At 48.9% G+C, this 143230-nt stretch overlaps 3 protein-coding genes across 9 annotated transcripts; all 3 read right to left on the bottom strand.

Moving 5' to 3' along the window:
- Positions 1–31875: 31875 nt before the first annotated feature.
- Positions 31876–40949, bottom strand: CACTIN (cactin, spliceosome C complex subunit; the record flags this gene model as incomplete). The annotated part of the gene is given in 12 exon segments (XM_084614596.1): positions 31876–32666; positions 33356–33633; positions 35124–35246; positions 35826–36018; positions 37455–37569; positions 37807–37969; positions 38071–38216; positions 38672–38767; positions 39421–39910; positions 40511–40737; positions 40739–40843; positions 40845–40949. Coding segments are annotated over 12 exon segments (2532 nt in total). The 3' UTR covers positions 31876–32175.
- A 3877-nt stretch (positions 40950–44826) lies between these two features.
- Positions 44827–46810, bottom strand: LOC311513171 (uncharacterized protein). The gene is made up of 2 exons (XM_084614828.1): positions 45925–46810; positions 44827–45342 (listed from the first exon to the last, which is right to left on the bottom strand). Exons 1-2 carry the CDS (start codon positions 46514–46516, stop codon positions 45158–45160), a joined length of 777 nt encoding a protein of 258 aa, XP_084470954.1. The 5' UTR covers positions 46517–46810; the 3' UTR covers positions 44827–45157.
- A 12709-nt stretch (positions 46811–59519) lies between these two features.
- On the bottom strand, positions 59520–133444 carry PIP5K1C (phosphatidylinositol-4-phosphate 5-kinase type 1 gamma). 7 transcript variants are annotated; one of them, XM_084614639.1, is made up of 19 exons: positions 133213–133444; positions 93179–93210; positions 88649–88741; positions 88134–88264; positions 87316–87433; positions 84752–84904; positions 81976–82275; positions 81092–81297; positions 79328–79411; positions 78769–78817; positions 76840–76924; positions 75724–75885; positions 73652–73793; positions 73346–73378; positions 70895–70999; positions 70350–70482; positions 68374–68448; positions 65974–66057; positions 65477–65563 (listed from the first exon to the last, which is right to left on the bottom strand). In XM_084614639.1, exons 1-19 carry the CDS (start codon positions 133304–133306, stop codon positions 65561–65563), a joined length of 2082 nt encoding a protein of 693 aa, XP_084470765.1. In that variant the 5' UTR covers positions 133307–133444; the 3' UTR covers positions 65477–65560. The 7 variants fall into 7 exon arrangements, with proteins under 7 accessions (XP_084470767.1, XP_084470768.1, XP_084470765.1 ...); XM_084614640.1 differs by lacking the exon at positions 68374–68448; XM_084614636.1 differs by lacking the exon at positions 65477–65563 and having other exon boundaries at positions 65576–66057.
- Positions 133445–143230: the final 9786 nt, after the last annotated feature.

Raw genomic sequence — 143230 nt, 5'->3', positions numbered from 1 at the left:
CAGGCAGGAGATGAGGATGGCTAGCAGTCCTATTGTACCATCTTCTGCTGAGCAGGAAGGAGATGAGGATGGCTAGCAGTCCTACTGCACCGTCTGCTGCCAGCCAAAGATGTAAAAGATAGATGGAGTGGATCAAAACAAGAAATAGACCAGATTTGTTTTGTATTCATTTGCTCCCCCCTCCCTCCCCCCGTGAAATCAACGGCCAGCAATCATTTCGGTGAGGTCTGTCAGGGGCACCTTGAAAAGTTTAATGGAGATTCAGTCCTGCCTGAAATACTAGGGGGAGGGATAGCTCAGTGGGTTGAGCATTGGCCTGCTAAACCCAGGGGTTTGAGTTCACTCCTTGAGGGGGCCATTCTGTGTGACAGTTGTTTTTGTTTCTCCTTCATGTAAAGCCACCCCCTTTGTTGATTTTAATTCCCTGTAAGCCAACCCTGTAAGCCATGTCGTCAGTCGCCCCTCCCTCCATCAGAGCAACGGCAGACAATCGTTCCGCACCTTTTCTGCGCAGACGCCATACCACGGCAAGCATGGAGCTGGCTCAGATCACATTGGCAATTAGGAGCACATTAAACACCACACGCATTGTCCAGCAGTATATGCAGCACCAGAACCTGGCAAAGCAAAACCGGGCGAGTAGGCTACATCAGCGTGGTGACGAGAGTGATGAGGACATGGACACAGACTTCTCTCAAAGCATGGGCCCTGGCAATGTGGGCGTCATGGTGCTAATGGGGCAGGTTCATGCCGTGGAACGCCGATTCTGGGCTCGGGAAACAAGTACAGACTGGTGGGACTGCATAGTTTGCAGGTCTGGGATGATTCCCAGTGGCTGCGAAACTTTCATATGCGTAAGGACACTTTCATGGAACTTTGTGACTTGCTTTCCCCTGCCCTGAGGCGCAAGAATACCAAGATGAGAGCAGCCCCCACAGTTGAGAAGCAAGTGGCAATAGCCCTGTGGAAGCTTGCAATGCCAGACATCTACCAGTCAGTCGGGAATCAATTTGGAGTGGGCAAATCTACTGTGGGGGATGCTGTGATGCGAGTAACCAATGCAATCAAAGATCTGCTGATATCAAGAGTAGTGACCCTGGGAAATGTGCAGATCATAGTGGATGGCTTTGCTGCAATGGGATTCCCTAACTGTGGTGGGGCGGTAGATGGAACCCATATCCCTATCTTGGCACCGGAGCAGCAAGTCGGCGAGTACATAAACCACAAGGGGTACTTTTCAATAGTGCTGCAAGCACTTGTGGATCACAAGGGACGTTTCACCAACATCAACGTGGGATGGCCGGGAAAGGTACATGACGCTCGCATCTTCAGGAACTCTGGTCTGTTTCAAAAGCTACAGGAAGGGACTTTAATCCCAGACCAGAAAATAACTGTTGGGGATGTTGAAATGCCTATATGTATCCTTGGGGACCCAGCCTACCCCTTAATGCCATGGCTCATGAAGCCGTACACAGGCAGCCTGGACAGTAGTCAGGAGCTGTTCAACTACAGGCTGAGCAAGTGCAGAATGGTGGTAGAATGTGCATTTGGACGTTTAAAGGTGCGCTGGCGCAGTTTACTGACTCAGTTAGACCTCAGCAAAACCAATATTCCCACTGTTATTACTGCTTGCTGTGAACTCCACAATACCTGTGAGAGTAAGGGGGAGACGTTTATGGCGGGGTGGGCGGTTGAGGCAAATCGCCTGGCCACTGGTTACGTGCAGCCAGACACCAGGGCGGTTAGAAGAGCACAGGAGGGTGCACAGTGCACATCTGGGAAGCTTTGAAAACCAGTTTCATGACTGGCCAGGCTACGGTGTGAAAGTTCTTTTTGTTTCTCCTTGATGAAACCCCCCTCCCCTTGGTTCACTCTACTTCCCTGTAAGCTAACCACCCTCCCCTCCTCCCTTCAATCACCGCATGCAGAGGCAATAAAGACATTGTTGCTTCACATTCATGCATTCTTTATTAATTCATCACACAAATAGGGGGATAACTGCCAAGGTAGCCTGGGAGGGGTGGTGGAGGAGAGAAGCACCAGGAGGGGTGGTAGAGGAGGGAAGGACAAGGCCTCACAGCACTTTAAAAGTTTAAAACTTATTGAATGCCAGCCTTCTGTTGCTTGGGCAATCCTCTGGGGTGGAGTGGCTGGGTGGCCGGAGGCCCCCCACGCGTTCTTGGGCGTCTGGGTGAGTCAGCTATGGAACTTGGGGAGGAGGGCAGTTGGTTACACAGGGGCTGTAGCTGCGGTCTGTGCTCCTGCTGCCTTTCCTGCAGCTCAGCCATACGCTGGAGCGCATTAATTTGATCCTCCATCAGCCTCAGCATTGAATCCTGCCTCCTCTCATCACACTGCCACCACCTTTCAGCTTCAGCCCTCTCTTCAGCCCGCCACTTACTCTCTTCAGCCCGCCACCTCTCCTCCCAGTCATTTTGTGCTTTCCTGCACTCTGACATTGTCTGCCTCCACGCTTTCGTCTGTGCTCTGTCAGTGTGGGAGGACAGCATGAGCTCAGAGAACATTTCATTGCGAGTGCGTTTTTTTCGCCTTCTAATCTTCGCTAGCCTCTGGGAAGGAGAAGATCCTGTGATCCTTGAAACACATGCAGCTAGTGGAGAAAAAAAAAGGGACAGTGGTATTTAAAAAGACACATTTTATAGAACAATGGGTACATTCTTTCACGGTAAACCTTGCTGTTAACATGTGCACATGTGCTTTCATTCCAAGGTCACATTTTGCCTCCCCTCAGCGCGTGGCTAGCCCCTCCACCCTCCCCGTGGCTAACAGCGGGGAACATTTCTGTTCAACCACAGGCAAACAGCCCAACAGGAACAGGCACCTCTGAATGTCCCTTTAAAAAAATCACCCTATTTCAACCAGGTGACCTTGAATGATAACACAGAGAGATAAAGAACGGATGTTGTTTGAATGGCAGCAAACATACACTGCAATACTTTGTTCTGCAATGATTCCTGACTACGTGCTACTGGCCTGGTGTGGTAAAGTGTCCTACCATGGTGGACAGAATAAGGCTGCCCTCCCCAGAAACCTTTTCCAAAGGCTTTGGGAGTACATCCAGGAGAGTTTTATGGAGATGTCCCTGGAGGATTTCAGCTCCATCCCCAGACACGTTAACAGACTTTTCCAGTAGCTGTACTGGCCGCGAATGCCAGGACAAATTAATCATTAAACACGCTTGCTTTTAAACCATGTATACTATTTTAAAAGGTACACTCACCAGAGGTCACTTCTCCACCTGGCGGGCCCGGAAGGCAGCCTTGGGTGGGTTCGGGGGGGAACTGATTCCAGGTCCAGGGTGAGAAACAGTTCCTGGCAGTTGGGAAAACCGGTTTCTCCGCTTAATTGCTGTGAGCTATCTACAACTTCATCATCATCATCTTCCTCGTCCCCAAAACCTGCTTCTGTGTTGCCTCCATCTCCATTGAAGGAGTCAAACAATGCGGTTGGGGTAGTGGTGGCTGAACCCCCTAAAATGGAATGCAGCTCATCATAGAAGCAGCATGTTTTGGGCTCTGACCCGGAGCGGCCATTTGCCTGTCTGGTTTTCCGGTAGGCTTGCCTCAGCTCCTTAAGTTTCACGCAGCATTGCTTCGGGTTCCTGTTATGGCCTCTGTCCTTCATGCCCTGAGAGATTTTGACAAATGTTTTGGCATTTCGAAAACTGGAATGGAGTTCTGATAGCACGGACTCCTGTCCCCGTACAGCGATCAGATCCCGTACCTCCCGTTCGGCCCATGCTGGAGCTCTTTTGCGATTCTGGGACTCCATCATGGTCACCTCTGCTGATGAGCTCTGCATGGTCACCTGCAGCTTGCCACGCTGGCCAAACAGGAAATGAAATTCAAAAGTTCGCGGGCCTTTTCCTGTCTACCTGGCCAGTGCATCTGAGTTGAGAGTGCTGTCCAGAGCGGTCACAAAGGAGCACTCTGGGATAGCTCCTGGAGGCCAATACCATCTAATTGCATCCACAGTACCCCAGATTCAACCCAGCAAGGCCGATTTCCGCGCTAATCCCCTTGTCGGGGGTGGAGTAAGGAAATCAATTTTAAGAGCCCTTTAAGTCGAAAAAAAGGGCTTCATTGTGTGGATGGGTGCAGAGTTAAATCGATTTAATGCTGCTAAATTCGACCTCAACTCCTAGTGTAGACCAGGGCTAAGATTACAAAAATTGTAAGTAAAGCAAGGAAATGCGTTGAATTATCTTTTGTTTTAGCTTGTGAATTTTCCCTATGCTAAGAGGGAGGTTTATTCCTGTTTTTCGAACTTTGAAGTTGAGCCTAGAGGGGAATCCTCTGTGTTTTAAATCTTTTTATTACCCTGTAAAATTACCTTCCATCCTGATTTTACAGAGGTGCTTCTTTTACCTTTTTTCTTTATACTAAAGTTCTTCTTCTAAGAACCTGACTGATTTTAGTGTCCTAAAAATAAAGGGTCAGGTCAGAGAGCCAGGTACAGATCCCAGCTGCTGAGCAGGCCTCCCTACAGCCTCACCCCACCCCATGCTGGAGCCGACCCGGCCCCTCCAGCAGGGTGGGAGAAGGAGCGAGGGCTCTGGCTCCTGCGGGGATCGTGGCCCAGTACAGTGCAAGAAGGCAGGAACTCTCTCAGTGCCTAGGGACCCTGGGACTGGGGCTCTCAATGCCACAGCCTAGAAGAGCTAGGGGGCCTGGGGAGAGTCCCCCTGCACTGGCCGCACCAGTCAGCAAGGCCCAGAGGGACGTAGCAAGGGAGGTCTGCTGCGCCAGGGCAGTGGCTATCTAGGGAGGTGCTGGAGGGCGAACACAGGGGCCAGATGGGCTAGAGGGAAGGGCTCTGGTTGAGGGTCTGGCTTGAGTCTACAGGGGAGGGGCTTTCTCTAGCCACAGATGGGGGATTAAGCTGCTCACAGCCCCCCCGGCAATGTGGCTTTCAGGGTTATGCTCAGCAGCTCTCTCAGCATCACAGGATGGGCTAGTGGTTAGCACTGCACTGGCCCCAGAGCTCCTGGGCTACATTCCTGGGTCTCCTTTTGCCTCACTCTGTGACTTTGGCTAATCCATTAGCCTGCTGGTAACAGCCCGGGAGCCTGGGGCAGCCCTGCCAAGGGCACGTTCCCCTGGTGGCTCTGGGTTCCATACCGAAGGCCCTTTGCCCCTCAGCTGGCCGTTAAAGGTCGGGCACTGCTGCTGCTGGGTCTCTGTGAGGACTGAACAGAAGCTGCCCGGCTTTAGGAGCTTGTGATTAATTACAAAGAATTAGGGCTGATTTTTTTCCCCAAGGCATTTTGACATTTACAAGCCAGAACAGGCGTGGCCAATTGCCCTGAGGTGGCCCCCAGCACCCCCTCTTGTCACCCCGTTATGTGTTGTTTTATGGCACCAGCATTTTCCTTTAAAACATTTTTTTAAACCCACAAAAGTTTCCAAGGAGCAACAGATCCCAATGCCAAACTAACCAGAGATGTTCTCAGCACAGCTCCACCTCCATGCAAAAGCAAACTGGGAAATAGGTGCAAGTTAGATCACCAGTTGCAACAAGGAATCAGTGTCCCACTGGGTGAGATTCATTATGTTAATAAAGGAAGTGTTATAATCAGCAGTAAGGGGAAGGGATGGGAGAGGTAAATTGATCAAAATGTCTGTAAAAATTAGAACTGGCTGGACAATTTTTGATGGCGCAGTTTTTCCATTAGAAAACACCAATTCAATGTGAGAAAGTTTCACAGCAACATATCAGTTTGGTCAACATTTTCAAAAGGAAATGTTCAAAACAAAGCATTTTGACAAGATCAAAATGTTTCATTTTTGACTTTTATGTTATATAATATAATTAATTACAATCAATTAACTGTCAAAATGTTTTGCCTTTAATATTATGTTATAAAATATGAATAACATAAAAGTCAAAAGAAAATGTTTTGACCTTATTGAAATGAAATGTTTCAATCAGGTCATTTCCATGTTTCCAAGACGAAATATTTTGGAATTTTCATTTCATGCTAAATTTCAACTTTTTGTTCTGATTTGGAACAAAAGGAAATTCAGAAATGGTGGAAGGGGAGCTCCGTTTTCCGACCTGCTGTATGAACGAGGCATAGGAATGAGCTCCTAAGGGTACTGGGAGACGCCCCATTTAAAACTAGACGAGGTGCTGGTAACTGCAGTGGGGAACCCTCCTGAGCTGGCGGATGGACTAGATGGGACCTAATGGGCATTTTCCATCTGTACCTTGAAAGATCTTCTATCTATTCCACGGTGCTTCCAGCGAGTGCAAATCCAACCTCATCTAGGCGCTGCTACAGAACAAACACTATATACGAATGGTCTCCACTACAAACTCATGGCAGCGTAACTCCGGTGTGATCTAACCTCCGGTGTAGACAGCGCTATGTTAATGGGAGGGCTTCGCCCGTCGCCATAGCTACTGCCTGTCTTCCGCGTAGGTAGCGTCTTCACTAAGCCCTACAGCCACACCATTGCACTGGTGCAGCGCTTCAGGGGCAGACACATCGCGCCAGCCCTTGTGGACACAGGTAAGAGAATCAGCCCCGGAGCTGCTAGACTGAAATACAACCCGAGCAACCCCCCGTCTCCAGGGTGTGCCCGCTGAGAGGGCGGTTCAGGGAGAAGCGGGTTAGGATGATCTCCCGGTGGGCCGAGTAGGTGCTGCATGGCTGACCATCAGCACAAGAAGAGCCGTGAGGGAATGTACCCAGCACCATGGCGAAAAGCCAGTGCCCCAAGGCAATCTTCAAAGCCCCAGTTTTCATCTCTCTGCAGAATCCCGACCCCCCCCCCACCCCCACTCCTGCTCAACAGTCTCTCTGTGTCTGCTCCAGGTAGCAGCATGGATGGGTGTGGTCACCGGCTCCTGCCCTGAGTGCACTGGGAGACGGGCAGGGACACAGGCTGGTAGCTGGAGGGACAGAGAGAACCCAGGGTCTGCCTCTGCCCCGCACCCTCAATACAGAATCCCCCCTATTCATTACAGCTGATCGCCCAGGTCTTCTATAGGCCAGCTGCTGCCTGCCTCAGGCTGCTACAGAGAAAGAGATGAAACCGTGGTGGAATTTTCTGGAGAATTTTCACACACACACAGAGAGACACGGAGCGATCACGGCTGCAAATAAAGCAGGTGAGTTTCCGGATTAAATGTTTTTTCATCAGAAAATGCTGATTTGTCAAAAACAAAACTGCTCGCTGGGAAGGGTTGGTTTGAACGAATTTCCCGACTCAAAATACTTTCGGCAACAAGTTTCAAAATTGTTGCAATATCCCATGTTGCCATTTGCAATATCAAAAGTCTCACTCTAGGGTTCGCAATGACTTTTTGGGTCAAAATTTCAGTTTGTTTAAAGAAAAAAGTATTTTTTAAAAAAGGCTGAAATCAAAACAAGGTGTTCTGAAACTATTGAAAGCAACATTGCACTTGCCCCAGTTTGACTTTTTTGGGGGGATGGCGGGGGGGGGGTTGGTTTATGAAAAAAATTGAGATTTTGATTTTTTAGTTCAATTTGGGACAGGGAAATTTTTTGAACTATAAAAGTTCTTGCAGGCTGGGAAAGCCAGCAAACATAACCTCAAACCGTGAACTAGGCGTAAAGGTGCTGCCGGCTGCCTGAGTCCGCAGTGGGCAGAAGGGTGAATTGCCCCATGCACCCCATGGGGTGCTTATGCCCAATGTTAAAGATGGCAATTTAAATGACATTCTTCACCAGCTCACTTGCCATCTGCAGGGGGCAGAGTAAAGGCTGGAATGACTGGGGCAGTTCACACCTCTCCGAGCTATTGCTTCAGACCCCCACCAGGTTCAGGCAGCCAGCATGGACATGGTTTATATTTAACAAGCATCCAGCCAATGCATTTTTCCCAGGCTGCCTCCCACATAAGGGAACCAGAAGCCACAAGTGTCTCCTACCCGCCTGCCAGCATCTCCAGCCTGTGAGCCCAAACAGCTGCAGCACCCTGTAGCCAGACAGCCAGCCGCCCCCCCCCCTCAGACCAGCATTGCTGGAAACACAGGAGGAAGCAGGAACAGGGCACTTAACATATATTCCAGCACAGCCTTTGAAGCTGTGAAAGCACAGGTGTGCTGCTACAATGTGCCTCTGGGAGCAGATACAAGGATTAAGCTCACAGCAGGCAGAGGCCCTGTGACAGACATGGCTCTTAGCCCCTACTAAATAGCGTGATGCACACACACCAACATCCTAGTTGGGAAAATATTTACCCTGATAAAAGAAATGTCCAGTCGTCGACACTTATTGTTTCTCTCCTTTGCAAGTGTAAACTACTCTTGCGAAAGCTGGCGTCACCCCGACAGACCAGCCTCAATTTGGCATAAGAAAGGAGAAAGAGAATAAAGGAGTACAGAGGTATAAGTAGGGGACCTACAGCACCATGATTTTTGAGTGCTTTTCACTATCTATCTGCTGGTCAGATAAGTGACAGCCTCCCAAGGCTTCTGCAGCTAAGAGGGTCCCTACGCCTTGTCCCTTATTCATCTTTCCGCGGAATTGAGTGACCGATCCTGGCTTGGCACCGCTGGAATCGAGAGATGCAAGGAGGGTAAGAAGCACCCACACCTGATCTCCTATCTTTAGTGTACACATATTTTGAAATAGAGCTCTATACTTTGCTTTCTTTCTTTGGGATTGTGGCTTCAGTTCTGTAACTTGTTTGTGTGTGTAACATCTCTACATTTAAATAAGTAGGCACTAGCAATTTTGTAACCACATGATTAGAATCTAGCTTAATAAATTATGGTAACCATTTATGCATAAGCCTGACTTGTTTTCTCTGGTTTACTGTAAAGCAGCCAACACAATTAAAGAACCTCAGCCGTTTTGGCTCTAAAGCCTGGCCATTAGGTGAGAGTACTAAGAGCCTAGCGTTGAGTTGTGCCGCCTCCACGGGGCAAACTCTTGGGGCACCTGTCAGTCAATCCTGGCTGCCCGCTGCGAAGGAGCTCTGAGCTCTAGCAGTTAAAGTCACGGGTGTGGAGAGGCTCTTAGTGCTGCCATTGGGGCACCTGTCAGTCAGTATTGACTGCCCACTGCGAAGGAGCTCTGAGCTCTAGCAGTTAAAGTCACGGGTGGTTAGGACCTTGGGGCATCCGTCAGCCTAGTCCGGGCTGCCCGCCGCGAAGGGACAGTGTGTCCTAGCGGTTAAAGTCACGGATGGTATAAACGGGCATAGCTGGCACCTCACCAAACATCCTTGGCCGTCGGCTAACACACCCTGACAAATGATACTGTGGGGCAGCACCAAGGAAAGTGAATGTAACATCAAGTCAAGAGCCCTGGGGTGCAGCGCTTTCCCCACTTAATTCACTAAAATGCTCCTGCTCCTCACTCAGCTGTATCCGCTACAGACTTTCCCACCCGCCACAGGAATGTGGGACTGGCCAGACGGGGTCCGGGGCACATCCTGGCTCTGAGTGACCAGCACCAGCTGCTTTCAGAGGAACCCTGCATTGACAGGGTATCCTGCCTCCCGAGGACATTCCTTCCTGACCCCCATGGCAACCATCAGCTCATGCCCTGAAGCAGGAGGGTTTCTAACCCTTCAGAAGCTCTTGTTTATTTGTTAACATTCACTGCTATAATGCTGGATGGTCGCAGGAGCCAGAGACATGTCCAGAGCTTTTCTGAAGCCTGAGCCCTTGGGCTTAGTGATATCCAGTGGCAGTGAGTCCCACAGGCCGGCAGCAAGTTGGGTGCTGGTTTGAATTTGCCACACTGGGGCTGCCTGGGCGCAGAATTCAGGCCCCGTTTGCCATTGCATATTGAGCCGCCTCCGGCGCACGTGGAGTTTGCTGGTGAGCAAAGCCGGGAGTGGAACTGAGCCTCCAGCAGAGATGGCCCCTGCTAACAGTCCTGAACAGGAGAACGGCACATAAATCCACTCGTGCCAAGGGAATCAGCTCTCTGGTGCCATCCAGGCAGAGGGGCTGCCCTTGCCTAATAAGGAAGTGAGCTGTCTCAGGCTTTACGGATGGGACCCGAGCCCTCGTGTCTGCCCCAGCTCCTGGCTCGCAGGTAGAGCACTTCTCTCCACTGCCAGCCAGGGTTAGCAGGGGAGGATGGGAAGCAGGCCTGGCTCTTGCCCAGACTGACACTAATTCAGCTGCTGCAGCCAGGGGCTCAGTCCAGGGGCTCCTTCTGCCCTCTGAACCAGGCCCAGCCCCACAGGCCGGCTGCAGCCAAAGCCCCTGAGGAGGGAAGGGCCGCCCCATGCCCTTTGCTGGGCACACAGCTCCTGGTCAGTCCTGCCAGGAAAGGCTCTGCCCTCACATGTCAGCCATCCAGAAGGTGGATCAGATGGCCCAGGGGGGTTGCCACAGGGCTCCCAGTGGGGAAGTGACCATTAACCCAGTGCAGTAAATCCTGGGCTGCGTGCATGGCTTTACTGCAGGCTGCACTTACAGCCATTGTGCACCCCCCCTTCCCTGCCAGCCCCCAGGTCCTGCTACAGCCGGGGGCTGGTGATGGCCCTGCTTCTGCTGAGTACCCACAAAGCCCACAGTCTGACCCAGGGGCCTCCCTGGAGACCTCAGCCCTTTGCAGGTCACAGCCCCCAGGACCAGCAGGGGGCACTGTGTAGGGGCGCGAGGGCCCATCGGTTCACAGCTTGCGGAGGCGAAGGGGCAGGTGCTGCAGAGGGCCTGGCCCTCGCGGGGGGGTGGGGGGGTGGGAGCTTGGAAACCAAGCTGCCTCCACTGCTCCAGGCCCTGACCCATCGCCAGCAGCGGGAAGGGCCGGGGTGCTGAGGGATTGGCTCCCACTGGTGGGTCGGCCCAGAGGCTGTGTCAGCCCCAGCAGGTGGGAGGTGCTGGGCTGGGGAGACGAGGGGGAGCACGTCATAGAATCATAGAATAATAGAATATCAGGGTTGGAAGGGACCTCAGGAGGTCATCTAGTCCAACCCCCTACTCAAAGCAGGACCAATCCCCAACTAAATCATCCCAGCCTGGGCTTTGTCAAGCCTGACCTTAAAAACTTCTAAGGAAGGAGATTCCATCACCTCCCTAGGGAACCCATTCCAGTGTTTCACCACCCTCCTAGTGAAATAGTGTTTACTAATATCCAACCAAAACCTCCCCCACTGCAACTTGAGACCATTACTCCTTGTTCTGTCATCTGCCACCACTAAGAACAGTCTAGATCCATCCTCTTTGGAACCCCCCTTCAGGTAATTGAAAGCAGCTATCAAATCCCCCCTCATTCTTCTCTTCCGCAGATTAAATCAGCCCAGTTCCCTCAGCCTCTCCTCATAAGTCATGTGCCCCAGCCCCCTAATCATTTTCATTGCCCTCCGCTGGACTCTCTCCAATTTGTCCACATCCTTTCTGTAGTGGGGGGCCCAAAACTGGATGCAGTACTCCAGATGTGGCCTCACCAGGTCTGAATAAAGGGGAATAATCACTTCCCTTGATCTGCTGGCAATGCATATTGGGCTACAATGACTAATACAGCCCAATATGCTATTAGCTTTCTCGGCAACAAGGGCACACGGTTGACTATCATCCAGCTTCTCGTCCACTGTCACCCCTAGGTCCTTTTCTGCAGAACTGCTGCCGAGCCACTCGGTCCCTAGTCTGTTGCGGTGCATGGGATTCTTTCCTCCTAAGTGCAGGACTCTGAACTTGTCCTTGTTGAAACTCATCAGATTTCTTTTGGCCCAATCCTCCAATTTGTCTAGGTCACTCTGGACCCTAGCCCTACCCTCCAGTGTATCTACCTCTCCCCACAGCTTAGTGTCATCCACGAACTTGCTGAGGGTGCAATCCATCCCATCATCCAGATCATTAATGAAGAGGTTAAATAAAACCAGCCCCAAGACCAACCCCTGGGGTACTCCTCTTGATACTGGCTGCCAACTAGACATCGAGCCATTGATCACTACCCGTTGAGCACGATGATCTAGCCAGCTTTCTCTTCACCTTATAGTCCATTAATTCTTGCTGGCAAGAGTACTGGGAGACCGTATCAAAAGCTTTGCTGAAGTCAAAATATATCACATCTACCGCTTTCCCCATATCCACAGAGCCAGTTAGCTCATCATAGAAGGCAATCAGGTTGGTCAGGCATGACTTGTCCTTGGTATATCCATGCTGACTGTTCCTGATCACCTTCCTCTCCTCCAAGTGCTTCAAAATGGATTCCTTGAGGACCTGCTCCATGATTTTTCCAGGGACTGAGGTGAGGCTTGAAACCATTTAAATCCTACTTTTTATACTTAATAAAATCACTTTTGTTTATTAATTAACCTAGAGTAAGTGATTAATACCTGGGGGAACAAACAGCTGAGCATATCTTGCTATCAGTGTTATAGGGGCAGACAATTTGTGAGTTTACCCTGTATAAGCTTTATACAGATTAAAACGGATTTATTTGGGGTTTGGATCCCATTGGGAGCTGGGTGTCTGGGTGCTGGAGACAGGAGCACTTGCTGAGCTGTTTTCAGTTAAGTCTGCAGCTTTGGGGACGTGGTTCAGACCCTGGGTCTGTGTTGCAGCAGGCTGGTGTGTCTGGCTTAGCAAGGCCGGGTTCTGGAGTCCCCAGCCGTCCGAGAAAAGGGCTCAGAGGTAGTTTCAGCACATCAGGTGACAGTCCCAAGGGGTCTCTGTGACTGAACCTGTCACACTGTGCACTGCTGTATTGCTCTCTCAGCAGATGTCAGCCGGTGATTGAAGTCCCCCATGAAAACCAGGGCCTGTGATCTGGAAACTTCTGTTAGTTGTCCAAAGAAAGGCTCGTCTACCTCCTCCTCCTGGCCTGGTGGTCGATTGCAGACGCCCACCACGATATCACCCTTGTTGTTCTTGCCTCTAAAATTAACCCAAAGACTCTCACAGGCTTTTCCCCAGTTTCATACCAGAGCTCTGAGCAGTCATACTGCTCCCTTACATACAATACAACTTCTCCACCGTTCCTCCCGTGCCTGTCCTTCCTGAACAGTTTATACCCATCTATGACAGCGCTCCAGTCATATGAGTTACTCCACCAAGTCTCTGTTACTCCAATCACATCGTAGTTCCTAGACTGTGCCAGGACTTCCAATTCTTCCTGCCTCTTTCCCAGGCTTCTTGCGTTCATGTACAGACACCTAAGATAACTAGCCGATTGCCCTACATTCTCAGTATGAATCAGGAGACCTCCCCTGTTGCATCCTCCTCCTTGTGTTTCCTCCTGGTATCCCACTTCCCCACTTACCTCCGGACTTAGGTCTCCTTCCCCCAGTGAACCTAGTTTAAAGCCCTCCTCACTAGGTTAGCAAGCCTGTCTGTGAAGATGCTCTTCCCCCGCTTCGTTAGGTGGATTCCATCTCTTCCTAGCAATCCTTCTTCCTGGAACAACATCCCATGGTCAAAGAATCCAAAGGCCCCTCTCCAACACGACCTGCGTAACCACGCATTTACCTCCACAATTTGATAGTTCCTACCTGGGCCTTTTCCTTCAACAGAGAGTACCTGGTGGGAGCCACATCGCTTGAGACAGAGCCCCTGGGACAACACTGCCCTGGGGGACTGGAGGAGCCAGGCCTGCTCCGGGTCTCAATGCCCAGGGTCCCTGCGGAGCTCTCCAGTGCTCCCCCAGCCCTGCTCCCTGCTTTTCAGCTCTCCATTGAGGTAGCAGCGTGGCCCAGTGGACTAAGCATGGGATTTGGAGCTGGGAACTCTGCAGCTCCACCTCCACACGCCGCATGGCCTTGGCCAAGCCCCTTTCCCATCCATGCCTCCTTTCTCCCCAGGGATAAGACCCACCTCCCCAGGTGGGGGCGGTCAGAAGGCTAATGGGTTTGTGTCTGGGTACTGCGGGCAGTGCTCAGTAAATGGCAGGAGAGGGCATGAACCTGACCTCACAGGCTGCCGGATAGATTCCCCTGGGACCTGCACAGCCTTCCTCTCCACAGTCTGAGGAGTCTCTCCCTGGTGCCTGCTTGCCCTCTGTCACGAGAGCCCAAGGTCTGGTGGGGGAACCCAAAGGCCTGGCTCTATTTCCCCCCATTTCCTTCGGCAGGATCTGGACGACTGAGTCATCAGAAAAACCAACACACAGTTCCCCTACAGCTACGAATACCTTGGTCATCACGCTGCTCACTGACAGATACAGGCACGGTGTGCCCAGCCCCTGCCACTCTGGGTACGGTCGGCAGCCCCCCGGGACACACTGGGAGTTCAGGGGGATCACGAGAGGCACCTAGAGCTTGTTGGCTAAGTTAAGGTGATCGCTTGATCCCTGGCAATGAAACTGATGAGGCCGCGTGCTGAGAAAAGGGCTACAGGAAAGCTAGGGACTAACTGCTGGCAGCGCACGTAAATGGCTCCAGCATAGGTCTGTTTCCAGAGGCAGAGGGGCTGGACGGGCAGGAGAAGAGCAGGGTGGACATAAGAGGGATGGAGAGAGGAGATCCCAGCGGCGGATGGCCCAGGGGCATGGTGGAGAAAGCAGGGAGATTGATGTGTGGTCTCCCCTCTTTTTCCAGGTGCTACGTAACTCTGACCACAGCCCTCCACCTCCACCGGGGAGGATCTCCCAAAGGCCCTGCGAGCACAGGGAAAACGGAGACTGTGAAAGACCTGGGCAAGGCCCTGGGCATGTATGTGATTGTAGTGAACTGCTCCAATGGCCTGGACTATAAATCCAGGGGGCACGTGTTCTTGGGCCTGGCTCAGGTAAGGGGTCAGAGATGCAGGACAGGCCGCTGCACTGGTTCCAGAGCACATGGGCGCTTCCCATGGCTGGGACCTGCGCTAGACCCCACTCCCCTCCCAGAGCTGGGGACAGAACCCAGGAGCCCTGGCTGCTGGCCCCCCTGCCCTAACCACTAGACCCCACTCCTCTCCCAGAGCTGGGAACAGAACCCAGGAGCCCTGGCTGCTGGCCCCCCTGCCCTAACCACTAGACCCCACTCCTCTCCCAGAGCTGGGAACAGAACCCAGGAGTCCTGGCTTTATTCATGGTGCAGGTAGTTTGAATCCAACAGACACAGACATAAAGAATACTTGAGTCGGGTCGGACAATTGCAAAGAATGGATGGCCTTGGCTGCACGCCTGCGAATGGTCCATGTAGAGCATGTGTGAATGCGAGGAACCTGTCTGTTGCAGTCCCCACCCTCACCTTTCTCCTCTCCTCCCACAGATAGGAGCCTGTGGCTGCTTTGACGAGTTCAACCGCTTCAACATTGAGATGCTGTCTATGGTGGCCCAGCAGATCCTGTCCGTTCTCTCTGCCTTGGCTGCCAACGTGACCTCCTTCACCTTTGAGGGCCATAAGATCAAGCTGGTGTGGTCCTGTGGCATCTTCATCACCATGAACCCAGGAGGGAGACACGGCTGTGCTCACGGAAAGGTCCCTCTCGCTGGCAGAGTCGCTGGCTCGGGTGTGGCAGGCCCCTCCCCATTCAGAGTTCAGATGGGCACCATATGGCCACTAGGGAAGAACCCAAGACCAGCCCATCCCTATGCAGGGGCCTCGGCTCAGCATCCCGGGCCTGGAGTTGGGGTAAAGGGAGCGGGGCAGAGATGGCAGGTGGCCAGGGCTAATGTGCTGCTGGGTGTCACGGGGCAGGTTACACTGGACGCACAGAGCTGCCCGACAACCTCAACCCATGTTCCGCCCCATCTCCATGGTGGTGCCAGACTCCACGCTCATCGCAGAGATCATCCTCTTCAGAAAAGGGTTCAGCAACTGTAAGGTACTCGCAGGCCTGGGGCCGCTGGGGCTCAGAGAGTCGCCCTTGCTGGGAACACTCATGGCCTGGTCAGTGGGTCCAGTCCCAGCCAGGGCAGGGACTGGCTGGCTCAGAGAATGGGACATGGGGCCTTTCCCATCCAGGGGCATGGGCTCCCATCTGGCCCCAGGGCAGGGACTGGCTGGCTCAGAGAATGGGACATGGGGCCTTTCCCATCTAGGTGGCATGGGCTCCCATCTGGCCCCAGGGCGGGGACTGGCTAGCTCAGAGAATGGGACATGGGGCCTTTCTCATCTGGGTTGCATGGGCTCCCATCTAGCCCTAGGCTGGGGGACTGGCTGGGTCAGCGGGTGGGGAATGGGACATGGGGCCTTTCCTGTCCAGGGGCATGGGCTCCCATCCGGCCCCAAGATTGGGGGACTGGCTCTCCAGGGTGAGGGGGTTTCTGTTCTTGGGGGTGCTGGCTCTGGTATGGCCCCAGGTTGGAGCAATGGTTGTTAGATGGGGGTCAGAGGACGGTAGGCGGGGCCTTTCCTGGCTGGCGCACCTCAGCCTGGGGTGAGCTGGGGGTTCCCAGGGCTCTTAGCAAGATGCTACCTCCGAAGCCTGGTTCCCTGGCCCCCTGAAATGGAGCCAGTTTGCCCCTGACTGCCTCACCCCTGCTGATGGGCTCTGCTCTGTTCCAGCTTCTGGCTAACGTCTACACCCTCTATTCGCTGGCAATGCAGCAGCTGTCCAAGCAGGACCGCTTTGACTTTGGCCTGCGGGCGCTGACGTCGCTGCTCCGTTACGCTGGGAAGAAGCTCAGGGTGCACCCCGACATCACCAACAAAGAGGTGAGGTGCCCCCGGGATCCTGCACTTGGGGAGGCCCTGGGTCCGTGCCAGGTGGTGTCGGGATGGCACGGGCAGCGCTGGAGTGGAGCTTTGCCATGTAACATTTTTCAGCTGCCTTTCTGCTGGGGGCCTTAGGCCATGATGCTAGCGCCATCCCATTGGTTTAGAAGGGCCTCTAGTGCTACTTTTAATTTCTGAAGAAATAATTTGGAAAGTTTCAGGAAAAACAAACCAAGTCTAAGTTCTACAATTTGGTTTTGTTGTATCATCTAGATGAAGGACTCGGATTAGCTTCATTTTTTCCACCTCTGAAATAGATAGAGACCTGTAGGGCACAGCAGACCTCTGCAAATTCTGATTCTACGATCCTTTTCATTTGTTTAATACAATGAAGTAAAAACTGAAGTGCTCTAAATAAGATCCTCTCCCCCTGCTGAGACTTCTTTGATGTCTCTGAAATTGTGTATTGTGAATACTAACCTCTCGCTGCTTGCATCTTACCCGGAGTTCAGTGTTATGCTAACATGTGCTGCTGTCAACAACTCGCTCATCTAAGGTGCTTGCTGTTTAGTGGCATAAATGTTAGTTTAATCTTTTGTTCAGGCGTTTGACGTGGTACATATGGGATCAGGCTATTGGAGCCCAGCTAGAGTTACCTTGGCAACAAGCTAGTTTAGTCTGGACTTGGCGGTCCGACTCTTGGATACGGCCTTTGCAAGGGCAGTTATGACCCAGCTAAGGGCTGCACGCAATGAAAGGTTATGGGGAGCGATTGATTTAAATTGCATGAGGGCAGGCACAATGGGTATTCTTCCTCTTCCCGCTCTTTCATTTACAAATTTCGGCTTGTTAACTTGCACAACCATTGCTTACTTACGTTGCTACAAAAATTGACAATTCTGTGGCTGCGCTTGAAAGTAAAAGAAGAGACCCACCTCCCAGGGCAGGAAGGACACTGCTTGTACACCTACTTCCAAACCACAGCTGGCCCCATCACTTTTGTCCCTGTTCCTGAGGGAACATTTTCCACTCCCTCTTTTAAAATTTTGTTGCATAGAATAGTGCACCTGGGATGCTGTGGGTAAGACAGTTCCTCCCCCACCCACCCTGGTTCTGCAGGAATTTGTGTCCGTCAGGTAACACCTATGGACTCTGGAGCTTTTTCTACCTGGCTCAGAAATCTATTTAATTTGAACTGAGAAGTGTTTTCTCTTAGATGCCTATCAACTCTACAGATCATTTGGGATATGAATGAGTTTCCAAAAGAAAAATATTTAATTCCACCAAGACACTCTCTGTGTGGGAAATTAGCCAGCTCTGCTGACGCGGGCTCTTGTGTGCTTGGCCAGAGGAATAAGTTGATTGTGTGTGTAATACGATTTCTATTTTTAGGGCAATCAGTTCACACTGTTGTGGGTTAAGATTTATTGTCCATTCTCCCAGAGCTAAGTGATTTCTCTCACGACTCCCTGAGAATTCAACCTGCCACAGCACCTGTTATCTCACGATTTTCCATCTCATAAAGGTTTGAATATTTGTGACTCTCTGCACCCCACAGCTTGCAGAATCAGCAGCACAAATGTTACCCCACTGACCGAGCTCTGCTGTGAAGCTGATCCAATAGTAATAAGCTTGACAGGATTAGATCTTTATCAGTAAACACTGATTTCACTGTACATGCACAGACAGACAACAACCAGAATTTACAGACAGGCAAAGCAAGAAAAATACTGCTGGAGAACTTGTTCGTTTGATTTAATGATATTTACTTTGTATCTTTTGATATGTGAGATGGACACTTTGTGTTTTAGTGGTTATAAACCTTTAAGTTTTTGAATGTGTCTACTGTAATTAAATAATTAGTCTGACCCCCCTCCTCAATTTCCTGCAACTGTGAAAATTTAAATAGATAAACACTGGGAAAATGCTTAAAACCCATAACTTTGCACAACTGTGAAAATTTAAAAATAGAAAAAATGCTTTAAAATAATCGCTATGAGTGGCAATTACAAGCAAATGAAAATCGAATTCTGCCAAGGCCAAATAATGAGCAATGGACTCCGAGCCTCTCATTTCCCCTAATCCTGCCAAGTTAGGAAGTAGAATTTAGATGGAGTTATTCTTCTGGGTTGGAATTCACTAATGCAGAAGGCCAGCTGAAGGCCAGTTCATCACTTAAGTCTCATTTAAACCCTCAGTGGTGCTGAACCGTTCCTAATTCACTTGGGACTGGGAATGTCAGGGAGGCAATACCTCAGGCCCTGGTGGCATATTGGCACAGTGGCCTCTAAGCCACTCCTGCTTGTTTATCAGTATTGAAAAGAGTCCCGATTCAGTGCAGTCCTGCAGGTGAGATGGCTTGTAGCTTCAGGGGGTAACGTTTCAGAAAGTCAACTGCTGTTGCTCTATATTAACCCCAGGTTGTCGGGAGCATCAGTGTATTTATGCAGAGAAGTCAAGAATGTTTTCATTTTTCCCATCCACAATGGCAAAACCTTGATCCTTTGGCACGTTTAGCTGTGCAGTGTCTTAGAGGAGGAATATGAGCTACTGGTTAGAGAAGAACCTTGAGCTCTTTGACTATCAGGCACTAAATAAATGTCAGCTACCATTTTTCAGTAGGAAAGAGATATATTATGCCCCTCAGTGAAGAGAAAATGGATGCAGCGTCCAATGAGAAATATCTCTGCTTTGTTCCGTGTAAAGCTGGTCATGCTTCACAGAGGGCTACCCAAAGATTTAAGAAAAGGCAAAATTTGGTTGGTTTGATGACACCCCCCTCCCCCCCATGTCGAGGGGTAATGAATAAAGATAGGTCTGAACCGGAATTCTGCATCTGAATGCACCCAATGGGAACTCTGCACTTGACCCCTAGGCTGAGCGACAACCACAGCTCTGACCCTCTCTGTGGAAAAAACCCAGATCCGAACTCTGTGGCTCCAGTTCCTTTTTGGGAATTAGGGATGTTGGTTTTGCTCCCTGCTGCTGCTGTGCTAAACCTACTCTAGGGACTGAGGCACCCAGTCTGGTGACCTGCGCATTGTTACATGACACCTTCTTCCCTAAAGATCTGCCTACCCAGTAACTGTAGCACCCAGAGTTCTTTGGAGAGGCCCTTGGGCCAGGCCACTTTCCGCAACAGTAAAACACATCGGAGGGAGATCTGGGGAGGAAGAGGTCTGTATCTCTGTAAAGATCTCCTTCCTATGAGAGTCTCCCCAAATCCTCATGTTGCCTTGTGTGGTGGTGCCCTCCCTTGTTGCAGAAGTCACAGGATTCAACCCCAAACCCTCCCTGCTCTGCTGGCTGATTGTGGGGCTGATTATGAGAGTATTCTATAAAAAGGAGATGTCTATATCTGTTTGATTAGTTGGTTAATAGCTAAGGTGCCGATGGACAAAAGTATATCTGGGTTTTGTAAGACCAATAAAATATCTTGTTGTGCACTGCAAGTGGCTTTTTGGGTGCAGCTCTTAACAGGGCTCCCCCCAGTAGCCTGGCCCTGTTAGCTCTCTCTGCCTCTCTTTGTCCCAGGGAAGGGGTGAGGAATATGTGGAGAAGATCACATGGCCCCAGGCTGTATTATGTTTCCTGGGGAATAGCTGTGGGGCTGGATGGGGGATAGGTACAAGCTCTGCTGGCTCTAGCCTGCCTCTACGCCTCTCTCCTGCCATGGAGCCAGGATAGAATTAACACTCTTTTTAGGGATTTTTTTATTTAAATACATTTTTCTTTTTAAAATTTTATTAAAATTTAAAATTTGAAATTGACAACCCATGTTAAGGCCTAGACTTCATATAATCTGCTAAGATAATGTAAGCGAAATTAAAAAATACTAAACATGGTTCCTGCCAAAGTTTTTAAGAAAGTCAAAGCACTGGATAGGTGGAAGTCACTGGTCAGCACCTGGAACCTGAATTTGCTGATGGGGTAAATCAGACATTGCCGGCAGATGCAGAGAGACGATTTACTTCATTTCAGTTTATTCAACTCGTGCAATTCAACGACTAGGCCATTCAAAGTTGAGAAGCTGCTTGGGAGCTGAAAACCCAGGGAAGCTTATTTCCCTCCTCCAACCAATGAATAAAACTAGGGTTAAGAGAATGAGATCTACTAGTTCTAAAATCTTGAAGGACATGGTGACCAGAAACAACCAGTTCAAGTCACTAAACGCAGATAATACTTCCTTTTGTTTAATAAATCAGTATTAAATGCAGAACATGGTGCTTTCCCCCTACATATTCAGCACCTTAAGTTGGTTGTATTTAATTAATGAAAACAATTTTAAGATGCTGTTTGTGCATTTGTAATTGAATTCTTTCAATTTCCATCCAAATGCAGTTTGACACAAATTACAAGTGAAAAATTAATCATATCTAGTAAATAAGAAACGAGTCATTCACCATTTTCTAATGTAATAACTGTAAAAATTAAGAATCTCAATAAATGTGTGCTAAGCTATATAATTGCTTAAATAAAGATATACGTGTACAGATATAGTCTATCCTCTGTGACAAAGTTCTACCTTGGTGGGTCTTGTGCTTATTGGCGGATTTGCTCACCTTGGAGCTTCACGGCAGCCCCCAGCTTGGCCGTTTTTCTGAATTCACAGTCCAGGTCGACCCTTCCTGTGTCTGACCAGGAGTTGGGAGGATTTGGGGGGAACCCGGGCCCGCCCTCTACTCCGGGTTCCAGCCCAGGGCCCTGTGGAATGCAGCTGTCTAGAGTGCCTCCTGGAACAGCTGTGCGACAGCTACAACTCCCTGGGCTACATCCCCATGGCCTCCTCCCAACCCCTTCTTTGTCCTCACCACAGGACCTTCCTCCTGGTGTCTGATAATGCGTGTACACCTCAGTCCTCCAACAGTCCGCGTTCTCACTCTCAGCTCCTAGTGCCTCTTGCTCCCAGCTCCTCACACGCACACCACGAACTGAAGCAAGCTCCTTTTTAAAACCCAGGTGCCCTGATTAGCCTTCCTTACTTGATTCTAGGAGCTTCTTGATTGGCTGCAGGTGTTCTAATCAGCCTGTCTTAATTGTCTCCAGAAGGTTCCTGATTGTTCTGGAATCTTCCCTGTTACCTTACCCAGGGAAAAGGGACCTACTTAGCCTGGGGCTAATCTATCTGCCTTCTATTACTCTCCTATAGCCATCTGGCCTGACTCTGTCACACCTCGTTAACTAAAAAGTACGAACTACTGTGAATTGACCTTTCTTTAGCAAAATAACTGAGAGTACAAACGCAAACCAAAATTTAAACTGATTTATTTTTATCAAGGTTTCCAGCTTGGTGATTTAAATCAATCCATACGGAGCACCTGCTGGGAGCTTTGGGGTGGGAGATGGCTCAAGCCCCAATCTACGGTTTCTCCAATGTGGCCACTATGGCCGCATGTGGCCACCAGGGGTTTTCCCTGCGGCCATGGCAGTTTCCTGGGCAGCATCAGCCCCTCCCCTTCCTACCTGTTGCTCCTGCGTGCGCCGCCTCGCTGGACACATAGGTGGGACACACGAGCCTTAAGCGCAAGGTGAGGCGGCGAGGAGGGGGGGAGAAGGCAGGCAGCGGGCGGCGGGGGAGGAGGTGAATGGCGGGGGGGCCTGGCAGACGAGTAAGGAGGAGAGCGGTGAGCAGAGGGGGGATGAGGAGACAAAACGGGGGGTGAAGTGAGGAGGTGGGAGGCAGAGGGGTGAGGAGATGAGCAGGGGGGTGAGGAGGCGAGCTGTGGGGCGGTGAGGAGGTGGGAGGATGGGGGTGAGGAGACAGGAAGCGAGCTGTGGGGGGGTGAGGAGGTGGGGCTGGGGGTGAGGAGATGAGCGGAGGGTGAGGAGGCGGGGGTGGGGGGAGATAAGCAGGGGGGTGAGGAGGCAGGAGGCAAGCTGCGGGGGGGTGAGGGTGAGCAGGGGGGTGAGGAGGCGGGAGGCGAGCTGTGGGGGGGTGAGGAGGCGGGGGTGGGGGTGAGCAGGAGGGTGAGGAGGTGGGGGTTGGGGGTGAGCAGGGGGGGTGAGGAGGCAGGGGTGGCGGTGAGGAGGGGGGTGAGCAGGGGGGGTGGGGGTGAGGTAAGCAGGAGGGTAAGGAGGTGGGAGGCGAGCTGTGGGGGGGGTGAGGAGGCGGGGGTGAGGGTGAGCAGGATGGTGAGGAGGTGAGGATTGGGGGTGAGCAGGGGGGGTGAGGAGGCGGGGGTGGGGGTGAGGTAAGCAGGGGGGTGAGGAGGTGGGAGGTGAGCTGTGGGGGGGTGAGGAGGCGGGGAGTGGGGGTGAGCAGGCGGGAGGTGAGCTGTGGGGGGGTGAGGAGGCGGGGGTTGGGGGTGGGGGTGAGCAGGGGGGTGAGCAGGTGGGAGGCGAGCTGTGGGGGGGTGAGGAGGCGGGGAGTGGGGGTGAGCAGGGGGGTGAGGAGGCGGGGGTGGGGGTGAGGTAAGCAGGGGGGTAAGGAGGTGGGAGGCGAGCTGTGGGGGGGTGAGGAGGAGGGGGTGGGGGTGAGCTGTGGGGGAGGGTGAGGAGGCGGGGAGTGGGGGTGGGGGTGAGCAGGCGGGAGGCGAGCTGTGGGGGGGTGAGGAGGCGGGGAGTGGGGGTGAGCAGGGGGGTGAGCAGGCGGGAGGTGAGCTGTGGGGGGGTGAGGAGGCGGGGGTTGGGGGTGGGGGTGAGCAGGGAGGTGAGCAGGCGGGAGGCGAGCTGTGGGGGGGTGAGGAGGCGGGGAGTGGGGGTGAGCAGGGGGGTGAGGAGGCGGGGGTGGGGTGAGGTAAGCAGGGGGGTAAGGAGGTGGGAGGCGAGCTGTGGGGGGGGTGAGGAGGAGGGGGTGGGGGTGAGCTGTGGGGGAGGGTGAGGAGGCGGGGAGTGGGGGTGGGGGTGAGCAGGGGGTGAGCAGGCAGGAGGCGAGCTGTGGGGGGGTGAGGAGGCGGGGAGTGGGGGTGAGCAGGGGGGTGAGCAGGCGGGAGGTGAGCTGTGGGGGGGTGAGGAGGCGGGGGTTGGGGGTGGGGGTGAGCAGGGAGGTGAGCAGGCGGGAGGCGAGCTGTGGGGGGGTGAGGAGGCGGGGAGTGGGGGTGAGCAGGGGGGTGAGGAGGCGGGGGTGGGGGTGAGGTAAGCAGGGGGGTAAGGAGGTGGGAGGCGAGCTGTGGGGGAGGGTGAGGAGGTGGGGAGTGGGGGTGGGGGTGAGCAGGGGGGTGAGCAGGCGGGAGGCGAGCTGTGGGGGGGTGAGGAGGCGGGGAGTGGGGGTGAGCAGGGGGGTGAGGAGGCGGGGGTGGGGGTGAGCAGGGGGGTGAGCAGGCGGGAGGCGAGCTGTGGGGGGGTGAGGAGGCAGGGAGTGGGGGTGAGCAGGCAGGAGGCGAGCTGTGGGGGGGTGAGGAGGCAGGGAGTGGGGGTGAGCAGGCGGGAGGCGAGCTGGGGGGGTGAGGAGGCAGGGAGTGGGGGTGAGCAGGCGGGAGGCGAGCTGGCGGGGGGATGAGGGACGAGGCAGCAATGGATATTGGGCCGCTCTGCAAATCATAACATCTTTATAGGCACAAGTTGGTGTCAGCTCTGCCCAGCCTGCCGGACGGCCCATTAAGACCACCAGCTGTACGAGTGACCCACTGCGAGACGGCAGACACGCCTGGGGATTCAGCCAGGCGTGCGGGGAGCTGCCCATGGACAGAACTCGGAGGTGTTTCCAGGCCAGGTGCTGGGCAGCTTTTCCTTGGGACAAAGAAAGCAGAGGCCACACGGCAAGAGACTATCAAAAGCTGCTGCAGCTCCTCCATCTTGTCTTCAGTCTGCTTCCGACCTCTGGAGGGACTTGGCTACAGACTGAAGCTCTGAACAAACGACTGAATGACCCATCCCAGCTGGGGACGTTCTCCAGAGACTGGATTTGAACCTGCCGTTTATTCCGTCACTGCTGCAAGCCTGAACCATGAACTTTGCCATTCCTGTGTGTCATTGATTCCATTTAACCAGTTCTAGCTCTCATCTCTATTTCTTTCCTTTTTATGAATAAACCGTTAGATTTTAGATTCTAAAGGACTGGCAACAGCGTGCTTTGTGGGTAAGATCTAATTTGTTTATTGACCTGGGTCTGGGGCTTGGTCCTTTGGGATCAAGAGAACCGTTTTTCTTTTACTGGGGTATTGGTTTTCATAACCATCTGTCCGCATAACGAGAGGCACTGGTGGGGATACTGGAAAACTGGAGTGTCTATGGTTAGCCAGTGGGGTGAGACCGAAGTCCTCTCTGTTTGGCTGGTTTGGTTTGCCTTGGTGTACAAAGGAACCCCAACCTTGGGCTGTAACTGCCCTGCTCTGAGCAATTTGTCCTCAATTGATACTCTCAATTGTGTCCCACCGAAGGCTGCATCCTTATACCAGGACTCCTGGATTTTCTCCCCAGCTCTGGGAGGGGAATGGGGCCTAATGGTTAGAGCAGGGGGCTGGGAGCCAGGACTCCTAGGTTCTATCTCTGGCTGTGGGAGGGGAGTAGGGGCTAGTGGTTAGAGCGGGGTGGGGCTGGGAGTCAGGACTCCTGGGTTCTATTCCCAGCTCTGGGAGGAGAGTGGGGTGTAGTTGGTTAGAGTAGGAATGTGATATAGCCCACCTAGGGACTATTCTTAGTCTCTTCTGGCTTTGAACTTTACCAAGTGTGACAAAGTTGGGGATTTTTGTAGTGTTTTACATGAATAGTGTGTGCGCGCCTCAGTTTCCCTGTGTACTGCATGTTTAACAACATGGTGGGAGAGGATTTATTGTTGCAGAGGACCAGGTGTGACCTCACCTACTGGCCGGGACCCCTGGACATCAGCCTGGAGATGGGGAACCCTAACAACTGGTGACCTGGTGACTAAGAGGCCCACCCCAGCTTGGCAGTCAGTGGGTTCTGGCCAGTGGGAGGACGAAGGGCTGAGGAGAGAGGACCCCAGTGACCTGACCAGGCAGTTCCATCCAGAGGGAACAAAAGACAGAAGAGAGAGGGCTCCAGCGACAGTTTACCTGGGATGGAAGACAAAGGACAGGGGAGGAGCTGTTGGGGGTGGTGATATCGGATGCCCAGCTGGAAAGCGCAGGGTCTCGGGACTGGACAGAGAGAGCAGGCAGAGCCTATGGGACGCAGGAGAGACTTAGATGTACTTGTGCTGAGGGAGGCCAGGCCTGAGGTCCGGAGAGTTTCCTGCACTGGGGTCAGACGCTCACTAAACCCTCCTGTGTTACGCTGGCTGAGAGTCGCTCCGGTCTAGAGAACAGGGGGGGCATTATTCCCTAGGGGAGGCCTGGCTCCCACCGCCATGCTCTAATCACTTCATCATTCAACCTCCCTTGTCCTCTCCAAGCGCAGGAAAAGGGTCCCTGGCCGATGGCCCAGCCATCCAGAAGAGGCGCAGCATGGGCAGAAGCAGCTGAGCTCTTCGTTGTGCAGGTCCATTCACCAGTGCTGTGAGATGCCCCTGGAGCAGATCACGGCGCTGCGGCAGCTGCTGGCCACCATGAAGGATGAGGAGATTACCCTGCGCTCCAGCCTGGGCATCTTCAAAATGGGACGGCCTACTTCCAAAGACCTGCAGAAGCTCGAGAAGGTGGGAACCCCTCCGTGGCACGGCAGCCTCCAAGGCCCAAGCTCCCCTCTCCTCCTTAGGGGGCAGCGATGAGGCTCAGTCAGGGTAGGTTGGAGGGATCATGCTTGCTCTGCTGCTGTCTGAGAGCAGATCCACATCGAGCCCCCAGGGTCAGCGCACTACCCTTGGAAGTGGGGGTCGTAGCCAGCTGAGGGGGGTCCACTGCTGGACTGGCCGGAAAGTGGGCCCAGGTGTCTCTCCAGCTGTTGCTAAGCTCTCTCTGTGCAGCGCCTTGCAGGCGCCGGACTACCTGCAGCACGTGTGGGAGATCACCGAAGAGCGGGAAGACAGTGGAACGAGTGGAAGACAGGAAGATTCAAAACCCCATGTAACGAGGCTGGTTCTGGTGGGACCCAACTGAGAGTGCCAATTCAGGACAAATTGCTTCAAGCAGGGCAGTTACAGCCCAAGGTTGGGGTTCCTTTGCACACCAAGGCAAATCAAACCAGCCAAACAGAGAGGGCTTCGGTCTCACCCCGCCGGCAATTCCCTTAGACACTCCAGGTTCCCAGTATCCCCACCAGTGCCTCTCGTTATGCGGACAGATGGTTATGAAAACCAATACCCCAGTAAAAGAAAAACGGTTCTCTTGATCCCAAAGGACCAAGCCCCAGACCCAGGTCAACAGACAAATCAGATCTTACCCACAAATCATGCTGTTGCCAATCCTTTAGAATCTAAAATCTAACGGTTTATTCATAAAAGGAAAAAGATAGAGACGAGAGCTAGAATGGGTTAAATGGAATCAATAACATACAGGAATGGCAAAGTTCTTACTTCAGGCTTGTAGCAGTGATGGAATAAACGGCAGGTTCAAATCAAGTCTCTGGAGAACGTCCCCAGCTGGGATGGGTCATTCAGTCCTTTGTGCAGAGCTTCCGTCTGTAGCAAAGCCCCTCCAGACGTACGAAGTAGGATTGAAGACCAGATGGAGGAGCCGCAGCAGTCTTTTATAGTCTTTTCCAGGTGTAAGAGCCCCTCTCTGTTCTTACTGTGGAAAATTACAGCAAAATGGAGTCTGGAGTCACATGGGCAAGTCCCAGCATACTTTGCTGGGTCGCAAGGCGTATCTGCCTTCTCTCAATGGGTCATTGTATAGCTGATAGTCCTTAATGGGCCATCCAGCAGGCTAGGCAGAGCTGACCCCAGCTTGTCTGGGGTGTCACCCAGAAGCACAGCATAAGTTTGAAATACAGACAGTATAGAGCCAATATTCATAACTTCAACTACAAAAATGATACACACATATAGACAGCACAATCATAACCAGCAAACCATAATCTCTCCATAGATCCCTTACACAACAACCTCTATACAGTATTTGCTGCAAATATATAACAGTGGTGGCAACAGTGATCTATACAGTTACAGGTTATGTTAATAATGTCACACCCTGCAACAGAGGTGATGGATGGAGACCATGACTTATGGGCTCTTCCAGAAGCTCAACAAACTGAGTTGGGAGCTCAAGGTAAGAGAGGCTCCCCTGGCCCGGCACTGCTGGCTGGTCCCCTTGTGGTGTACAGGAAGGGCTCTTTGGAGGGCAACAGCTGGGGAACCAGGGCACTTGGAGGACAGAAGAGAGGGGGGCTCTGCACCCGGTTCCTGCAGACCGTAGCTGGAGGTCATTGGAGGGGCACTGTGGGATTGTGCTGGGAGGACCAATAGGACTGGTGCAGCTGCAGGGCCCTCACTTCCTGTCCTCATTAGACGTGGTGCAGAGGCTCACCCCGAGCAGCCCACTGGGGACGTGATCTCTTGTTCACCACTGCATGAAGTTCTAGGGGTGGGTGTGATGCACATGAAAGGTGTGCCAAGGGGCCACCCAAATGAGTATTCCCCCCTTCCTGCTAACACCCCCCCCCCAACCTGACATTGCTTCCTTTCCAACCAAAGCATCAGAACTGGGAAAGTACTGAGATTTCCAAGGTGAAGGTCAGGCAGTTTAAGAGGACGTTGCCCCTGATCTCAGGAATCTGGCCTTGCAGGAGAGGTAGGTATGGCTCATCCAAGGGCACTGTCTGCACACGCGCTGCTGGCCCAAGCTTCTGGGACATTGGAGAAGCTCTGCTGCCCTCTGGAGAGTGGCTGAAAGCTGCTCCTCCGTGGAGTAATATACGGGATACTGCGCCCCTAGCTCTGTCTGTGATGCCGCAGGATCCCACTGAGGGAATGAATCGTCCTCTGCCTTTCCTTAGCTCCTGTCATCTGAGAAGCTCCCACACCTTAGCATGCATTTAAGAAAGAAGTTTCCCCACCCCTCTGTGACATGGGTAAATTCGCTGATCCCGTGAGGCCCAGAGAGGAGAAGGGATGTATCCAAGGTCACAGAAAGTGAGTGGTACGAATTAAACCCCGGAGTCCTGAGAGCATCCTCCCCCCCCCCCCCCGACTACGCTCCTCTTCCCCAATAGGAAAGAGAACCCAGGAGTCCTAACCTCCTGCTTTAACCACCAGACCCCACTCCTCTCCCACAGCTGGGGAGAGAACCCCAGAGTCCTGGCTCGCAGCCCCCTGCTCTAACCACCAGACCTAGATTGCCCCCAGCCCAGTCAGGCCTGTTGACACACAAATTGTCTCACTCTAACCACGGCCCACCCAGAGCGTGGATGCATCAACCCTGGTGTAAAGAGGACTTATGCCTACAGAGCTGGCTCTGAACAGGAAGGGGAACGAGCTATACTGGGATATGGCGTCTGTAGATCAGTATAACCCTGGCCCCAGGAGAGGCTGTGCTGGTCTGATGCATGGTTCGAAATCACCTCTGAGCTCCCAGGACAAATGCTGTGTTCAAACCAGGAAAGTCCTGCCTTTGCCTGTCTCCAAGCCCATACACCGTCCCAGTATATATGCTGTCCCCTCCCACATGCTATCCCCACTCATACACTAGCTGGCGGCCCATATACCAGCTTCCAGCCCATATGTTGCCCTGGCCCAATACTAACGTCCAACACATACAATATCTAGCCCATATGCTATCCTGGCCCCCAACTGGCACCTCCCAGCCCACAGGCTCTCCTGCTTAAAAGCGCAGGCTCCTCTGCGGGCCAGACTTTGCTCCCAACTGGAATCCCTCAAGCCCATGTTTATTGTCTCCTAAATCCTCGTGCTCATTAGCAGCTCCAAGAGATCATCTGTTCCCCGCCCCCATTAAACAACCCCAGGGATGCGCTTCACACTCTTAGGGGAGCTGGGGAGGATTGGCAGCCAGATTGCAGGCTGGTCTGGTCCACGAGGAATCTGAAAGCGGCGGCAGACAGCACTGTCTGTTTCAGCGAGAAACTGCTGAATTGGAATTCATTTGCAAATTGGATACTATTAATTTAGGCTTAAATAGAGACTTGGAGTGGCTAAGTCATTATGCAAGGTAGCCTGTTTCCTCTTGTTTTTTCCTACCCCCCCCCCCCCAGATGTTCTGGTTTAACTTGGATTTTAACTTGAAGAGTGGTCAGTTTGGATGAGCTATTACCAGCAGGAGAGTGAGTTTGTGTGTGTATGGGGGTGGGGGGATGTGAGAACCTGGATTTATGCAGGAAATAGCCCAGCTTGATTGTCATGCACATTGTGTAAAGAGTTGTCACTTTGGATGGGCTATCACCAGCAGGAGAGTGAATTTGTGTGGGGGGGTGGAGGGTGAGAAAACCTGGATTTGTGCTGGAAATCACTTTAGATAAGCTATTACCAGCAGGACAGTGGGGTGGGAATAGGTATTGTTTCATATTCTCTGTGTATATATAAAGCCTGCTGCAGTTTCCACGATATGCATCTGAGGAAGTGAGCTGTAGCTCACGAAAGCTTATGCTCTAATAAATTGGTTAGTCTCTAAGGTGCCACAAGTCCTCCTTTTCTTTTTGCGAATACAGACTAACACGGCTGCTACTCTGAAACCTGAGCACTGGCCTTGTTATTTCTGTATCCACAACAGCCTTGGGGCTTGCACAAAAGCTTCTGCTTCTCACATCCCGTGCTCCAGCACCCTGGTGACCTAGAGGGTTCAATACGCTGAGCTGCGTTTCCAGCTCCCCGGCCTTTGCTGCCTCCTGCTCACGGCCAGGAAACTGCAATTCGAAGAGCTGAGGGGCCTGGGGGCAGGCACTGGGAGCGTGTGCCCTTCTTGGATGGGGGCAGGCTCTGGGCCCTCCTTGCCGCCCTCTCCCTGGGCCCTCAGCCAAGGCGAGATGGGTCTGGAGAAGGAGCTGTCAGGACCAGCCCGTGAGACTTCCACTTGGCTTAAAAAGGGGGGTGGCAGGGGGAGATGCAGCTGGAGAGGGGCAGCTTGGGAGGTGCCAGCTGCTGACAGGCCAGGACTGTCCTAGGCACGTGGCCCAGGTGACCGTCTGTAGAACCGGACAGCGCGCTCGATCCAAGTTCAGCAACAGAGCAACAGTTGGTGGGTAAAAACCTCCCTGCATGGCCCCCTGACCCCGTGCTCACCCTCCCAGCTAGACACCAGCCCTCAGCTACTTTCATCTTAGCCCCGGAAGGCAGTGTGGGTCCTGGAAAGGGGCAGAGGTGGTATCAGCAGGAGCAGAGGGTGCTGGGTTCCCAGCAGAGAATTGAATCTAGGCTAGCTGAGAAGGGAGGGAAGCATCCCAGGGCAAGCTCCCAAAGCAGGATCTCTCATTGAAGGCCCCACAAGAAAGGGCGTTGAGGCCACTTCTGGGGAACATCTCCATTGAGAGGAGTCTGGCATGGGCTGCTCAGGCCTGGAAACCATCAGCAGGGGAAGGCCCAGTCAGCTGAGGACACAGAGTCAGCTCCTCGGTGCTAGGCCTGTCAGGACACAGGCCGCTGGCTGCTAGTGCGTGACCCTTGCTCCCTACAACAGGGGAGTTAGGAGCTTGCAGAGTGGCCTGGCAGGGCACGCTGGGGTAGCAGGGGATAGCCCCACATTGAAGGCAGCCCACTAGTGAGCATATGGGGCAATTTGGGTAAAGAAGGCTGGGAGGCAGGACGCCTGGGTTCTATTCTGCACCTCTGTACCCCTCTGGACAATCAGGTGACAGTGGGGGGGGGTACAGAGCATGGCAAGGGGCAATCAGGTGACAGTGGGGGGGGGCACAGAGCATGGCAAGGGGCTGGACTGATGCAGTCAGACTGGGGCAGCAGGTGCTCAGATGACTGATAGGGAGCCAGGGAGGCTCAAACGGACCCTGGAGAAGCAAGGCCCCAGCTGAGGGCTGAGCCGGGAACGGAGCGCGGGGGCCTGTTTGCCGAGCAGCAGTCGCTGGAAGCTTGCAGCACCGTGCTGGCTGCTCACCATCCCCTCCCCCGAGACACCAACTGACACCTTCAGCCCCGCTACGCTCTCACTGGCCCCCAAGGTTGGGAATCGTCCCAGCAGCGAGGGGAAGGGGGCAGGTCTGGCACAGTGGTTTTACCTCATGCCACATCCCTCTGCTTGTGCACGCACACTTCCACTTCCACACTAGTGCACCGGGGGGGCGCGGGGGTTCCCAGGAGCGGCTGGTGGCAGCTCAGCGTCTGTGGTTATCTGGGATGGGCTGATGGCTATGGGCGGCGCCCTGGGATTCTAGCTTCCCAGAGCAAGGATGGACAGGGGAGAGGAGGGGAGCTCCCATGGGAGCAGACGGCTTTTCCAGGGAGCGACTGGTCGAACTGAAGACACAGTTAAGCATGAGTGCTGGCCACCCTCTAGCAGCTGCTTTGCAGATGGCAGGAGGAGGATAGCACTGCCTCGGGGCTCTCCTGGCCCCTTGCGGGCCAGAGGCCATGCGGGGCTCTTGCTCACGGAGCGCCAGGTTTAGAGAATCGAGGTTTATTTTGCTGGGTGAGTCGCACCACACCCATCCCAGGATCCCCTACCAGAGCCCATTAAAAACACGAGGAGAGGAGAGCCCCCTCTCTGCCCTCCTCCCCGCCCGACACGAAGCAATATACAGAGTGCGCCAGAGGGCCCACTGGCAGGGAATGCCCCTACAGTACAGAGCAGGGGCTGCGTATGCAGAAGGTGAAAGAGCTCGCCCACGGGTCCGGCAATGACGCAAAGGGACCCTCCAAAACGGAGGCAGCCCAGAGTCAACGGGTGGAAGGCCGACGCCCTCACCTGCGGTAACGGTACCGCTTGAAGTGGAACCAGAGCTGGAAGATGCCATTGGCGAACTGGCAGCGGAAGCCATGGCGGTGCGAGTACTCCCACTCGCGGTTGACAATCTTGAAGGCGATGTCCTCATAGGGCGGGCCAGCGTGGAAGCGCAGGATGGCGAAGTCCTTGTTGTCCTGGCAGGCCTCCAGGAAGTACTCAGGCGTGGAGCGCTTGTCAATCAGGTCGGGGTAGAAGATGTTGAACTTGTAGCCCTGCACGATCTTGGGTGGCGGGTTGTCGAAGTCGTAGTGCGTCTGGTTGTACTTGTTCCACTCAAAGCCTGTGTGGACCCGGTTGAAGAAGCGGGGCTTCCGGGGTCGGTACTTGTCGGCCCATAGGTAGGCCTTGCCCGTCAGGGGCATCTCCACACTGAACTGGGCCTCGTCGGCTCCCATGCCCTCCTTGGCCCTGCGGAAGAAAATGTCCTCGGCGCTCTCGCTAGCATCTCCTGTGGAGAAGGGGCAGGGGGTTGGTTAGAGGGAAGCCTGGGGGGCAGGGCCTGTAGCACGGCTACTCCGGGGGCGCAGGCCTGGCACCCTCCCAGGGCAGCCCAGGATGAGGCAACACCACTGGATCTACCCCAACAGGACCCAATCTGGGAAGGGGGACTTGAGGCCTGACGGCTCCACCCCCAGCAGCCCGAGGCTTGCGCTGGGGGCTGGTCTGTGGCATACTAAGGAGGGAAGGGAGGAGCCCCTTCAATTGGTTACAATGCAAGTGGCCACGCTGGAGGCTACTGAGAACAGGGGAGAGCAGAGGGCTCCGGCTTGGGCTCCAAGGGAATGGGCTGGCTGCTTGATACCCAAACCCCAGGTTAGTGGGTCCCAGGTCTGCTCAAGCTCCTCCAGCCCCTCATCCCACACACCATGAGGCAGGCACAGACTCCCCAGGGCTTTGCCGAGTCGGTCCCCAGCAAGGAGGCTGCTAGGCCTTCCCCAGGGAGCTGCTCTGCAGCCCCCATGCGAACTGCTGTTATCTTAGAGACCCAGGCCTTGCGCCCAGTGGGGAAGGCCCTGAAATCTGGACATAGGCAGTGCCTTAATGAACTTGCCAGCCAGCACCTCTCAGTGACACAGAGACCCTGAGAAGACGAGCACACCCAGGCCATGGGGCACCCACGCCATCCAGCAGCTGTACCTGTGGCCTGGAGCTGTTGTCTCAAGAGCAGCAGCCGCTGGAGATCCTCCTCAGCCTCTAGCACATGGGCGTCGCAGGGCAGCTCATGGGAGTTCAGCAGCCTGGGGCTGTACCTCCCGGCGTCGTAGTCATCCAGGCTCTGCTGAATCAGGTCCTCCTCCATCAGCACTGCTTCCCCTTCCCCCTCGCCCTTGGCCTCTGCCTCTCCACCCCCCTCCGAGGAGGCTCCCACTGTGGAGGGGCCAGGGTGCGCTGGAGCGCTCTCCTCTGGGTCCGGCCTGCAAGGCAGAGGGGAGAGAGGTTACGGCGCTGGGGGCCGGGTGAGAACCTGGACGGACAGGTCACACAGGGCAGGCTCAGGCAGCGTGGAAGGACAGTGAGGACAGCTCTAACGCCTGTGGGTGTCTGTGCTCCCACAGAGCATTGCCTTCTGCAGGGTGAATCCACCATGCCTCTTCTGCAGACACTCGTCCTACCTGTGCCGTCCTGGCACCGTCCAGCTTTTGCAGCCTACAGAGGCCAAACACAGTGAAGCTGCCTCACAAACATGAACCTTCCGCGGGCTACTCCTGCTCCAGGGCAACCCCACCCTGCCCTTCCTCCCAGGAGAGAGGACTTCTGGCAGGCGGGGGCATGGGGATGGGCTGTTGATGTGAACACCCCCAAAACACTACACTCAGAACTGGACATTCTGTTGTCCAGGGCTGGTGCAAGGCTGCTGAGGGAGGATGGATGATACATGCCCCAGAAGGGAAGAATCCACCCTGCAGTGCTCGTGACAAGGCACTGATGCTGGCCTCTGGAAGGATGGTGGCACCTTGATGGATCCATCGTCTGGGGGTCAATGGGGGGGAATATTTGCCTAAAACGGCAGGAACTCGACTGGAGGGAACCCCCTCAGGTGCCGTTACTCCTCTTCAATCACAGAGGCTAGGTGGAAACGAGGAGAGGTAAGCCCAGAGATGGAGGGGGTCACATGAAACCTGCCCATACCTACGCTTCCTATCTGTGTGCACAACAATGCTCGAAGCCAGCCGACCTTCCCATTGCTTGGGAGCTGGCTCTTGGGAACTTCTCAGTCCAATCAACTCCCCCCAGCCCGACACGGCAGCTCAATAGTCAACCCAACTTCACAGGTGGATTTTAGAGAGGTTTGGGAATCCAACTGTTACTAAAAACCTCATTGCAAACCTTGTCCATGGGACACGCCAGCAACCCTTTGCCCTTCATCCACAGATCTCAAGGCACTTTAGGAAGGAGGCTTCACTTGGTTAGCCCTGCTGTGCAGATGGGGAAGCCGAGGGCAGCAAGGGGAAGTGACTTCAGCCAAGTCACAGCGAGGCAGCAGCAAAACCTGGAACTGAACCCCAGATTCCTGTGCACTACCTGCTGGGCTGTGCTGTTCAGCCACCACTAGGCCTTGGGGGATGCTCAGCAGAGGGAGTACTCTCGGGGGTCGGAGCTAAATATCCTTCTGCTGCCAGAAGCTAAGCAGGGTTATTGCCCACCCTGTCGGATGCATACCGTGGAAACTGCAGAAGACATTATATACACACAGAGACCATGAAACAATACCCCCTCCTACCCCACTGTCCTGTGCATGTCTGCTGCAGTTTCCACGGTATGCATCCGATGAAGTGAGCTGTAGCTCACGAAAGCTCATGCTCAAATAAATTGGTTAGTCTCTAAGGTGCCACAAGTCCTCCTTTTCTTTTTGCGAATACAGACTAACACGGCTGTTACTCTGAAACCTGCCCACCCTGTGTACCTGTTGCTGGGAGAAGACGGCTCCTTCTTCAGGATGGGGAAAAGAGGCTCACTCTCCACTCCCTGCTCCTGCTTCAGCTTGTACAGCTTCTGGCGCAGCACGTCCTGGTGCCGCTCCCGAAGCCTGCAAAGAAGTGACGAGAGCAAAAGGGTGAGGCCCCCAGCACAGCCTTCCCCTGAGCCCTCCGGGCTGGGACCCCCTGGGCATCCAGCAGAAACTCACTATGTTTCACTCACACAACACCAGAACAAGGTGCGAAACATGGGCTCAGCGCCCAGAGTCCTGCCCCGAAGGTTTCAGCAATGCTCCCAGCGAGACCTACACAGACAGGGTCCATGGTGGGCACGCAGCTGACTCCTGCAATCTGATGGTTCGTGATCAGACAGCTTGAGCCCCAGTCATTGTGGGGGGCGACGAAAGAAGAGCGGACTCCATATTAGCCTTTGTCCTGTGCAGCATCTGAACCAGTCACCAAGGCTAAAGGAGACATTAGGCACTCTCCTTCCCCTCAACCCCAGAAGGGAAGCAACCCATAACCAGCTGGGAGGGGACTAAAATGCCCACGTCCGGCTTGGCATCTTGGCACACCTCCCACTCCCGTGATCTGTGCCACAATTCCCCAATACCACCCACTGCAGGCAGGTGTTGATACCCCACCTTGAGGGTGCAGCCCTGACGGGATATGTTCCCCCTCCTGCTCACCTGGCCCGGGCCATATACGCTTTAAGCTGCTGCAGCAAACTCTCCCAGTAACCGATGTCCAGGTTGGGCCCCCCGGCTCGGATCTTGCCCTCGATCCCTTGGAAGATCACTTGCAGCTGGTTGTATGTCTTCCCCTTGAACACTGACTGCACGTCCAAGCTAACGGAGGCATTGACTCCTTCTCGGCGCTCTCCTGTCGCAAGACAAATGAGGGTTAACACGAGTTAGTCTCAATGGGCGCTAAGGGGGAGAATGACCCACCAGTTACTGAGCCACAATGCAGAGTCTAGGCCTGCACTGGGCCACCCTCCAAAATCGGACACTCCATCAGTGCACCTCACTGCCTGGTGCACGAACCCCACTGAACCCCTGCTGGATTCTCCCTGCCCAGATGTTAGGTATTGCTTGGCTAATCCCAGCACTTTCCGTCCAGCCAGAGCCCACCAGTTACAGACTGAAGGCCATTTGAACAGGGTCATTTGGCAGGGCCCAAACCCGCCAAGCACAGAGTGCCCTCGATTCAGAGAATATTAGAGTTGGAAGGGACCTCACGAGGTCATCTAGTCCAACCCCCTGCTCAAAGCAGGACCTACCCCAACTAAATCATCCCAGCCAGGGCTTTGTCAAGCCTGACCATAAAAACTTCAAAGGAAGGAGATTCCACCACCTCCCTGGGTAACCCATCCCAGTGCTTCACCACCCTCCTAGCTAAAGTTTCTCCTAATATCCAACCTAAACCTCTCTCCCTTTGATGTGCATTGAGTACCAAGCACCATTCAGGATGGGGGCCTGGGCTACGATGCACATGCCACACCCTATCTTTTACCAGGCTCTTGGCAGAGAGTTCCTAACCCAGGAGCTTTGGCACAAGCTTGGGTTCAGGTGACAGGATCGTGCTCTGAGCGTGGGAAGCTGTCGCTCACTGTGCCAGTGGTTCTGCAGCGACCTCCGGGCCCCATCTCTTCGCAGGCAGGACGGAGCCATGGGGCCTCAGTTCCACTTAGCTCAAACAGGAAGAGCAATAACTGCACATGGGCACTCCCTGGCAGCAGCAACAGAAATTGCAACTGCCAGCGAGCAAAGCTCTTTGATACAGGCCACAGAAGCAAGGCTGGGGAGCCGCAATCATGAGACTCAGGATTTTACCTGCCAGAGCTGACATCACCACTGGGCAGACAAGCAACTGTACACGTTACTGAGTTCTCTATACAAAGGCAAGGGAATTCACTTGGCTTGGTTAGAGCCTCCAGGCTCAGCCTGCACCTGCAATCCGGGACAGCTGAGGGCTCTTTACTAGAGCCAGGCAACCGAGAGTTCCAGGCCCGGGAATCGCCCACACGCCAGAACCACGGTTTCATGTAGCTCTGTGATTATTTTACAGCACCCTCGAGCCTGCTTGGCACTATACAGACAGTGCAGACCTCACAGCAGGGACGTCACCGCGTCAGTGACAACAGCTCAGAGCGGAGAAGCAATCTGACGAAGGTCAGAGAGTGAGATGGGGCAGAGCAAAAGCACAGGCCTCTACTCTAACTACTAGGCCATGTTCCCCTCTATCACCCTCTCTCACCTGCACTGCTGTGCATAAGCAATGCAGGTGCCAACAGCCAGCATTCTTCTCCCCCTTACCTGGGCCTTTCCCAGAAGCCTCTAGTTTACGGAGTTTGGCTATCTCGTCCTCAGTGATAATGGTCATGTCCCTCCAGAAATCCACATTCTTGCCCTGCTCCAGTTCCATATAAACCTGAAACAAAGAGCCATATGAAGTCAGATGCGAAGCCTGGCCTGGTGCTGCTATTTGAATCAGGCCATTTGCAGCTGCAGATGTTGCTATTCCAGTGAGCACTGGAGGCAGGGCTGATGAGCACCAGAGGTGGGGCACAGGGACAGCGTGCAAAGGACAGGAAGGAAGGTCGGACAGCACCTAATCTCCCCAGCTAGAGAATGGAGGCCTGGAAGCAGCAGTACTGGGGAGAGGTACCTGGATATCCTCCAGCAGATCCTCCATGTCGGAGACCGTCAGGCCATTCAGGAATGTGTATGGCTCATGCATTTCCACCGCCAGGTCATCATCCTCTGCACTGATGTACTTGGCCAGCAAGTCGATGGGTTTGGCACGGCCATCCCGGATCCGGATTTTTGATCTGCAGGTAACAAGAGAACACGCTGAGCTCTGGCTACCAGGTCTCAGACCGTGCCTGCCCCCAGCACACAGGCCTGAGACAAGTCGCTGGTGCCCACCTACCGCAGCTTAGCCTGGTGGAGGTGGAAGTTGTCCTCTTGCTCCTCCCAGGTTTTGAAGTGCTCCGCCTCCTTCTCCCGCTGCAGCATCTCCAGCTCCTGCTCGCGCATTGCCTTTTCTCGCTCCCGTTCCAAGCGCAGCTGCTTCACCTGTCTCAGAGAGAGGGAAAACTGTTGCAGTGCAGAGCCTGGGGCACCATCCATTCCCCAAAGGCTCAGCCGGTCCCAGCATGTGAACTAATGGATGCTATCTTCAAATCCAACCCAGTGCAAAACTGCCCCATTCCCCACGACTGGCCCTGCTGGCTGGGGGGCACTGAGATCTCTATTGGTTTAATAGCGTGTCATTAAAGAGACCACGGACCAGTTCATTCTGAGGATTCAGTATTGAGAATAGGACACCATCTCTGTGCAGAGACAAGAACCTGCTTGGACCACCACATCCCTGTCACCACACATGCCAAAGATGGGAGTGTTAGACTTGGTGGAGGCAGGGGGGAATAAGACAGCCACCAGTAACCAAGTGACTTATATTGGGGTCAGTGCCCTCGCCCGCATTAAGCTCCGCTGCAGATCACAGGCAGAGAAGGTCTATTGGCGTTCACCTTCTGCAGCTCCAGGCGGTTGTCTTCCTGGATTCGTTTGTTTCTTTCCTTCAGTTCTTTCTCCTCCAGGTGACCGATCCCTTTCTTCTCCAGGGCCTATAATCAATCACACACCAAGAGGAATTAGGCCCCCAACAGGCCTCTCAGTTGTCATTTGTGAAGTGGCAGGAAGTCCCCAACACAAACCCTCTGCAGGGTGCTAAGTACATACCATCCACACACTCCACCTCACTGCAGATGATGCTGTGGAACTAAAACTCAACCAGTGGTCCCCAGGAATTTAGCTGGGGCAGCCTCAATGTGGATACACAAGAACCCACCATCCCATTTAAATTAAGTTCTATGTAATGCATAGGTTTTCAGTGGCAGGCTGAATAAAACTGCACTGGATCTTTAAGAGAATTGCTCAAAACAAGTGGGTGCCTCTCCAGCATGTCCTCAGTGCAGGTTTCACCCTCACTTTTGCTTTGCTGTTCCTAGCATTTTCCAATTCCTCCCCCAACTCACTCCAGGCAAACGCGTACCTCCCTGCACCTCATCATCCCTGACCCTGCACCATCACCCCTTGGCCCTCTCCGCAGCAGCTCAGCCAGTACGTGCAATGCTGAACAGACTGAGGGTCCACGGGGGAAGCTCTACCATGGGGAGCAGCACGGCCCTGATTATCTCAAGAATTGGGATGCTTGGGGGAGGGAAGACCTCATTTATCCCCCCACCTCACTGCCAGCTGAGGTGGAGAGAGGCCTCACCTTGCTCCAGATGAAGGTGCCTAGCAGATTGTTGTCCCCAAAGGGGTTATCAGTGTTGGTGTAGCCCATGTATTCCTCCCCCCAGCCCATCTTCTCACGCTTTTTCCTCTCCTTGGCTTCCTTCTTCGCCAGCCGCCTAGCCCTCTTCTCCTCTGGTGTTTCCAACGCCTTCATCATCTCAGCCTGCTTCTTCTTCTCCTCTTTTAGCCTGAGTCGCTCCTGAAGGCTCAGCTGTTGCCCCAGCTCCTCCCTGGAGCTGTGGGAACGTGAAGGAGAGGGAGATGTGACGGAGGACACAGAAGACCTGGAATAGGATCGCTTTCTTCTCCTCTCTCTGCTGCGGCCTCTTTTTTTCTCTCTCTCTGCCTCAGAGTCTGAGCTAGAGAAGTGATCCCGTGACCGAGAGCGGCGTTTCTTCTGGCTTTTGCGGTGCCGGTCCCTGCTTTTGCTTTTCTTCTTTCCCCATCTCTGCCTCTCATCAGAGTCAGAGCTAGAAAAAAAACAAAAAAACAACGACACTCTAGTGATAGCTACCACCTCAGAGAAAGGCTGCATAGCAGCACAGGGCTGACACAGCACCCTGCCCATCTAGCCGTGCAAACGTTCGTTCATTCTCTCATCCTCACAACAGCCCTGAGATGGGTAAGCGCGCGCCACGTTTCCCCGGCAGAGGTAAAGCGGGCTCCCTAGAGCCACGCAGCGAGTCAATGGCAGAGCCAGGGAAAGAACCCGGCTCTCGTGACTTTCGGCCCTGGGCTGGTGCCTCGCAGTCAGGCCGCCTCTCCTGCTGCCAGCTCGCAGCTTGCATTAGGGATGAAGCCACAGCCAGCCAGCCAGCGCACGTACGAGACTCAGGCCTCCAGGGGTGACCCAGGAGAAGGCGGCGGGCTGGGGCTGTGATTTCTCAGAGCCCTCACACGCGAGGCTGGGCACAAAGGGGCTCGGACTGCCCCGGGACGGGGGAGGCGCTGGCGCTTTGGAGCGGGGCCCGGACCCGGGAGCTGGGCGCGAAGCGACGCGCCCCAGGCCAGAGACCCCCGGGCTGGGGCTGTCCCGACCCCCCTCCCCCGCGTCCGGGGCGGCGCCTCACCCCGAGCCCGGCTTCCTGCGCCGCCGCGTCTCGCGACCCCGAGCCCGGCCGCCTCCACCGCTGCTGGCGCCGCTGGAGCCGGAGCGGGACCGGCGGCGCCTCCTCTCCCGGGACCCGCCCGCCTCCCTGCGGCTCCGGTGCCGCGAGCGCCCCGGGGGGCTCCGCGACCCGGACCCCATCAGCGCGCCGCTGCTCTCCGCCGCGCGGCCGCTTCCGGGCCAACGGGGGGCCTCTCTCCCCAGCGGCGCATTCCCAGGCGCCTCCCAGCGCCTGACTGGAGCGGGCCTTTCCCCAGCGGTCCCGGCCGCCGGCTCCCACGCCCAGCCGCCCCCCGTCCCCGAGCCTCAGCGATACAGAGCGGCGAGACCGAGGCGGCAGCAGCAGCAGCTCCGACCCCTACTGCTGGGCTCTCCCGACAGGCACCTACTAGGGCAACCATAAGCGCCGGCGGCCTCGCAGGGATGAAAGCCCTGAGCGGGAGCATCCGGTGCGTCACGGCGATGAGGGGCGGGACCAGCCCTTAAAGGGGCAGGCGCCAGGAACACTTGCGGGGGTTGGGCCCCCGCCAAGGCCACAGACTGCAGCAGCGGGTGCTGGGCTCGACGCCGACCCGCCCCGCCCCGCGCACAAGGGGCCTCCGGCTCCCTGGGGCAGGAGCCAAGGGGAGGGATAGCTCAGTGGTTTGAGCATTGGCCTCCTAAACCCAGGGTTGTGAGTTCAATCCTTGAGGGGGCCATTTAGGGATCTGGGCCAAGAATTGGGGACTGGCCCTGCTTTGAGCAGGGGGTTGGACTAGATGACCTCCTGTGGTCCCTTCCAACCCTGAGATTCTATGAAGCGGGAGGTGATGGGCCAGGGCCTTGGTGTAGACAGCGCTCTGCCCTTGGGGGTCTTCCCCCACCAGGCACAGCTGCCCCCACAGCGCTCTGCCCTTGGGGGGGCTTCCCCCACCGGGCACAGCTGCCCCCGCCCGTGGACGAAGCTCTCCCATCAGCAGAGGTGAAATCTTCGCTAAGCACTACAGGGGTGCAGCCGCACCAGTAAACAAGCCCTGTGAGCATGGAGGAGCCCTGAGAAGGGGCTGGGGGAGGGGAGGAAGAGGAGGGTATTTTTACCTAGTTGCCATGGTCGATCCTTGTTTTTAAACACCCCTGCCATGCAGAAGTCTTGAGGTTAAACTATCCACAGCTTCTTTGCCACTCCTAAAGTCGGTTTCCCCTTCTCAGGCCGGACAGCATGGAAGCTTCTTGCCGCAACAAGTCCTGTAAACAGGTCACCACACCCTGTCCCCCCTCTTCCAACACAAACTTCTTGTTATTACTTACAAAGCTTCCACAATTTAGCCTCACCCCCTCTGACCTGTCATAAGATCATCAGAACGGCCAGACTGGGTCAGACCAAAGATCCATCTAGCCCAGTCTCCTGTCTTCCGACAGTGGCCAGTGCCAGGTGCCCCAGAGGGAATGAACAGAACAGGCAATCATCAACTGATCCATCCCCTGTCGCCCATTCCCAGCTTCCGGTGAACAGAGGCTAGGGACACCTTCTCTGCCCATCCTGGGCAATAGCCATTGATGGACTTAGGGTATGTCTACACTATGGAATAAGGTCGAATTTATAGAAGTTGTTTTTTTAGAAATCGGTTTTATATATTCGAGTGTGTCCCCCCCCACAGAAAATGCTTTAAGTGCATTAACTCGGCGGAGCGCTTCCACAGTACGGAGGCTAGAGTCGACTTCCGGAGCGTTGCACTGTGGGTCGCTATCCCACAGTTCCCGCAGTCTCCTCTGCCCATTGGAATTCTGGGTTGAGATCCCAATGCCTGATGGGGCTAAAACATTGTCGCGGGTGGTTCTGGGTACATATCGTCAGGCCCCCGTTCCCTTCCTCCCTCCGTGAAAGCAAGGGCAGACAATCATTTTGCACCTTTTTTCCTGAGTTACCTGTGCAGACGCCATACCACGGCAAGCATGGAGCCCGCTCAGGTAACCGTCACCGTATGTCTCCTGGGTGCTGGCAGACGTGGTACTGCATTGCTACACAGTAGCAGCAACCCCTTGCCTTGTGGCAGCAGACGGTACAGTACGACTGGTAGCCGTCATCGTCATGTCCGAGGTGCTCCTGGCCACGTCGGCCACGAGCGCCTGGGCAGACATGGGCACAGGGACTAAATTTGGAGTGACTTGACCAGGTCATTCTCTTTAGTCCTGCAGTCAGTCCTATTGAACCGTCGTATGGTGAGCAGGCAGGCGATACGGACTGCTAGCAGTCCTATTGCACCATTTTCTGCCGAGCAACCATGAGATGTGGATGGCATGCAGTCCTTCTGCACCGTCTGCTGCCAGCCAAAGATGTAAAAGATAGATGGAGTGGATCAAAACAAGAAATAGACCAGATTTGTTTGGTACTCATTTGCCTCCTCCCCTGTCTAGGGGACTCATTCCTCTAGGTCACACTGCAGTCACTCACAGAGAAGGTGCAGCGAGGTAAATCTAGCCATGTATCAATCAGAGGCCAGACTAACCTCCTTGTTCCAATAAGAGCAATAACTTAGGTGCACCATTTCTTATTGGAACCCTCCGTGAAGTCCTGCCTGAAATACTCCTTGATGTAAAGCCACCCCCTTTGTTGATTTTAGCTCCCTGAAGCCAACCCTGTAAGCCATGTCGTCAGTCGCCCCTCCCTCCGTCAGAGCAACGGCAGACAATCATTCCGCGCCTTTTTTCTGTTCGGACGCCATACCAAGGCAAGCATGGAGGCCGCTCAGCTCACTTTGGCAATTAGGAGCACATTAAACACCTCACGCATTATCCAGCAGTATATGCAGCACCAGAACCTGGCAAAGCGATACTGGGCGAGGAGGTGACGTCAGCGCGGTCACGTGAGTGATCAGGACATGGACACAGATTTCTCTGAAAGCATGGGCCCTGCCAATGCATGCATCATGGTGCTAATGGGGCAGGTTCATGTCGTGGAACGCCGATTCTGGACTCGGGAAACAAGCACAGACTGGTGGGACCGCATAGTGTTGCAGGTCTGGGACGATTCCCAGTGGCTGCGAAACTTTCGCATGCATAAGGGCACTTTCATGGAACTTTGTGACTTGCTTTCCCCTGCCCTGAAGCGCATGAATACCAAGATGAGAGCAGCCCTCACGGTTGAGAAGCGAGTGGCGATAGCCCTGTGGAAGCTTGCAATGCCAGACAGCTACCAGTCAGTTGGGAATCAATCTGGAGTGGGCAAATCTACTGTTGGGGCTGCTGTGATGCAAGTAGCCCACGCAATCAAAGATCTGCTGATATCAAGGGTAGTGACCCTGGGAAATGTGCAGGTCATAGTGGATGGCTTTGCTGCAATGGGATTCCCTAACTGTGGTGGGGCCATAGACGGAACTCATATCCCTATCTTGGCACCGGAGCACCAAGCCGCCGAGTACATAAACTGCAAGGGGTACTTTTCAATAGTGCTGCAAGCTCTGGTGGATCACAAGGGACGTTTCACCAACATCAATGTGGGATGGCCGGGAAAGGTACATGACGCTCGCATCTTCAGGAACTCTGGTCTGTTTCAAAAGCTGCAGGAAGGGACTTTATTCCCAGACCAGAAAATAACTGTTGGGAATGTTGAAATGCCCATAGTTATCCTTGGGGACCCAGCCTACCCCTTAATGCCATGGCTCATGAAGCTGTACACAGGCAGCCTGGACAGTAGTCAGGAGCTGTTCAACTACAGGCTGAGCAAGTGCAGAATGGTGGTAGAATGGGCATTTGGACGTTTAAAGGCGCGCTGGCGCAGTTTACTGACTCGCTTAGACCTCAGCGAAACTAATATTCCCACTGTTATTACTGCTTGCTGTGTGCTCCACAATATCTGTGAGAATAAGGGGGAGACGTTTATGGCAGGGTGGGAGGTTGAGGCAAATCGCCTGGCTGCTAGTTACGCGCAGCCAGACACCAGGGCGGTTAGAAGAGCACAGGAAGGAGCAGTACGCATCAGAGAAGCTTTGAAAACCAGTTTCATGACTGGCCAGGCTACGGTGTGAAAGTTCTGTTTGTTTCTCCTTGATGAAACCTCCCGCCCCTTGGTTCACTCTACTTCCCTGTAAGCTAACCACCCTCCCCTCCTCCCTTCGATCACCGCTTGCAGAGGCAATAAAGTCATTGTTGCTTCACATTCATGCATTCTTTATTCATTCATCACACAAATAGGGGGATGACTACCAAGGTAGCCCAGGAGGGGTGGTGGAGGAGGGAAGGAAAATGCCACACAGCACTTTAAAAGTTTACAACTTTAAAATTTATTGAATGCCAGCCTTCATTTTTTTCGGCAATCCTCTGTGGCGGAGTGGCTGGTTGGCCGGTGGCCCCCCCACCACGTTCTTGGGCGTCTGGGTGTGGAGGCTATGGAACTTGGGGAGGAGGGCGGTTGGTTACAGAGGGGCAGCAGTGGCAGTCTGTGCTCCAGCTGCCTTTGCTGCAGCTCAACCATACACTGGAGCATACTGGTTTGGTCCTGCAGCAGTCTCAGCATTGAATCCTGCCTCCTCTCATCACGCTGCCACCACATTTGAGCTTCAGCCCTGTCTTCAGCCCGCCACTTACTCTCTTCATCCCGCCACTTACTCTCTTCAGCCCACCACCTCTCCTCTCAGTCATTTTGTGCTTTCCTGCACTCTGACATTCTTTGCCTCCACGCATTCATCTGTGCTCTGTCAGTGTGGGAGGACAGCATGAGCTCGGAGAACATTTCTTCTCGAGTGCGTTTTTTTTTCTTTCTAATCTTCACTAGCCTCTGGGAAGGAGAAGATCCTGTGATCATTGAAACACATGCAGCTGGTGGAGAAAAAAAAAGGGACAGCGGTATTTAAAAAGACACATTTTATAAAACAGTGGCTACACTCTTTCAGGGTAAACCTTGCTGTTAACATTACATACATAGCACATGTGCTTTCGGTACAAGGTCGCATTTTGCCTCCCCCCACCGCGTGACTACCCCCTCAACCCTCCCCCCTTCCTGTGGCTAACAGTGGGGAACACTTCTGTTTAGCCACAGGCAAACAGCCCAGCAGGAACCTCTGAGTGTCCCCTGAAGAAAAGCACTCTATTTCAAGCAGGTGACCATGAATTATATCTCACTCTCCTGAGGATAACACAGAGAGATAAAGAACGGATGTTGTTTGAATGCCAGCAAACATACACTGCAATGCTTTGTTGTACAATGATTCCCGAGTATGTGTTACTGGCCTGGAGTGGTAAAGTGTCCTACCATGAAGGACGCAATAAGGCTGCCCTCCCCAGAAACCTTTTGCAAAGGCTTTGGGAGTCCATCCAGGAGAGCCGTGAATGCCAGGGCAAAGTAATCCTTTCACATGCTTGCTTTTAAACCATGTATAGTATTTTAAAAGGTACACTCACCGGAGGTCCCATCTCCGCCTGCCGGGTCCAGGAAGCAGCCTTGGGTGGGTTCAGGGGGTACTGGCTCCAGGTCCAGGGTGAGAAACAGTTCCTGGCTGTCGGGAAAACCGGTTTCTCCGCTTGCTTGCTGTGAGCTATCTACAACCTCATCATCATCATCATCATCCTCATCTTCTTCGTCCCCAAAACCTGCTTCCGTGTTGCCTCCATCTCCATTGAAGGAGTCAAACAACATGGCAGGGGTAGTGGTGGCTGAACCCCCTAAAATGGCATGCAGCTCATCATAGAAGTGGCATGTTTGGGGCTTTGACCTGGAGCGGCTGTTCGCCTCTCTGGTTTTCTGGTAGGCTTGCCTCAGCTCCTTAAGTTTCAGGTGGCACTGCTTCAGGTCCCTGTTATGGCCTCTGTCCTTCATGCCCTGGGAGATTTTGACAAAGGTTTTGGCATTTTGAAAACTGGAATGGAGTTCTGATAGCACGGATTCCTCTCCCCAAACAGCGACCAGATCCCGTACCTCCCGTTCGGTCCATGCTGGAGTTCTTTTGCGATTCTGGGACTCCATCATGGTCACCTCTGCTGATGAGCTCTGCATGGTCACCTGCAGCTTGCCACGCTGGCCAAACAGGAAATGAGATTCAAAAGTTTGCGGTTCTTTTCCTGTCTACCTGGCCAGTGCATCTGAGTTGAGAGTGCTGTCCAGAGCGGTCACAATGGAGCACTCTGGGATAGCTCCCGGAGGCCAGTACCGTCGAATTGTGTCCACAGTACCCCAAATTCGAGCCGGCAAGGCCGATTTAAGCGCTAATCCACTTGTCAGGGGTGGAGTAAGGAAATCGATTTTAAGAGCCCTTTAAGTCGAAATAAAGGGCTTCATCATGTGGACGGGTGCAGGTTTACATCGATTTAACGCTGCTAAATTCGACCTAAAGTCCTAGTGTAGACCAATTCTCCATGAATTTATTTAGTTCTTTTTTTAACCCTGTTATAGTCTTGGCCTTCACAGCATCCTCTGGCAAAGAGTTCCACAGGTTGCCTGTGTGTTGGGTGAAAAAAATACTTCCTTTTGTTTGTTTTAAGTCTGCTGCCTATTAATTTCATTTGGTGGCCCCTAGTTCTTGTGTTATGAGAAGGAGTAAATAACACTTGCTTATTTATTTTCTCCACACCAGTCATGATTTTATAGACCTCTATCATATCCCCCCTTAGTCATCTCTTTTCAAAGCTGAAAAGTCCCGGTCTTATTAATCTCTCCCCACACAGAAGCCGTTCCATAGAATCATAGAATATCAGGGTTGGAAGACACCTCAGGAGGTCATCTAGTCCAACCCCCTACTCAAAGCAGGACCAATCCCCAACTAAATCATCCCAGCCAGGGCTTTGTCAAGCCTGACCTTAAAAACTTCTAAGGAAGGAGATTCCACCACCTCCCTAGGGAACACATTCCAGGGCTTCACCACCCTCCTAGTGAAAAAGTTTTTCCTAATATCCAGCCTAAATAGAGGGGAATGATCACGTCCTCGATCTGCTGGCAATGCCCCTACTTATACATCCCAAAATGCCATTGGCCTTCTTGGTGACAAGGGCACACTGTTGACTCATATCCAGCTTCTCGTCCACTATAAAAGACGATTACTCACCTTTGTAACTGTAACCCTTCTGCCCATCAGAGTTGGCAGCAAAAAGGGCCAGGTTCAGTATCTAGGGGTTCCATTCCAATAACACAATGCAAAACCAGCTCAAGCCCCCACCCAGTGACCTGGGACAAATATATACCACCCCCGCTGGGCGCCTCTAAGAGAGGAAGCCCTCTCACAAGCACAGAGTCTGAGTGTAGCAAAAGCCTTTTAATAACAGAGAGAAACAATGTGGCATTATGTTGGGGAAACACCACCAACAGGATTCATAACACAAGCCATGAGCAAAAAACCCACCCCAAGCAAATTGGGGCGTGTCCTTTCCCTTTGGTTCTTGAGTCCAGCAACCCAAGTCCCAAAAGTCCAACAACCCAAAAGTCTCTGTCCCTGGTCAGTGCAGCGCCAGAGTTCAAAAGTTTATTTGCAGAGTTTTACCTCCCAACCTGGGTGGAGATGGGGGATTAAGGGGCACCTTACGTGGTCCAAAGCCGATTGCCCCACCTCTCCATGGGGCTCCGCTCTACCAGCCATCGCTCCGCTCTGCTAGCCACACCCCATGAGCTGCTCCAGTTGCCCCACAAACCGCTCTGCTCCACCAGCCGCTCTGCTCTGCCAGCCATCCCATGAGCCGCTCCAGCCATCTCACGAACTGCTCCGCCATATATCTTCCGGCCCCCCAATACTGAACACAACACTCAGTGATTTCAGCTCTTAGTAACTGACTGCTGTGCTGGGCATCACAACATGGGGAATAAATGGCCAGCCCTCTGTGGAGATAGAGGTGGTTAGGGACTATTTAGAAAAACTGGACGTGCACAAGTCCATGGGGCCGGACGAGTTGCATCCGAGAGTGCTGAAGGAATTGGCGGCTGTGATTGCAGAGCCATTGGCCATTATCTTTGAAAACTTGTGGTGGACGGGGGAAGTCCCGGATGACTGGAAAAAGGCTAATGTAGTGCCAATCTTTAAAAAAGGGAAGAAGGAGGATCCTGGGAACTACAGGCCAGTAAGCCTCACTTCAGTCCCTAGAAAAATCATGGAGCAGGTCCTCAAAGAATCAATCCTGAAGCACTTACATGAGAGGAAAGTGATCAGGAACAGTCAGCATGGATTCACCAAGGGAAGGTCATGCCTGACTAATCTAATCGCCTTCTATGATGAGATTACTGGTTCTGTGGATGAAGGGAAAGCAGTGGATGTATTGTTTCTTGACTTTAGCAAAGCTTTTGACACGGTCTCCCACAGTATTCTTGTCAGCAAGTTAAGGAAATATGGGCTGGATGAATGCACTATAAGGTGGGTAGAAAGTTGGCTAGATTGTCGGGCTCAACGGGTAGTGATCAATGGCTCCATGTCTAGTTGGCAGCCGGTGTCAAGTGGAGTGCCCCAGGGGTCGGTCCTGGGGCCGGTTTTGTTCAATATCTTCATAAATGATCTGGAAGATGGTGTGGATTGCACTCTCAGCAAATTTGCGGATGATACTAAACTGGGAGGAGTGGTAGATACGCTGGAGGGCAGGGATAGGATACAGAGGGACCTAGACAAATTGGAGGATTGGGCCAAAAGAAATCTGATGAGGTTCAATAAGGATAAGTGCAGGGTCCTGCACTTAGGACGGAAGAACCCACTGCACAGCTACAGACTAGGGACCGAATGGCTAGGCAGCAGTTCTGCGGAAAAGGACCTAGGGGTGACAGTGGACGAGAAGCTGGATATGAGCCAGCAGTGTGCCCTTGTTGCCAAGAAGGCCAATGGCATTTTGGGATGTATAAGTAGGGGCATAGCGAGCAAATCGAGGGACGTGATCGTCCCCCTCTATTCGACATTGGTGAGGCCTCATCTGGAGTACTGTGTCCAGTTTTGGGCCCCACACTACAAGAAGGATGTGGATAAATTGGAGAGAGTCCAGCGAAGGGCAACAAAAATGATTAGGGGTCTGGAACACATGACTTATGAGGAGAGGCTGAGGGAACTGGGATTGTTTAGTCTGCAGAAGAGAAGAATGAGGGGGGATTTGATAGCTGCTTTCAACTACCTGAGAGGTAGTTCCAGAGAGGATGGTTCTAGACTATTCTCAGTGGTGGAAGAGGACAGGACAAGGAGTAATGGTCTCAAGTTGCAGTGGGGGAGGTTTAGGTTGGATATTAGGAAAAACGTTTTCACTAGGATGGTGGTGAAACACTGGAATGCGTTGCCTAAGGAGGTGGTGGAATCTCCTTCCTTAGAAGTTTTTAAGGTCAGGCTTGACAAAGCCCTGGCTGGGATGATTTAATTGGGGATGGGTCCTGCTTTTGAGCAGGGGGTTGGAGTAGATGACCTCCTGAGGTCCCTTCCAACCCTGATATTCTATGATTCTATGATTCAGTAGCCTGTAACTATATTCCTAATGGAATCAAAATTAGCGCTAAGAAAAGGAGTACTTGTGGCACCTTAGAGACTAACAAATTTATTTGAGTATAAGCTTTCGTGAGCTACAGCTCACTTCATCAGATACATTCAGTAGAAAATACAGTGGGGAGATTTATATACACAGAGAACATGAAACAATGGGTGTTACCATACACACTGTAAGGAGAGTGATCACTTAAGATGAGCTAATACCAGCGGGGGGGGGGGGGTGAGAACGGGACGAGACAACGACATTCTACAGTGGAGAGAGGAGAAAGTGCAATTAGCATGTAAGGCCTTCACCAAAGGGCCCATACCACCAAGTATTAATACCTACCCTCAGCCTCTCTCAATTTGCTGAGTTTTGGAACCCATGTCCCTTGCCTAGTGATTGCTACTCAGTTGATGGCGAGTCCCTCCATCATAACAAAAGGCCAAGTACAGTTCCAGTGTCCTTGATTCACATAATCAGGATAATAATAATTTATCCTTCCTGCCCCAATAACAGAGAAACTGGGGATCAGACAGCAGCCAAAGTGACTATTTGGGCTCATGCTAGGGGGGGTGGGTGCGCCTATGCAAATGAGATCAGCCCCTGAAGTTCTTTTCCATAACTTGCCACAACTCACCACCAGATGTCAGGGTGGAGCTTATCCTGGCTCTGCTTACATAACTGTTGTTCTTTGAGATGTGTTGCTCATATCCATTCCAATTAGGTGTGTGTGTGCTGCGTGCACAATTGTCGGAAGATTTTTACCCCAGCAACACTCAGTGGGTTGGCTGAGGCACCCCCTGGAGTGGCGCTTCCATGGCGCCGGATATATGCCCCAGCCGATCCAGCGCCCCCTCAGTTCCTTCTTGCGGGCTACGTCGACAGAAGGGAAGGAGGGTGGGTTTGGAATGGATATGAGCAACACATCTCGAAGAACAACAGTTACAAAGGTGAGTAACCATCTTTTCTTCTTCGAGTGCTTGCTCATATCAATTCCAATTAGGTGACTTCCAAGCCTTACCTAGGTGGTGGGGTCGGAGTGAGATGTCGCTGAGTGAAGGACTGCTGAACCAAATGCAGCATCACTCCTGGAATGCTGAATCGCATAGTGGGCAGCGAAGGTATGCACCGATTACCAAGTCGCTGCCCTACATATCTCCTGTAGGGGTACGTGTGCCAGGAAAGTAGAAGATGAAGCCTGAGCCCGCGTGGAGTGGGCGGTAAGGTGCGTAGTTGGGACACCAGCCAAGTCATAGCACACATGAATGCATGATGTGATCTAGGACGAGATGCGCTGGGAGGAGACCAGAAGGCCCTTTATCCGGTCTGCCACAGCAACAAACAGCTGCAACGTTTTCCTGAAAGGTTTCGTTCGCTTGATGTAGAAGGCGAGGGCCCTGTGAACGTCCAGGGAGTGCAGCTGTTGTTCCCGTCAAGAGGCGTGTGGCTTCAAGTAGAAGACGGGGAGGAAGATGTCCTGGTTGAGATAGAAGACAGACACCATCTTAGGGAGGAAGGCCGGGTGGGGTCACAGCTGTACCTTGTCCTTATGGAACACTGTATACGGTGGTTCCGATGTGAGTGCCCTGAGCTCAGACACACGCCTCGCCAAAGTGATAGCTATGAGGAAAGCTGTCTTCCACGAAAAAGTACAGGAGTGAGCAGGTGGCCGTCAGCTCGAATGGGGCAGCCATGAGTTTGGAGAGAACCAGGTTAAGATCCCACGTAGGGACCGGTTGTCGAATTCATGGGAACAGGCGCTCCAACCCCTTGAGAAATCTGCTGACCATGGGATTGGAGAAGACTGAAAGCCCATTTTCGCCCGGGTGGAAAGCCGAAATAGCTGCCAGGTGCACTCTGATGGATGATATTGCCAAGCCCTGCTGTTTTAAGGACAGGAGGTAGTCCAAGATGATAGGTACTGACGCCTGTAGCGGGGCCGTATGACTCTGAGCGCACCAGCAGGAAAAACGCTTCCACTTGGCTAAGTATGTGGACCTGGTAGAGGGCTTCCTGTTACCCAAAAGGAGCTGCTGTATCAAGTGAGAGTCGCACAGCTCAGATTGAGTTAGCCATGCAGAATCCACGCTGTGAGGTGGAGAGATTGCAGGTCAGGATGACAGAGTCGTCCGTGGTCCTGAGTGATCAGGTCTGGCCACAGCGGGAGTGGAATCGGAGTGTCCACCGACAGCTCTAGGTGCAGGAGCTGTTACTTGTCCTGTGCGCTCCAGCAATGGACGCGGCTCCGACTGCAGTGCGGGAAGTGTCGGTGGCTGTCGAACCGACAAAGATGAAGATCAGTCAGCACCTGCTTGGGCTGCTTCTTCTTCTGGCCCAGAGACAGGGACCGGCACCGCGGTGGTGGAGGTGCCGGGGCGGCCTGACGCCACGAGTCTTTAGCAGAGTCTGAATGCGGTGCTGGACCAGTCGGTGCCACAGGGGCACTCCGCACCAAAGACGACGCCGAGTCCCCGTGCACGGAGGAAGGGACCAGGCTACGTGCCGCCTCCATAAGGAGATGCTTGAGTCTAAAGTCCCGCTCCTTTTCGGTCCATGGCTTGAAGGCTTTGCAAATGCAGCACTTGTCCGCTTCGTGGGATTCCCCCGGACACCCTAGACAAGAGTCGTGGGGGTTTCCGCTTGGCATCGGTTTCAGGCAAGCCAAGCAGGGTTTGAAGCCCAGGAGACCCAGGCATGGGCCCCGGTACCGGGATGGGGGAGAGGGGAGAAGACCCCGCTCCACCCTACTAAGTACAGTGATCTAACTACACTAACTAACTACTAACAACTATAAACAACTATTAACAACTAATTACAACTATTAACAGGTACTAAGAGAGAAAGCTAGGGAGAGTGGAGATCAGCTATGCTGTGCTCCACAGTTCCAACGGTTAGAAGGAACTGAGGGGGCACTGGGTTGGCTGGGGCATATATCCGGTGCCATGAAGGTGCCACTCCAGGGGGCGCCTCAGCCGACCCACCGAGTGTTTTTGGGGTAAAAATCTTCTGACGATTGTGCACGCGGTGCGCGCACACCTAATTGGAATCGATATGAGCAGGCACTCGAAGAAGAACCCCTAGGTCCTTTTCTGCAGAACTGCTGCCTAGCCATTCGGTCCCTAGTCCGTAGCAGTGCATTGGATTCTTCCGTCCTAAGTGCAGGACTCTGCACTTGTCCTTGTTGAACCTCATCAGATTTCTTTTGGCCCAATCCTCTAATTTGTCTAGGGCCCTCTGTATCCTATCCCTGCCCTCCAGCGTATCTACCTCTCCTCCCAGTTTAGTGTCATCTGCAAACTTGCTGAGGGTACAATCCACACCATCCTCCAGATCATTTATGAAGATATTGAACAAAACCGGTCCCAGGACTGACCCTTGGGGCACTCCACTTGATACCGGCTGCCAACTAGACATGGAGCCATTGATCACTACCTGTTGAGCCCGACAATCTAGCCAGCTTTCTATCCACCTTATCGTCCATTCATCCAGCCCATACTTCTTTAACCTGCTGGCAATAATATTGTGGGAGACCATATCAAAAGCTTTGCTAAAGTCAAGGAATAACAAGTCCACTGCTTTCCCCTCATCCACAGAGCCAGTTATCTTGTTACAGAAGGCAATTAGATTAGTCAGGCATGACTTGCCCTTGGTGAATCCATGCTGACTGTTCCTGATCACTTTCCTCTCCTCTAAGTGCTTCAGAATTGATTCCTTGAGGACCTGCTCCATGATTTTTCCAGGGACTGAGGTGAAGCTGACTGGCCTAGTTCCCTGGATCCTCCTTCTTCCCTTTTTTAAAGATGGGCACTACATTAGCCTTTTTCCAGTTGGGAACCTCCCCCGATCGTCATGAGTTTTCAAAGATAATGGCCAATGGCCATACCCCTAATCATTTTTGTTGCCCTTTTCTGAACCTTTTCCAATTCCAATGTATCTTTTTTGAGACAGGGCAACCATATCCGCACACAGTATTCAAGATGTGGGTGTACCATGGGTTTCTATAGAGGCAATACGATATTTTCTGTCTTATCGATCCCTTTCTTAATGATTCCCAACGTTCTGTTTGCTTTTTTGACTGCCGCTGCACATTGAGTGGATGTTTTCAGAGAACTCTCCACAATGACTCCAAGATCTTTTTCTTGAGTTGTAACAACTAATTTAGACCCCATCATTTTATATGTATACTTGGGATTATGTTTTCCAATGTGCATTACTTTGCATTTATCAACATTGAATTTCATCTGCCATTTTCTTGCCCAGTCACACAGTTCTGAGAGATCCTTTTTTAGCTCTTCGCAGTCTGCCTGGGACTTATCTACCTTGAATAGTTTTGTATCATCTGCAAATTTTGCCACCGCACTGTTTATCCCTTTTTCCAGATCATTTATGAATATGTTAAATAGGACTGGGCCCAGTACAGACCCCTGGGAGACACCCCTATTTACCTCTCTCCATTCTGAAAACTGACCATTTATTCCTCCCCTTTGTTTCCTATCTTTTAGCCAGTTACTGATCCATGAAAGAACCTTCCCTCTTATCCCATGACTGCTTTCTTTGCTTAAGAGCCTTTGGTGAGGGACCTTGTCAAAGGCTTTCTGAAAATCTAAATATACGATATCCAGTGGATCCCCCTTGTCCACATGCTTGTTGAGCCCCTCAAAGAACTGTGTAGATTGGTGAGGCATGATTTCCCTTTACAAAAACCATGTTGACTATTACACAATAAATTATGTTCATCTATGTGTCACAATTTTGTTCTTTACTATAGTTTCAACCAGTTTGCTGGGTACTGAAGTCAGGCTTAGCTGCCTGTAATTGCCATGGTCTCCTCTGGAGCACTTTTTAAAAAATTGCATCATATTCGCTATCCTCCAGTCATTTGGTACAGAAGCTGATTTAAATGATAAATTACAGTCAACAGTTAGCAGTCCTGCAATTTCACATTTGAGTTCCTTCAGAACTCTTGGGTGAATACCATCTGATTCTGGTGACGTATTACTGTTTAGTTTATCAATTTGTTCCAAAACCTCCTCTAATGACATCTCAATCTGGGACAGTTCCTCAGATTTGTCACCTAAAAAGAATGGCTCAGGTTTGGGAATCTCCCTCACATCAATCATGAAGACCAATGCAAAGAATTCATTTAGTTTCTCTGCAATGGCCTCATCGTCCCTGAGTGCTCCTTTAGCATCTCCATTGTCCAGTGGACCCACTGGTTATTTAGCAGCTTCCTGCTTCTGATGTACTTAAAATATTTTTTTGCTTTTACTTTTTGAGTCTTTGGCTAGCTGTACTTCAAATTCTTTTTTGGCCTTCCTAATTACATTTTTACACTTCATTTGCCAGAGTTTATGCTCCTTTCTATTTTCCTCATTAGGATTTAACTTCCACTTTTTAAAGGATGCCTTTTTGCCTCTCACTGTTTCTTTTACTTTGTTGTTTAGCCACGGTGGCTCTTGTTTGGTTCTCTCACTGTGCTTTTGCATTTGGGGTGTACATTTAAGTTGAGCCTCTATTATGGTGTCATTTTAGTGTAAGGTTAATGCCTACATTTCCAGTGTTGCTGCCCTCCAATCTCTTTCATGCTCTCTCTCATGCTGCCCCTTACAAGTGAGCAAAGCTCCCAGTCAGCTTGCAGAAAGCCCCCAACTTGTCCTCAAAGTCCCTCTTAGGTAATATATTTGGGAATGAGAATGGCTAAGCAAGGGAGAGATCACTACTACTGCCCAGATTAACAATTTTGCACATCCCCTTTTACCCCATCCCACCCAAGCCTGCTTCTTGTCTCATCCATTTGTTATATTTGATTGTTTCGTGGGTCAGCTCTTTGGGACAGGGCCGTTCATTTGTTTGTACATCACCTAGTACAATGGCTTGTGGCTTTCAGGTACTACTACAATGTTAAATAGTGAGCTCTGGGAGGTGGTTTCTCCTTTCCCATCTCCAGATCCCTGAACAAAACAAAGAACCCATGGCATGGCTACATCGTGACCACTTCCTGTATTAACCTGTTGCATATATTAACTTCTCACTCTTTAAAAGACATTTTTATTTAACAAAAGGGAAGTGGCTTTTCATGACGTAACTGTGGCATTCATTTGATTTCTTGCACCCACTAAAGAAGTCATAACTCACCATCTAGTTCAGGGGTGGGCAAACTTTTTGGCCCGAGGGCCACATCTGGAAATAGAAATTATATGGCGGGCTATGAATGCTCAGAAAATTGGCGTTGGATGTGGGAGGGGGTGAGGGTTCTGGTTGGGGGTGCAGGCTCCAGGGTGGTGCCAGAACTGAGGAGTTCAGAGTGCGGGAGGGGGGTCTGGCCAGGGGAGTGGGGGGAGGTGAGGGCTCCAGCTAAGGGTGCAGGCTCTGGGGTGGGAGATGAGGAGTTTGGGGTGTAAGAGGATGCTCTGGGCTGGGACCGAGGGGGTTGGAGGGCAGGAGGGGGATCAGGGCTGGGGCAGAGGGTTGGGATGCAGGCTCTGGTTCGGGGTGCAGGCTATGGGGTGGGGTTGGGCGGTTTGGGTGCAGGAGGGTGCTCCAGGCTGGGATCGAGTGATTCAGAGGGCAGGAGGGGGATCAGGGCTGGGACAGGGGCATGGGGAGAGGCTCAGGGGTGCAGGCTCTAGGAGGCGCTTACCTCAAGTGGCTCCCTGAAGCAGCGGTATGTCCCTTCTCTAGCTCCTATGTGGAGGCACAGCCAGGCAGCTCTGCATGCTGCCCCGTCTGTAGGCACTGCCCCTGCAGCTCTCATTGGCCGTGGTTCCTGGCCAATGGGAGCTGCAGGGGCAGTGCTTGCGGCAGGGGCAGCATGCAGAGCAGAGCCCCCTGGCTGCTCCTATGTGTAGGAGCCAGAGAGGGGCCATGCTACTGTTTCTGGGAGCCGCCTGTGGAGCAGCCCCCAACTCTGCACCCCAGCTGGAGTACCAGAGCAGGGCAAGTCCCAGACCCCACTCCCTAGTGGGAGCTCAAGGGCCAGCTTAAAACAGCTGGATCTAGCCTGCTGGCCGTAGTTTGCCCACCCCCAATCTAGTTCTTAGTTGGCCAGGATGCCAGTGTTAACACTTCTGTTTTAGGAAACAAGTGTCAGGGGACTGGGATCTCAGTTATACATTTCATATGAAAAGTGAGATCCTTCTGTAGCAGTGTCCCATTCCACCCCTCCGGGGGTATTACTTCAACACTCTCTCTTCCCCCATGCGTACCACAAACGGATTAATCATTTCTTGCAGCACATCTGAATTGCTCCTAGGAGCTCTCCCATGCAAGACCTAGGTTAGATTAATTCTTCTTAGCATGCAAGAGAACAGGATCACAGCACAAAGCGATACACGCACAGCCATATCACGTGAGTGAAGAGGGACTGAGGGTATGTCTACCCTGAAAAGTTGTTGACAAAACTTTTGTCTTTCACGGGTACTTAAAAAAGCCCCTCTACAAAAGACAAGTGTTGCCGATTCAAAGGGCAGTGTGAATGCGGCTTTGTCAGTAGCAGCACTCTCCTGCCAACAAAGCTAATGCCTCTCCTGGGGCTGGGCATATTTTGTCAGCAAAAGTGCCAACAAAGAGCTTTTACACACATTGACTTTTAGCGACAGCCTTGTCACTAAAAGCTGCATGATGTAGCCAGGCCTTAAGTGTGACGCTCTGTACCTCAGTGGAACACCCAGCACCCCCATACTCATCCTTGTAAAATGATGGTGTGGTATCTAATGCAAAGTTTGTCATGTTGGGTGTCTGGAAGACTCATGATGCCTGAGCATGGTTGTAACAGTAAGGTTATAGTAATGTTATAGGTTATAATTTCATGTGTATAGTTATGAGGCTGAAAAATGTGTCCTCATGGCTTAAAGCAAGCCCAGACAAAAACTCTCTAGCAGCAGAGAGGCAGTTCACACCTCATCAGGGTGTGGATGGGAGAAACCCAGCCCAGCCTCACAGGAACAAAGGACAATGGCCTAGGCAGCAACAAAAGAATCTCTTAGACTCTCGAGGGAGTCAACCCCCCCCCCTTCCTTTGGTCAGTTTGGAACTGTGATAGGGTAATGCTCACCTGACTCTGAAGAGGCGAGTGGGGGGGTGGGTGGGAGACGGAAGGAGGGCGCAAAGCCAAGAACATGATAAAAGGAAGAGATATGTGCCATGCTCTCTCTCTCTTCCACCTACATCTACGGACACCACACCAAGTGACTGAAGCACTGATCAAAAGGAGAGATCTTGACTGAAAAGTAACCAGCCAGCCTGTGCTGAGAAGCATCTAAGTTTAGAAGGACACTGAAAGTGTTAAGGCAGCTTAGAATGTGTTTTGCTTTTATTTCATTTGACCAAATCTGACTTCTGCTTTGACTTATAATCACTTAAAATCTCTTTATAGTTAATAAATCTGTTTATTTTACCTGAAGCAGTTCCTTTGGTTGGAAGTGCGACAGAGACTCCTCTTGGGATAACAAGCCTGGTACATACCAATTTCTTTGTTAAATTGATGAACTCATAAGCTTGCAGCATCCAGCAGGCATAACTGGACACTGCAAGATGGAGGTTCCTAGGGTTGTGTCTGGGACTGGAGATATTGGCTAGTGTCATTCAGTTGCACAATCCAGAGAGCCGCTTACATGCCAGAGACCATGCGTGAACAGCTCAGGAGTGGGGGTTCTCACAGCAGAGTAGGGTAAGGCCAGCTCTGAGTCAAGGATTGGAGTGACCTAGCAGATCACTGGTCCAGATAACACCAGACAGGAACGTCACACTAAGATTTTGGTACTCAACACCCTTGTAAACAAACCCTGATCAAACACAATCAAAGCTAGTTTGTATGTAGCAAATCAGGATGGTTATACAGCATCCAGTGCAAGAGGTCCTATAGGTCAGGGTTTTTCAACCTGGGGGTCATGACCCTAAGTGGGGTCACCAAAGTGTTTCAGAGGGTCACATAAGCAGCTCTGGTCCTATGGGTCTGGGCAGGTTTGCCTCCCTGCTCCAGGCATTGCAACCTTCAGCATCAGAGTGCCGCTCAGGTTTGGTCCCACTGCCCCTCCATCGTGAGAGGTGGCTGGCTGGCGAAATTTGAGAGAGTGGTGCTGCCAGCCCATGCTCCAGGCTGCAATGCGACTTGCAAATTTGGTCCAGCTGGTCCATCAGGGGCGAGGCCAAACATGAGCGATGCTGCAACCCCAGAGGTCGCAACATCTAGAGCAGGGAGCTGAGTCCAGCCTGCCCCAAAGTTCAGGAGTGACCGCTGCAGGGCTCTGCAAACCTCCCCTGGAGCATTCCTTACCCTTAAGGGTAGGGCCCACCCCTACCCCCAGGGCCCATTCCCTGCCAGGGGCAGGACACAACCCCCTTCCCCAGGCCTATTTACAGGGTTGTGACAGGCCATCAACATACACAAATCGGTCCTGAGGCCAGAAAGGTTGAAAACCTTTGCTACAGGTTTCAGAGTAGCAGCCGTGTTAGTCTGTATTTGCAAAAAGAAAAGGAGGACTTGTGGCACCTTAGAGACTAACACATTTATTTGAGCATAAGCTTTAGTGAGCTACAGCTCACTTCATCGGATGCATTCAATGAAGAGATTGAGGCAACTGCATGATTACCCTATTTATTAGAGAGATCCTTTCCAAAATAAAGGAAGGGGGAGGAGGGGATGCAGAATGATGAGGCTGTTGCATACAAGTTGCAGTGGTTGTACATTTTGTACAGAAATTCCACAGCTCTGGGTTCAAAGGTACAGCTCTCCCCTCGACAAAAAAGAGCTTAGAGATTGTCAAAGTATTGTCGGATTCAAAAGTTCTAATAGAACCTGCTGAAATAGTTAAGGACATACAACGTTTCATAAATTACAAAGTAAAACATGAGAGAAGATTGACCTCAATGCAATTTAACAACAAAAAAAGGTTTTGCTTTGATCAGAGTTTAATGCGAGTTAACTCACTGCAAGTTAAGTGGAGTTAGCCGACATGTCTGTGACAATGGCTGTGGGCATGTCACAGGTGGGTCAGGACACAAACGTGTGGATTGTCCACATATTTACAAACGAATTAACCAACCAACTCGAGTGACAAACCCAAGTCTCAACAAAACCAGCAGTCCCTTTGTGAGGGTCAGGAATGAGCACAGGTTATGACTGTAGGAAACATCACCAACAGGTGAGAGAGGACTCTGCTATTAACAAGAGTATTGCCTTTTTAGCTTTCATGATTCCAGGAGAACATTGCATCTAAACTGTCTCACAAAATGCCTTAGTTTTAATACAGTACAATAGTTCAAACAGTATCCACTTTCTGAGCAATAGCAGCCATCAGAGACAAGACAAACTAGGGGTGCAATCTCACGCTGAAAGTATTTACAAAATTCTTTACACTAAAAAGGGAAACAATATTTTTAGGAACCATTCCCATGGGGTTTCGGGTAAGGCAATTAATTCACTAGACATTATAGTTTGCTTGCCTCTGTGTTTACATCAAAGACGACATTATGCTTTATCGCACAGCTGAAGAACAATTAGCATCAATTTACGTTTCTCTGAGAAAAGACTTCCAAAAAAGCGTTCAGGACTTAAACTGAAACAAAAAAAAGAAAAACATGACAATATCCATGGATTCTCATCATTTTTTTCAGAGAAGAACTCCCCCCTCCCTCCCACAAAAAACCCTACTTACATTCTTTATGTGGAGCATACATACAAAATGACCTAATATGAACATCAGCTATATTATACTTGGTCTAATGTAGACTTCAAACAAATCAGACATGATCCAGTAAGTCTGAGCTCTCTCATCTGCCTTTCCATCTAAAAACATGGGCAATGATGCTGGGTGGGAGTGTGAAGAAAAGATACCAAGGCTGGTTTTAGCTGCTCAGGGAAGGCTCTGCTAGAAGGAAAGGCTGGAACGTGTTTCAAGAGAGTCAACCGGCTGACGATGACAGGGACAAACAGAGCTTGTGTCATCCTAATGCTGCCATCAAGGATCACAGTCATGCCAGCTTCAGTGCTGAGATTAAAACTTTTTGCGGTTTCACGAAGTGTGATTTCGACACACTCACCCAGATGATACTGGCGGGGGCGTGACAGCAGGATACTTGCAGTGACTGACTGCTAGCAGCAGTAAAGGATACAGCTACGGATCCCAGTCTCCTAGCAGAGCCTGGGGCTTTTGGGGGTTCCAGAAGTCTCTCTGGAGCTGCAGTCTGTTCGTTTTCAGTGACTGAGCACACAGGTGGAGTCTTCTCCGGAGAAGCTGTTGCTCCTGTTCCCTCTGGGGAGTTCCCAAATGAACACAGAACTCATTGGAGCGGAGTTTGTTTTGATGGCGCACCTGCTGAATCATTCAAACGGAGGCTTCTCCCGCCCAGGAGCTGCTTGAGAAAGGCTCAGGGTTGTGATGGAACACCCGGCAAGTAACAGCCCAGAACCACGCACCTCGGCAGTCAACATTTTGCATTTCTTTGCTGAAGTGGGGTCTTAATTATACCCCCGTCTGCATTCCGCACCCTGTAGTCTGGCACGAGACACTCCCCTCGGAATCCCCTACACCAGAGCTCAGAAATAGCCTTAGCAGAAGCAATGGTCACCCACTTTGAACAGGTGAGATAGGCAGGATGCAGGGATGATGGTGAGACAGTAATGACAGGAAGCTACTTTGAAGCCTGGGGTCTCACTGGATTGTTCCACTAACATTTCAGTGGAAAGGGAACAAGGTGTCTCCTTTCAAAGATATAAGTAGACTAGATCTTGAAACAGGCGATAGCTCATAAGCAAACTGTCAGCTATAGTGAAGCAAACAATGAAAATCCTGGTAGATACAGTAAATGTAAGAATGCAACTTTCATACCACCCTAAGAATGAATGTGACACAGTACAGTTACAGCTCATGCTGTAGAGAGCAAGCAGATTGACTGCTGTTTAAACAGACACCCCTCAGTCTCCGAGAGAGGCCCCTGAGAAATTCTACAAACCCTTCCTTCCCCCCAATGCAAAGCCTCACCGTAGAACTAGGGCAGAATCAACCAGCAGAATCTCGTGATGCAACCCCTCTCCTCCCCGGCCCCAAAGAAAATGGCTGTGTCATCCCTAGAGGTAACTGACAGTAGCAGACCCCTAGCTCCATCCAGCTCTGGAAGCGGGGAGCTCTCACATGCCACCAACTGTAGGATTAAGTCTTGCAAAGCTACTGTGCTGAAAGCCAGGAGGCAGGGGGGGGGAAGAAAAAAGAAAAAAAAAAAAGAGTCCAATTGATGGAAGAGGAGCCTGTTTTGAGCCCCAGGGTATATCTACACTGCAATTAAACTCCCATGGCTGGCCTGTGCCAGCTGACTTGGGCATGTGAGGCTAACTGCAGGGTAGAGGTTCAGGCTTCAGCTGAGGCCCAGGCTCTAGGACTCTGTGAGGTGGGAAGGTCCCAGAGCTTGGACAGCAGCCCAAGCTGGAACATCTACACTGCAGTGAAACAGCTCCTTAGCCCAAGCCTGAGCCAGCTGGCATGGGCCAACCACAGGTGTCTTATTGCAATGCAGACATACCCTACAGCTCCCTTCCTTCATCCAGCTGCCTCTCCCATAATGGAAATGGGAGTTTAAACCTACTGCGGGGCACTTTGTAACGTACAAGACAACACAGCACAATGCTTTTGGGGATGGGACTGCACGTGAACAACATGGTTTATTTCTGACCAACTCCCCCTGCAGTGCGGCTCCTGGGAAGGGTTTTTTGATAATGTGGTTCTTTTGCATGTCCCAGGGTATCTGTATCTTTATAAGAAGTTCAGAGTCAACAACAGACCCTAAAATACTTGCTTGCTGCAAAGGGCTGAAAACAAGAGATTTACACAGATGAAGCTGCCCTAGAAAGTCACGGAGCAGAAAGCCCTGTCAGCAAGGAGTAATTCTGGAACGGAGGAAGCAAGATCAGTTTTCCATCACCACAGAACAGGGCTCTCTGCTTCAGCCTCTAATGCGGGAGCAGACCAAGGAAACTCCACAGTTGCAAAATTCATCACCAGAAAGATGCTTTGTCTTTGCCACAGAGATACTGATTGGAGTGGGTGTATTGGATAGATTAGAGATATTCCAAATGGTTGAAAGTAATAATATCCTGCTCTTTATTCTTGGGCAATCAGAAGTGCCAAACTTCAGCATATTCTTTTAAAGGCATAAGGCTAAAGATTTGATTAGCTGCTTCCTTTCAGAGCCCTGAAATGCTGGCCAGAGATGGGCCTAGCTCATCTTCATTGCTCCTCCCAAAGCCTAGTTTACTGGATGTTGAAATCAAGGGCTTGGTTGAAACAGGGCGGAACATCTGTGCAGCTCCCACTGGCTTCATTTGGACCTGGAGCTGCTCAGTGCTTCAGAAAAATCACACTGTACGTTTAACTGTGTGTTCTGAAATCTTTTGCCTTTAGCACTCGGCAACACCTGAATCTACACACTGCTCACCTCCCTAGCTCCTTTGCTCAGCCTTCTCTTTGGAGAGGAGACAGCCAGGTGAGCGCGGGCTAAGCACGACAGACCACCAAATCCCCGAGTGAAGTTGGCTATACTTGTGTGTAATGAGAGAAGGGGCGGTGATTCGGAGAAAGCTTTTAGGAACCTGCCAGAGTTCCGTAGAAGATTTGCCACCTGACTCATGGATGTAATGGCAGCATCTGTGTTTTCACAGCTGATAATCAGAGAAGTTAATCCTTTTAAACCCACCTGGATTCCAAAGAAAGGACATTCTAGACCAATCAAGATGAAGATCAAGTGGTGGAATAGCGTCTCCGAAGCCTGGCACACGTAGGGAGAGCAAGTCTTCGGCCTCTGCGGGCCGGGATTGAAAAGTCAGGCTCCGGGTATTTAAAGAAAGAAGAGAAAAAAGTCACCAGATGAAAACCCTCAGAACGCTGGCGGCTCCCGGGAAAAGCTTCGGCGCTCCCCTGACCCAGCCTGCCTTCTGGGACCTGAACGACAAGCGTGTCCCGAGTGCTGCAGGACAGACTGTGGTACTAGCTCTTCAGTGCTTGGCACGCAAGCCTATAGGCTGGGGACATCCTCCGACGGCTACTGCACAGGGCAGCTTGAGAACAGAGGTTTGAAGAACGTAACAGCATTAAAGAGTGATCTTTACCCCTCACTTTACACGAGAGTCCAAGGAGGACAGAGACGAGCCCAAGCCCCCTCTGCGCTCAAGACTTTCTAATTCATGGGAGAGGAGATGGGATCGCTAGAGGAGTCAGGACCTACAGCTACAGTCACGAGGAGGAATTTGAAGTCAACACCGGGTCACTGCTTTGTGCCATTCATTGGTTAAGTGAAGCCAAATCTTGTCTGGTCTCAAGACTGCAGCCTGCAAAGATGCCTCTAGAGCCCTGAGAGCAGCACTATTCACCTCAGAGGCCACATCACACCGCTGGCCTCCCCGGCTGCGCGTTCAATGGCATGTGTCACATGCCCAATACAGACGCTTCCAGCTGGGCTTCGCTGACTTCCTTCAATATGGGGGAAGGGTGGCATGTTGGTTTCAGCTATGAAGGAATACACGTGAACCTCTGAGCCACCCTCACTCGCTTAAGCATCAGAGTCATGAACATGCTGCTGCTACGTGACTTCAACAGCCTGCAATGCCCAGCCGCAGCTGTCACAGTTCTCCTCCTTCCACACCCCATGGCCGAGGCAGCAGTCTGCCAGAACATCAGTCTGCCAGCAGATCAGGGCAGATCTCCAGCCCACCACTGAGCAGCACAGTTCATGGTGAAGGCAGAGCCCCACCATCTCCAACACCCAGAAGAGAGCCAAGCCAAGAAGCCATGCCATTACAGCCAGGGTTTTTTTTGCTTCTCCCATACAGTTGATTGTAGAGGTCACTAGCTATTTCTAAATTCAGATCAAGTGGCATGTCTAACTCAGACTGCTTTAATATTAGAGCAATTCTAGTTACTGGCCTTGAATACATTGCATTTACATAGCACCTTTCAATCTGAGGGTCCAAGTGCTTTGACAAAGGTGGGGATTACCCACATTCACACATGTGGAAACCGAGGCACAGAGCGGCTAAGTGACTTGCCCAAGGTCCCACAGAGTCTGGACTCCTGACTCCCAGTCCTGTTGTCTGGGGGTTAGACCACACTGCCTCCTCATCAGTGAAGCTAGGACTGGACCTGCCCTCCTCACACCCCCGAACTGAAGATTGCTCTCTGTCTCCTGTGAGGTTTCACACTCTTGATGAAGCACATAAATAGAATATGACAACCAAAAAAAGTGCAGTAAACTAAATGTTTAAAAAAAGCACATTTGTGCAGTGTCTGTGCAAAGATAAAAAATAAATACATGATTAAAAATTAAAAAGGTTCACAGTATCACACATGGATAGGTAGCTGTAGTGGTGCCTGTCTGGAAACAGTCACTACCCAGGACTCTTTCCAGCCCGCTTTACATAGGAGCTCTGGGTGGGAGGTTTCTTTGCTGTCCATGTCTCGGATAGGTATAAATACACGTTTAGAGAACATTTCGCTCCAGCCTGAAACGCAGTGCCCAGGATCCAGCAGTGCAGCAAGCTCTTCCCCATTCCATCAGAACGACTGTCAATGAAAGGGAACACATCAACCTGCAGAGGGAAACGCTGCTCTCTGGGTCTTCAGTGTCTGCATAGAGATTACTGAAAGAGGCAAGGAGGAGGAGTTAGCAGGTGGTGGCTGTGCTGATTTCAGTTAGCTTCACACTTTGCTAAGTCCCCTATATAGAGCGAGAGAACCATGCTCCCTTTGTACCCTCAGGTAACAGAACAGTTTACATCTGAGGACTCTGGCTCAATGAGGTTTGACTGTACTAGAAACAACTCAACAGAATCACCAGGAGTGTCGTCAAAGTGAACCTGCTTTCGGACTACACAGCAGATCTTGCCTGCTGCCAAAGAGCCAATCTAAGATGCAGCAGGACTACCCCAGCCATGCGAGTGCCACCCCTGCTAAAGCCAAGCCCCAGAGCCCCAAACCATATCCTGGCACCGCAGCCCATGTTCAGAGCTTGCCCCTCTGGGTGCACATCAAAGCTTTCTTGAACACTTACTGTATCACTCTCCTCATCGGAGACAGAGTGGACTTGAGTGCTATAGTGGAGAGGGGAGTAAACCCAACTCCTCTCGTCTGTAGGCTGCCAGAGTCGGCAGGGATAGTGCAAGAAGAGCAGCGGCAGAGCAGGGAGCGAGGGAGAGAAAAGGAGAAAATAGAGAGAGCAGGAAAATACAATAAGAACAGCTGTACACCCGGAGGAAGAACTGATTTTACAACAAGACTTCAGTGAAGGAGCCTTCCTCATCCTCAATACGTACCTTAGCCCCTAACAACGTCTGGGAGAGCCGCTAGTTGCGCTGCTAAAATGGAAATTTCTGTTCAGCTGCAGGGCAGAGGGCAACACTTTCCAGTTCCATGGCACCTTCCGTGTGAGCACCTCAAAGAGCTTTCAAGGCATTAATTAAGCCTCAAAGCCCCTGCAAGTCCAGCACCAGCCCCAATGACAGATGGGGAACCAGGGCACAAAAAGCTAAGTGACTTGCCTAAGTCCCACAGCAGGTCAGTGGCAGAGCTGGAATTAGACCCCAGATCTCTGGACTCCCAATGCTGCATTTTACCCACAAGACCATTCCTTTCCCCACACCTTCAGCTGCAGTCGCATCTGCTTATGTTGGATGTTACTGTCATACTGTCACTTTAAAGTTAAGGGAGCTTTTACGGCAAAGCCAACAATATTTGTAACCCCCTTGTGCTGACGTGCCAAGCAAGGCGGTGGAAGTGCAGGGTTAGATCATGTTGGACCATGAAGAGGAGCTGGTTAGTCATCAATTGGAGACAGCAGGGAAATGGAGAACAGGGACTGGGGATGACAAAGGAGGCAACACAGAACTGGATTGTTTTGGGGAAGGATCCAGGGACTTAGCTACCCCAGAACCGCATTAATGCAACAGAAATGTGCTTCTGCTTCCAGACGAGCAGGGAGAGACTTGCAGTCGAACGCAAGGCAAGACACAGTTCAAGGGGGAGCCACTTTCATCGTCAATCAGTTTGGTTTCCCACCGTGGTGTCTGAAGGCACGAGGTAAAGGAAGCAGGGTTGGCACTGAGTCTACGACATACAGCTACAACCAGCCAGACAAGCTTCGGTGCACTGGGGGTCGGGGAGGTCTACGACACGGAACTCCAAGGATAACTGCAGGTTGTGCCAACAAGGAGCCGCTGGGGGGGGTACCAGAATCCAGAGCTGAAGCTTTAAATGCTGTGCTAGAGCCCCCAGAGCCCCTTCCCACTGTGCAGAGCCCGCCCTGCTCCAGATCCTTTGCTCCCCATAGCTGAGAATTACTGCTCTGGCTGAGTGAGCCCTGAACTCCACCACCCACCTTCCAAGCCTTTCGTGAGCACCAGAGGCAGGTGTCTAGCGACAGCTGCTTTAGAAATGGGTCTGTGCTGTGTGGTGACAGAGGAGAAGCATTCTGAGTGTGGGCTAGAGTTAACCCCTCGGTGCTGGGACTTCCTAATAAATGGGGGACAAAGCGGGTTTACAAGATCCTGGGTGTGGGGGAGAAGAGGTTAACGATTCTCTCTCAACTCTCTCACTCCTTCCCCGCCCCATCTCGCCAGGCCCAGCCTGCACATTGCTCGCCACCTACATCCCATCTGCTTAATGCCCCCAGCCTCGCACCATGGCAGAGGAGGGGCTGGGAATACCAGCACCCATTAAACAGTCCCTTTGGACAGAGGCCTTGGAAGGGGAACAATTATCCCAAGTTTATAAATGGGGAAAACAAGTGAAAAGGTGAAGTGACACTCCCAAGGTCTCAGCCTGCTGAGGGCAGGGAAGGCACTGCACCCTAGGCTGGAGTCCCCAGCAGTTTCCCTCTTAGAGCCCCTAAGCTGTAGAAACTGGTCAGTACGTTAGACACCTGGAAATCAGCCAGTGTCCTAAAGGGCCATGTTTGTAGCTGAATTTTATCCTCAGCTTCATACCAGCCGAGTGATGTCTTCCTGGAATCTAGCCTTGGCATTCCAGCCTACATGGCTCCCAGGAGGACTCGGCCCAGCAGGACATGTAAATACAGGGCCATGTTTAAGTTAATGGCAGATGCTGCCAAACATGCTGGCACAAAGGATTAATGATAAAGCACTTGGCTAAATTCAGTCAATCTCATAACTGGCCGAGAAAAAGCGGGGCAGGAAGGAGGGAGACGCTCTCCAAGTCAGCTCCATTACCCTGGGTCCAGCTGAGATCTTTGGAAAGAGGCTGTAGAGGGTAACTAACCAGGGGCTTGCTGGCCATGCAGCCTTTATCTGCGGAGCCTGAATTGCTGTGCAGACACCCCACAAAACAGAACTAGTCCCTGGGGCATCTAGGAGAGAGGGAACCGCTAGGCCTTTGCTTGACCCCAGTGTTTCAAAGCTGCAGCCTGGCTCCCTTGAGTGCTAGCGTGTTCACTTACAGTCCCAGAGGAAAACGAGGCGGCTCGGAGTCTGCGCTGGCGGGGAGAGTAAATCCAGTACCTCCCATCCGTGAACTGGATGGCACCAGGGCAAGTGAGGTGAGAAAGGAAACAGAGGAGAAAGGATGAAGTGAAAGAAAGGATGAAAGAGAACGCAACCAAGGGGCTGGGCATCTCCAGGTCTGAAAGGATTAGCTGGCAAGGGAGCCATGCGTGGGAACAGCCGAGCCCCATGCCCAGCCACGCTGCTCTGCGCCTCTATTCCCCTGCAGTGAGTAGGGAGATAAAGTGCATCCCCATGCCCCTCTGTTGCTGCTTTAAGCACTGGAAAGCAGATCTTTCTCAAAGGTGAGTTTATGCTCCCTTGCAACTTCTCCTCTGGTCCAAGCATCCCTTCAGATTCCCCCCAGAATGCAGCTAGCTATTGGACAGGGCAGCCAGTCCGAACCAGCATCATGCTCAGCTGCTCACTTGAGTTACCACTTAAGCAGTTTTCCTAGGTGAGAACCAGTGGGAACTAAAACTCGGTGCATTTCCCTTCATCTCAGTTGTTTGGAGAGACATACCACAGCACACTACATATGGCAACGCAAAGCCAGAGGGCTCAGATGAGTTATGAAATGCTGATGATGGATTACACGATTTGTGCACACTGCTAGGCACAGCACACCAACCCATCCATCCCAACAGGCAGCATCCCTAAGAAAGGCAGGTGGGCTTGTCTATGGCTGGGTGGTGGGGGAATGCGGGGTTGAACCCTGCTAGAAGGCACTTCCCAATGAGAAGGGAAGTTACCAGAAGGCAGCTCGCACTCAACTGCCATCCACAGGCAAATAAAGAGCAGCAAATGTTAGGGAAAGCTGTTTGCATTTTGAATCGCATGCATAAAAAAAACCAAAACAGACAAGCTTTTAAAACTGAGCCAATTCCTCCTGCAGCTCCCTGGAGCTGTCCAAATTACTCAGTAATGAATGAGCAATTCTGCAGTGGAGTCACATGAGCACAAGGAATGCCACAACATGATGCACGAATGCTCTAGGATACGCAATGTTTGAGGTACCCACTTTAGGGTGATCTCTGTTTCTATGGAAGTGCCAAATTGCAGGGCATGGCTCTTCCCTACTGTAACTCCACTGCAGCCAAAACTAGCATCAACGCAAGGCTGAAGATGTCAGCAGGCAGTCTGCCTCAACCTCTCCTTGCTGGCCTTTGGTAGTTCAGAGAGGAGGTACGTGTTGCTAGAAGTCTCCTCTCTCTCAAGTCTCCAGCAGGTGCTCAGACATTGCGAGAGCTGGTGGAGGGATACAGCTCAGAGATACTCCACGCTCTGCTGCCAACCCGGCAACCCCCTCACTTACTCCCTGCCTCAGTACTAGATTTCCACTGCACCATCTAACGCATCTGCCTGCAGGGAAAGGAAAAATCAGAGTTCACCACAGACCTCTGAGGTCAGCCAGCACAGTAACATCCTGTCCTGTCTCCAGGAGGCTATGAGGAAAGAATAGGATCTGAAGCCTCATCTTTTCAGGGAGAGAAACAATGAATTCTGCTCTGTGGGGAGGAAAGAGAACTTGCAGGGTAACTGTACGTTCAAAGCGACAGAGTCCCAGATATGGACAGCTGGCTTGTTTAAGCCTGTCAGACGTGTGCATGTAGGTAGCAAAGTCGCTCATGTGGTGGACAGGCATGTCTACAATGTACATTGAAATAGCAATGCATACCTATCTCCTGTGCTTGAGCACATGCTATGTTTGAGTTATCAAAGGGTAAAACCAAGTTACTGGGATTTAAAACCTTTCCATCTAACCAATGAGTGCATGGGCGACTGACAGCCACGTGTTTCAGATCCACAGGACATACATTACCCAGGTTAGACTATTTCCCTTCATCTGCTGCTTTGGTATCTCAGATCTAGCTACAGCACTGCCTGAACACGTTATGTGTGTAAGATGGACCAAGCAGACAGAGTATCTTACGAAGTATATGTCTGCAACTGGCACATCATCTTCATCTGAAGCCTGGCTGGCTGGCTCCGAGGCCTGGCTGGCTGTTTCCACTTCAATTGTGGCTGTGGCTGTTGCAATGGCACAGGCTGAAGAGGCTGCCTCCCTGGGTAAGAAGCAAAGAACGTGAGTCCAGTTTCCTCCATCAAAAAAGGATGGAGCTAATGTGATTTACTACAGGAGAGCTGAAGGGGACAGGAGACTGCAAATCTGGACACCATCACTGCTCCCCAGTGCTAAGGTGCAGATCAATGTGGGGTTAGAAGCAGAATCACTCAGCACCCTGGGTGAGGCACCTATGCTTTTGGAAGTTTGGTACCCAGAGCAAATCAGTCTTTATGCATCTCAAAGCTGAGATGGAGACATCAGCCCCTTCCAGGCCCTGGAGTGCCATAGGCTGGCCAGCACCTGGAGGAGCTGCGCTGAAGCAGCAGTGCCATGGGATTAGAGGCAGGAATTAGCGTTTCTTCATGGCCAATACCAACAGCAACTCCTGTCTTTTCCACATTGACACTTACCCTGCGTCGTCTTCCTCAGGAGCTATGATCTCAACATCACATTTGCTCTCCAGCTCTACGGTTATCTGCTGGAGCTCCTCTTCAACCCGAACCTCCTCCTGTGACCTGCAAAACCAAAGGTCCACAAGCCTATCTGCTCTGTTTCACATGGTCTCCTCCACCCCAGCGCTCAGGGTCTCCAAATACCACAGCACTGTAAGTCTGCTTTACGGCAGAAAAGCAATAGCCTCACGTACTGCAGCAGTGCTAGACTGGATGTGGCAAATGGCAGCCTTTTGCAACAGAAGTGGCCAGCACACCACCCATGGGCAGTTGCACAGCACACGCATAACACAGCTACATTAGCTCCTGCAGTCAGAGTCTCCTAGCGTCTGGTCCTTGGGACAACCGTTTCCGACAGCTTAACTTTCCAGCCCAGAGGGTCAATCCCCTCCAAGTTCTGCGGCTGGAGGAGAGAACCAGGGCAGTGGGATTAGCTGGAACAGGCCGGCTGACAACAGGAGACCCTGCTTTACCTCAGGATGGCTAGCAGCAGGTGCTAGATGCCTGCTGTAGGTGAGAAAAGCAGAGCTGCACAGCTGACTCAGGTGTGCTGAAGCTCCTTGCCCACTTCTGTATTTCCTGCCATGCAAAGATGTTCACAGGTACTAAAGGTGAATGACGCAGTCCAGACTAGATTATACACGTGTAACCCAAGGGAGAGCTGTGTCTCTGTGGATTGTCTGCCATTTCATTATTATGGTACCACTGCTCCTTTTCAATCCAAGTGGCTAGTCACAGTGTGAGGCGATGGGGACATTCCAGTTGGGAACAGCAATTGGTGATAGTCAGGTGTTTCTTTGCAGAGAATATATAAAGTCCTGTGTCTCTGAACACAGAAGAAATCAAATACCAGGAAACAGTTTCTTTTGCACACAGCACCAAGAACATTCTTTTCAGCCTGCACCCCTGATCCAAATCCCTCTGCCCAAGTTTCTTCCAGGGTCAGACACGGTACTTTCAGCTGCTCCTTCCTGCTGTGTTTCTCTGGTACCCAGTGTTCTGCTTTCCCCTGCCCCACAAAACACCAGCAAAAACCTCCTGGGGGATTCACACACTCTTTTTGTCCTAGGTGTGGGCTTATCCTTACAGATATGTTAATTGAAGGATGCACTCACACCTATCAATCTCAATAAGGTTTTAACTCAACCCATAATGAGGTTTCATCCAGTTCATAATATTATTTAAAGGGACGGCTTATTTTAGAGAGGCTTAGGCCTGGTTGACACATAGCTACACCGCTCAGGGGTGTGGAGAAAAACTGAAACAAATAAACGTCCCCTCCCTACACACAGCCATGAGCACCAAAGCTATGGTTTCAGAGTAACGGCCGTGTTAGTCTGTATTCGCAAAAAGAAAAGGAGTACTTGTGGCACCTTAGAGACTAACCAATTTATTTGAGCATAAGCTATGGTGTAGCTGCAGCTAGGTCCATGGAAGAATGCTTTCCCCTGATTTAGCTACCACCACTTGGGGAGGAGGTGGTCCCACTTTGATGGAAACGCCCCTTCTGTTGCTACAGGCTGCATCTACACTACAGATTTATGCTGGCATAGCTATGCTGCAATAGTCCCTGAAGACTAGACATGGCCTTAGAATAGATTATTCGTTCGATGGTCTTCATGCGAGGGGTCAATGTTTGCTAAGTGGAGGACACAATCAGCTGGGGAAGAGAGACTTATTTACAGTGTCCTGGGTTTGTAAGAGATACCTAAAGATATCGCAAACTCCCCTCGTTTGCTCACTTGACAGTGCTTGTGCACACTGCATAGCCAGCAGGGGGAGCTCTCATACAGTTCTATGGGACTCAGCTTGGGAGCTTTGCAGTTTCTTATAGCGATGGCTCTTTAAAAATCCCAGAGGGAATTCTCCAGATACAGCACACAGAACCTCAACAAACTGGGTACGGTCCCTTTTGTTTTCTGAGCAAGTATTTTAAATTCACGTAGATTCATGTATTAATAAATGTGTACTTGCAGCACTTTTAGAGGATCTCAAAGGGCTTTCCATGCAAACATTAAGCCTCAGCCCCTTTATGAATAATGTAATTAGGCATCAGTTCCACAGGTGGGAAAACTGAGGCACAGAGGTAAGGGTCCACGTTTTCAAAAGCGTTTCCCTCCGGGTTGTCAGTTTTTAGGTGCCGTTGTAAAGTGCTTGGAGATCTACTGATGAGAATTGGTAGATAAGAGCTGGGGACTATTATTATTTAATGTTACAGAGGGAGAAATTCACCCGTCTCTGCAGAAGGGGCCCAGCACAAAGCCTAGGCACCACTGAAATCCCACTTAAGCCCTCAAAATAGGCCTGAAGTGGCGTGCAGGCCTTGGCACTGTGGTTGCTTTTACTCAGCCCAGTCAGCTGAAGGGGATTTCTGGACACCAATTTCTAGAGCATGAAAGGATGTCTTACCTGCCATCCTGCCCTGGGGAGTGTGCACGCCTCCTGCGGAGACAAACCAAAAACCAAGTTTATCTGAGTGGCGATTTAAAAAAAACAAAAAACAAACGCCACAACAACCACGCCGTCCCTGAGAGGGCTGTTCTACTTGACAGCAATAATGAATCCCAAAAGCATGTTCCTCACTCCCGGGAGGGGTTTAATTAAAATCAGCTGGTAGCACTCCATGGCAGAGCACAGCACACACTGCTGATTTGTAGGGCAGAGGCTAACCCCAGTCAGACTCCAGGATAACCAGATTAAGAACACTGTCCTTACCTGTACCTGGGCTGCTCAGAGGTCTCCGAGGGAGACCGCTCAGGAACAGAGAGTGACGTTGAAGAGAGTGTCGTTGCTATGGAGGCTGTGGTTGCTTCTTCGAAGGAAGGAGGAGTGCAGGGTAGCAGGTCTGGCCTTCCTGCTATGCCGAAGACCAAGAGCAGAAAGACGACAGGAAAAGAACAGGCTGAATGAGTTAAATACAAGCAACACTGGCCGGTCTCCAGCCAGCTGCTGAAGCCATGTCAGTCATAGATTCATAGATATTTAGGTGAGAAGGGACCATTATGATCACCTAGTCTGACCTCCTGCACAATGCAGGCCACAGAATTTCACCCACCACTCCTGCAAAAAACCTCACACCTATATCTGTGCTATTGAAGTCCTCAAATCGTAGTTTAAAGACTTCAAGGAGCAGAGAATTCTCCAGCAAGTGACCCATGCCCCATGCTACAGAGGAAGGCGAAAAACCTCCAGGGCCTCTTCCAATCTGCCCTGGAGGAAAATTCCTTCCCGACCCCAAATATGGCGATCAGCTAAACCCTGAGCATATGGGCAAGATTCATCAGCCAGATACTACAGAAAATTCTTTCCTGGGTAACTCTGATCCCACCCCATCTAATATCCCATCACAGGCCATTGGGCCTATTTACCATGAATATTTAATTACCAAAACCATGTTATTCCATCATACCATCTCCTCCATAAAGTTATCGAGTTTAATCTTAAAGCCAGATAGATCTTTTGCCCCCACTGCTTCCCTTGGAAGGCTGTTCCAAAACTTCACTCCTCTGATGGTTAGAAACCTTCGTCTTAATTTCTAGTCTAAATTTCCTGGTGGCCAGTTTATATCCATTTGTTCTTGTGTCCACATTGGTACTGAGCTTAAATAATTCCTCTCCCTCTCCGGTATTTATCCCTCTAATATATTTATAGAGAGCAATCACATCTCCCCTCAACCTTCTTTTAGTTAGGCTAAACAAGCCAAGCTCCTTGAGTCTCCTTTCATAAGACAAGTTTTCCATTCCTCGGATCATCCTAGTAGCCCTTCTCTGTACCTGTTCCAGTTTGAATTCATCCTTCTTAAACATGGAGACCAGAGCTGCACACAGTATTCCAGGTGAGGTCTCTCCAGTCCCTTGTATAACGGTACTAAAACCTCCTTATCCCTGCACCACCACTGGATCCACACCCCACGGGTAGCGGGCAGTCTTGAATGCTGTGCACCTGAGGAGGTGTTTGAGGGTGGTCATAAAAGTGACTAACAGTGCTGGCTTGAGCTAGGTGAGGGCTCAGCAGATTTCCTCAGAACAGCCCTACCATGGAGCTTCACTCCCAACTCCACCAGTACAGAGCCTGTCAGATCAATACCCACATGTGCTCAGACGATGAATGGAGCCCTCAGTGTTTCACCCAACTACGCTGTAAAGATGCCACATCTATGGGTCCAACTGGCTACTGCCTTTTACCATTCAGAACTGGTAAAGATAGTACAGATCTAAGTGATGCAGGGCTGTGGAGAATCAGACCCAGCTTTCTCCTGGCAAAGTTCAAGTCTTGTACTGTACAGTGGTACCTGAGCACCAACATAATTGGGTTCCACATCCCCACGTATCCCCAATTCTCTTCTCACTAACAGCGAGATGGTCAACAAGCCAATAGTGTTTCCATGGTGTCTGGACTGTCCCTGTCATCACTGCGAGTGCCAACTGGCAGTGGGCACCTTGCAGCAGTGACGTCAGTGACCATTTTTACACAGAACCCCTAAGGTGCTGGCTCTCTCCAGAAGTGCAGGGAAGGGACTTCACCCTCTTCAAAGCTGCTAGCGCTGCTTAACCATATACGAGTTCCCTAATACCATGCCAGAGCAATATTCTGTTAACCAGGACAGGGGGGAAGGCAAGTTTAGCACCTGCAAAGCAAAGCAAGAAATGGAATGAAGAGCTGTTGATCCAGTTGCATACTTGGTGCACAGTGGGGGAAACAAAGTACAGGGGAGGATGCTAAGGAACAGCTACACACCTAGGGGGAGAGAATCGCCACAGGGCAGCCAAACCCACCACAACCGTTACCTTCATCATCCAACGTGGGGTAACTCCTGGCGGCTCGGAGATCATACTGGGCTTCATCTTTCTCCGAGGGGATCTGGCTAGCTGAAAACGCAGCTGTTGGACCAGGCATCTTGACAGCTAACAAGGCACTACGTCCCTTCTTGGATGGAGACGATTTCAGAGCTGCAGTCAGAAGAGTTAAGGAGATGACACCACGAGCCACACTCACTGACTAGATACTAGAGAAACCATCCCACCCCTTGGATGAACATCCCCATAACTCAGCAACAGAAGGACTCCGTCTCCAGGAAGGCCTAGCTGTGGGCTGTTGATACTGTTTGCCTAAAGAGCTTCCAGCTCTGAATCAGGCACTTCGGTTAGGAAGTTTGGTCAGCTCCAAACTGCAGTGAGCTCCAGCTTCCTCGCCAATGCAATTTCCTAGCTTAGGCTTGGACTGCTGTGGGGAGAGCCCAATTTCCCCACATAGTTAGCTCACATAAGGAAGGCTGACAGGAGAAAAACGAGTTCCTCTTGGCAAGCATTTGCCAGTCATGTGCTCTCACTGATGTCTTGAGGCATGGCATTCTCTGATTCCTACATACCTGCTTTAAGAACTCTATACCAGTTCTCCAACTGGGGGTCGGGACCCCTCAGGGAGTCACAAGGTTATTACATGGTGGGTCACGAGATATCAGCCACCACCCCAACCCCCACTTTGCCTCCAGCATTTATAATGGTGTTAAATATATAAAAAAGTGTCTTTCATTTATAAGGGGGGTGGGGGTCACACGCCAAGGCTTGCTATGGAAAGTGGTCACCAGTACAAATGTTTGAGAACCACTGACCTTTACACTGACACAAGGGCACCAAGAGAACTAGGCAAAGGTGATTATACATACAGGTGTCGGGAGAACTCAAATCACTCATGCTTTTAAAACTTTTAACAAATGCAAAGGAGTGGGAGCAGGGAGATCAACTGGGGGGATGCAGCAGGGCTACGTTAGTATGGTACAGCATGCAGTCAAGGTCTTCCCTCCTAGCAGGGTCAGGGGACATGGGGTAGGGGAGGCTTCCTGCCCATCTCAAAGGGAGGTGGTCCAGCGGGTGCCTCAGAATAGTGAGTCTGCATACACTTACAGGAATTCTTTCGGAACACTGTGTTGGTCATGAATTTGAAGAATCTCTCTGCATAAAAGCTGGGTCTGTGCACTGACACCGTGTCCTACAAACAAGATAGGTGATCAACATTATGCTTAAAAACCATCGCCTTATCAGCAGTGCCCAGTGAGTCTTCTTTATTCCAACATTTAATGTTGACAGCACCTTAAGCAGATCATTTCAGGTAGAATCATAGAATATCAGGGTTGGAAGGGACCCCAGAAGGTCATCTAGTCCAACCCCCTGCTCAAAGCAGGACCAATTCTCAGTTAAATCATCCCAACCAGGGCTTTGTCAAGCCTGACCTTAAAAACCTCTAAGGAAGGAGATTCTACCACCTCCCTAGGTAACGCATTCCAGTGTTTCACCACCCTCTTAGTGAAAAAGTTTTTCCTAATATCCAATCTAAACCTCCCCCACTGCAACTTGAGACCATTACTCCTCGTTCTGTCATCTGCTACCATTGAGAACAGTCTAGAGCCATCCTCTTTGGAACCCCCTTTCAGGTAGCTGAAAGCAGCTATCAAATCCCCCCTCATTCTTCTCTTCTGCAGGCTAAACAATCCCAGCTCCCTCAGGCTCTCCTCATAACTCATGTGTTCCAGTCCCCTAATCATTTTTGTTGCCCTTCGCTGGACTCTCTCCAATTTATCCACATCCTTCTTGAAGTGTGGGGCCCAAAACTGGACACAGTACTCCAGATGAGGCCTCACCAATGTCGAATAGAGGGGAACGATCACGTCCCTCGATCTGCTCGCCATGCCCCTACTTATACATCCCAAAATGCCATTGGCCTTCTTGGCAACAAGGGCACACTGCTGACTCATATCCAGCTTCTCGTCCACTGTCACCCCTAGGTCCTTTTCCGCAGAACTGCTGCCTAGCCATTCGGTCCCTAGTCTGTAGCTGTGCATTGGGTTCTTCCGTCCTAAGTGCAGGACCCTGCACTTATCCTTACTGAACCTCATCAGATTTCTTTTGGCCCAATCCTCCAATTTGTCTAGGTCCTTCTGTACCCTATCCCTCCCCTCCAGCGTATCTACCACTCCTCCCAGTTTAGCTCCCAGGTAAGCCTTTCCATTTTAACACTATAAATACGCTTGGAGCATGTCCTTCGATTTGACGGCATTTTGATGAGGTTCTCAGTGTATTATGCTGGGCTGGTGATTCTGCTGCTTAGAGGGCACCTAGACTTTTGGAGGAAGCAAATGGCCTGATTTCATACAAGAGAGTCCCCCGGCTTTGTTTGTTGATGTTCAAAGCACACTTGGACATGGTCACCAAAATTCAGCAATACAGCATCACTGCATTTTAGTTGTACTGTGCAGTTCATTTCACGTACTAAAGCTGAAATGGTCTTCGACAGCTTTGATGTTCTACTCTGCCTCCGTAACCATCAGCTTCTGTAAATGAGGCAAAGGCATTTTATAGAAGTACGTGTGTTTCTGATGAGCAAGTCCCACCTGAAGTCAATTTCGTAGCAGCACAGTTTGCTGCTGTGGAACACACTGGAATATCAGAGGAGAACAGGTAGACGGTGACTCCTCGTTGGTAGATAATTCACCCAAGTGGAAACACAAATGTATCACACCCAGTGCTCTGTGCTAGTACAAAGGTCCCTAGTGCAACAGAGAGACAGAGGACAGAAGCCTGTAGTGTGACAGCTAAACATTTGAGGAAGTGGGCCAAGCTAAGGGAACTTGGATGGAAGTGCCACTCTACTGCCACAAGCCTACAGGCATGAAGAATTCCTCCTGTCCGTTGGATTTCAGTTGTACCCGCCGAGAGACTACGAACAGCAAAGTAAATGGCACCAAACTGAATGCAAGAAGGCAAAGTAAGTAACCCTGCAGACCACAGCTTGCTGACAGCATTTCTCACACAAGGCTGTGTGTGTTGAATACTCACCCCATCATGGACAAGGGCCTTCCAAGTGTGTTCTAGCTTCTTGATGAACCTAATTTTGAGAGAGAGTGTGTTGGACACAGGTTTGCCCTCCTCGCCCTGGCCAGACCACCTTTCACACCCTCCCACAGCAGAGGACAGTCAGCTGCTAATATTCCTTCCCATTCTCAGAGCATAGCTTTCCTCTCTCCAAGACAGCTGCGCTGATGCCTCTGAAGCGGAGGTTTCTAGGTCTCAGCAGCTGGAAGGTCAAGACTCCCTGGAAATATTGGAGGTGGGAGGAGCACAAGAACCACTCCCCTACACACTGTACTACCCCTCCAGAAAGGGGAGACTTTTCTTTACGAAAAGCAGATTCAGCACCACTGGCTGATATAAATCTTCAAAATTAGCAAGATAAAAACTCACAGCTTTCAAATATGCATTGATAAATGTGAGTCAGATTGGGAAACTTGCTCTTGCAGACCGTCGTCTCAAAGGCAGGCTTTAATCTTTCTCCATACAGTATTAAAACCAGGTTTTATAGACGCTCAGAGGTCAGAGGATGCTCAAGCCCCCTTACCTGTAGGACTGAAGGATATCTATTATTCCTACGTGAAGCAGGAGGTGCTCTCCTTTGCCATTCACGGCTGGGATTCCTCCCATTCTGAAGAAAAGAAAACATTGTCACACTAAGACAGAGATGCCCTAGGATACTTGTGCTGTATGTCAGAGAGGAAAGACAGATATTCACATTAACCACAAGATTGTCCCCCTGGTAATCAGGTTGACTCTGGTGCAACAGCTTTCATTATAAGATACAGTACCTGTGGAGTTGTGTACTTTTCTGACTGAATGGAAGGTGGGGTTCTACGAGTCAACTTCTGTACAGCACTTGACCATATACAGTGCTAAGGTTTATTATGATTCAGGTGACTGCTTTCTCCTACCTGGGTCAGAGCACCCCAGGGTTCCTGTCCTACGGTAGGACATGGGTTCATGTTCAGAAGCTAGAGGTAAAGAACCGGCTGCAGTGCCGCACGTGAAATGCGCCCTTCAGACACACTAAGCTAACAGCTTTCTGCCATGGCAGCCTAGGAGGACATTAAGACACCTGTGGCACTTCAAGGAGGCATCCGGGCAAACATCCCCTTCTCCCAAAAATATACATTCGGACATCAAGACAGGGTGTTAGCTCCCACCACACACACCCACACCAGCTGCTCCCTACAGCAGTGGGGAGGTAAATCTTAGGATGCTCTTTTCAGGCAAAACGCTTTGAGAACCCTAGGGTAGAAACCCCTATTATATTGTAAGGGCCAGACTGCTCACCAATACAGATAGCATAAGCCCTGGATGCAGTCAGTGGGAGTTGTGTGCTTATAAAAGCAGAAGCTTGGCCCAAATCTTTAAGCACAAGTTTGTTTTCAAACTGCCCCCCACCTCCACCCATTAATACCCATCTTGAATTTGCAGCACAATTAGTGTCAGCACATGGTAAGCTGACATGCGGACATCAGGCTGTCCACTGGAATTAAGAGTTATTTGAGAGAATGGAAACACCAACGTATTTCCTGGCTCTTTAACTGTGCAGAATCTTAACTGTTCAAAATGGAGCAGCTGGTCTCTCAGCACACAGATGCCATCAGACAAACACAGCAACCCCACAATTTGTTAGTAAGGCCAATCCACCGAGCCATAAACACAAAATGCTGCAAGAGCCACATGCGGCTCAAGAACTACAGATAAGGCAGAGTGCAGCAAGCACCGGGCAAGCTTCCGCCGCCCACAGCTCCACCTGTGCACTTCCAATCCTCCCCGTCAAACCCCAAATGCCAACGCCTGGATCTCACCTGAGCAGAGGCCGGGTACTGCGAAGCAAGTCAAATCCTCAAACCACACTGGCATGCTAGGATTCCACAGGGAGCAAGTGACAGACTCATGACCCAAGCAGAAACTGAACTCCAAGCTCCACGGGCTAGGATAGTGTGTAGCCCCACTGCATCACCACACTCCTGAGCTAAGCCTGCCCCCATCTCTCCTCCCAAGACCAGTGCTGTGCCTACAGGCTGGTTCAGGGCCCAGTTACCTACTGGATGGGGTGCAATTCATGGTCCTGACCATTGTAAATAACAAAATGGGAATTGATAAAGTGTTTCAGAATGACAACAAACTACTCCGTGCTACACTACATCAGCGGCTGTGCTCCATTTTCCTTAAGGCAGATGGGTCACACAGATAGCTCAAGCCAACGGCACAGGGTGGCAACCTTGAGGGATTTACTACTTTGGCTTTTTGCTTCCACCCACTCCCATTACAGCAGTACAAGAGAACCATTTTCACCTACGTGTCATCTGTATCTATGGACTCCCCCCGGGCAGCCCCACCCTGGATGGACTCCATGGCTGTGGAGTAAAGTGCCTTCTGCCCAACGGGACGCTTCTCATCAGACGTGCTCTGGGCTCCCTCAGTTTGCTGCTCCCGTTCTTGCTGGTCTATGTTATGCACCCCGAGCAGCAGGCTGTAGTCCATGATTTTAAAGCTTTCCAACACCTATAGGTTAGTATTGAGTTCAAGAACAAATCAGACAAAAAGACAGTCAGTCCAGTAAGTTCTCACATGCTACTTCAAAGGCAGACCCAAAAGCGTGGGACAGTCCATCTTGGTTACACAAAACTCATGCCAGCAACTCCTTAGCAGCAGCATAAGAGAGCATTAGAGTTAATCACCCTTTGTTTCAACATACTTTGGGCTTGGTCTAACGGATCTCAGACACCCTTGCCATTGGTCTTTTAAGGGGGTTGCGGGATGGCAAAGAGTTTACAAGGGGCCAGCTCTGCTTCGTCACCTGTTGCACACTGTACAGCAGAAGCTCGTTCACCCCAATGACCTCGTTCTGGATGACTGAATTGTGTGAACTGGAGAATAAGTGAACAAATGTGATAGGAAAAACCAAGAATTCCACAGCATATGGTAAGCTGTGTCCCTGGGAGCCAAGTGTCATTTGGTTTTATGACATTTCGTAATGGATGTTCTCTGAAACTAGCAAAGTACTTAACTACTGCACTCTGCTTTTGGGTGAGCTGAGAACCGGGATGGAGACAGCTGGCTTTGGGTTTACAGATTAATGAGCTAACAAAAGCACAGGACACTCCATCTTGGTTACAGCTGCCTGAGAGCTAGAGACCCACAGTTTGTTAGTCCAGCTTTCTAGGTTTACCTTGCCCTTACCAAGCAGTCTCGCTGAAGTGTTTTCACCAGTGCACTGAAGGTGTCTGTGTCCAGCATTAGGCCTTCTGGCATGTCCTGCATGAAGTCCAGGTCCTTGAAAGTGGGGCTGGATTTCTCTTTCTCCTTCTTGGATGCCCGGCGTTTGTAGGTCGAACCTTTCAGGTCAAATTTCAGGTGCATTTTCACCACCCGGGGCAGGATATTGTTCATCACCACCACCCGAATGTTCTTGCCTCCCGACTGAACGCAGTACAGTCCATAGAACTTTGGCAGCAAGGTCCGTGGGTTCTGGTTCAGGTTCTGCAGTGGGGCAAGGAAGGCAGAAGGGGGAGGTTAGAAAGAGCCTTTGTGAAAAAACGACTTCCGCTTTGTTTAGTGCAGAACCCAAGATCAGATTGGCTTTGGGAAGGGTTCACAGATTAGCATTTGCGCATCCAGAATTTATTTTTACCTTGACAGCTTTGCAGGAGAAAGATCCCAAACAAACTTCAACTAACCATTTGAATGGCTCCATCTAGGATCTGGCTTTACAAACTGGAAAGACTGCTATGCCTTGACTTACCTATAGAAAACAACATTTTGCACATCTCTCTGACAGATTTCCCCACAAACTGCAGCTAAGGAAAGGGAAACCTAATCATACCCCCCACCCCCAAAAAACCCCCCAACTAGTTAGTGGCAATTTAAAGTTTTAAAATATCAGATATCCTCATCCAATTGGAGACCTTACAACTATGAACTGTTCCTAGCTCAGAACAAACCAATGGCATAACATGTATTACAACATCTCTATGAAGCCTCTCCAGAAGGATATACTATCATCTCAGCTTACCTTTAACAAAGTCAATTTATAAAACAGTCTGCCAGAGAGATCAGTTAACCCACCCCAACGTCAGGCCCATTTTAGGCAATCATGTTATTAGGAACGATATCACAAACGCAGCTTGCTTGTTCAGCGCTGGGAGGTTTTTAAAAGGAAACAAAAAGAGCTATATGAGAGAAGAGATGAACCTGCCAGATTTCAAAACAAAGGAAAGCAGAAGCACAGCAAGTGTATGAAAATTTAATGCCCTTCATCTCATCTTTTCTAACTAGACCCATGAGTGAGTTTTCTTTATGAGCGTATCAGTCGATGTAGTGCCGTACACAAAGCCACCACTCCCAGCCAGCAGCTGAAAGCAGAACTCCACTTTCCAGAGTTAGAGCAACTCAGCACCAACCGTCCCGGTGTCTTGTCTGTCTCAGGTCATTTTACACCTCAGAGGAGTTTCTGACAGCAGCAGGGAGACCCTCGTAGCAATTAGCATAGTGTAACTTTACAACATATCGGACAACAGCACAAGCGCTTTACAACAGGGCGAGAAGTCGTGTTTGATCCTCTATAATTATTTTTATTATCCAACCATCTAAAGCTCCTGGGACAAGAAGAGTCTAGTTACTACTTTCATTTGAGATGTCCTAATCCTAGGAGCCTTGCCTAGCAGGTTTTACTCCCTACAGGGAGTAAAATTTTCAAAAGCTCTTAAGTGATGTAGCTGTTTAAATCCCATTTTCAAAAGTGAGCCACTGACTTTCAGTTACACTCTGGAGCCTAGGTGCCTGAAGTGCTTCTGAATAATAATTCCTAGCTCTTATCCAGCTCCTTTCTTCTGTAACTCTCAAAGCACTTTACAAAGGGAGGTAAGTATCATCACATCCTTTTTACACAAGGGGAAACTGAAGCACTGAGAGCAGAAATGGCTTGGCCAAGCTCACCCGGCAAGCCAGTGGGATAGCCAGAAATAGAATTCAGATCTCTCCAGTCCCAGACCAGTGCTCTGAGTGAGGCAGGGACCTGAGGAAAACAGCTCATCAGGTAATTAAAGACTAGTACGATGCACACGTACAAAGGGCAGAGTGAAGGTTGTGTAGGTAACCTTAGCTCTGGCATTTCCATAGCACAGTGCTTCCCCTTTGCAGGCTTCAGGTTCTTTGAACACAGTTTTTTATCTGGAATTGGACCTTAAGATGCATCTGTGTAGGAGGAGACACTTCCTGCCACTGGGGGGGACCCACCTTCCCTGCTACAGTGGGCTCCTATTCTGGTTCTTATTTTCTCCTCCTGGAAAGCCTCTGCTGAGCCCCAGTGCACTGCCATGCTAACCCACCAGGCTGCTGCACTGTAGAGCAGCCCACAGTTTGGGGTAGGTTAGAAAATACCAAGCTGCAGCCATGGGCTGATACAGGCAAAGGCTTCAGCTGACAGACTGGTACCAGGGCCTTTCGATGGCAGGGACCCAAGATAATAGATTGCTGAGCAGATCACTATTAAGCGGCGCACACACAAGGGAAATTCAGGAAATAGTAGGGATGGGTACTCCAGAAACAAACATGCTTGGGTGCTACACAATAGCAGGGCAATAAACACACCCACTCTGCCACACAGCTGCCTTCACAAACCTAAGAACATCTGATAGGAGACAAAGGGGAGGAGAAAGTTTCATTCCTTAAGGCCTCCAACAGTTAAGGCATGATAATCTGCTATCCTGGGATACAACAGCAGTAAAGCTGGAGGAGGGTGCAAACACTTGTCAGGACATTGCTCAGCTATCTCCAGGTTTTAAGTGGGTTGAATTTTGTTTCCACATCAGGCTTCACAATAGGCTGTTCATTTTGTCATGTGTGCTGGGAAGGCGGGCAAAGGAAGCCCTGCTAGGTTACCAAAACACCACCCTTTGTGGTGCTGTGGACAGGCAAGCTGTACATTTCTCCCACAAACCAATGTCCTGATACCCACCATGTAGTAGCCAGGGAGAAGTTTCTGTAAGAATTCCGCTTCCTTGTGCATCACAGTTTTTATGATGAACTCGTCATCACTGGTGACATAGAAGAGGGAGCCGCTGGCACCAGGATTCGACAGCTCGATCAGAGGCTCGTTACATAATGAATACTAGGAATGAAAGAAAAAAAATAAGATGTCATTCATACACCACATGATAAACTAGGATCAGAATAATACATCTACAAGACATTCCTAAGGCACCACCCCATGGAATCTAGACCAATAGGTCTGGGATATTAAGCAGTACAGAAATTGTGAACCTTAAACTGGAGTTAATCTCACAGTGGATTGGGTGGAAGACAGCTTACAAAGAGATGCATATACTACAGTCCAGAGTGCCCTGACTGCTCACAGAGTGAAGCTAATCTGCCTGCCCTCAGTAACACCCAGGCTGCATAACATAAAATCTTTTTATGTTTTGTGCCCTGTACCACCACCACATAAGGTTCTTTCCCTCAGTGTGTTAGGGTGCGCGCAGACAGAAAGATCAGATTTAAAGAGACAAGCCAGCTTGTTCAGCGTTCCGCATGTCTCAGTTCCAGAGAGGAACAAAACGCACTGCCTGTTCCCAAGACTAGAGCTCTCCCATGTGCTCAAACATTAGAGATACATGGTTTGCAGAGGCGTCCCTCACACCCTCAGTGCAGCAACTAAAAGAGGTGGGAAACCACCCCCAGAAAACTCGCGTATCAGTAGGCATGTGGTAATTATGCTTCCCTGTATTCAGAACCCAATCCTGGAGCACAGAGCAGGGACTAGAAATCTGAACAGCAAGTTCCCAGAGCAGGGAGGCAGAGGTGTTGTGTGGATACAAATGCAAATGTCCAAAAACATTTGCATATGTCAGACAAAAGGGGTTAGGGCAACATTATGTAGGAGCTGATATTTGAAGAAGGTAAGGCAGAGGGGACATAATCAGAGCAATAAATTAAATGCTATCATTACATGCTGAAAACAGCTTACAGCACTGCATGGATTAACTATCCAAGACTTTATTAACTTAATTATCTCATGCATAATTAAAAGGCATTCACTGCCATAGTGGGCCAGAGAAAGGGGAAGCAGTGGCTGCAAATCAGATCTGACACCTTTGGAATTCAGGCAGGATCTCTCCCTCCCCCAAGTTTGTAACCACTATCAAATCAGCAGGCATTATCCCAGATGGCACAGATGGGGATTTCTGTCGTTGTCAAGCAGCCCCATCATACAGGCTCATTTCTGTTGGTATGTTTTCAGTCCTCATTTCTGACTAACTGCAGATACGGGCAAAGCGGTTACATAAAAATGGCACCTTCTTAAGACGATCTGCTCCTGCCTCCAACAAACTCCTGCCTCGCTATCAGCAAGATGAGGTGCAACCACTTACACACAGGAGTCAACTTTAACTGAGGCCTGACCTACACTTCAGTTTTAAACTGACGTTGCTCAGGGGTAGGAAAAGTTCACAAAGGACATTGCAGTTATGCCGACCTATCCCCTAGTGCGGGCACGACTAGGTAGATGGAAGAATTCTCCCACCCCCTAGCTACCCCTCCCGGAGAGGTGAATTAACTACAGCGATGGGAAAACCCCTTTCTCACAGTGGGAGGCAGCTACACTATGGTGCTACAGCACCCCCACAGCTGTGCCCCTCCAGCACCCACGTGCAGACGCGGCCTCAGTCTGTTCCAAAGCCAATCAGCGATCTTACAGGAGAAGACTGGTTAGCCCTGACAAGCCATTTCAGCTCTAGGAGAGCAAGCTGGAGTCTATTCTGATTTTCACCTTACCAAGTGTTAACTCTCAGATTGTTCAATCTTTATTACTGGGGATGATGCATGAGGCAGCAAACATCTTCCCTGAGGTTCCAAGGGAGTTTAGAATACTTGTCTTTTTTTCTTGTAGACAGAGTAAATTTGTTGCATTGTCAGTGAGACACAGAACCCCACCATATCATTTTAACCAAATACACTTTAAAGACTCCATGACAGTAGATTATTCCATTCTTCCTTTAACAGAGGGTGCCCCAACAGACCTAATTTGCTGGGAATGGACTTGGCAAACCGAAGCAGAAACACCAGAAGCCTCTCAGACCCACTCTTCCAGCTGGTCTTTCTCAGACTGTACAAGAAAAGAAGCACCACCACAGACTGCCTCACATTTGGGATCTGCTTAATGTACAGGATCAGAGATTCTCTCTAATCCCAGTACTGTACCTCAGTCTCCAGCTACCAAATATTAGGTGGGAGATGTTTGGCTTTCTTTGTGTTCTCTCCTCAAATTTGACCTCAACTCCCCCTGTGATACTGACCCTATCACTTGACTCCATGCCTCAGTTTCCCCCAGCTATTAGCTGGAGACTGAATTTAACAAAAATCCAAGGAAACCCCCTAATCCTGTGCAGCTGACTGGTCACATATCAGTCTGTGGTATGGCGTTTCCCCATCTTCAATTTTGCTGAGGCTTCAAGTAAAGCAGTTCTATCCAAGCCCATTCATACCTAGTACTAACCACAGAGAAATAAAGAACTCCATACATACCAAATAATCATCTGGACGAATTCCAAAGAGCTCCCGGAAGTACCGAAAAGCCACGGGTGCATAGGTTTTGAACCTGAAGTCAGGGTAATGGTGAGCTGGAGTGAGGTTACTTCCCTCACTGCATGGAAAGGATACAAAAAGAGCAGGCATGTTATTTCACATTAATGCCTCGCATATTTGCACATTTACACCCAGCCAGTTGATAGATACGAAAAAAAAGGAAAAATTGAGCTTTGCAAAAAGGCATTCCAAGAAGCCACCAGCCTAGGCACAAAGATCTTACCTGACCTCATCAGGACACTAGCAAAAAGATCTAATATTTTAACCATCTGGCAAGGAAACTCACTCCTTAGGAAGAGCAAATAGAAGTTTGCAAGGCTAGACGTATATACATATACTCTAGACTCTAGTTTCTGTAAGCCCTGCACATTAACAGCTCAGCCATGCAAAAGTTGAAGTGGTTCAATGAATATTGTTGGCTGGGGGGTTTCCTCAGTCTCAGTACAAAGATAATGTAACATCTGGAGGTGAAAATTCCACATAGGTAGGTTAAAAAGGACTACAATTATAAAGGCAACAAAAGCTTCAAGGCTAACAAGCCCAGTAAGCAGATATATCACAGCCCATAGTAAATCTAACCCCATCTCTTGAGCTGCAGCACCATGGATTCTAATGCTTCCAGTAATATGCCGGTAAGAAATAGGTGCACACTTGAAATTCTGAGGGCCCACCTTTCTGCTTAGAATGAAGCCCCTTTAAAATCAGCATGATGAAAGGAAACAGCCAGCCCCTGCATTTTGTTTCACTTGTCCTCTTACCTGGGAAAGAAAATGCTCTCCACCACGTAAAAATCCTGCATCAGGACGTCTCTCTCTGGCTTGGAGCTCAGGTTCCCCACTGTGTAACCAATCCCCAGCTGGATGGCCCCCTTCAGAGTAGTCGAAGTGGTCTAGCAGAAGGAAGAGAGCAGTCAATGCACATTCACCGTTAAGTTACAGCAACAGCCCCCAAATATAGGTATCCTTGATGCTCTGATCATGCTGATGCCTTGTGGGAGGTCTCAGATATTGGCTGCTTTGTAAGAGAACACCACTATAGAGTGCCTCAGGTTTCTATAGAATGACAGTTGTGAAATGCTTGTAGCGTGTAAGGTCAGCACAGTACACTGCAGGGAAATTTAATCAAATTGGTTAGCCAATCGCACACCTGTATTCCCCCTTTGTTTCTTACAGTTTGAACGACCTGTTCATACACACTTGGTCGCTATTCTATTCTCAACCTCCCATTTGTATGTGTGGCCACTACCCTCCAGAAATCAATCAAGAGACGGAACCTTTTTGTAGGTAGTTTCGCCAGAAGCATCAACTCCTCGATGACCTATCTTCTTTCCTTGGCCAACTCCAGGCTGTCCTGATAATGATGGGGCCTGGGAAAGAGAAGTTTCCAGGTCAGAGTGGTTAAGAAAAGCTACGCTAGCGGAAGGAAGAAAAGAGGCACAGTGGTGCAGTCAGGACTAAGGTGCTGTGGTTATAAGGAATGCAATGGTCTGCATTTATTCCTGTGTAAAGATCTGCAGAGTGCATACAGATGTATCTGGCACCAGCAAGCTTTAAACACTAAATTATACATCCCTCAGGATGAGAGGCGAGTTGATAGCCAGCGAGTTTATCACACACAGGACTGTGGATCTTGACATACTGGGAGGAAGGATGGTCTTGGGTTAGGACACTGGATTGGGACTCAGATCTACGTTTGTTTCCCAACTCCATCAGACTCCCTGTGTAAAAGTCAGAAGGTACCATCATGATCCTCTGACCTCCTGTCTAATGAAGGCCAGCGAACTCCCCCAAAACAATTAGTTACTTAATTTCAGTACCTCAGTTCCCCATTTGAAAACTGGCGATACTTCCCCACCTCACAGGGTAATGGGAGTAGAACTGCATTCATGTTTGTGGGCACTGTGGGGATGTGAATCAAATACTAGACAGACAGATCACTTCGATGTACCAGGCCATTTGGGCTTTAGAGCTCAAAGCCAACCCCTTATACTCCATCTGAAAGTCAGCAAGCAGAGTGGATAATGAATCACCAGTGTTGTGTTCATGGGGAGACACTTCACTTAAGCAAGCTGCTGTTTATGAACGACTGATTCACCAAGCCAGGTGAATTGTTGTAATTGTAGCAGTTTCCTCCAGAAACGTAGCAAAGGTGCGTAAAGTGCGGTCTGAGCACCAACACTAAAACGATAGCCCTTCTGTCCCGTCTCTTTCCTCCATTTGCTCCTTCCAGGATCAGCAGCAGAGCTCTACACATCAAGCCAACTGCACATTGTAAAGTTCAAGGCAGTGTTTCTCTGCAGTCCCACCCACCTAAACACATCTCTGCCTTGGCGTGCTGCTTGAATGACTCTGCAGTTGCCCACTACCTACGGTGGTGGAGAAGCGTCACAGGCGCCAACAACTTTCAGTGGACTCACCATGTACATCTGGGGGGAGCTTGAGCATTCTGCTTCTGTGACACCATTAACAGCTGGCCATGGCTTTAGACATGACTCATCTAGGCACAATTTGTAATGACCCAAGGCAGTCTCTCCTGGAGGAACACTGCATCAGTGGTATTGATCTATGCGGCAGCACTTGACAATTTATCAACACTGAAGTTTACACAAAGGGAGTGAATCTATTCAGACTGCAGCAAAGTATTGCAATATTTCCTTCCAATTACCCAAGCTGCTAGAGTGCCTTCTGGACAGGACCAACTGGATGCCTTTATTTCTTTCTATAAAGATCTGTGTAGTCTTGGACATTTCTACAGCAGACTCCAGCCATTCTGACTACCATTAATCCACACATGTAGTTAATGTTACATTTTTCATCTTCCACCCAATGACCTCAAAACTCATTACAAACATGAATTAAAACTGTTGCAATCCCACCCCATGCTGTGGGTAATTAACCCCATTTTACACACTGACCAACAGTGGCACAGACAGGTTACGTGACTGAAGTCACATAGCAAGTAAGAGTTGGGGATAGAGGGCAGGGGCTCAATGCCCAGGCCCTTGTTCTAACCATAACAGAGCATTTCCTGTCCTAGAGAGGACTGGATCTTTATTTGTGCAATGAAATAAGGAGTTAGCCTGTCCAGAAGTTTAATTTCCCACTAGGTGCTGATTTTGGAGGTGTGAGAATTGCTAACATACTCCCAGAGCCATCTCTTTATAGAAAATTATAATTATTGTTAGACATTTAAATGGAGGGCCCATCACAGCATCTGGGTGCCTACAAACAATGACCCCCCCCACCCTGCACCAAACCTTATTACTCAGTCTGACACAGCTGGATCAAACAAAAATTGGCTGAACACTGTCCTAGAGATCAGGGGCTGGCACAGAGGACCCTCCCTGCTGCCAACTGTGGCGTTTAACTACAGAAACCAAGAGCGACTTAGCAAACTGTAACCTTATCCTAGCTAATGAGTGACAGAGGGGTGATCCCTGGGATCCACCCCCTATGTAATTAATAATCATCTCTTCTACTGTGCTTAGTAACATCTAGCTTCTACATAGTGCTTTTCATCAGATCTAAAAGCACTTTACAAAAGAGGTCAGCATCATTATCTTCATTTTACAAATGGACACTGAGGCACGGGGAGGGGAAGGGACTTGCCCAAGGTCTTCCAGCAGGCTAGTAGCAGCATCAGGAATTTAGAACCCAGGTCTTCTAAGTCTGTCCAGTGCTCTACCCACCTGACCACACTGATACACATTCAGGACTTTACAAATTGCACCTAGAAGCCAAATCAATGGAGCATTGGGGAGATGCACCCACAATAACCCACCTCGCCCAAGACATTTATAGCAGCTTTTCTAATATTTGTTTTAGTTCTACAACCACTAAATCTGCACAGTATTACTTAACAGTTAACAAAGGGAGAAAAATTCAAGCATAAACAAGAGTTAGATGAATTTTAAGGTGAGATTTCAAAGAGTTGATGAGGCGCATACACTCAGTGGCAGCATTCAGAGGTGTACCAAGAGCAGTGGGATTGTCGAAAGGTACAGAGACAAGTGGTAGGTGAGTAGCTTGCGGAGAGGGGGCGGGGAGGGGGATTAGAAGAGATGCTATATTTGCATAGCTTATATTCATCACAGGCTGTTAAATCCATGAGTATACGAAGTTTTTGCTCTTATTGTGCTTCATTCTCAGTGGAAACACTAACCAGAGCCAAGAGCTTACTCAGATTCTAAAACCAATGCCAAAAACTGACCCACACAAGCACAGCAGCAGAGAGAGGGTGGGATTGGCCGCTACAATGTGTAGCATTGACTAGAAATCTGGTAACTAAAGTAGTGAACTGAGCAAATATTTAAAGGCCCGATTTTCAGGTGAGCATCTGCAGCTCCCATCGACTAGCTGGAGGATGGGGTCTGAAAATCAGGCTCTCAAGTTTAGTCTCAGCTCTAGGAATCTTAGCAGCAGCTTTCCCCGTTTCTGATTGAGACTTGCATGCTGCTTAATGAAGCTCAATTTATTGGGATCTCTATTCTAAGAAAGACAAAATGTGCTTTGCTGAGGTTCAAATACTTAGATGGGGGCCAGTTTCAGTACATACATTTGTTGTGTTAGACTGTAGGTGCCCGAGTTGCTCAGGACTGGTGAAGGGTTACAGAGCTTTGACCAGAAGGCCAGGGATTTGATTTTGGGCCTGCATTGGTAGCCAAGTGCTTACATGGCTTTCGTCACTGTAGTAATAAAATCCTTAAGACGATCTTCTCAAAACCCCTGAGATGTAGGGATGTTTCATCCCCATTGGACAGTTAGGAAATAGATTAAGTGACTTGTCCAGGGTCATACAGAAAGGTTGTGGCAGAGGCAGGAATCGAATTTGGATCTCAAGTCCTAGCTCAGCCCAGTGGAGAGCAATGGTGAGATGGCCCACTTCAGTGCGCGCGCGCTCTCTCTCTCACACACACACACACACGCTGAAAGCCTGTGCTATCAAAGTCATGTTGTAAAAAAAGCCAAAAATATCCAAGAAGTTAAAAATTGGACACTAATAGACTGTGAATCCCAGTGATTGAACCTGCTGAACTGTAGCAGTTGGGCCCAGAAATCCATCTGTGCACTTTCCCACATACAACCAATGAAACTGTTGCAGGAAAATTGTCTGTAGAGTAAGGGCGGTGATGGGTTGAGATTCTGCTGTCATTACAATGGTCTAGGATTCTTGGCTTGGTACAGTTACATGTTGCTAAAAGTGGCTTACTTTAGCTAAAAGCCCATGCTTTCACACAGGTGTAACTTGTAGAGTCGAAATAGCTGAGAACTTAAACTGATCAGTAACAAATCCCAGTGATGAGTCAACCTGGTGACACTCAATAAAAAGAATTCTCAGCCATGCTTGTTGCAGTTTCCATTGCTCCACATGACTCAGACATTCTAGCCTTCAGAATGAGAATCCCTGAATATTACATAGATTAGTTGGTGGGTCTCAGTCCAGTTCCAAATGGTCATATCAACGTAACAAAACCCATCACCATAATTTGCCCTACCACTAGCAGTCAGCAGACAGAAGGGCTGAATGGATCATGAAAAATACCCTCCCCAGATGTGATCACTATAGGTCAAAAACACCCCACCCCCCAATACCTTGCCCTGCTGCCAACCATTCTGTAGGAAGATAGAGGACCTCATTCTCATAGGCTGCCAACCTGGCACCTTCACCAACACCAAGATTTACTTAAAAAACCATGACTCTCCCACCTTGCACATTCCTCCGTTTCAACTGTGCGCCATAAAAGTTCTATTTGGGTCCTCTCTCCCCCTCTGCAAAAGGTTTTAAACAGTTGTATGCAACTCACCTCAGTGAGGGCAGTCTTCTTCAGTGCCAGACCTGAGGAGAGAAGAACAGTAGGTCAGTAGGAGGATGGCCACAGGCTCTTAGCAGGTGCATTTATCCCAACAGCTGATCAGTCGAGCAAATAGTCAGAAGAAACAAGGCAGCAATTTTTTGCCCAGCTTTCATTTCTGCAAGTGCAGGGGTCCCAAGTTAAAGAACAAGCCTGGACAACTTGGCTTTTAGAAGCTCATAGGTTGCCCATGTCTTCTTTCCTAGCTGTCGGTGGGGTTTTTACTCTAAAGGTGTTACATTGACATAACTTTCCCCTACTTCTTGCTGCTCCTCTAGTAATGGGACTGTGCTATGCTGAATAATTATTAAAACCCAAAGAGGCTTTTATGATGCTCTCTTCTAGACGCTCAACAAGAGGAAAGACTGGTCTGAATTGAGCCCCAGATCTACTTAAAGAACCCCAAGCACACTAATGTATTAGCTTTCACAGCACCCTGGTGAAGGAAGTATTATTCCCATTTTACAGACAAGGAACTGAGGCACAGATTAAATGACTTTCCTAAGGTCACACAGAAAGGCAAAGTCTGAGCATGTCCCATTAGCACCTTAACACAAGCCCATCCTTTTCCCACCTTATCTGTAGTCAAACTTTGCAGACTGAGCCATGCACGTTTCTAAATAAGAACAGCCCCCTTTGCGGTCTGAACCAGAGCACACTAACAGAACAAGGGGCCTTTGCAATGGGCTAATGCAGAGCTACTAAATTTTCATTCAAAGAAAAAAACCCCAAAAAACAAAAACAAAAAAACCCAAGCAGTTATGTGCACATATCAACAGCTCAACCGCCCCCAATTCTGGAGAATTCTGGCTTTCATGAAGCTGACCCTGGATGACTTCAAGCATCAAGAGCTGCTCATAGAGGAGCCCTTTCAGCAATACAGCACACCCCTGCAGAGCTGCCCTAAAGGCTTGCAAGTTAAGTAATCATCTCCTTAAATGGAGAGTTCTGCTGGAAGAGCCAATGTGCTAAATGGGAGGGAAAAGCCCTTTTTAAAAAGAAATAATGGATTTCACTGTGAGGCTGCCTAACTAGCGTTACCTACTTTCAGTTACCTGGTTTGAGAGAGAGACACAGGCCTTGTACATGCTTCCAGGTTTACAGGAACGATAGGATCAGCAGACTATTGAACAATCCTTAATCCTTCTAAATGAAGGATTTCATGCTGCAAAGCAGAACACTGAAATTCATTCTGCACAGAACAAAGGCTCCATACCTGCAGCCACCCCTCCCCACTTAACCTGCCCTTGAACCACCAGTCAGACATGTAACTGATGCAGCTCCTACTCATGGCCTAAATGCAGATTTCCTAAAGTCTAAGGGAGTAGCTGTTTCAGCAAGGCAGGAGGAGCAAGAGGATGTTTCTGTCCAATTCTTTAGGACTCATGACATGCCAGCATGGAGCAGTGCAGGCCAAGGGAGCCAGCGCTGCTGATCAGACTTTCCCATTCGGTCAGACCATTATGGGAACTAACGCAGCTTGACCAGAAAGCTCTTCAGAAAAAGAGGGGATGCTGTCAGTAAGCTGGGATGTGCCATACCCACCCTTCTTGAAGAGCTCAGAGATTTTCAACCAAGTGGCAGTACTACAAGATCTGGTTCAAAATTAGTATTAACAAGAATTTGAGATTAGCAGGAACATCCTAATACCGTGCTGACCCCACAACAATGCACCTACAGGGTCCTATGACAAGGGCTCCCTTCGGTTATATTTCAGGAAACAAACAAAGAAGAGCGCTTCCTACTGGCCACCTGGGGCTGGGCCCTTTCTGAACACATGCTGGAAGATGATCTCAGTGGCTTGATTTTCACTAGGAATATTTAAAAATAAAAGTTTACCACTGCATCCATGGCCCAGATCCTGTGTTAAAAATATGAGGAGACCTGGCATCAACAGGCCTACAGCGGCTTCCACGGAGCAGGTCTAGGCAACCTGATGCTTTGAATGGTGATGGCAGGCTGACCACCCCCGGGCTCCCAATGTTGCTAGCACAGCTAGAGCTGAACCAGCCGTAGGTAGATTGCCCTAGGCAAACAGAACCAAATATCTTATTCATTTATTTTTTAAAAAACTCCCCCAAGTGCAACAGGTAAATGACCAGTAGGAAGGATGAGCAGAAGGGCCCTGGATTCCATTCCACTGCACTTTCTTCTTCTGAAATACTGTTCTTTGCATAAATCATATCGCTCACTCTCACTTCAGAGCTCACAGGACTAACCTCCGCTAGGACGACGAACAGACAGAAAATCCTTTCACAACCATTCTAGGTCACAACATGGTCTCCTGTGTGCCTGTGCTGTCTATCCAGATTGTAAGTTCCTCAGGACAAGGCCCCTCTTCTCAAAGCCAACAAACACGCCATCTACTCAAAGGCATGATTCAAAGGGCCAGATTCTGTTCCCAGTTACACCAGCATAGCCTTGTTGAAATCAATGGAGGTGCACAGTGTAACAGAGCAGGATTTGAGCCAGAGAGGCTATGTTTTCTATGCTGACTGTAGGAAGGTAAAGGCTAAGGCCCCTTCTGCTACAGCTTTGTATTCCACAGGAGTTAATCTTTCTGCACATTGTCCGAATTCCAGAGCAAGAGAATTATCTTTAATTTTGTGATAATTACCATAAGCTGCTTTAGTGCTCAGCATCTGGAGTGTCTAATGTTGTCTGTGTTCCAAGTGCGGAGTCCACACTGATTGTCTGGAGTAGGGGTGATCAAAACAGCCACCTAGGGCAAGGGATCACAGCTCTTTGGAACAAATTTCGTTTCGGGGGACAACAGCATTGACAGTAAAAATCGGCTTTCAAAATAAACAGGCTGTCTGTGCAGAAATCGAAAGGATTCCATTGGCTACTCAGCGTGCAGCATTTGGCTGTGCTTATCTCTTAAGTAAGCTGACAGATGGCCTGGTGGAAAAAACTGACTTAACTCTAGCTCCAGGAGTAATACAGCCACGAAACACAGCACTTGGGTTTATGGATGAGTTGGAGCTCTCCTTTAGGAAGTTTCCACACTGAACAAGCTAATTGAAACCGTCTTACTCAATGTAACTCGAGAAATCCATAATCACACTGGGCCATTTTCAAGACAGCCACTTCATACAAGGGTACTCTACTGTAACTCCAACTCTCTGCCTGTCTCCATCTCAGCCCTTGTTTTTAAAGGCAATGTATGTTCTGTACATTTGACTTGCTGCTGTCCTATCACAACCAAAAAAAAAAAAAAAAAAAAGGGCGGCACCCCGCCCCCCAAAACATTCAGAGCTGAGAATTCTGATTGCAGCACAATGCAACTCCCATCTCTGTTTGATTTAACCCTTACCCCTTCCCTGACTCTTCCTCTGGCTGCTGTCACAATTTCTTGTTCTTCCAATATAAGCACTCCTTGGGGCAAGGACTGAATTTATTTCTGAAAGCACCATGCACATTTACAGAGCTATACAGAGAGAGATTCTGGGAGCTGACTTCCACTTTTAGCATTCACTTATAGTGTAACTTCCTTGAAAAATCATGGGTATTTAAACTGAGACTAGACACACTGGAAGAGAAAATTAGTTGTTTCGTTAACAAATAAGCACAAGTTAAAGTACTTTTAAACAACCCAATTTATTATTTGCATCCTACTTCTTCACCATCAAGGCAAGTCCCAAAGGACGTATCCTCCTTGCAGTTGAGCAACATCCAGATTGATCTATAGCTACCTATGACACTCACATACACCACCAGTAAGTGGCCCACAAAACATCAGCACGACAGGATACAGGCTGAATTTTCAAAGCTACCTATATGGGGTGCCCCACTCCCTTACATTCTTTTGGAAATCTTGGCCACAGTTGTAATTTACAGCTGACCTAGCATATCAGATGTCAAATGCCCCTTTAAAGAGAATCCTGCCACATTCTGGGGTTCTAATGAAAAAACTGCAGCTAAATATAAAAAAAGAAAACTATTTTATTTTTATTTATAGAATAATTCACTCATTTTGATTTAATTTAATACTAGAATCTATATAAAAGTAAACACCTTAACTGAAACTGGTTTCACTCACAAGTTCTATAGTAGGAGATTCTAGGGTGCCAAAACAATCCTTTATAGAAGAGAAATAGGCCATAAAGCAAACTCTTCTCAAACTCACATTAGGGAGCAAGTGTGACTCACTGCCATAAAGATTGGCACCTAGATAATCAATGACAGAAAACATCTTAACTTTAGTTGTCTGCTCCAAAGCCCGTTGAACAGCCACGACTGTACTCAGGTGGAAAAATGAGGCAACACTTAAAGATTTAAATGACGACTGCAAAGCTTTCATAGAAATTAACTCAAAGAGCCAGTGGATTGGATGCCCTAGTGCAGTACAATATAACTGCACTGTGCTAAACGCAGGTGCACTAAGTTCTAATGGGCTGAACCTCCTCACTGATTTATTTGTGGGCCAACTTCCGGCCCTAGTTGTACAGCAGGGAGAATGCATGGAAGGAGACACAGGGTAAACTTAACAGGTGGCAAACTGGTAACATTTGGGTTAAGACTTCACATCAGGAAAAAACAATTGAATACATTTCTATTCAGTATTATGATAGGAGCCAGTGGCAACACAGCTAAGGTTGCCTAACCCTTTCCATTACTGTCCCGATGCTTATAAAGCGTTTGCCAAATTAAGCAATTGGGTTGAAATTCTTTATGCTAGGTGTCTATCTCAGGGTAAATTTATTTGGAAAGTTTCAGCCAAAACAGATCAGATGTTTCAGAGAAGGTGGTTTTGTTTTGGGGGATTTTTAGAGCGGTAAAGGTAATCAGATGTTTTCCCAATGCAGCCACAATTTTTCCCTCACTGTGCAGGGTGTTTAAGTTGAATACTTAACTGTGGTGTGCTCCATGACTTTTCCAGTAAACATGGCAATGAAAAAAGGCTGTAAAGAGTTGTAAAGTCCCAAGACAATTCAATCTAAATAGGTTCAAGAATCTTATTTAGCTTAGCCCTAGGTTAGCTTAGTCTATTCACAGGTCTCAAAGCACTTTACAAAGAGATTTCAGAACTACTCCCATTTTACAGATGGAGACAAGTAAAGGAACATGTCCAAGATCACCCAGCAGGTCACTGGCAGAGGCAGGAATAGAACCCAGTGCTTCTGCCTCCCAGACCATGCTGCCTTCCCAAGAATCTACAGTTGGGTGTGTGCATGTATAGGAGGCGTTGTCTACACCACACTTTCATCAGTAAAACTTCTGTCATTCAGGGGCTGTGAAACCCCCCGCCAAAAGTTTTACCAACAAAAAGCGTTAGTGCGAACAGCACTGTGTCAGCGGGAGAGCTCTCCCACCGACAAAGCTCCCACCTCTCAGTGGGGGTGGATTTATTTTGTCAGCATGAGAGCTCTCCCCTGCTGACAAAGAGTGACTACACTGCGCACCTTTTAGTGGTACAGCTGTAATGGCACAGCTGTGTTGCTAAAAGGTGCGTAGTGTCGACATAGCCTAAAAAATCCGAAGACTACCCATATGCCGTTTCTAAGCCAAATTTCAGTAAAGGCAAAAAGGCCCTCATTGGCCAAAACCTATGTAAAGACTGAAGTTTTAAAATTAAGTTTTTCAGTTATTTAAGCACAAAGGGGAAACTTGAAAAGCTAAACGACTAAAGAAGAAATTTTCAAAGCTATTCCTTCAAAAGCAGCTAGATAGAAATTTGACAAAGCCACCAAAAATGTTCACTTCTGAGCTAAGAGTCACAAGAAGTTTCTATCCAAGGGTAACTCCTTCAGAACATTTACAGACATCTGATAATAGGGTCTTATAATGAAGATACCCCTACCACTACCAATGTTATTGCTACTGTGATGTTCTGCAGGGTAAGGCCAAGGAAGTAAAGCTTGAGTAGCTGGTGAATTTACCGAGGACTCATTTGTTGTTACAATCAACCTCAGACGTCAGTAAATAAGTACACTCCTGAATATGAAATGCCACTTAGTGGTGGGGGGAGGGATTGCTCAGTGATTTGACCATTGGCCTGCTAAACCCAGGGCTGTGAGTTCAATCCTTGAGGGGGCCATTTAGGGACCTGGGGCAAAAATTGGGGATTGGTCCTGCTTTGAGCAGGGGGTTGGACTAGATGACCTCCTGAGGTCTCTTCCAGCCCTGATATTCTATGATTCTATGATTATCCTTTTATTAGAAAGTTATATTGATAACACCAGAAAAAAATGCAATAGACGGTGCATAAAAGACTTTTGGCCGATCAACACTGGTTGTCCATTTTAGCAGTCGCAACATAGCTGAACTTTGGAAGATAGTGTCTGAAAGCACTGGACTACATTTTTATTTTGTGACTAGCAGTGACATTTAAAATCCTGACATTTCTTCAGTGCTGACCCTTTCCAATCAACTAGAAGATTGTATGTTATGCTACTATAATGCAATGCATGTACACAAAACATTTTTATGTTTGTTCAATTTGCTCTGAATGAAACTGAATTGCAGGAGGAAGATGATTGTATGAGGAGGGGGTTAAACTAGTAAAATGGGAGGGTAAAAAGAGGGAAGATATGAGCACTCAGATGGCACAAAATTGAGATGTTGAGAACAATATTAATCAAGGAACCAAAGGACATGAAGAGAAGGAATTCTTGAATTGCCTATATACCAAAGAACCATGCACATTCTTAACCTGTCTAGACAATATGGAGAAGCAAAGAGAGCATCAAGGATGTGAAGATTGCTTGTTAGGTCAGTTCTAACTGCAGCTTGTTCTGGTCAATGTATTACATTACAAAGCACTGGAAGAGAAAGTGGAGAGCGCAGAGGTATGAGCTATAAAAAGGGAATGAAAACACATATAGACATGTTAAGAGAAATATGGTGGGAAGTACTGGAAATGAAATATCCATCTTAAGAGACGGCACGATGCTGTTCTTTTCCATTAGAGACTGATCTTAAAAGAAATTAAGGAAAAAGCAATTCGGAAAAGATGCCAAAAAAGGACTTCACGCTGAGACTCATAAGCATCCTAAGTAGGCAAGCCCGCCAGGCTAGGTTGTAGAAGAGAAATCAGTGCTGGCATTCAGAATGCATCAAATGGAAAGAAGTGGACTGGGATGAAGCCAACCTCAGAGCGCCTCCATCTTGTCCCCACAACATGCAGTCTCAGTTCCTACCCAGCGGCACAGCACGAGGGCAGTAATTAGAGGGAAAACAGAGTAACATCACTCTGAAGGGGAAGCTATTTACAAACTGGCCTTCCCAGAGATCTACAATGACCTACTTTACCTTGTTAAATAGATAAGACTTCCCTTTAAAAAGCAACACAGCTTGCTGAGGAGGTAAAGTAACCCACTATTAAAAAAAAATACAGCACATCCCTGCGAGGAGCTGCTGTGGCTAACTGTACCCAGAACAAAGAAAATTCCGCAGTTTATGCCATTTGTGAGCTTACAGAATCAGTGAAGTAAAGCAATTTGAGAGGTTGTACTCATTAAGGGGGGAAGACAACATAAGATGAGCCTGTAAAAGGCAAGCAAACTTTATATACCGAAATGAATCCATTCTCCCCTAGAGCATTCAGGACAATTCAGTGAGTTACTTTAGGCCTGTCTATACATAGGAGTTGCACCTGTTTAACTAACAAGCTATAAAACAAGTCACACTAGTTCAGCTCTGTGTTTAGATGAGGCATTCTACAGCACCATAAGTGAGCATGGTGCATTATAAGTACCACACAGCTCAAGCCCTGGAGAGCTTACCATCCAAGCAAGCTGTATCGAAGAGGGTAGAACTGAGTAGCATCCAGCTTTCCATAGCCACTGGCTGGAGCAGGCTTCACAGGAGACTTTCAGAGGCCCCCAGACATGAGTGGAGGTATCAGACTACTTACTTCAATTTGGTCTCTGGAGTAAACGACCCATCAGCAGAGAGGGAGAACGTCCAGCTACCTCCCAGTCCCACCACTACAGCTTCAACTGCTTGGTCCTCCATACTCCCCTCTTTATCCTCCCTTCCTTCCCTCCTCTACTCCTATTAATTCTTCAGCTCCCTCACAGTATGTAAAAAACCAACCACCACCACCACCAGGTGGAACTACCATGCCATTTGCCAACCAACATCCTCTACACTCTGATTGTATGTTGCACACAAGTGTGCTGAAGAATATCCATGCAATCCTCTTCAAGATCCTTCCTATCCCACGAGCGAAGGAAGACAGAAGTCAGAAGATTATGAAAGTCAATCGCTGACTCAGTAAAGTGGAGTAGAGGTTTGTTTTGTGGAATGTTGGTCCACCTTCTATGGAGAGAGGGGGCTAGATAGTTTGGATGGACTCCACCCCACTAGAACGGGACCAATCACCTTGGGAACAGACTGGTCAGAAAAGTCAGGAAGGGGTTAAACGAATAACGAAAGAGGAAAATATAAACTCTTCGCTGGCACAAATCAAGATGCTGAGAACAATATTAATCAAGGAATCAAAGGACATGAAGAGAAGGCATTCTGGAATTGCCGATACACCAACGCTAGGATGACAAAGAAGAACTGGAATTGCTCGTTTGTGAACGTAAATTCGATCTAGGTGATATTACAGAAACCTGGTGAATGTTCTGCACAACTGGAATGTTAAAATCTATGGTTAAAGCCTATTTAAGAAGGATTGAGTGGACAAAGCGGGAGGAAGAGTGGCACTGTCAAAAATGCCATTGCCCTGTTTCTGAGTAACTGATAATTCAGAAGAAAATAATACAGAATATTGATCCATAAGCATTCAAACAGATACAATACAAGGTCGGGTATTAGTTGGTACTGACAACCAAATCACACTAAGAAACAGGATGACTGCTACCTTATGCGCCTATCTATAAAGTGTAGAGGAAAAAGCTATGTGATCATGGGGGACTTCAACTGGAGCGACATATGCTGGAAGTCTCATGTTGCCAGTACTAAAACATCCTTGGAATTTCTAAATATTACACATGACAATTTCTTAACTCAAAGTGTTGTAGCCAACACAGGACAATTCGATATTAGACGTTGTCCTAACAATTAAAGAGGAACTGATCATTGAACTAAAAATTAATATTAGCTTGTGTACAAGTATTCAAGACTTGATCACATTTATAATGTGCAAGCTGAATGAAGTCCAGACCAGTAAAATATATATATATATACACACACACACACACACACACGGTGCTTTAATAGGGTGAATTTCACAAAGCTGAAGACAATTGTGAGCCAAATCAGCTCAGGGAAGAATTTAATCAGAAAAACGAGAATGAATACCAGATATCCCAAAAGCCACAAACCCGTAATCAAGGAAGAAGGCCGTGCTGGTTAAAAAACTGACCTGGTTTAGAGAGGAAATGAGGGCAGCTGTAACAAATAAAAAATAATAATATAACGAATGGAAGAAAGGGGAAATTAATAGTAATGAATATAAATGAGAAGTTAAGTACTGTAGAAAATTGATAAGGGAAGGAAAGGGACAAGGAGAAATCTATAGCCAGCAGAGTTAAGGACAATAATAAAAAGAATCCTGCCAATGGTATTGGTCCATTACTCAATGTAGGTGGTAGAATTATCAATAATAATGTAGAAAATGCAAAGTGTTCAATAAATATTACTGTTCTATATTTGAGGAAAACAACAGATATATTCTCATTGTATGGTGATAACATTCCATTCAGCTAGTAATCTTTGGAGGATGTTAAACAGAAGCTACTAAAGTTAGACATTTTTAAAATCAGCAGGTCCAGATAACTTGCATCCAAGAATTTTTAGAGAACTGGCTGGGGAACTCGATGGATCATTAATGTTGATTTTCAATAAGTCTTGGAGCATTGGAGGAGTTCTACAAGCCTGGAAGAAAGCGAATGTTGTGTTAATTTTTAAAATGGGTAAACAGGATGACCCGAATAATTATAGGCCTGTCATCCTGATACCAATCCTGGGTAAGATAATGGAGCTGCTGATTCAGGACTCTATTAATAAAGAATTAAAGGAGGGTAATGTAATTAATGCAAATTAACATGGGTTTAAGGGTAATAGATCCTGTCAAACTAACTTGATTTTTTTAATGAGATTACAAATATGGCTGATAAAGATCTCAAAATGTAACCATAAATGGGGAACTGTCAGAGAGCATGTGTGTTTCCAGTGGCATCCCACAGGGATCGGTTCTTGGCCCTACTCTACTTATCAATTTTATCAATGACCTGGAAGAAAAGTGAAATCATTGATAAAGTTGGCAGATGACAAAAATTGTGGGAGCGGTAAACAATGAAGACAGGTTATTGATTTGAGTGATTTGACTGTGGTTCTCAACCAGGGGTCTGGGGACCACTGGGGGGCCCCAAGCAGGTTTCAGGGGGTCCGCCAAGCAGGGCCAGCATTAGACTTACTGTGGCCCAGGGCAGAAAGCTGAAATCCCACTGCATGGGCTGAAGCTGAAGCCAGAGCAACTTTGCTCCACAGGGCCTCCTGTGGTGGGGAGCCCCAGGCAATTGCCCTGCTTGCTACCCCCTAATACTGGCCCTGCCTTTTATATGCAGATGGTTGTTGTGGCACAGGTGGGCTGTGGAGTCTTTATAGCATGTTGGAGGGCCTCAGAAAGAAAAAGGTTGAGAACGCCTGTTCTAAAAGACCTGCTCTAGGAATTATTGTGGGGCAATTCTCCGACCTGTTTACACAGGAGGTCACACTAGATGATCATAATGCTCCTATCTGGCCTCAGAATAGATTAATCTCTTTCCCACACCCTTTGTCTTGCCTATTTTGATGGTAGGCTCTTCAGGGCAGAAAAATGTCTTCTTATATCTGTTTGTACAACACCTAGCAAAAAGGGGCTCTGATCTGGGCTGGGGCCTTTGGGTGCTACCGTAATATAAATATTACTATGCAGCAACAGCAGAGAGCTCTGAGCCCCCCAGAACAGTTTCTATACCACACTGTACATGGTCTCTCTCAAGATAAAGTGGGACTGGGGTAGCTTCAAGAATCCCTGGACACTCATTTTAGTGCCTCTTGCTGGCACAGTCTATAGCTGTGAACTCCCCCATATTTGGCTACAGACTGGCTAACCTAGTGAGGAGGGCTTTAAATTAGGTTCGAAGGGGGCAGGTCACCAAAGCCCACAAGCAAGTCAAAAAATACGGAGACCTGGGAGAAGGATCGGACTTTGTGGGGAGCATGGGCTGTTATAGCAGAAATAAGGGAGAGACAACACAGAACTGGGAGTGGGGAGAGGGAAATCAAATCAGTATCGTAGATGTCTGAGTGCTAATGTGAGAAATATGGGGAATAAGCAGGAAGAACTCGAAATGCTAGTAAACACACACAACTATGAAATAGCTGGCATCACGGAAACTTGGTGGGATACTCCGCATGATGGGAATATTGGTACAGAAGGGTACAGCTTGCTCAGGAAGGGCAGGCAGGGAAAAAAGGGAGGAGGTGTTGCCTTATATATTAAAAATGTACAAACTTGGATTGAGGTTGAGATAGAAATAAGAGACAGACTTGTTGAAAGTCTCTGGGTAATGATAAAAGGGGTAAAAAAAACAAGGGTGATGTCATGGTTGGGGTCTACTACAGACCACCAAACCAAGAAGAAGTGGATGAGGCTTTTTTTAAGCAACTAACAAAATCATCCAAAGCCCAGGACTTGGTGGTGATGGGGGACTTCAGCTACCCAGACATCTATTAGGAAAACAACACAGCAGGGGACAGATTATCCAACAAGTTATTGGAATGTATTGGAGACTATTTTTTATTTCAGAAGGTGGAGAAAGCTACTGGGGGGGAAGAGGCTGTTCTAGATTTGATTTTGACAAATAGGGAAGAACTGGTTGAGAATTTGAAAGTGGAAGGCAACTTGGGTGAAAGTGATCATGAAATGGTAGACTTCATGATTCTAAGGAATGGTAGGAGGGAGAACAGCACAATAAAGACAATGGATTTCAAGGAGGCAGACTTTAGCAAACTCAGGGTGTTGGTAGGTAAAATCCCATGGGAAGCAAGTCTAAGGGGAAAAACAATTGAAGACAGTTGGCAGTTTTTCAAAGAGACATTATTAAGGCCAAAAGAGCAAACTATCCCACTGAGTAGGAAAGATGGGAAGTATGGCAAGAGACCACCCTGGCTTAACCAGGAGATCTTCAATGATCTAAAACTCAAAAAAAGAGTCCTACAAAAAGTGGAAACTTGGTCAAATTACAAAGGATGAATATAAACAAACAACACAAGTATGTAGGGATAAAATTAGACAAGCCAAGGCACAAAATGAGATCAACCTAGCTAGGAACATAAAAGGAAACAACAAAACATCTACAAATACATTAGAAGCAAGAGGAAGACCAAGGACAGAGTAGGCCCGTTACTCAATGGAGGGGGGAAGACAATAACAGAAAATGTGGAAATGGCAGAGGTGCTTAATGATTTTTGTTTCGGTTTTCACCAAAAAGGTTCGTGGTGACTGGATGCCTAACATAGTGAATGCCAGTGAAAAAGAGGTAGGATCAGAATCTAAAATCCTAAAAAGGGAAAGAACAAGTCAAAAATTATTTAGACAAGTTAGATGTCTTCAAGTCACCAGGGCCTGATTAAATGTATCCTAGAATACTCAGGGAGCTGACTGAGGAGATATCTAAGCCATTAGTAATTATCTTTGAAAAGTCATGGAAGATGTGAGACATTCCAGAAGACTGGGAAAAGGACAAATATAGTGGACCTATAAAAAGGGAAATAAGGAAAACCTGGGGAATTACAGACCAGTCAGCTTAACTTCTGTACCCAGAAAGATAGTGGAGCAAATAATTAAGCAATCAATTTGCAAACACCTAGAAGATAAGGTGATAAATAACAGTCAGCATGGATTTGTCAAGAACAAATAGTGTCAAACCAACTGATAGCTTACTTTGATAGGGTAACAAGCCTTGTGGATGGGGGAGGGGGGAGAAGCGGTAGAGGTGATATATCTAGACTTTAGTAAGGCTTTTGATATGGTCTTGCATGACCTTCTCACAAACAAACAAGGGAAATACAACCTAGATGGAGCTACTATAAAGGTGGATGCATAACTGGTTGGAAAATCATTCCCAGAGAGTAGTTATCAGGGGTTGACAGTCATGCTGGAAGGGTATAACGAGTGGGGTCCTGCAGGGATCAGTTCTGTTCAATATCTTCATCAATGATTTAGAAAATGGCATAGAGAGTACACTTATAAAGGTTGCGGACGATACCAAGCTGGGAGGGGTTGCAAGTGCTTTGGAGGATAGGATGAAATGATCTGGACAAACTGGAGAAATGGTCTGAAGTAAATAGGATGAAATTCAATAAGGACAAATGCAAAGTACTCTACTTAGGAAGGAACAATCAGTTGCACACATACAAAATGGGCAATGACTGCCTAGGAAGGAGTACTGCGGAAAGGGGTCTGGGGGTCATAGTGGATCACAAGCTAAATATGAGTCAACAGTGTAATGCTGCTACAAAAAAAGCAAACATTCTGGGATGTATTAGCAGGAGTGTTGTAAGCAAGACACGAGAAGTAATTCTTCTGCTCTATTCAGCACTGATTAGCCCTCAACTGGAGTATTGTGTCCAGTTCTGGGCGCCACAATTCAGGAAAGATGTGGACAAATTGGAGAAAGTCCAAAGAAGAGCAACAAAAATGATTAAAGGTCTACAAAACTTGACCTGTGAGGGAAGACTGAAAAAATTGGGTTTGTTTAGTCTGGAGAAGAGACAACAGAGGGGACATGATAATGTTTTCAAGTACATAAAAGGTTGTTACAAGGAGGAGGGAGAAAATTTTTTCTTCTTAATCTCTGAGGCTAGGACAAGAAGCAATGGGCTTAAATTGCAGCAAGAACAGTTTAGGTTGGACTTTTGGAAAAAAATTCTGAACTTTAGCAAACTCAGGGTGTTGGTAGGTAAAATCCCATGGGAAGCAAGTCTAAGGGGAAAAACAATTGAAGACAGTTGGCAGGTTAAGCACTGGAATAAATTGCCCAGGGAGGTTGTGGAATCTCCGTCATTGGGGATTTTTAAGAGCAGGTTGGACAAACACTTGTCAGGGATGGTCTAGATAATACTGAGTCCTGCCTTGAGTGCAGGGGACTGGACTAGATGACCTCTTGAGGTCCCTTCCAGTTCTATGATATCTAGACTTCCTGCCCTATCGCATGAGAGACTTACACTACGTGAACCTAGGGCCAGAGGAAAGAGCTCCCCTGTGACTCTACAATCATTTCCTGAACTCACTCCTATAGGAAGGAGACCACCAGCTGAACTGTAGCCATATATTCTTTGAGCTAATCATTGCACACTACATTATACAGCATAACCAGAGCTATGGAATAAGATGCCTTGCTCAAGGAATCTCTTTAGTATAAATGACTGCAACAAACAGGATACGTCTGCAGTAAAAAAAGGCATCTAACCAGGCTATTTCTAAGAAGTTCTTCAGCAGAAACTCATGCTGTCACAGGAAATAATCTGCTGTTATCCAGGATCACAAGGTGATTCAGGATAGCAATTAACTCATCCCACTCCAAGCCTAGACTACTTCTCACCATAGGGTATGCTCTTTCTCTCCTGACTCCTACAACGGGGCATTCCTCCCACAGGGGGAACTGCTGAGCTAATAAATACTGTGTTAAAATGTCTCCTTGACAACGAACCAGGAAACATTTACAGCAGAGAGGCCAGTTCCAGCTCTGAATAAGCAGAACAAATGCAGTGAAATTTAAAACAATGAGCTATTTTACTGTTTTAAATCAGCTGCATGGCTAGGAAGGGCTTTTCAGAGAGCTTAGCATGAACTGTATGATAGGTCATCTGGAAAATGAATCAAAAATCTAATCAAGAAGAACATACACAATACCTAGTCGCAGAGTACACTGCTCCACATTCAGCTGTATCATTATGTAATCCAGTGGTACGTTCAGACATTTAACTTTTGCAATACAGTTTTTTACCACTAAAGATGAAGTGCAGATTTTAACCAAAAATAGTATTTCTTTCCACTTCTATGCCACCTGTCATTGGAGGATTTCAAAGATTAATCAAGAAAACTTCTTAACACACCTGTGTTGTCACCAGTTTACAGATGGGAAACGACAGGCAGATATGGGAGTGACTTTCCCAAAGGTCAACCAATGAGTCAGTGGTGAAGAAATGGAATCCTTTTCCTAATCCTTGGCTTCCCATTATTACAACCTCCAAAATCAAGCATTCACTATTGGCAAATTTTGACCTACAGACTAATCTGAGGTAGTCAACACCATTGGATCTCTTTTATCCCACAATGAGGGTTGTATAAGAACTGTAAGCTCTTTGAGACAGGTTTCAGAGTAACAACCGTGTTAGTCTGTATTCGCAAAAAAGAAAAGGAGTACTTGTGGCACCTTAGAGACTAACCAATTTATTTGAGCATGAGCTTTCTCTTTGAGACAGAAACCCATCTTCCTACATCTATGACATATCCAATGCCCTTTGACAGACACACCTTAGCAGCACATTATACTGCCATGTTGATTTGTAGCAGAGGAAATAAGGTCCTTGGACATCCTGCAATGGATGTCTCCAGAGCCAATCAATATCATTCTGAATGCTCAAAAGCTATCCCGGGGTGTGGGGGAAGAGGAGAATCTCACTCAAGAGCAAGAATGCACTCTCCTCAATCTACCCAGGAGAGAAATGTACTGTCTAGACCATCTCTGCTCCTGCCACATGACACTAGGACCCCAAAACAACAGACACTGAGCTTCCTCATTTGATCACTGGAGTTAACTGGGCAGACCCTACAGCTTTAGTATTTAATACAAATCACAGCTACTTTACCCATCTCTTTCAAGAATGGAGGCAGCAGGAGGTAGAACAAGAACCACGCTGCTCCTTTGGTTAGACTAAAAGGACAGGCTAAACTGACCATCAGCAGATTCCATCAGAACCACAAGCAGCATGTTGGACAATTAACAAAGGGGTCTCCAACTGTCCCACAAGACCCCAGACAACCTATTCCTGACACTATATTGAAGCCTGAAGCTGACCTGGAGAAGCCTGACAAGAGCTGATATAGTCAAAGGCCTTATAACTCAGCTCAGAATTAAATTCCCCTCCCTGTCAGATCCACACACTTTAGCAAAGCATTGATACTTCAAAACAAACCATGGATTCCTGCAGGAAAGCAAGGCATAAGCAGCTTTAAAGCCTCTGGGCAGGGAGAGAAATTGATCTGCAGTGTCTCCGCTGGGCTCTTCCTTCTAACATGTTAATAAAGGGGAAGATTTAGTGAGTTCATGAGTTCCACCAACCTACCTGGCATCACAGACTGCTTGGGAAAGCAGTTATTCTCCCCTTAGATACCACTCTACTCTATTTCCCCAGACACACCCCTTTTGTAATGGCACATGTTCCAGTGGGATTAGGTGCACAAGGCTCCATTCCAAACCTCCCGGCTTTGCACTGCAGAGGGGGCTTCCTCAAGTGACAGCAAATCAACCCACCTAGTGCCCTCTGACACTTGACCACCAACAGCCTTTGAGGAGGTGGCTAGTCCTCAGCTACAGAGTTAGCATGACAGTATGCGGCTATGGCTGACCCTGGAGTTAGGAATGAACAAAGAACCTGCAGCCAAATCGAAGACCTTCACTCAACTGACAAAGTATCACAAACTAACCAAACCAAAACCCTGTACCCAGTGGTCCTAGAGATTAGCACCGGGCAACATCTTTCTATACTAACCACACTTTGATCTCCACTGCCTGTGGTAATACCTCCGGAATTCCACCCCCTGCCCCCCAGTGGTTCTAGAAACAGCCGGTGGGGCAGGGAGACCCAGTGCATTGCTCACAAGAACACTGTAGCAGACAGAAAGGAGTAGGGAATTTAAGTGGAACTGAAATACTGCTGATTTTCCCCCTTACAGAGTGCTCCACAGAATGATAAAATCAGAACCTCTGCACTACATGAGAAAGATGTAGGAGGGATAAATTAGACAGATATGTTCATTAACTATTTCCTTCATTATGTTGTGTTGCTAGAGGGGACGCAAGCTATCTGCTTACTACCAACCACTGTTCGAAGACTAGAAGTTACATTTACTAACTACAAACTCCTCCCCTCAAACTGCTAAAGACATTTTGCTACCACAGAGAAAGATTCTGGCCTTCTGGAAGGGCAAAAAATAGACACCCAGTTGAGAAACTAACGACTGAAAGAACTAAAGGTAAGTACATCAAAACACTCCTCTAAATCCAGTGTTAGTGGGGAAAAGGAGAAGATCCAGAATTTCACTGCCCTAGTACCAGGATCTGCTGGCACCGCTACAGTCAAATTCAGTGCAGGCGTAAGCAAGTACAACTCTGATGTCAGTGGGAACTCAGCACCACAAGATCAGACCCCAAAGATGTAACACCCTTTGCTCACAGTAAAAGCAACTGTCTGAATACTAAGGCCATGTCTTATGCGTCACTCTGGAAATATACCTGGGTTTTTCTTAGCGGGTGGGGTACTTTCCGATTTGCTTTGCAGCAAAAGCTGCTTGTCTAAATCCTCTAAGATTTAATTCTACTCTTGCTAACGTTGCATGACAGGGAGATTTTCCTGGGGGTGCTCAAAGCAGCACAGACGAACAGGGGATTTGTGAATGGGGCTGTGTAACAACATGCGTCACTGAACATGCAGCCCCTTTGCTAGGCTGCTCACATCACACTGACTAAACTCCTCTCCTTCATGAAGCACTTTCCAGTGGCCAGAGGCTAGAGCTTACAAAGTTGAAGAGACTGGGGGAGAGGAGAAGAGAAGAGGACATTAACATTTTATCTAATTTGAGGTTAATTTCAAAGAGAATGTTTCAACTTGATTTATTGAAACCGATTCAAAAAAAGAAGAGTTCTTGTGTCTTATACGGCCCTCTTTAAATAATATGTCCAACATTTTCAGACAAATGTGGTTTTCAAGTTGGTGATGGCCCTTTAAAAATGTACAAGTATAGGAAAAAGAGGATCAAAGAGAGGCACCTAAATTGTTCAAACAAAACAAGCTCAAAGTGAGCTGCCAGAGACCATAATGAACCTTAAAGATGAAACTTCAGTAGAAATCCTATTTCCAGAGGAACTGTCAGTGAGGTATGGCACCTTGTGACTCAGCCGATAAGTATGGATGTGTTAGCTACATGACACCGTACACCATTCTCACAGGCGCCTCCAACATGGCCAAGCCAACCCCGAGCTGAAGAACAGGCCCTTCCTGGTACAGATCTGCAAGTTTGCTCAAAAGCAGACAGATAAAAACGAGGCAGTATCTCCAGCCCACTGAGCAGCGTTCTCTCTTATACTCCTAGCTTGGCATCTATTACTTCCATTTAACAAATACGGCTGTGTCAAATTTTTATTCATTCAGGAACGAGTTCTCCCCATTTGTGTGCCCAGACTTTGTAAGGGTAAATGGTCCAAGCTAAAGAACAATGGTCTTTTCAGACAGGAATCTTAAATTAGAATATAAATAGAGCAATAACATTATATATTAAATATAGAAAACTTCCAAAGACACTGGGGTTGCAATGTCAAGCATTCAAGACTTAGGAAGTGCCAGAATTAAGAGTGATCATGCAACTTTCATTCTGGCCTCCTGCACTGGTACATTGCAATAGTCGTGCCCACCATCACAAGCAGTTAGAGGCAGAGCCAGAAACCGAACCCAGCTCAAGTTCTGGCCTAGTACCTTGTGCACAAGAGAGAGAATCATTTCTCTTCATGCAACACACTGCCTCATTCACTGTCCATCCTGCACACTGAATAAGACAGGGATGCTTAGACGAGTAAGTTATGTCACATGCAATTCAAGATTATAGCTTGCAACCTTAAACTTAACATTTCTTAATGTCCGAGTGCCTGATTTTGCAACCTTAATGTTCTTTTAAGATCTTTACAATAGTTTCCTAAGATTCTTAAAAAACAGAAGTTAGATCATGTAGAACATGAAGACCCTCTGCATGGAGGGTTATAACCCAGAATCCTTGGGTCCAAGGCACAGACCTCTACCATTTGAGCTAAAAGAGTAAGTAGCCACCATTAGCCTCTATGTGGATGAACCATAAGGTGGCTTGACACAAACTTGCCCATGGCTTACACAACTATTTGTTAGACAAGAGAGGAATGCTGAAAATCTCTGGCTCTATTCCAGATGCTGTAGGAATAGTGGGAGATGTGGTCTGCACAGCCAGGCACATAAACGTCACACATTCATTCAGGGCAGGGCACCTAAGAAGAAAGAGGCTTGGGTCTGTCAGAGACAGAGCTCTATTCTTGGTTCTACTGGAAGTGACCTTGTGCAATCTCTCAGTTTCCCTCATATGTGAAAAGGGAGGGGGAAAAGTGATACTTGCCTACCTCTTAAGGTAGGCAGATGGACCCCCTCTCAGTGAGGGCTGTGAAGTGCACAGAATTAAGTCAGTGGAAAAGCAGGGACTGCTCCTGGGGGAAATCCGTGCAATGCAGAGTTTTGCAGAAATTAATGTTGTGCATGCAGAATTTCCTTTCCCCCACAAAAATAGGCTGCAGTGCTGCTGGTCACTGCTAGGGACCGCTGGACCCAGCAGAGCCCAGCTTGCACCCAGAAGACACTATTGGGGCGAGGTGGGGGGCAGAGCTAGAGGGGTCCCAGCAACTGCAGTTCCCAGCAACCCCTGAGGGAAGGAGACAGCGGCACACAGAAAACTCCACACAAGCCTGGGACCCAGCCTCAGACTGATTCTCCCTCTGGATCCCTGGGCTCTGAGGAGTGGGGGGGTGGTGGTTTGGTGCTGAGGGAGGTAGGGGGTTTGGGTGTATTGGATGGGGGAGGCCCCCAGATGGGCTCAGGACAGGGAGGAGGCAAAGAAACACGAACTGGGTTGTCCTAAGAGTTTCTTTAACACACTACTCCTGGTGGGAAATTTCTGTGTGTCTGTATTGTTACAGACATACTTGCTGACAGGTATTTTGAAATAAGTTACCAAAATAATTGGAACTGGCATGATTATGTAGTGTTATTTTGAGAAATAAAATTTGCAGAATTTTAAAATAGTGTGCAGAATTTATTTTTTGGGTACAGAATTCCCCCAGGAGTGGAAGACTAGAACTCATTATCTTTTCCTAGCTCCCAACCCAGCGAATTTTTCTTCTCAGACACAGGGAGTTGTGGCTGCTGTGATCCCTGACTGGAGCTCTAGCTCCGTGTCCACCATGAAAGAGGCTCAGTGGGGGCTCGCACCATGACCAAAGAAATTTTAACAAGCTCTACTGAGCACGTGTAAGTGGATGACTGGGAGAGGGAAAGCAAAAGGCAGTTATCTGACCCCAGCACTATCACTTTCAAGTTTCATGATCTTACTTCAAAGGATGGGGATGCTAGAGCTCAATGGAACAATGTGTAATACTGGCAAAGCTACTTTTCTTGCCCTCATTCTCAGAAACGAATGAACCACTGAACCAAAAGTCAGCCTGAGGGAAAGAGCAAACATGGAAATGTCCAACCCAAATGGTTAGCAAGCAACTGAAAAACAGGGCTCGTTATGGAAAGTATCAGGCTACTTTAACTAAAGACAATCCTACCAGTTCTGCCAAAAATACGTTCATCAATCAAATGCTCCTATAAACGATCACCCTCAATCCAAGTGCCTGTTACTCTCCTTTCACAACAGGCTCAGACACTCCCTATTACAGATTAAAATGGTTTTCCACATCACCTTAGCACACAAAAAAACCTTAAGTGTGTCCCAAGGTGCAAATCCAGCTTAATTTTTATGCTTCTGCAAATTCATACTGGTCAGTTTTAGCTTTCTGGTTGCTAATTAACAGTCATTTTCACATTTTGGTTTTTATGTATTAGTACAACACTGCAATGCTGGGCTCACTAACTAGGCAGAAGATGGTTTAAAAGGAAAAAGATTCACAAATCTCAATATTAATAGAAGTGTTTTCATGAAGTTTGAAGTTAGTTTTTCCAAAGTTCATTTCAGTCACTCTGCTTTTTTAAAAGCAACTTTGTCCATCCATCGTACCTTTCCATCTGAAAATCTCAAAGTACTTTACAAGCATTAAGCCCCAACACCTTGTGAAAGCTAGTTTTATGCCCATTTTATTAATGAGGAAGTGGAGGCACAGACACATTAAGTGACTTTTCCCCAAGGCCATGGAGTCAGTAGCAGATTCAAGAACAGAATTCAGGAGTCCTAATATCCAGTCCTCTACTCTAACCCTTATCATTTCTTCTCCAAATGTTCTTAAAATTGGCATCAATGTGGGGTTGCCATCCCTGTTCACACAAAACACAACGAGAGGTAAATCTAGTTTACAATTTAGAAGCAAAAACAGGCCTCCTGATTCCATTCCTTAGGCCTGGTCTACACTGGTCGAATTTAGCCATGTTAGGTCGATTTAAAAATGACTGCGTCCACACAACCAACCCCGTTCCATCGACCTAAAGGGCTCTTAAAATAAACTTCTGTACTCCTCCCCGACGAGGGGAGTAGCACTAAAATTGACCTTGCTGGGTCAAATTTGGGGTAGTGCGGACGCAAATCAACGGTATTGGCCTCCGGGAGCTATCCCAGAGTGCTCCATTGTGACCGCTCTGGACAGCGCTTTGCACTCCAATGCACTAGCCAGTACACAGGAAAAGCCCTGGGAACTTTTTAGTTTCTTTTCCTGTTTGGTCAGCATGGTGAACTCAGCAGCACAGGTGACCATGCAGTCCCCCTAGAATCGTAGCGTGTAGAATGTTTCTACGCTCCCCCTATTATCTCCATCCCTGCGGTTATTGCAGATTAGAAGATGAAAAAAAAAACGCACTCGCAATGACATGTTTTCCGAGCTCATGCAGTCCTCCTGCACTGATAGGGCACAGCTTAATGTCTGGAGGCATTCAGTGGCAGAGGCCAGGAAAGAATTAAGTGAACACGAAGAGCAGAAGCAGAACATCATGCTGAGGCTAATGGGGGAGCGAACGGCCATGATGAAGCGTCTGTTGGAGCTGCAGGAAAGCCAACAAGAGCACAGCCCCCCGCTGCATTCCCTGTATAACCGCCTACCCTCCTCCTCCTCGTGTTCCATAGCCTCCTCACCCAAGAACGCGGCTGGGGGAGGGGAAGAGAGGGAGAAAGGCCCCGGGCACCCAGCCACTCCACTTCAGAGGATGGCTCGAGCAACAGAACGCTGTCATTCGAACAGTTTGATTTTTAGTGTGGCTACAATAAGCCATGTGGCCTTGTCCTTCCCTCCTCCTGCACCCCACCTGGGCTACCTTGTCCATTATCTCTTTTTTTTAATTAATAAAGAAAGAATGCATGGTTTCAAAACAATAGTTACTTTATTTTGAAGGGGGGAGGGTGTTTGGCTTACAGGAAATTAAATGTCAACAAAGGGGGCGGGTTTGCATCAAGGAGAAACACACAACTGTCACTGAAGCCTGGCCAGTCATGAAACTGGTTTTCAAAGCCTCTCTGATGTGCAGCACGCCTTGCTGTGCTCTTCTAATCGCCCTGGTGTCTGGCTGCTCAAAATTTGATGCCAAGTGATTTGCCTTAACCTCCCACCCCACCATAAATATCTCCCCCTTACTCTCACAGATATTATGGAGCAAACAGCAACAACAATGGGAATGCTGGTTGTGCCGAGGTCTGACCAACAGTGCCAGCGAGCTTTTAAACGTCCAAAGGCACATTCTACCACCATTCTGCACTTGCTCAGCCAATAGTTGAACTGTTCCTTACTACCGTCTAGGCTTCACAAGCCATGGGAGCAAGGGGTAGGTGCGACTGTGCGGTGCTGCCGGCTGGGAGAGCAGCCTGAGGCAGAAGGCTCCAGCTCACAGGACAGCAGAGTTGCAGCGGAAGCAGTAGAGCCGTACACCATGGACAAGGATGGCCAGCAGTCCTACTGCACCGTCTGCTGTGAAGGCACCCAGGAGCTGCTGCTGTGTAGCAATGCCAGCTGCTGCAGGTGCTTCTGTGTTGAATGCTTGGAGGTCCTGGTGGGACAAGGTACCTCGGCCGAGGCAAAAGAGCAAGAGCCTCGGACCTGTTACATGTGTCAACCACAGAAGTACTATGGGGTGTTACAGCGCCGACCGGACTTGAATGTACGGCTGTAAGACTTCTTCACCAGAGACAAAGGACAGAAATATGATGCACCTAAAATCTAAAAAGACCGGCACATTTCCCAGAGTCACTAACCTTGATAACAGAACGTCAATGATTGTATTGGCTACTTAAATCAGAGCAGCCCCACAATAGACTTGCCCACAACAGCAGCGGTGACAATGAGCTGAGCGGGCTCCATGCTTGCTATAGTATGGCATCTGCGCAAGTAACCCAGGAAAAAAAAAGGCACGAAACGATCGTCTGCCCTTGCTTTCACGGAGGGAGGGACGACTGACGACATGTACCCAAAACCACCCGCGACAATGTTTTTGCCCCATCAGGCATTGGGAGCTTAACCCAGAATTCCCATGGGCAGCGGAGACTGGGAGAGCTACCCACAGTGCACCACTCCATAAGTCGATGCTAGCCACAGTAGTGAGGATGCACTCCACTAACTTAATGTGCTTAGTGTGGACATAATCGACTGTATAATATCGAATTCTAAAAATAGACTTCTATAAAATCGACCTGATTTCGTAGTGTAGACATACGCTTAAATTGTCAGCATCTCATTGCAATAACTGTCTTGTTCCACTATAAGCAGAGAGTCAGGACTTAGATATTTAAAAACTCAGGTTTGCAGGGACTTCAGTGGCCTTTTGGGGGGTGCTGGGATGAGAAGGAAGGGCTATCTATAGTTACACATGATTAATACGTGAACAAGCCACAAAAAGTCATTAGCACAATTTTAGGAAGTTCTCCCCCCAAGATTCTCATTTTCTTTAATAAGCATTTTCCAGCATTACTGGATCAGAAGCCATTTTCTTAGGGGAGAGCCCTAGAAAGTTAATCCACTAGTGACTCCTGTTTAATACTGAAGTGAAAAAAACAGACATTCAACCCTGACAGACTGAAGTGGAGAAAGAGGCTGCAGAATCAGTTCTCTTTCATGAGAACAAACCGAAGACAGAAGAGATGCCCAAATGCTATGTCTAAGGAGAGAGATCCTATACCCTCTACACTGGAAGGATTAACTTCCCACCTGCTTTCATGAGGAGATTTAATAAACCATTGCTGGAAAAAGAAAAGATTGAGTGGTAGAGAATGAAGCATAATTTGCATTCCACTAAAGAAGCTTAATTACTGATCTAATAATTGGTGGTCTTAGCATTATATAATAAAGTTAGGAATGTAACAGATCCTGGTTAATCTTCCAGATCTCAGCTTTGATAGCTCAAAGAACAATCCTTGTGAACACAACAATATTACATGTGTTTGATTTAAAACCAACAGGAGCCAGAAAACACAGGATTCCAGCGTGAAACTTTACCCTTACTTCTCCATTCTGCCAAGGCAAGCATTAGCCCAGCAACTGAATAGGACATCATTTCTTAACTCTCTAAAGTGTTAAGACCCTGGAATAGTTGCAAGGCTATTTTTATCTTAGTTCCAGCTTTGAATTTACATACTATTTCTACAGTTTGCATTTCTGTCAACGAACTCTACTAAGGTTTCAACACGGTGTCCATGAACACGTATGTGGGCAGATGGTGAGAAGAACCATTGTAGAGCAAATATAGAAAGGGAAGCTGCCCTTTAAAGGGACATCAATTTGAAACGGACAATTAAAAAAAGTACTTTCAGGTGTTCCATTTGAACAGAGTCCCTCGGACAATTTTTGTAGGTTTTCAATCACATTTCCTATCCCCCCCCCCCCTTTTTTTTCTTTTTAATTTAAAATTTCTCCTGTTATTGCACAAAGCCCAAAAACACACAGGGAACTGACTGCCTTAACAGGGGAAGCAGGAAAATTGACTATATACAAAGTGCTCTTACATGCACAATGTAAACCTGAAAAACATTCAGTTAATCTTTCAATCACATTCATTTTAGGAGTTATTTGTAACCCTTGTAGGCAAGGAATTTTCAGAGAGAAGGGTGGTTATTTAGTTGACTGACTTTCTTTAAAAATGGGGTGAGACATTCCTATTGTGAAGGGTTTACAAAAGTCAGTTTGCGAGATGAACAAAGATTTGGCTGAAAAAATCCCTAAACGATCAAAATTTGCATCCAATAGAAATCTTCCATGGAAAGTGAAAGTCTGATTCCTTTCCCATCTCTTTCTATGGTGGAGAAAGAGCCAGTGTGTCTTTGGAAGTTTTCATCAGAGTCCACTGCGTTCCCTGCACACCACAAATGACAATCACAATGGCTGAATGATTCTAGTACATCCTGCTGCATAGCCTTTGGGCAGCAGCAACTGAGAATGACTGGGAAAGTGCCAACCTGGGCAGGCTCTCACCATCCTCATGATGAGATCCAGGTAGGCCAGCACCAAGCACCAAAGCCCATGTAGCACTTTAGAAGATTCATTTTTCAAAGACAAACCAGAACAGTTTGAACCTTAAATCCACCAAAGAAAATTTGAATTGAAGTTTTCAATGCTACAATAAGGTCATATCTACACCTTTTAAAAACAGAACAGTCAACTTAGTGGTAGCTCTAAGAGGCAATGGTTAACCATCTTAATTTGACTTGTAATTGAGACTAACCTTCATTTCTAGGACTTGTGCCAAGACTGAAGTTTTTCTTCCTATTCCCTAACCTTTGAAGGCCCTGGGTGAAGTCCTGGCCCTAGTAAAGTCAGTGACAAAACACCTACTGACTTCCATGGGGCCAGGATTTCATCCCATTTCCAAAAAAGCACCAGTAATGAAATATTAACGATGTCTTATCTCAACTGCTGTAACCACAGAGTTCCTACCAATTTTGTTAACACAGTAAGAGTGCTTTGTATACAGGTTATTTCTATCACTACAATGCATGCCGATAAGATTTAGCACTTCAAGGCACTGTGATCTGCTGGGAGCTGTGTGATGATAAACTGATTTTACAGATGTGTCTTGAGTGATGAAAAGGTCTCAAGTCTGCCCACTGCATGGAAGCATTCATCTGACTTTATAACTCACACACAACACAAAAGGATTTAGCCAATACAATATGTACCAAAATTACTCAATTCCCAAGCTCCCCAATTTGGCCTAAAGTGACCTCAATTACCTGAGCTTCTAGAGAGTCCTAAACAAAAGTGAAAATCCACATACCATCCTTATTGACTAAACTCTCATTGCTATAGACATTACATGACTGGTATTAAAAATATGGCCATGCTGTTATTTCAGTGGTTGCTTCAGTTAATACAACATTGCCTGGTTCACAACAACTCAAGACAAATGAATATTTACGAGCTTAGAAAGACACAATCAACTTGAAACTTTAATAGTCCCACTGCATCCCCTTTAAATATGTCCTTGTCCTGAAAAGAATAGAGAGTACCTTTAAACCTTTATGTTATACATACAGTCTTATTCTGCTCCACTGCTGAGAATTTTATTGGTATGTAATAAGCTATGACAAGAGAAGGTTAGGGTTGCAAAGCACTCCACAGCTAGAATGTGGCAGAATTGGGGTTGTCCACGCATCCTTCATTCAGTCCCCTTGGGCATATGCCTTATTCATAGACTCCAAGGTAGACGAGACCATTGTTATCATCTAGTCCAGGGGTTCTCAAACTGGGGGTCGGGAGCCCTCAGGGGGTCGCGAGGTTATTACATGGGGAGCTGCGAGCTGTCAGCCTCCACCTCAAACCCTGCTTTGCCTCCAGCATTTATAATGGTGTTAAATATATAAAAAGTGGTTTTAAATTTATAAGGCGGGGAGGTTGTACTCAGAGGCTTACTATGTGAAAGGGGTCACCAGTACAAAGGTTTGAGAACCACTGATCCAGTCTGACTTATATATAATACAGGCCAAAGAACTTCCCCAAAATAATTCATAGTGCAGATCTTTTAAAATCAAGATTGGCTGTATTTCTAAAACAAACCATGGTAAGTTATTCCAGTGGTCAACTACTTATTTAAAAAAAAATCTACAGCTTATTTCCAGTCTGAATTTGTCTAGCTTCAGCTTCCAGCCACTGGATTGCGTTAAACCTTTCTCTGCTAGATTGAAGGGACCATTATTAAACATTTGTTCCCCATGCAGGTACTGTACTTACAGACTAATCAAGTCAACTTTTAACCTTTTCTTTGCTAAACTACATAGATTGAGCTTTGTGAATAATGCTATAAGGCAGGGATTGGCATCCTTTGGCATGCAGCCCACCAGGGTAAGCCCCTTGGGGGGGCCGGGCCGGTTTGTTTACCTGCTGCATCCGCAGGTTCGGCCGACTGCAGCTCCCACTGGCCACAGTTTGCCACTCCAGGTCAGTGGGGGCTGTGGGAAGCAGTGACCAGCACATCCCTCAGCCCGTGCCGCTTCCTGCGGCCCCCATTGGCCTAGAGCGGCAAACCGTGGCCAGTGGGAGCTGAGATCGGCCGAACCTGCGGACGTGGCAGGTAAACAAACCACCCCAGCCTGCCAGGGAGCTTATCCTGGAGGGCCGCGGGCCAAAGGTTGCCAATCCCTGCTATAAAGGCATGCGGTCTAATCCTTTAATTATTCTCATGGCTCTCCTCTGAACCGTCTCCTATTTACCAACATCCTTCTTGAATGGAGGGCACCAGAACTGGACTCTATTTCTCCCGGTGTGACCACTGCTGGCTATAGAGGTAAAAACATTTCCACTCCTACTGGAGATTCCCGTTTATGCATCCAAGGGTCACATTAGCCATTTTGGCCACATCATCATACTGGGAGCTCATATTCAGCTGATTATCCACCATGATCCACAAATCTTTATTATATTAGTCTGATCCACCACACAGAAGAGGCAGAGATGGGGGCAGAACCCAGCTCTCCTCAGTCCCAGTTCAGTGCCTCAGAACTAAGAGGACATCATTTCTCTTCCTATAACCCTCTGTCTCATTCACTGTCCATCCTTTGCACGGAATTAAGTTTAATCCAAAGCATGGAGGAGCTAGAGCACTTCAAAGAGAATACTGAGGAAATAATTTAACATTGACAAGACTATTTTCCCTTAACCTCATCCTCAAGCAGCTGATCAGCTGAAGTTAAGTTGCTGAAACTTAAAGAAATAATCAACCTGAGGCAGAGCAGGCAATGAAAAGTTTCAGCCCGAATAGTTGAGCGTTTGGAAAAATTATATAAGCAACAATAGGGAGCAACTTATCAGGGAAAGTGCTGGCAACTTCAACTATAGACGGTGCTACCGGCTCTGCATAGAAGGGTCCTTCCTGCATAGTCAGTCTGCCTTCATGCTAAGGAAACAGTGAAACTGACAATACAAAGTGTTGCCAAAACCTAATCTTTCAGTTGTACCCATTGTAAATTATACCTATAACTATCGCGCGCACACTATTTTCAGACAAACGTGATTTCTTTCAAGTGGCCATGCCCCTTTAAATGCTGTATCTCAAAAGTTACACACACACACACACACTCTACACTTGTGCGCTAATGTACGGTAGACTCAACAAGCGTTAGCCACTCATTGCAGTTCACCTGGTGCTGAAGATGATTTAGCTGCACTCATTGCAGACAATCCTTATAACAATGGGTCGCTTTGATAGTGTAGACATGGCTTTGGTGAAATCCAAATTAACGCAATTTCCATTGTAAAAGCATCAAAGGCTGACTGTCTAGTTATCAGTGTTTGGATTTAAGGTTTATTAATAGGCACACAATCTTTTCCATATGTTGCTGAAGACTTTTACAAGGTTATACAGTAAAGGAGGAAGATGTATTCGAGCTACCCAGCTTTGAGTACAATACAAGTGCATTACCAGTGCTTTATAAATAACAGATACAGTACCAAGTGCATGCTAGGTCTTAAAAGACCAGAAAGATGACAAGATCATCATCATAGAAAATCCCAAGGGGACATGCCTTCTTGCAGACTGAGTACCACTTGGATTGATCACTACCTAGGTCCTTAAGGTGGCATGGCTGGATATTCACTTTATGTCCAACACTGACAGTTTTAGTGCCACTGAAGCTTTTCTCAACCATGTGATCATCAGCCATGTAGTGACACTGAAGACAAGATGACACTGCTCTCATCTTGTGGTCAACTGACATCCTGCTAATTTAAGATTAGAATAGTGTTCCACAAAATGGAAGAAAAAGTTGTTTGCCCTGTGTTCAAGTTGTCTGAAAAGTTCCCATGCTCAGCTTGTTTACAGATAATTTCAGAAGCAGTGTGTTTGTCACAAGATTGGCTTGGGCACAGACAAGTTCATAAGCAATAAGGAAGCACACAGCTACCTGTTGGTTTGCCAATATTTATCCCTGCTTTTCTGTGTAGTGTTTACAGATGAACGGGTAGATATACCCACTTCCAAATGAATATTTCTTATATGAAGATTTTTTAAGCCAATAGTCTCATGGCAAAAGGCAGATTAATATTACTATTGCAGATACTGCTAATTCTAAATTAGAGACAAGACTGAAGAGCACATCCCCATCCTGAATAGTCTGCAAAGTGACTTGCACTCTCAGCACTATACAGATGGCTGTGCACGGTGATATTTCATTTATTGACATTGGGTCCCCAAAAGCCATGCAACTGTACAGAGGGATAATTCTAGTCAGCACTGTTTACTACAGATGAAATTTGACTGCATGTGCAGTCTGAATACTATAAAATAATCATTCCCCTTTCCTGTTCTACAGTAAATATTTAAGAACAACATTTATATCACAGAGTCACTCACTGGCTTCACTTATTTAGATATAACAGAATCAGAAGGACAGTGGCATTTTGTTTTACTCGGTAATATTGTAGGAAAAAATTAGTGACAGTAAATAGCTCACTACGAACTGGAATTGCTCAGGGATGTGCAGTCGCCTCTGCAATCTAGAGAGGACAGAAAGAGGCCGGTTGAGCATCGCTGGCAGTTCCGAACAGCATAAATTGGTGGGAATATGTTGAATCCTCCAGATTTACCCACCACACACACAGAGTCAGTCTAGTTATTCACCACAAGCCAGTGAGGAAACTCACATGTAACCTGGAGAAGCCACAAGAACACATCGGAAAACAACTACTGTACACCTAATTATAGGTTGAAGAGATTTTGTTTAAATATGTGGGTGAGAAAGAGAAAGTGAGAAAAGCTACTGTTGTCGGTTTTGGCCTTTTCTTTATTACTAGAAATGTCTCCCAGGAAGTTCTGAGGTTAATTACGCTACCTACAACACTGGAAAAACCCAACACAAACACACACCACACAGCCCTACGAGCAGAATATTTGCCTAAAGGAAGGCAAGACAGCACTATTGGCTCTTAGACTATTCACAGGATTTCAGCGTTGGTGAAAGGTGTTGGATTGATATCTTCTACAGACTAAAGCCCTCTACTTCTCAATAGGTCAGGCATAGCAGGAAAGCCTTTCCCACTAGTGTGTGTCAACCCTGATCTCTGGATGTGCAATCTTTGGGCTCTCTGCTGGGAGCACTAGTTGTGATATAGATTAAAGCTAAACTCATTTCACACAGGCCACCAAGCAAGTTACAGGCTTTTCCATCACCTCCTTTTTTGGATTTTTGTTATTTAATATCAGCATCAAGCAGCCTTTTGTTGGACATCACTAACTGACTGACTTATCTTTGTATTGGGTTACTGATGTTTTGCCATCATAAAAGGTACCAATATAGTGGAATTGTAAAGCTGCATGCAGTAAGGTGCTTGGCATGCCACAGATCTGCATTAAGGAATCTTCCATGCCACAAGAGAGAACATGTGGGTGCTTATGCGTGTACTGAAAGAGTACAAAGCAGGTACACAACCAACATGCTGTAAATGCAGGGTGGATCTGCGGGGCAAGCAATTTGCTTTGCCAAAGACTTACAGACAGTGAAAATATTTTCAAGAAGCACAGGAGTACTTGTGGCACCTTAGAGACTAACAAATTTGAGCATAAGCTTTCATGAGCTACAGCTCACTTCATCGGATGCATTCAGTGGAAAATACAGTGGGGAGATTTATATACATAGAGAACATGAAACAATGGGTGTTACCATACACACTAACGAGAGGGATCACTTAAGGTGAGCTATTACCAGCAGGAGAGTGGGGGGGAAAAACCTTTTGTAGTGATAATCAAGGTGGGCCATTTCTAGCAGTTGACAAGAATGACTGAGGGACGGTGGAGGCTGGGGGGGAATAAACAAGGGGAAATAGTTTTACTTTGTGTAATGACCCATCCACTCCCAGTCTCTCTTCAAGCCTAAGGTAATTGTATCCAGTTTGCAAATTAATTCTAATTCAGCAGTCTCTCCTTGGAGTCTGTTTTTGAAGTTTTTTTGTTGAAGAATTGCAACTTTTAGGTCTGTAATCGAGTGACCAGAGAGATTGAAGTGTTCTCCAACTGGTTTTTGAATGTTATAATTCCTGACGTCTGATTTGTGTCCATTTATTCTTTTACATAGAGACTGTCCAGTCTGACCAATGGACATGGCAGAGGGGCATTGCCAGCACATGATGGCACACTCTCAAAGAAACTGCGGAACCACCTGATCAACATCCTCTACAGCAAACAGGGAAAGATTAAGAATGAGCTCTCAAAACTGGATACTCTCATAAAAAACCAACCTTCCACACAAACTTCCTCGTGGCTGGACTTTACAAAAACTAGACAAGCCATTTACAACACGCACTTTGCTTCTCTACAGAAGAAAAAGGACACAGTATGCTAACGCTCTCACAGATCTTGGGAGACAGGCCAGTCCTTGCTTACGATCAGCCCCCCAACCTGAAGCAAATACTCACCAGCAACCACACAACAGAACCACTAACCCATGAACCTATCCTTGCAACAAAGCCCATTGCCAACTGTGTCCACATATCTATTCAGGGGACACCATCATAGGGCCTAATCACATCAGCCACACTATCAGAGGCTTGTTTACCTGTGCATCTACCAGTGGGATATATGCCAACACCCATTGTTTCATGTTCTCTATGTATATAAATCTCCACACTGTATTCTCCACTGAATGCATCCGATTAAGTGAGCTGTAGCTCACGAAAGCTTATGCTCAAATAAATTGGTTAGTCTCTAAGGTGCCACAAGTCCTCCTTTTCTTTTTGTGAATAAAGACTAACACGGCTGCTACTCTGAAACCTGAAAATATTTTGTTTCTACAAGTCTCTTCAACTAGATTAAGGAACAGTAAAGTGCAGTGCAGAGGTACCTAATGTAAATTTATTATTGGGAACTCAAGCCACAGAACGAGAGCTCTTTTAGAATATATCAAACCAGTTCAACTTCATATCCTGCTCTGTGCACATGAAACTGAACAAGCTCAATACTTTGGGCCTATTGAGTGCATGACTAACTCTTTATTAATGTGGCTAAGAATGGAGCAAGTTCTGCTCTCAGTTGTATTCATGCAGGTTGCACAGCTGTCAGGAGACCAGAACAAGACACGGCATCTCATGGGAAAGCCATGTATTCGAATTAAAGGACAAAGTCACCTAGACTTTTAAAAATTAAGTAAAAATAACACTCTGATAGAGTCCCCTTTAATCTTTTTTAAAAGATTCCTTTATGAAAAAATATAGATAGGTTTTCCAGGTGCTCTGCTGATATTTATACAGGTCCAAACGTATTTGGGCTCACCCCTCCTCTTGCCTCCATGCACTTGCATCTTCAGCAGGAGTAGCAAGGCAAAGCCTCTCTTCTAACCTCCTCTCCAGGACCTGCAAAGAACACCTGGAAACTGAAGTACTACTTCTCCCACAGTCCCTGCCCAAGCTCTCACTGCTCCACAGCCTGTAAAAAAGAAGGGGGCTCCCTGGCACCCAGATTTTATATTCCCTAGCATCAGAAGGGTCTAGAGAACAAGGGGACTCTGTGACCCACCAAGCTCCCATTGCAATCCAGCACTATAAAGATGTCTTGGGATTGAAGAAAGTGATTCTTAGCTTCTGCTATTCCCCACCTCAGTGGGGGGATCCTAGAAACAGGAGACAAGCTCCTGGAGCTAAACTCCAACTGCTACTGTGTTACTGGTAAATACTGGGGAAGAGAAGGCTCAAGACAAGAAGTCAACAGATCAGAGTGAAACTGACTATGCACCAAGTATAGACACTGACAGGCAGAAAAATGTTTTCCCTCTAATCTCAGTTTTAGCCATCTCTGCTGTAGTTACACGAGACTAGGGTAGAGGCAATCTTTTCAGACAAATGTGACTTTCAAGTCTATTACATCTTGAACAACTCTTTGTTCCCACATGCACAGAGATGGGAACTAATCATGTGCTGGAAAAAAAGCCTCTTAGAAAATACTAAGGTGCAACATCACCACTGCCAGAAGAAAGGCACCCGCCAGGCTCCTGCAAATTAATTCTGGCCTGCAGGAACATGCTCAGCAGTCCAAAGAGATGGATGGGAATAAGAAGTGACAAAGATGTAAGCAGCACCTGATGAGCACAGTACTCCAAACCTTTGTCAGAATATCACATGACCATGTCAGACCTATTTCTGGATTTAATTTGTTTCAGCAGAAAGGTGCCTTCATGAAGAGAGCTAGCACTGTAAGCTGGACTTTGTTTTTATACTGCAAGATCTGTATATGGGAAAATTCACATTTTAATCAGATTACGGGCTCTTGCCAGAAGCACATAAATCATGTGAGTGAATTGCTTTAATCATTGGGCTCAAATTATACACTACTTGTACAGTCTCAGATCATTTTCTAAGGAAGACTTCTTCAGAGACCTATAAGAAAGCTCCCTGAATGGAATACAGCAGCAGCAGCAATTCACTCAGTCCTACCAGTACTGGATTGGGGGGTATGAATCAGTGTTCACGCCGCACTGCCAGTCGGTACCCAGTGCAGGACAGGGAAGCTAATGATCCAGCCTGCGGACCAGATTTGGCAATGAATCCTGGTCACGTGCCACCTGAGGCATGTTGCACATATGCTAAGTAGTAGTACTGGATTATGCAACTAGCTGTTACATACAGATCAATGCTGGCTAAGCCGAAGTGTTAGTAAAAAAAAACTCAAGTCCAAAATATTTTAAAAGAGTGGCTAGAATACTCAGTGCCAAGCTGGAAAGTCTCTAGTTCTTATGGTCCTTCCTCAGCTCTCAACCTCCACTAGAAATCCTCCAGCCCTTCGTGTTCACTTCCTGCCTATTCTCATTTAAAGGGGCAATTAGTTTGCTAAACCAGTTATAACTTTAGTTCAAAGGCTTTCTTCTAATTTGCCACAGATGGGCTATGTACTGGGCTGACTTAGGGAGAAGCTATTGCAGAGGGTCTATAAAATGTCAATGGGTCTGGGGGTCTTCTAACTAGCCACCATAACCTTAACTGGCACCGTTTCCAAGGGCAGTGGGCATGCACCACAGCACCATGCTTTGAACCTTCATCACACGTGGGATGATATTTATATCTGATTCTTCCTCAAGTTTATAAGATCTTTCCATTCCCAGAGCGACCTCTCCAATTTCCTTTTTCACCACACTGGGAAAGATTGAACTGTTTCTGGCCTGCAGGTAGACTTCTTATCTCAGCTTTTTAATCTGCTCACTGGATAAAACCATTTCCCACATCCCTTGTGAAGTTACTTATGATTTTATCTTTGGGCTGAGGAAGAGATTTTCCACCAATGAGCAAACACTTCATTGTAATAGTGTTCTAACCAGCACCCCTAACACCAACATGTCAAGATTGACTGAAGCTATAATGCCAGTGTCCACGGAGGCTAAGAGGGTGAACACCTAAGAGTGAACAGACTCCACCCTGCACTCCCCCTTTGTTTCCAGGGAGGAGAAAGCAGACAGTGAGAAACACTGTACTGAGCCAGATAATGGAATCCGGCTATTAGATCATCTAGCCCATCTCCTGACAAATAGAGGGCTCACCCTCTAGACACTGGAGGATTCTAGTATTTTGCCCAGTCTAGCTTTTAAGAGTCACAAGTGATGGGGCAAGACTTGAAAAACTGACCAAACACCAACTAGATAGAGAGATCAGAAAGATGGCGTGGGGTGAGAGAGAAATCCAGGCCTCACCTCCCTAAACTGCTGCAATTCCTACAAGTATGTTGCCTTTGGACCCTGCTTGGGGGCACCATCTTTGTAACGCCATTATGTAGTTGGGGTCTCCAATAATTTGAGCCCCACTCCCTACAAGGAGTTTTTGGACTCTTCTCATTCCCTCAGAGCTTCCTGGATGCTGCTAATAGAGGGAGGAGAGAAGGATGAGGTCATTGCTATTCACCCTTCCCAACCATGCTCTAGGGACAGGTACTCCATTCTGAGTAACTCTGGGGCCTGCCACTACTGCTGCTTATCAGAGCTTCCTCGAAGACCTGCCATGTGAAGATAATGGGATTTTCATCACTTTCACTGCCGCTCACAGCAAAACTGAGTGAAGTCCTCAAGTGCTGCTTGGTAAAACTGCATGCAGCTGTTTAGGCTAGACTGTCTGCAGACTCAGGAAAATGGTACCGCAGCAGTTTACATGTGATTCAATTTTCAAAACTGTTCTTTGAATCATAGAATATCAGAGTTGGAAGGGACCCCAGGAGGTCATCTAGTCCAACCCCCTGCTCAAAGCAGGACCAGTCCCCAATGTTTGCCCCAGACCCCTAAATGGCCCCCTCAAGGATTGAACTCACAACCCTGGGTTTAGCAGGCCAATGCTCAAACCACTGAGCTATCCCTCCCCCCACAATGGCTAAAACCAGGTGTGTGGGGGGAGGAGTAGAGGAAGAAAGATCACACTCTGCAGAAGTTGATGAATGAGACCCTTGTGCTCATGAATGAGCACTTCCTGCTTGCCAATGTCAAGTGTGATTTTTTCCCCACGGGACATCATGAAACTTCCAAAATTCCCCTTGGGAGATCCCTCCACAATTTAATCCATCTGATTGCCAGAAAAATGTTTCTGATATTCAGCCCAAATTTCCTCTTACTTCCATCCCATGACTTCTAGTTACGTCCCTGTGCATACTGAGTCCTCTCTTTCCTTGAAGTTCATATCATGCCATTTCTCCCCATGCATTCTGGAGGCCTTTACTGACCTGGACAAGGCTGTTAATTAACTCTGTCAAGTTCATTTAATAAGGAAGCACAGCTCTCAGCCAATCCAACTGCAAAGTGGCTTTTGTCTATACCAGCAATCTTCCATTAATGTAGCAGCAACGGGTGCTGGTGCAGTGAGTTTCCAAAGCTTTAACCATCACATCAATCAGCATTTGTGTACAGCAGCTACAATGGTGGGAAACGTAGGAAAACTGCTAGTGGAGAAACAGAGGGTGAGACAAGGAGAAGTTCTATCTGGGAGGTATCCATCCCAAAATATGCCTGGAAGCAAAGGAACAGCGTTCCCATTCATAGGAATGCGAGTTCTCAAAACACATATGCACCCCGCTACTTCACTCAGTGCCCTGCCCTCACAGGATTTCAGTGGAGTCCTTATGGTGACAGCGTGCCATAACCATGTATTTGGGAATATTTCACAGAAGAATGCATGCAGTCAGGCTTAGGTCAAACTTTCTTTTGACAATGTTTTTAAAATGTTTCTGTGTGCTGCCCATCTACCCCCATTCCCGGTTACCTATTTTAACAGTCAGCACTTCAGGGCAGGGACCTGTCTATATCTAGTCATGTGGCACACTTGGAAAAAGCTATGTAAGTACCGAGTAAGCAGTTTTTCAAATGAAAACATTGACAACATTATTCTTTGCCCTGTATCTGCCTGGTGCTAGTCAAATGAGACTAGATCTCCTACAGCTTTAGGTCAGCCAGTGTGCTTTTTTTGGAGAAGGAAAAAAATTATCCACTCATTGTTTTAAGTCAGCAGCTGAGCCATAGCTTCCACAGACTCCTTGCTGTGTCCTAAGCATCACAATAATATTCTGCTGTCCTCCGACACTCTTAGGAAATTAAAAAGATTTAAAAAAAAATCAAAAGAGCAAGTGAGATTTTTGTTGCTTTGTGACAAAGCGTTTTCTTTTTTCTACTCAGCATCAAAAGCCGTAAAGCCTGCTGCCTGTATCGCATCTTGCTAAACAAGCCTCACATTGGTGAGGCCTCATCTGGAGTACTGTGTCCAGTTTTGGGCCCCACACTTCAAGAAGGATGTGGATGAATTGGAGAGAGTCCAGCGAAGGGCAACAAAAATGATTAGGGGACTGGAACACATGACTTATGAGGAGAGGCTGAGGGAGCTGGGATTGTTTAGCCTGCAGAAGAGAAGAATGAGGGGGGGATTTGATAGCTGCTTTCAACTACCTGAAAGGGGGTTCCAAAGAGGATGGCTCTAGACTGTTCTCAATGGTAGCAGATGACAGAACGAGGAGTAATGGTCTCAAGTTGCAGTGGGGGAGGTTTAGATTGGATATTAGGAAAAACTTTTTCACTAAGAGGGTGCTGAAACACTGGAATGCGTTACCTAGGGAGGTGGTAGAATCTCCTTCCTTAGAGGTTTTTAAGGTCAGGCTTGACAAAGCCCTGGCTGGGATGATTTAACTGGGAATTGGTCCTGCTTTGAGCAGGGGGTTGGACTAGATGACCTTCTGGGGTCCCTTCCAACCCTGATATTCTATGATTCTAAGCCTCACACTGTGCTCCAGAAAAGGAAGCCTAGAAAAATCTCTGATTTACTTTTTTAGATCTCTCTTGCAGCAAGCCACATGCAGTTGTTCCCTCCATTATCCTAGCAGTACTGATCAACTGAAGCAGAAAGTGCATGACCCGGCTGGGAGTCTCTAGAAGTGTGGCTACGACCACCTTTTACAACATTTGGCTTATTAAACACTGCCAACCCCATTAGATGGCATCTCCACCAATTTCTGTAGTAGATTATTTAAGTTCTACTGCCTCTAAAAACCCAAAAGAAATCAGATCATTGTGTTGTTACATCAAAATTTAGCTGGTTCTGTTAAATACTATGAATAAATTCAGTGTTCAGAGCCAGAGATACTCAGCATCTCTCTGAAAGGGACCCACAATGGGAGTTGTTGTCCGCTTAAGAACCTGGAATAGTTGCACCATGGTCATATGCAAAACTGAACCTAAAAATTGTAAAGTTATAATGAACTGTAAGTCAGCGAGCAAGAACAGATGCACAGGGATTTGCCCAGCAATGTGTTTCTGATTTTGTCAGTTTGAGACTCCCAAATTCATTTAATATTATCAGTAATAGCCAGGCCTCCTCAGGAGCTTGTTTCCAGCCTTATAATCACTTTCAAGCAGCCTTGAGAAAGCAGAGCTTTCTGATCTTGCTTTGGAAAAGATGAACTGATAACTTGACAGAAATATTTTCCTGTGACTGGAAAAGGTTCTCACAACTTATACGGGCTACAGGGGGGAGGTCAGAGGAAGAGCTTGAGTAAGCAGGGAATTGGACTAGATGACCTCCTGAGGTCTCTTCCAACCCTCATCTCCTAGGATTCTATGAAAGCAATGAAGACCAGGGATGCAAGAGAGGAGACCCCTCCCATCCCATTCTCTATGGGAATGAATATGAACATAACATTGTAGTTTATCAAAGGAACAGAGCCAAATGGATGCGCACTTTCCAGAGAAAGTTGTGGTTGGTGCACAGGACTAAAACCCAGACTTGGTGTGTGATCCCTGGGCAAGTCATTTAAAAGCCCTAGTGTCTATAAAATGTGGTTTACCATTCCCCTACCGTGCAGGGATGTTGCAAGGATAACGTCAAAAATGCCTGTGAGGCTACTCAGATATTACAGGGACAGGAGGGCTAAGAAAAGCCAACAAACCCAGGCAGCAATAGGCTTCTTGTCTGCTCAGATGTCGCCTCCTAGTATTTGGTTGGGAGAAGAAGGGTAATTTTTCCCTAAGACCCTGCATGTTGCTGATATTCCAGCACTCTCCTTTCAAGAGAGATGACAGAGAAAGCCTATTCAGTCCCATCTAGTTCATCTCAGTAACGAAAGACTGTGCCCTATTCGCCAAGGCTCAGTCCTGTGTAGACGAGGCACCATCCCCTGATGTCCTACTGCTAAGCAATGGGGCTCCCACCTCTCTCATTCCACAAGCTGCTGCACTGCACTATTCCCGCCCCACGCCCCAGGGGCAGCCCAGATTGCCCCTGCCATTAGTACATTACTTTTAATGCCCCTCCCCGCACACAGCCCCTCCCCGCCCGAGCTGCAGGGTCTTCCTCACCACCCAGAGCGCCCAGCTCCAGGGGCTCCCCACCCCAAGCTGCCCCCTTCCCGACTCCTGAAGAGTGAGCAGCAGGGCAGGCTCAGGGCAGTGCCACCCTGCAGAGCGGAGCAGCCCCAGGCTCGCTTCTTAGAAGGGGGCCCCCACAGGAGAGAGTCATAGAATATCAGAGTTCGAAGGGACCTCAGGAGGTCAGCTAGTCCAACCCCCTGCTCAAAGCAGGGCCAGTCCCCAATTTTTGCCCCATATCCCTAAATGGTCCCCTCAAGGATTGAACTCACAACCCAGAGTTTAGCAGGCCAATGCTCAAACCACTGAGCGATCCCTCCTCTCGATGCATGGAGGGATTTTGCCCAGGAAACATTATTGGGGTAGGGGGGGCGCTCAGCCCGGACGGGCGCCCCCCGGGGCAGTGCGGGGGGGGGAGGGGGAGGGGAGGGGCGCTCAGCCCGGACGGGCGCCCCCCGGGGCAGTGCGGGGGGGGGAGGGGGAGGGGAGGGGCGCTCAGCCCGGACGGGCGCCCCCCGGGGCAGTGCGGGGGGGGGGAGGGGGGGAGGGGAGGGGCGCTCAGCCCGGACGGGCGCCCCCCGGGGCAGTGCGGGGGGGGGGAGGGGGGGAGGGGAGGGGCGCTCAGCCCGGACGGGCGCCCCCCGGGGCAGTGCGGGGGGGGAGGGGGGGAGGGGAGGGGCGCTCAGCCCGGACGGGTCCCCGCCGGGCGCCCCCGTGGGGAGAGCCTCAGCCCCCCACCCCGCGGCATTCGCCGCCCGTTCACCTCCTGCCGAGTCCGGCCCCCCCCATCCAGCCTCCGGGCTGACGGCTCCGGCCTCGGCCGCGCTCTCTGCACCGTCCGGCACCTCCAGCTCCATGGCCGCCCAGAGCGGGCAGGCCCCGGCAGCTCCCCCGGCCCCGGCCCCGGCCGACGGCAGCAGCGAGGCGGACGCGGAGGAGAGCGGGGAGCGCGCCGGGCCGCGCGGACCATAGAGCCAGGAGCGCGGCGGCTAGAGGCGCCCTACGGGCCCCGGCGGCGGAAGGAGACCATAGAGCCCGCAGGAAGCGGAAGTAGCGAGCCCCTGGGCACAGAAACGGGGCCCCCATTGGGCGATGTGGGGCGGCGGGGGCGGGGCTGGAGAGCGGGACTGGGCCTTCGAAGCCCACGGAGCCGGGAGCGGGGCCGGGCGGGTCACCACGGCAACACGGCCTCGCCTTCCGCGGGAGGCTCTCATTGGCCGAGCGGCCTGGCCGGCTCCACTGCTCCCGTGGCCCCGTGCTGGGGCGTGGCAGGAGGGGACGTGGCATCGCCCCCAATGGCCCCGTGGCCCCGTGCTGGGGCGTGGCAGGATGGGGCGTGGCATCGCCCCCAATGGCCCCATGGCCCCGTGCTGGGGCGTGGCAGGAGGGGACGTGGCATCGCCCCCCGTGGCCCCGTGCTGGGGCATGGCAGGAGGGGACGTGGTATCGCCCCCAATGGCCCCGTGGCCCCGTGCTGGGGCGTGGCAGGATGGGGCGTGGTATCGCCCCCGTGGCCCGGTGCTGGGGCGTGGCAGGAGGGGACGTGGCATCGCCCCCGATGGCACCATGGCCCCGTGCTGGGGCGTGGCAGGAGGGGGCATGGCATTGCCCCCGGTAACCCCGTGCTGGGGCGTGGCATTGCCCCCGGTGGCCCTGTGGCCCCGTGCTGGGGTGTGGCATCACCCCGATGGCACCGTCCCCCATGCTCAGACGTGGCAGGATGGGGCGTGGCATCGCCCCCGATGGTCCCATGGCCCCGTGCTGGGGCGTGGCATCACCCCCGATGGCACCGTCACCCTGTGCTGGGACGTGGCAGGACGGGGCGTGGCATCCCCCCGTGGCCCCATGCTGGGGCGTAGCAGGACGGGGCATGGCATCGCCCCCGATGGCACCAGGGCCCCGTGCTGGGACCTTGCGGGATGGAATGTGGCATTGCTCTGATGGCACCACTGCCCTTGTGCCAGGATGTGGTAGAATGGGACATGGCATCCATGGCTTGACTTTGCAGCACCTGGATGCTTCGCACATTGGACTGCACATTGCCTAATACAATAAGCCCTGATCCTGGGGTCTCCCTTGATGTTACTGTTATATATGTGATAATGACTAATACATGTGAATCAGCAGCACTTCTGTCACCCCCTCCTCTCCCTGGTAGAGTCTGTCAGTTTCCGCTGTTGTTTGTGTGGGGTTTTAATTCAGCAGTAGAGGAGAGGAAAATCTTTTTAACTAGAGGGTCACGCTTCTGTGCCTGTGCATGCCGTGTCCATTGCACGCCCTAGGAGTTCTCAGCATCCCTCCATTCCCCCCATGAGCACCCTGTGTGCCACCCTCCCAGTCCCCTCTATTTCAGGGACTCCTTGCAACCCTCCCACCCACCCCCTCATTCCAGCAGCATTCTGTGCCTCTCCGTATTCCCCCTTCTCTCTATGTCAGTGTCCCCTCTTTCTACCTCCCCCTTCCAGGGATTCTCTGTGCCCCCATTCCCATCTTTGCTCCATTGTCCCATGCCCCCCTCCATTCTCCTTATTTTGGTTCTTTCTGGGAGAGAAGGCTTTCAAGGTGCCAACATTTTAAACCAGGCCAGATCAGAGCTGAGGGATGTTGTTATGCTGAAAGGCATTAATTTCTGCCATGAGCTGGCTCTTTGATCTACAGACAAAGGTGGTAAAAGCAGACACTCTGTTAACCAGATGGCAGGGGCTCTGTGTGTGCCCCATTTCCCACCCACCCCAGTTTTCACCACCATAAACAGGTTTCTGACCATTGATACCATTCCTAGACATTTTAGCATTAATCGGATGCAGCATTCAAAAATTATCATAGTACCGGCACACAGAACAATGCAGTAAAGTTATCGGATTACCAACATACAAACAGAGCAATGCAGTCAAGTGGAGTATTAGACCTCACTTTGCATCTGCACAAATAGGGAAATGTGATTGGGAAATGGATGGGGAAGAGGGGCAGTGAGGAGCAGTTGTGGAACCTGCAAGTATTTTACAGCATAGTTGAAACTGACTAGATTTGAAATTGATGCTCCCCCTTCCAATTTGAATCAGCAGCTCTGTGACCAACACCCTTAGGTTCCAAAGTTCTTTTCTCTACATTCTTTAAAATTCAGCCATGGTGTAAGTGAATGCAACAGTATTCCAGTCAATAGAAGTTTGTCCCCTCACATCAGGGCTGAACCGGGGTGAGGAAGTCATGCAAATGCCGGTGTCAGGCTGGCTTGGTCAATCTAATTGGTGATGTTAGGATGTTTGGTTTCTAAAGAGCCACTAACAATCCCTTAGGAAAGCTATGTTGTCTAAAAGGAGCTCTTCAAAGAAATTAGCCCCGAGAGACACTTTAGCTTTGGATTTCAAGGGGGGATCTCAGACCACGTTCGAAAGAACCCACTCTGAAAAGCCTAGTGTAGACAAGGCAGCAAAAACATTAACATGTTACACCACTCGAAAGTCTAAGCTCCCACCCATTTGACCCGTTTATCATGTGTTAAAACAGTGGTTCTCAACCTTTCCAGGCCACTGTACCCCTTTCAGGAGCCTGATTTGTCTTGTGTACCCCAAATTTCACCTCTCTTAAAAACTTGGGCTTTGGCTTCAGCCCCGTGTGGCTTTCTGCCCTGGGCCCCAGCAAGTCTAAGACCGGCCTTGGTGACCCCATTAAAATGAGAACTGCTGAATAGTATATAGAGCGCTATAAACATGTCAGGTTTCAGAGTAACAGCCGTGTTAGTCTGTATTCGCAAAAAGAAAAGGAGTACTTGTGATACCTTAGAGACTAACCAATTTATTTGAGCATAAGCTTTCGTGAGCTACAGCTCACTTCATCGGATGCATACCGTGGAAAGTATAGAAGATCTTTTTATACACACAAAGCATGAAAAAATGGGTGTTTACCACTACAAAAGGTTTTCACTCCCCCCACCCCACTCTCCTGCTGGTAATAGCTTATCTAAAGTGATCACTCTCCTTACAATGTGTATGATAATCAAGGTGGGCCATTTCCATCCAGCACAAATCCAGGGTTTAACAAGAACCTCTGAGGGGGGTTGGGGGGTTGGAAAAAAAGAAGGGGAAATCGGTTACCTTGCATAATGACTTAGCCACTCCGAATCTCTATTCAAGCCTAAGTTATTATTATAACTAACTAAGCTATTACCAGCAGGAGAGTGGGGTGGGGGGAGTGAAAACCTTTTGTAGTGGTAAACACCCATTTTTTCATGCTTTGTGTGTATAAAAAGATCTTCTATACTTTCCACAGTACGCATCCGATGAAGTGAGCTGTAGCTCACGAAAGCTTATGCTCAAATAAATTGGTTAGTCTCTAAGGTGCCACAAGTCCTCCTTTTCTTTTTATAAACATGTCAGTGTCTGTGAAATTTTAGGTTTCAGAGTAGCAGCTGTGTTAGTCTGTATTCGCAAAAAGAAAAGGAGTACTAGTGGCACCTTAGAGACTAACCAATTTATTTGAGCATAAGCTTTTGTGAGCTACAGCTCACTTCATCTGATGCATTCAGTGGAAAATACAGTGAGGAGATTTATATACACACACAACATGAAAAAATGGGTGTTATCACTTAAGATGAGCTATTACCGGGGGGGGGGGGGGGGACGACAGACGGAGGGGATCTTTTGTAGTGATAATCAAGGTGGGCCATTTCCAGCAGTTAACAGGAACATCTGAGGAACAGTGAGGGGTGGAGGGTGGGGAAATAAACATGGGGAAATAGTTTTACTTTGTTTTTCTTTTTGTGAAATTTTAGTTTGTACTGACTTCACTAGTGGTTTTCATGTAGCCTGTTGTAAAACTAGGCAAATATCTAGATGACTTGACATACCCCTGGAAGACCTCTGCATATTCCCATGGTTACACATACCCCTGGCTGAGAACCACTGTGTTAAAATGTACCCACCTTGCCTATGCTACACTTCTAATATGTTAGCTAGAACAGGTTAGATAGCACATTTTAACAATGCACCTTTAAATCCTAGTCTAGATTCTAGACAAACCCAAAGTGGCCTTTGGGCTACACCCTGCTCTCCTAGGGAACTGAGCCAAAACAATCCTCTTCCCCACTCTCCCTTTTATTCTTAACCCACATAGGCCCAGAACTTTACAGTCAATTATTACCGGTTGTTGTTGGCATCTTCTTTTTCGCTCATGTAACAGCACCACCTAGTGGTAGAGTTCTCCTCCTCTGTTGCCCTGACACACAGGATCTAGTAGTTCTGTGTTGTTGGCATCATTTCTTCAACTTTGGCTGCACTTTTCCCCTCACCTTTTTATTTACACATTCCCCATCCGTGGCCCCACAAAGTCGTGGGATTTCCTGGTTAACCTCCTCCTAGCCCTAGCTAAAACAGCCATCTATAAAACCAGAGAGAAGAGGTTGGCCAATGAAGCATCCTGCGACTGTAGGGCCTTTTCCCGATCCTCAGTACATTCACTTATCCAGGCGGAGTTCCTCTGGGTGGCGTCCACCGACTCCCTTGACACCTTCGAGGAGCGGTGGGCGCTGTCCGAGGTTCTCTGCTCGGTGACCCCGTCCGGTTCCCTCCGTCTGACCCTTTGATTGAGGGGAAGAGCAAGAGACCCCAGACCCAGCCATTGCTGCTGTGGATACCATCATCACAGTCACTTAGGAGGGGTCCTATCACACGTGGGTGTATGTTCCCCCCCCAAACTGCCCATCCCGCAGCTGTGCCCATCTTGTCAGGCACTCTCAGGAGAGGAATAATCGGTGACACTGGGCATGGCACTAGGTAACTCGAGGGGGTGGAAGACCACGAGTGTCGAGGAAGCCCCCCCGCTCTAGGCCACCAGGTAACTCAGGAGGGTGGAAGACCATGAGTGTCGAGGAAGCCCCCCCCCCGCTCTGGGCCCAGGCTAGCCTGAACACTTCTCCCTCCTGAAGGCTGCTGTGTTATACCTTGCAATTGCTTTTGTTTTGTTGCATAGTTTTGCTTTTTCCTTTTTGGTGATTCTTTGTAAGTGTTATGCAAATAAAATTCTTTTCTGCTTCAAAAAAAATAATTTTTTCAACCAAATACAACGTATGAGTCTCACCTGGGATGACAAAGCAGTTGCTGTTGAACATTACGAAATACATCACCCCTCCCTCCTCTCAAGGAGAATACTTCTCATGCATCACAGCCAATCCCTGCTTGACCAAAGGAGCAGATCCTCAGACCAGCCCATTGCACTGAAGCCTCCAATATGGCAGTGTGGAAGTTTTTTATCCAGGAGATGGGTGCATCCTGATTTTCATGGTATTTCACAGAGGGCAGAGTTAGAGTTGTCTGGCTATGACCTTGGTGACTCTGGTTGATTTCATGGCGGGTATAGTATAAGAAGATGGAGTAGGTAGATATATAGCTTTATATTACGTTGTTCTGGTGGTTTTGACTCAAACGGAAGAAGAGCAGTGTGAGTTCCTGCCCTCCCCTGTAAGGGCCCCATGAGGGGTGCTCTGCTTCTGCAAAGCTGCATGCCCACTTCCTCCTCAAGCACCACTCTGACATGGCCTAGCTACCAAGCAACAGAAGTGTCACCCTGTGGGATGACTGTCCCACTCCCATTTCACAAAATGTGGCCGGACAGCACAGGGCAGCAGGAAGATGGTGTCACACACACAGGTGCCTGGGCATGGTAGGGGATGCGCTGACCTTGCAAAGGCACCTGCATACACCACCCTCCCCCTCCCTGTAAATGCTGGGACGTGGCTAGACCCTACATGGAATCTCTTCTGCTCCCAGTGCAGGAGTGCCTCCTCTTCTGCTGGGACATGGCAGGACCACACAGGGTTTGTGTGACTCGACTCAGTTCCACACTAATGCTTTGTACATTTGACGGTACTTTGTGTCTCGTCAGTGTCACTGTCCCCCCCCCCCCCCGAGACAGTCACTTCCTCTTGATATTGGGAGCTTTTCTGTACAGCAACTGGGGGGAAGAGAAACATTTCTAAAACAGGCAGGTGGGATTGTAAAGGGGGCAGGAGAGGGAGCCGTCAGAACCCGCAGCTACTGTTTGCAGTGGACTAGATTTGAAATAGACTCTGGTCCCTTTAACTGTGAATCAGTCATTGGTCCTTCTGGTCCAACAGCCTTTTCCATCTCTCCGCAGCTCCCTAATATTGGATCCAATTCAGCCCAACTGTAAGTGCGCTCAGCTCCACTGAAGTCAGTAGAACCATCCCCCCTTTCACCAGGGCTGTTGGCCCCTTGAGAGTGTGTCTCTTTCCCTTCCTTTTCTCTCTTTACAACACTTGTGTTGCTGGGAGGCTGCCAGCTGGCTATGCTGCTGCCAGTGTTTGTTTTCTGTGGTGGCAACATGACGTACTCTCCAGGGGTGAGGAAGTCACGAGGATGCCAGTGCCAGGCTTAGTTGGCCGATCTAATTGATGGGCACTCCGCCTGTTAACAAGAAGGACGATCCCAAAGCAGCTTGTTACAAATGAAACATCCTATCAGCTGTGGAAGATGCTTCATCTAAAAGAAGCTCTTCAAAGAAACGATCCCCTCCTGCCTCATAATAACCCATTTATCTTAGAGTTGTGCCTTCAGTATTGTCCTTTCAGGATACTGGGCTGAGAAAGCACTGGCCTCCCCAACCCATTATGTCCTGTTTTCAACTCTCATGAGCCCAGGACTTCCCAATAACTCATGGCAGGCTGCTGGCAGGTCACCTCTTTTCCACTTAGAATGGCACCATCTAGTATAGAGATCTGCCCTGGCCTCTGATTTTATTTTCTCTCAGCCTTGTCTTCATTATGAGAGGGGGGAAAGGTGTGTTTTTAACAGGTGTTAACCAATGGCAACACCCTAGAGAAGACTAGGAAGGCAGTTGTGGTTTAAATGTGTTAGCTGGTGTTAGGGTGACCAGACAGCAAATGTGAAAAATCGGGACAGGGATTGGGGGTAGTAGGTGCCTATATAAGAAAAAGACCCAAAAATCAGGCCTGTCCCTATCAAATCAGGACGTCTGGTCACCCTAGTTGGTGTGGTGTATTGAAAACTTGTTAAAATAAGTTGTCACTTTAAATTCTAAGGGGTTTCCTGCTCCTGCTTGCAGATGAGGGGGCTCCTAGAGAAGAGTGCAAATCTGCTCCTCAGCAGTGAGTCTGCAAAAGAGCCAGTCTGGTGCAAAGTGGGGTGAGTTGTGCTCCTCTGCTTTAGGGAGCAGCCTGCTTTGACTAGCTCTGTATTTACTTGGTGCGTATTAGATTTCTGGATTCTAGGAAATAAAGTTCAACCTTCCAGCAAGGGCATTTCTGTTTTGTTTCTAGCTCTGTGCGTATGCTGTGAATGTAACAGCTGGTATAGGTTTATCTTGCCCTGCTAGGCCCTGTTAAAACTACAACTGCCTTTTCTTTACCAGGATATTAACATTAAAAATACCCCTTTTCTCTTTAGCGTAGGCATGGCCTCACTAGGGCCGGCTCCAGGCACCAGCGTTCCAAGCAGGTGCGCGGGGCGGCGGTCAGAAAGGGAAAGGAGTACTTGTGGCACCTTAGAGACTAACCAATTTATTAGAGCATAAGCTTTCGTGAGCTACAGCTCACTTCCTCAGGGGCGGCAGCTTCTCCCTTCCGCCGGCCGCAGCTTCTCTTTCTCCTGCCGGCCGCAATTCGGCGGCGACAGGTTTTTTTCACAGCTTGCGGTGGCAAAAACAGCAGAGCCAGCCCTGGGCCTCACACCTACACACACCACCTGAAAGGCCAATGTTGTCATCACTCATTCAGCCAAATACAACCAAATCTCCAGAGAGCAGCTATAGGCTCCCTCTGCAGCCTTTTTCTGCTGCCAGCTTCCTGGCTTTGTACCAGCCCTGCCTATTCCTTCTCAGCTGGTCTCCAGCATCAGTCCAGGGTTACCGAATTCCCCTCAGCTGTGGTCTATTTCAGGGCCTAGGGGTAGCAAAATCATTAATCCGCCACTGGTGAACACCCATCACACTTGATCAGTTTCTAAGCAGCATAAAACTTTTAAGTACTTCCTAATTAGCTCCTGTATTCCTTGATGGGTATACTGTAAACCTTTATGTACAGTTGGGGGCCAGGAAGAGTAAGGTGTAGTGCAGCCTTATTCTATAGAGACCGAGGCCCCCATCCTACAAACACTTATACACATGCTTGATTTCACCGCGGTTAGTTGTTCCACGGATGTCAGTGGGAGTACTTGTGCTAGTAAAGTTAAGCATGTGAGTGTCTGCAGAATCAGGGCCCTAGACAGATTCCACAACAGGAACACCCCAGCTTTTTCTAAGTAAATATTACCTAGCATGCCAATATGGCACCTGGGTGGGAAAAGCTCCCCTATGGTCTTGTGCCTTCAATTATTCTTTGATTATACAGATTTGATTAAGGGAGGAAGGGAGTTTAGTGGTTCATGCACTGGGAATCGGGAGACATGGGCTGCAGCATAGTCTGGGGAATGAAGGGAATCAGGAGACCTGACTCTGCTACTGACTTGCTGTTTGACCGTAGCCAGGTCACTTAACCTATATGTTCATCAGTTTCTCCATGTGTAAAATGGGAATTATAATACATACTCACTTTTATGAAGAGCTTTGAGATACTCTGATGGAAAGTGCCATCTAAATATCAGTCACCATGATATGCCTAATCTATTAGATCAGTGTTCAGCTGTGTTTGTTTAATTTTGGAAGGCATGTGGAAGTTACCTGTTACTCCGGGACTGCCAAAAGATTCCTCACTGGGAGAGCCATGTACTTGCAGTGTGGAACTGCCTCTGCCACTGTTCAATTTTATTTGGCTCTCCAGGGAGGAGATATCTGCTTGTTTAAAAATAGCCCCTTACCAATATCAGATGGGTTAAGTGAGATATCTACAGCTCAGAAGAGATCTGGTCTGTGGGTTGAGGAGGGAGAGAAAAAGCCCATTGGCAGTTGGTCTGTAATTTGGAAGGGTCAGTACTTTAAGGAAACAGCACCTTAGTTCCCCTTATTCTCAAAGCAATGGAAACCTGATTCCCAAGACAACACCTGTGCAGCTGCATAATGTGGAGTCAAACACTGTAGCTAGTGAGAATATTTAGCCTTCCGTATCATTCAAAGTGCTATGCAGACATTGACCAAGGAATCGTCACAACCCCGCATCAGAGAAAAAAATATCGTTATCTCCGTTTCACAGCCCAGGAAGCTGAGCTATAGAGGAACTTTCGGGCCTTGGTCCCCAGAGAGAATCCAGTCGGAGATGTGATTAGAGCTGAGACGTTCCTCCCTCCTTGTTTTGTGTTCACACCACTAGACTGTGCTTGATAGCAAACAAAGAGATGGACAGTTCCACGAGCAGGGATGAAATTGGTGGCCCTGCAGGCTAAGACTATAGCGTAATCCTGTCTCGTGCGCTGGGATGGAACGAAGCCGATCACTGCTGACGATAGGGAAGAATTTTTTCTCCTTGTTCAGCATTGCGCAATCAGGCTGCTGTCTAAGGTGACTTTTATGCCCTCCTCTATAACATCAAACATTGACCACAGTCCTAGGGACACACAGCAGGACTTGGACTGTTGGCCTGGTTGGGGGTGGCAAATGGACCAAATTCCACACTGGTGCAGGCAAGCACTGCTCTACTGAATTCAGTGAAGAAAAACCAGCAGCCCAGCCCCGTGACTTAGCGATATTGTTCTGCATTGGCCCCAGGGAGAGGGGAGTAGGGCAATTCTTATTGTTCTTTATTATTTGTATTATGGTAGCACCTATGCAGCTAAGGGCCAGTTGAGGATGGGGCTCCATTGTGCCAGGCGCTGGCC

This window comes from Lepidochelys olivacea (genome assembly GCF_965140295.1).
Source record: "Lepidochelys olivacea isolate rLepOli2 genome assembly, chromosome: 25".
Lineage (NCBI taxonomy): Eukaryota > Metazoa > Chordata > Testudines > Cheloniidae > Lepidochelys > Lepidochelys olivacea.
Note: the sequence above shows the minus strand (reverse complement) of the source record. Positions and strands in the feature narration are given on the sequence as shown.

Coding starts and splice junctions, on each gene's coding strand:
- LOC311513171 (XM_084614828.1), bottom strand. CDS start 46,516: ATGCAGAGCTCATCAGCAGAGGTGACCATGATGGAGTCCCAGAATCGC. Junction 45,343..45,924: donor AGGCGGAGATGGGACCTCCG/GTGAGTGTACCT, acceptor TTTCTCCACCAG/CTGCATGTGTTTCAATGATC.
- PIP5K1C (XM_084614636.1), bottom strand. CDS start 133,306: ATGGAGCTGGAGGTGCCGGACGGTGCAGAGAGCGCGGCCGAGGCCGGA. Junction 87,434..88,133: donor GAGAGCATTTTCTTTCCCAG/GTAAGAGGACAA, acceptor CTTTCCATGCAG/TGAGGGAAGTAACCTCACTC. Junction 71,000..73,345: donor TCCCCAGGGCAGGATGGCAG/GTAAGACATCCT, acceptor TTGGTTTTGCAG/GTCACAGGAGGAGGTTCGGG.